At 37.3% G+C, this 122,935-nt stretch overlaps 8 protein-coding genes and 1 non-coding gene across 24 annotated transcripts; 8 read left to right on the forward strand and 1 right to left on the reverse strand.

Moving 5' to 3' along the window:
- The first annotated feature begins 6,411 nt into the window (after positions 1-6,411).
- On the forward strand, positions 6,412-17,235 carry LOC143845808 (phosphorylated adapter RNA export-like protein). Its single transcript, XM_077354215.1, has 4 exons — positions 6,412-7,023; positions 10,275-10,380; positions 16,372-16,515; positions 16,733-17,235. The coding sequence occupies exons 1-4, from the start codon at positions 6,755-6,757 to the stop codon at positions 16,985-16,987; spliced, it is 774 nt and encodes a 257-aa protein (XP_077210330.1). The 5' UTR covers positions 6,412-6,754; the 3' UTR covers positions 16,988-17,235.
- Positions 17,236-20,591: 3,356 nt separating this feature from the next.
- Positions 20,592-35,373, forward strand: LOC143846574 (histone-lysine N-methyltransferase). 2 transcript variants are annotated; one of them, XM_077355046.1, is made up of 7 exons: positions 20,594-20,775; positions 21,190-21,251; positions 21,332-21,415; positions 23,030-23,084; positions 34,309-34,447; positions 34,907-34,957; positions 35,100-35,373. In XM_077355046.1, exons 1-7 carry the CDS (start codon positions 20,661-20,663, stop codon positions 35,197-35,199), a joined length of 606 nt encoding a protein of 201 aa, XP_077211161.1. In that variant the 5' UTR covers positions 20,594-20,660; the 3' UTR covers positions 35,200-35,373. The 2 variants fall into 2 exon arrangements, with proteins under 2 accessions (XP_077211162.1, XP_077211161.1); XM_077355047.1 differs by lacking the exon at positions 21,332-21,415 and having other exon boundaries at positions 20,592-20,775.
- A 2,136-nt stretch (positions 35,374-37,509) lies between these two features.
- Positions 37,510-43,833, forward strand: LOC143846217 (large ribosomal subunit protein eL31-like). The gene is made up of 3 exons (XM_077354646.1): positions 37,510-37,700; positions 40,404-40,518; positions 43,360-43,833. Exons 2-3 carry the CDS (start codon positions 40,436-40,438, stop codon positions 43,637-43,639), a joined length of 363 nt encoding a protein of 120 aa, XP_077210761.1. The 5' UTR covers positions 37,510-37,700; positions 40,404-40,435; the 3' UTR covers positions 43,640-43,833.
- A 3,657-nt stretch (positions 43,834-47,490) lies between these two features.
- LOC143845836 (oxidoreductase/transition metal ion-binding protein (DUF3531)) lies at positions 47,491-59,161 on the forward strand. Of its 3 annotated transcripts, none has more exons than XR_013234542.1 (8): positions 47,491-47,894; positions 48,651-48,736; positions 49,977-50,055; positions 50,137-50,196; positions 53,800-53,921; positions 54,075-54,146; positions 56,097-56,285; positions 58,452-59,161. XR_013234542.1 is itself a non-coding variant. In XM_077354239.1 (7 exons), exons 1-7 carry the CDS (start codon positions 47,535-47,537, stop codon positions 56,197-56,199), a joined length of 882 nt encoding a protein of 293 aa, XP_077210354.1. In that variant the 5' UTR covers positions 47,491-47,534; the 3' UTR covers positions 56,200-56,504. The 3 variants fall into 3 exon arrangements, 1 of the variants encoding a protein (XP_077210354.1); XR_013234541.1 differs by lacking the exon at positions 58,452-59,161 and adding an exon at positions 56,396-56,504; XM_077354239.1 differs by lacking the exon at positions 58,452-59,161 and having other exon boundaries at positions 56,097-56,504.
- A 4,393-nt stretch (positions 59,162-63,554) lies between these two features.
- On the reverse strand, positions 63,555-64,956 carry LOC143893136 (ESCRT-related protein CHMP1B). Its single transcript, XM_077398119.1, has one exon. The coding sequence runs from the start codon at positions 64,543-64,545 to the stop codon at positions 63,934-63,936; it is 612 nt and encodes a 203-aa protein (XP_077254234.1). The 5' UTR covers positions 64,546-64,956; the 3' UTR covers positions 63,555-63,933.
- A 1,994-nt stretch (positions 64,957-66,950) lies between these two features.
- LOC143893137 (anoctamin-like protein) lies at positions 66,951-81,057 on the forward strand. 6 transcript variants are annotated; one of them, XR_013255726.1, is made up of 17 exons: positions 66,951-67,127; positions 68,382-68,443; positions 69,546-69,615; positions 69,782-69,897; positions 70,434-70,560; positions 70,695-70,795; positions 71,493-71,584; positions 71,697-71,801; positions 71,971-72,246; positions 74,783-74,915; positions 75,002-75,115; positions 75,197-75,267; positions 75,396-75,526; positions 76,164-76,246; positions 76,317-76,447; positions 79,880-80,097; positions 80,333-80,470. XR_013255726.1 is itself a non-coding variant. In XM_077398120.1 (17 exons), exons 1-17 carry the CDS (start codon positions 66,998-67,000, stop codon positions 80,727-80,729), a joined length of 1,989 nt encoding a protein of 662 aa, XP_077254235.1. In that variant the 5' UTR covers positions 66,955-66,997; the 3' UTR covers positions 80,730-81,057. The 6 variants fall into 6 exon arrangements, 3 of the variants coding, with proteins under 3 accessions (XP_077254235.1, XP_077254237.1, XP_077254236.1); XR_013255724.1 differs by having other exon boundaries at positions 66,952-67,127; positions 76,340-76,447; XM_077398120.1 differs by lacking the exon at positions 79,880-80,097 and adding an exon at positions 80,619-81,057 and having other exon boundaries at positions 66,955-67,127; positions 76,340-76,447; positions 80,333-80,491.
- A 1,833-nt stretch (positions 81,058-82,890) lies between these two features.
- LOC143893138 (serine hydroxymethyltransferase 3, chloroplastic-like) lies at positions 82,891-105,700 on the forward strand. Of its 8 annotated transcripts, XM_077398130.1 has the most exons (14): positions 83,540-83,757; positions 83,944-84,014; positions 85,121-85,350; positions 89,582-89,777; positions 89,891-90,065; positions 90,192-90,309; positions 90,434-90,546; positions 90,674-90,796; positions 91,524-91,628; positions 91,779-91,865; positions 91,990-92,097; positions 100,995-101,026; positions 105,090-105,162; positions 105,283-105,450. In XM_077398130.1, exons 3-14 carry the CDS (start codon positions 85,149-85,151, stop codon positions 105,298-105,300), a joined length of 1,350 nt encoding a protein of 449 aa, XP_077254245.1. In that variant the 5' UTR covers positions 83,540-83,757; positions 83,944-84,014; positions 85,121-85,148; the 3' UTR covers positions 105,301-105,450. The 8 variants fall into 8 exon arrangements, with proteins under 8 accessions (XP_077254241.1, XP_077254242.1, XP_077254245.1 ...); XM_077398126.1 differs by lacking the exons at positions 83,540-83,757; positions 100,995-101,026 and adding an exon at positions 82,891-83,533 and having other exon boundaries at positions 105,283-105,700; XM_077398123.1 differs by lacking the exon at positions 100,995-101,026 and having other exon boundaries at positions 105,283-105,700.
- LOC143847642 (U6atac minor spliceosomal RNA) lies at positions 85,908-86,034 on the forward strand. Its single transcript, XR_013235168.1, has one exon. It is a non-coding gene; the product is annotated as a U6atac minor spliceosomal RNA (small nuclear RNA).
- A 2,092-nt stretch (positions 105,701-107,792) lies between the features above and the next one.
- LOC143893139 (ras-related protein RIC1-like) lies at positions 107,793-115,884 on the forward strand. The gene is made up of 8 exons (XM_077398131.1): positions 107,793-107,951; positions 109,502-109,574; positions 112,976-113,023; positions 113,119-113,166; positions 113,251-113,322; positions 113,419-113,574; positions 114,341-114,444; positions 115,507-115,884. The coding sequence occupies exons 1-8, from the start codon at positions 107,938-107,940 to the stop codon at positions 115,601-115,603; spliced, it is 612 nt and encodes a 203-aa protein (XP_077254246.1). The 5' UTR covers positions 107,793-107,937; the 3' UTR covers positions 115,604-115,884.
- The last annotated feature ends 7,051 nt before the right edge of the window (positions 115,885-122,935 follow it).

Below are 122,935 nucleotides of genomic sequence, written 5' to 3' on the forward strand. Positions count from 1 at the left end.
TATTTAAAATAAATGTGACGATTCTTTTAATTATGAAATACCTTATAAAGGCAAATTTCTTTATAGCTATGTATCTTATATAGGTATAAGTTTCCCTATGGCCATAAACTAAAGTACATACATTTTTAAGCTGTGGTTACGAATTAGTTGTAACAGCACGTAAGCTTTTGTATGAATAGTGGCTGTGCATAGTGCATGTCATTTTCTTGTCATGTTATAACTTCAAAATCATTCGTACTAGATGCAATTCATCTATACCGTTCATTTGAGTGCCATTAATGGATGGTACATATCCTAGAAATCACAAATATTAAGGGAGCATTTGGATCTAGGGTAATTTCTGGGAACAAATTTCTTGGAAACCCATTTCTTAGAATTTTGCAAATTTATTCTCATATTTTTCAGGAAATTTCTAACAACACCTTATCCTTGAATTCTTTTACTTGATTTTTTTTCATGAAAATGATTATATATATATATATATATATATATATATATATATATATATATATATATATATATATGAGGAAATGGTTTATGAGCAGCTGCTCAGATAAGCTTATCTGAGGTAGAGCTCACAAACCATAGGAGGGGATCTTATTCATTCATTTGAGGGGTGATCCACTTACCAACAGTCCAACGTTTATATATATATATATATATATATAGAGAGAGAGAGAGAGAGAGAGAATAGAGTTCCTAAGGTGTCACCTCATATAGCTTATATGAGGTGGCGCTTAAAAACATAAGGGGCCTACTTTGTTTGGATGATCCAAAGCATTCATTTGATAGGCCCTCACATAGATAGGGTGTGCCCAAAAAATGAACTTCATAGGATCATCCTAACCCTTCCATTTGTGGAGGTTGAAATGGATGGGTATAAATTTCATAAATTTGCCTATTTTTAACCTCAATAAATGGAAGGGTTAGGATGATCCTATGGACCTGATTTTTTGTAGGCACCATATCCATCTAAGGGCCTTTCAAATGAGTGGTTTGGATCACCCAAAAAATGTGGGTCCCTTATGTTTTGTGAGCGCCACCTCATATAAGCTATATGAGGTGACACCTTAGGAACTCTATTCTCATATATATATATATATATATATATATATATATATATATATATATATAGAGAGAGAGAGAGAGAAGGACTCATGAGGTGGCGCTAGCGCTGCCTTATATGAGGTGGCGCTAGCGCTGCCTTATATGAGGTGGCGCTCACAACACATAGGGGCCCCACTTTGTTTGGATGATCTAAAGCATTCATTTGATAGGCCCTCACATAGATAGGGTGCCCACAAAAAACCAACTTCATAGGATCATCCTAACCCTTCCATTTGTGGAGGTTAAAATGGATGGGTATAAACCTCCATAAATCTAAACCTCCATAAATTGAAGGATTAGGATGATCCTATGGACTTGATTTTTTGTGGGCACCCTATTTATGTGAGGGCCTATCAAATGAATGTTTTGGATCATCCAAACAAAGTGGGGCCCCTATGTTTTGTGAGCGTCACCTCATATAAGGTAGCGCTAGCGCCACCTCAGGAACTGTTTACTGATATATATATATATATATATATATGAGAAAACATTTCCTATACACTTGTGTAGATAAGTTACCTACACACTAGCTTAAAATATAGTGGGGGCCCACATTGTTTGGGTGATCCAAACCATTCATTTGAATGGTCCTCTCATAGATAAGGTGTCCACAAAAAATCAGATCCATAGGATCATCCCAACCCTCCGATTTGTGGAGGCAAAAAATGGACTACCTCCACAAATCGTAGGGTTGGGATGATCCTATGGATCTGATTTTTTGTGGACACCCTATCTATGTGAGGACCATTCAAATGAATTATTTGGATCACCCAAACAATGTGGGCCCCCATTGTATTTTAAGCTAGTGTAGGTAACTTACCTACACAAGTGTGTAGGAAATATTTTCTCATATATATATATATATAGAGAGAGAGAGAGAGGGAAAGTGTCTCTAGTCTCTCCCCTAGATAAGCTTATCTACTCCTCCCTTTAAAAAAACACATTGGGCCCACGCTGTTTGGATGATCCAAAGCATTCATTTGATAGGTCCTAACATAGATAGGGTGTGCCCAAAAAATCAGCACCAAAGGGTCATCCTAGAACTTCGTTTTGTGGTGCCTTGTGGTACCCATAATGGACACATATAAACGTCTACGTTTATATGTGTCCATTTTGGACACGGTGTGCCCAATAAAATGAAGTTCTAGGATGACCCTTTGGTGCTGATTTTTTGGGCACACCCTGTCTATGCTAGGACCTATCAAATGAATGCTTTGGATCATCCAAACAGCGTGGGCCCACCCTGTCTATGCTAGGACCTATCAAATGAATGCTTTGGATCATCCAAACAGCGTGGGCCCACTGTGTTTTTTTAAAGGGAGGAGTAGATAAGCTTATCTAGGGGAGAGACTAGAGACACTTTCCTCATATATATATATATATATATATATATATATGAAATGGTTTGTGAGCAGCTGCCCAGATAAGCTTATCTGAGCAGAGCTCACAAACCATAGGGGGGCCACATTTTGGGGGTGATCATAAGCATTCATTTGGAAGGCCCCATCCTGGATGGGGTGTATACCGAACATCAGCTCCATTGGATCATCTTAAGGTTTCCATTTGTTGAGGTAAAAATGTACAGATGCTGTTTGTCCACAAATCCGCCTTCATTATCACATGTCCGCTGGGAATACTACAAGGACAAGGTTGAACGAACCCTAGCCCAACTCGAGCTAGCATAACCTCAAAACTAACCCAACCCAATTCAAGCCTTGGGTCGAGGAGGCTCAACCCTAAATCCAATCCAACTCGAAATCTATAAACCCTAACTCAATTCGTCTAACCCGGTTTTCCTATTCGGGCAGGTTGATCAGGTTTAGTTTGCCTAAGGCCTCAACCCTAACCCAAACCGAAATTAAAATGGGTTGGCTATTCCCAACCCAGGACAAGTCCAAGCCCAAGAAATACTGATCCAACCCGAGCTAGAATCAGCTTGAACCTACTGGGTTCGGGTTGAGCCCCACCCAAGTTGATTGGAGTTTGCGGCAAGTATCGAGTGGCAGGCCGTGTGTCTCATCAACATTTGTTGATTGGTGGTAGGAAAACGATTTATATGGAATTTTCCTCATTAAATACACCAGCCTTGCTTTTCTGAAGTTTGATACATTGTTTCTAGCAAATGAAGTTGAAATGGACAGTTTGTTCGGCGGCTTAGTCTTGGATGATGGGAAAATTTGTTTAAAAAATGGGATTTACTAGTTGTCGATCGCAAAAGGCATTTTGTGGATGGTCTGATGCATGTGACAGCAGCCACCTGGTGAATGAAGACAAAAATTGCTGAAAAGTGAGCCTCTTTGGCTGCTCTCAAATGAAACAGACCATCCTCGAAATGCCTTTTGTAATGGACGCTAGCACATCCCTTTGAAAATATCTTTAGTTTTTCAATGTTTAGTTAACTTATTTATTGGGAAATTTTTAATTTGAGCATGTTTGCTTCCGTGTGAACCTAAAAAATTTCCATGTTTTCGAGGAAAATTAAAACCCTACTCAAGCATGGAATTTCTTTTTGTGGAGTTGTTTTTCCATGACTATTTAAGATCTATGAAAAAAACTCCTTGCGAAAAAAGAAAAAGAAAAAGAAAAAAGGTTTCCCATGGAGGAAAATATTCCTTGGAAAATAATATCCCATACTCTAGTAGGGTTGCAATTTTCCTATAAAACTAGTTGCAGTCTCGTGCGATGCACGGGGCGGTGGAAAAACTATGATCTCAGCCCCGCAAGTTGCACAGGAACGAAAAACAAAGAAAAATAAAGAATAAAAAAATGCTAAAAAAAGTAAAATAATAAAGGAAAAATATGCACACCCCTGTTAAAGCTAGATGGTAAAAAAAACCTAAAATCATAAAGGAAAAAAAATAGAAAAATGGAGACGGAGTTCTTGGGAGAATGAATGAGAGGAAAAAGATTTAGAGATGGAGATAAACATTGAATGCTGCCGATACTAAAAGAATAATTGGAAAACGGAATTTGTGCGATATAGAATACCAAGGGTTTAGAAATAAATGCAGTAGTAGTAAAAAGTAAAGGTCTCAAAAATCATGGAACGATGGTTCGGCCTAAATATAGAGTACCAAGGGTTTTCGAAATTTATTTGATTTTAATTAAAAAAAGAAAGAAACTTGCAGACAACTTATAAAAATATAGAGGGATTGCCACTATGCAGGTGGCCATTTTTTCTCTGATCACAAAATAGAGAAAAAAAGAAGTAAACAAAGATAGAAAACACGGGTTGGCAAAAAAAATTTGATCTCGCCCCGCGCGTTGCACGGGAACGAAAAACAAAGAAAAACAATGAATAAAAAAATGCGCCTACGCAAAGTTCGGCACGCCGACGATTATCATCAACCCGATCCACGCACACAGAAAGACCATATTGGTTCAAAAATCTCCATCGTCCGACTCTCCCCGCCATTTGCCGAGTCCGTCTACCGTCGAGTCTTTTTCTAACTCGGAGTTCTTCCCCAAGGACATTCTTTTTCTAACTCGGAGTTCTTCCCCAAGGACATTGACGCCATCTTCTCAAACAAGCTCAATTCCCAAAGTGGGACCCACAGACCGGCAAGCTCCTACCTACATTTGCAATTCTAAGAGTGTGGATTAGCAAAGAGGTTTTCAAGTTGGAAGTAATCATTTATACCTTTCGGTGGATTTTTATTTTTTTAATATTAAGGAGTTCTTAGGTTTTGAATCGCCCCAGGCAATAGCTCTAATACCATGTGAAACAATCAATTACTTAAGCTATAGAGTTGTGTTATTTAATCATGGATCCACGTCACCGCAGTACATTTAACATCCTTTCACTTTTACAAAATGCACTATTGTGACGCAGATCCAATGGTAGCGCCCTTTTATCCCATTTTTGCAAGGGTGCTCCTTAGTTTACCATTCACTTAGCACCTCAAGCTCAATTCAGTCAGTCCAGTAGTTCAGGTGTCGGTACTCAGGGGCACGCTTTGAGAAATTCCCTCTTTCTTCTATTTAATCATTTATACATAAACAATTAGAATTGCTTTAATTTGTGACCGAGTCATGATTCAGTGTTAAAGGATAAAATGATCAACGTGCAAATTGTTTTTCATGTAGCCCTCAATTTATAATTTCTCTCCAACGGCTCTAATTTATCATTCCTCAACAGCCTTAATTTGTCCAATCCGAACAACAGCGGCCCTCCCAATGTTTCTATGTTGTTTTCATGATTTTGCTACTCTGTTTCAATTGGGAACAGATCAATTTTGAGTCCCGTTTCAACATAAAATTTATGATCTCAGCCCCGCGCATTGCACAGGAACGAAAAACAAAGAAAAACAAAGAATTAAAAAAAAATGCTAAAAAAACTAAAATAATAAAAGAAAAATATGCACACCCGTGTTAAAGCTAGATGCTAAAAAACCTAAAATCAGAAAGGAAAAAAGACAGAAAAATGGAGATAGAGTTCTTCGTGTAGCTTATGCATAGGAACTTATCTCCATTTTTTTCCTCAGACTCGGGCTCCATCATATGATATTTTATAAGTTGTGTGGTTGTATAGTCCAATATTATTCAAAAAATGTTATGTGGCCCAATACATAGGATATCGAAACCATCCATTTATTGGGCCACGAAGTTGTGCCTCAAAAATCATTTCCATGGGATGATCCTAACCCTCGGATCTATAGAGATTTCTATAATGTGCAATTCCTTTAAGGTCATCCTATAAAAATAATTTTCGGGATATGCAACCTATTTATGTTATGGTCCAACAAAATGACGGTTTGGATCATCCTATGGAGTTTCCGTATAATACATTTTTTGAAAAATACTAGACTATACAACAATGACTCCATGTAAAAACTCCCTTGAAGCTTCTCTTCATAGCCTATCCACATATGAGTCTTAAGTGTAGCAAGCATGATTTTAAATTTCAGCCCGGTTGAGACCAAAACTGAAATTTGGAGAAATCCGAAATACCGGGTTTTATCAAATTTGGGATGAAATTTTGAAATTTCAGACATTTCGGCCGAAATTGGTAGATAATTAAATAATAATTTTTTATTATTAATCCGGCCCGAATTTCAGTTTGGCCGAAACCAAAATTTAAAACCATGGTAGCAAGGTATGCGTTTTCAGTGGCAAAAATCAGATTTTAAAGTCTACAAATTGTACGGTTAGGATCATTTGTTGAGATATAAGACATCCATCAGATGAACGGTTTGGATCATTGAAGAGTTGCCCCCACCGTTCCTCTTGCCTACAACAAAATCCTAAAGGACAAAACTGTCAAATAAAAATGTAACCAAGAAGCATACCTATAGGGTGCGTTTGGATCACCGGAATCAGGAATCGGTAACGAGAGAGGTAAGTTCACGATAGAGGAAAGTTCGCGAGAGAGGTAAGCGCAGATTTTTCCGCTCCTTTCCGGGAATCAGAATACCACCCCCTTGGGCGGGTATCAAAACACGCCTAAAATTCCCCCCTTTAATTATTCCGCCGAGAGTCAAAATTTGTTTCCCATTCCATTTTACAAATTCAACCAAACGTGTGAAACTGTGAATGGCCTAGAGCGGTATCAAATACCGATTCCCATACCCCATTCCGGCGATCCAAACGCACCCATAAATTTAAGGATCTGATTTCATTCCATCACACTTGATTCCTGTTTTCAGAAATGGAAGGAGGCGAGAGCCTCTTAGAAGCGATATACGAAGAAGAAACCCTAGAAGATCTTGATGATGAGGATGTTGACATGATCGATGCAGAAACCCTAGATTCAGACTGCGGAGAACAGATTACAATTCTCGAATCGAAGAATGACAATGGCGGTGGAGATGATCAATTGAAGAATTCAGAATTTCGCACCAGCAGATCTCGCAAACGAAAGGGGAAGAGAAAGCGTAAATCAATAAGGCCGGTATTAAACATCAAGAAGCCTGATAAGTGAGTAATCTGCTGAAATTTCTGTTACATTTTATTTTCTTCTTGATTTTAGAGCTCGGAATTAACAAGGACAAACGCTTTTTTCTCTCCTTTTTGATTTGATTTGCATTTGTTTTTTAACATTTAAACTAGGCATTGAGCATTCATATACATGTTTTTTTTTCTTTTCTGAACTTAGTGTTTTGTGAATTGTGATATGGAAGGGTTAGTATTAGAGAGAAGAAAGGGGATTGTGATATCAAAGGGTTAGGGTTAGGGTTAGAAAGAAGAAAAGGGTTTGTTTCGTGGAACTGAATTTTGCTTATGTGCTAATGTAGTTTTTTAGTTCGGAAAACTTAGAGATTGTCACTTGTGTCAAAAATCTGTCTCATTGTATTTTCTTATAATTTTTGTGATTTCTGAGCTTAGTTTTATGAACTGGCTAGCTTTGTTAAACTCTATATCTATCTAGTACCATTATGTAAACAGAAGGTCACCTACTCCTTGGGGTGTATGAAACCCAGTTTTCAATATGCTCTGTCCTTCCTGCATTAATATTTCTTTTGTGGGTTCTATTAGAGATTTAGACGGATAGGAAGAAGAAGGAATCTCCATTTATAGCAAGTTTTCTTGGCGACGTTTCTGTTTAATTGCTTCTACCAGTTTATCCGTTATGCTCAAAGAGCTTTCACATCAAGTTGATGTAAACTTCATCCTTTTTTTTTTCTTTTTCTTTTCTGTATTGGATTATTTTTTCGAAGTTATGGTAAATGGCTTTGATTGGGTTGAGAAATGGTAGGTTAGCATTATTTCAGTTATCTTTTAAAAACCGACACTCCCAAAATGCTGAAATTGTGCAAATTATTCTTCATTTATACTTTCTAAGCTGTTTAGAATAAAGATTTCTTCATCTTTAACTATGGAGTCCATTTCCCTCCTCATAAAATTCTATGAATTTTAAAGTATTTTGCTTTGAGTGTTTCCTTCAATTGATCAACCTCCTCCTCCTTCCCCCTCCCTCTCTCCTTCTTTTGAGAAAATTAACACTTTATTGCAAAGGAAGAGAACAGAAAAAGAGTACATGAGGGCAGAGGTTACCTTACCTTACTGCCAACACTACTTTTAGCCAACGTATCAGTAACTGTTAGCTTATCTAAGGACATTATGAAAAATAAAATTTATCCATCGCTCCAAATTGGCTCTCATTGATGGTGTAGTCCAAATGCCACAACTCCTTTTAAGAACCTGACCCCCAATTAGCAACAATATGGAGTCCCCCTCCTCCATGAGATTCCCATCAAACTTGGAAGAGATTTGCAAACCAGTTAGTATCTACTTTATTTTGACCTCATTGGAGTCGAAGATTCCTCTGGGACCCAAAAATTGTCGAAACTTTCACAGTTACTTTCTCTCTTTTCTATTTCTGGTTTCATTTTCAGACATTGCCCTTTGTTTCTCTTGCTCACCTGCAGCGCACACATGATTCTAAATTTCCAACAAAATCGACACGAAATGACCGAAATTCTAAATTTCCAACAAAATCGACACGAAATGACCGAAATGTTTTCGGTTCCATCCTCACTGAACTGCATACCCAAACCACAACTCATACTGAAACTAAAATTGTAAGTGTATATAACACTTTATTATTGTCAAGACTTTGGAAATGTTAGTTTCGATCAGAAATTGTAGTAAAAATCATATAAATTCAGACGACGTATGGAAACATATGCAAATTGTGGAAATTTAAGACGAAACTTCGGAAAATGTTATAAAATAAATAAAACATAATTAATTTCTTATATTTAAAATATTAGAAAGTAACAAAACTGTTAAAATCATAAAAATTAGAATAGACAAGAAATTACAAAAAATGACACAAGTCATACCATTGTGTTAGTTGCTATATTTTATAATATTATAACTATTTAGTATTTTTATTGAAAAAATAAATAAAATCTTAAAATTATAGAAAAAATAACAAAACCAAGGCATGTGCAGATCTATTCGTGTCCTCCTGTACATCAAATTTATGCTGTCTTTTCTAACTATTTTCTATTTTAATTATAATTTTTATTAAAATATTAAAAAAATTAGAAAAAATATCTTTCTTTGCTATTTACCATATTATTAGTATGCTATAACATTATGTGTTACATAATTATGTTTATATGAATTATATGTGAAATCTGATGTGTACTAAATCATCAGATGCTATAACATTGTGTTGCATAGTTATGTTCATATGAATTATATGTGAAATCTGATATGTATTAAATCATTAGACATGCGTGGCAGGGCATGTCATAAAGAGTTTGATTTTGTTAAACTATTATGTGTAAATTTCTCAAATGTCACATGAAGTTCATTGTTGTTAAAAAATTATGATTGATTTTCTTGTTTCTGTGATACTTTTTGAGTGTGTGTGTGCGCGCGCGCGCGTGCTTTTTCTAGCATTTCTTAAAGTTTCATCTGTATTGTCCGTCATTTGCATCTCTTTCCATATGTTTCCGTAATTTTACATGATTTTCACTGAAATTCTCATTCGAAACCTTCTGTCATGATCGAAACATATACCAAAACCAAAACCTTGAAACCTTGATCACACAGTTTCTATTCTTTTCTTTTTTTTTGAAATTAACTTTACTAGTTTCTGATTATGAAAAGAAAAGGGTTTGTTTTGTAGAAGTGAATTTGTTATGCAATTCTTTAAAAAAAAAAGAGTTAATGCTGTGATGTAGGTTTTGTTTTTTCACATTACTTGAACCTGTTTGTGTTAATGAACTTTCTGTTTATCTTTGTAATTTCTAAGCTGAAATGACTAAAAATTAGCAAATGGATTTTATTTTTAAGCATTTTTTTTGAAACATAGCCTACAGTTTCTTAATTTCTTTCCTGCGGTATGACAAGAAAGTTTTAATGATCATACGAAAGGAATTGGGCTTCTTCATTTTGGGAGATTGTTTTGTTTAATTAACTGAATATAATACTTAGTTCTGTAGTAGAAACATATAAATATCACATTGCTACATATCTTAACAGGTTAGTTTCTATGGGAAAATCTGATTCTTCTTTTTTTTTTTCTCATGCCGGATTCTTTCTGAATGCTTTGTGAAACTTTGGGTTTTTCACCGTTTCTCACAGCATAATGAAAATTATTTCCTTTTGTTTATTTTTTATTGCATTGATTTTCTGAGTGTCCTTAATTTTGTTTTTATTGCATTGATTTCCTGAGTGTCCTTAATTTTGTTATTGATCACAATCTTTTGCAGGTTTATTTTAGACACCTGTAGACATTTGAAGGAGAAGAAATTACACCTAGTGAGGAGTGCTGTTGATTGTCTTGGTGTTTCTGCTGTAAAAGATCTCATCAAAGAGGTAGGGTTTCTATAGCATTATCATTTGCTGTAATTATGGATGAGAGCATGTTATAGTGAATTACTTGATAGACTAAAGATAATTGCTGCTGATTTCATGAGAGATCAAACATTAGTTTTGTATAGAAGTAAGAATAGTTAGCGTGCAAGATTTAAAATTTGTATGAAATTCAGCAACAAACATATAAACAAATACTTATGGTGTAGGCTGACTGGGAGAGCGCTATTAAGCGACTGGGAGAACTGTTTTATTGCAGGAACATGTGGAATGCTCGGGTCCATGCGGGAGTATGAAAGTTTTTCGCTTTCACAGACCTGTAAATATATTAAAAAGAAATAAATAATTACACCTATCTTTTTGACATATAAGTTTTAGATTAGTGAAATTATCCAAATCATAGGAAATATGTCGAGTTGCTTAGAAATTCACATAAAGTATTCTATGTAGCCAAAGATGGGTGCCAATAGTCCTACCAGGTAATAAATACTATAGCCCAGCCATTCAAAAAAAATAAAAATAAAAACTATAGCCCATGTCACCATATATGATGCGTGCGAAATAGTATGGAGAGATTGTGCTATCCTTCTCCGGGCCTATCTGAAGGGAGGACTCAAATGATGCGGAAGCTTTTGCTCTTCTTACCGGGCTGTGGATCTTTGGTGAGCAGTTTGGAGGTTGTTTATGAGTTGATTTGAACTCTTCAAATGTTCTTTATTGGCAAATAAGGATTGCCTAGGGTACATGGATATTAGCGTATTTCATAGACCAAGTTTCGGACATAGGGAAAGATTTTACTTTTTTTTCTCATTCCTAGATCAGCCAATGATATTACAGATTCTTTCTAAGAATTTATTCCATAGTGAATCAAGGATATAATCTGTGCAGGGCAATCTCTGGCCCCCTTTGTTATTTTTCTCTTCTATTTCTAATACATTTTTTTGCCATCTAAAAAAGTAAAATAAATAGGAAGTAATATTGTCAATCTTGAGAACTTTTGAATTTAAAATGATGTGTGATATTTATTTATAACATTAAAATAAACCCCGATAATGGATAGTAGATTAATTCTGTGTTTGGGTTTACATTTTTTTTTTAATGAAAATGGGTCATATATGTAAAATTTGTGTTTTCATTTTACTTGGATAGTTAAGCCAATTCAGTCTTACCAAAACCAGTTGCATTATCAAGTCAAACCTTGTGATCCTCAGCATAAATTGGGTGCTCCTCTAATTCCTTCTAAAAAGGGGACTCGATAGGTCCATAATGTTCATACGCTTGGTCATATTTCTGAATAATGTCCTACAAATTCTAGTGGAGGATCTAAAAAAATATGCAGTGAGTGGTGGGAAATGTTCTGGGACATGTAATAGGTTACAGACTATACACTGTGATCCAATAGATGTGACATGTTTGGGATGGTGGTTTGTTTTATTAAACGTACACATTTACCCATCTATTCTTTTTAATGCATCATGTGCGGGAAAATGATCAACAAAGCTTTAAGTCAAATGTGATAAGTAGATGCCATTATTGACACATGACTCGAGTGGTTGCTCGTTCTTTACAAAATACATAATTGTTCATTGTGTTGCACACCTATTCATAGTTGTTAGACGAGTTGTATGAGTCAAATCTCGAGTTGAGTTGGGTCACTGGGCTTTCAAGGTGAGTCACATGGGTGGCTCGCCTCTGGTGAAGACTCTTAGAGTCGTCTGGTGACTCTTACGAGTCGATGCGAGTCGAATAGAAAAATAATGACTCTTACGAGTCGAATCGAGTCCCTGTGCTTGGATTTTCTTGTTTTGATGGTTGAAAACTTGGAAGTTGGAACTTAGAACTTAGTTATTTTTGTGCATGCAACTTACAAGCATATAGTTATTTACTAGTATTTAGTCACATACTATGCATGGGTGTAGAATGGTGGGCCCAATGCCATCAAAACATGAGATGTAAAATGGCGCGCTCCAGGCATAGGTTTGGGCATGGACGATGGAACCCACCTCGTCAATAACATTAGGGGCACCTTGTGCATTGGTTTGGGTAGAGATGGTGGGCCCCACCCATTCTAGGCATGGTCATTGAATATTGTGCCCCAACCCATCATAGCATGAGGTGTAAAATAGTTCGTCCCACGATGTATGCATGGGTTTGGATAGAGTTGGTGGGCTCACCCGATGAAGTGTAAAATAGTGGACCCTACCAATGCTATTCTTGGGTATATAATATGAGCCCTACCCCATCAAGGTTCAAAACATGGTGTAGGGGGAAATACTTTCTTGGAAAAACTTTTCTTGTAAAAGGTGAATGACATTTTGAAAGGTTCATGCTTAGTGCCTTATCTGTGTGCTATTGGGTTATATTTTTACATGCTTCATCTTTTGATATATAATTATATTTTTTTCAACTAAATTTATGTTCTTGTAAAAAACTCTTATGAGTCACGAGGCATAAAATTAAGAAATCGAGTCACGAGTTGAGTCAAGGGTTGACAACTATGCACCTATTTTGAGGTTGGCGAGGATAGAACTGAGGTGAAAATAGTACATTAACCAACTCGTTCTCAAAAAATAATGATGTTTATCAGATATGGTGAGGAACATGAGGGGAATGATGTATTTCAGAATTATTTAACTATTCATGTATTGAGATAATGCTGATCTTCTTCTCCAAAAAAAAAAAAAAATGAGATGATAGTGATTGGAGACTAAGTAGGTGAAGAAGAGAGGTTTTATTACGTTGATGAAGCACTATTATGTTATTGTTTAAGAAAAAGTAAAATGAAGCACAACTGTGTTGATTTGAGGGAATGTTGATAGAGGGTAAGTGCCATAGATTTTTTCTCAATAGTGGGAAATGTCATAATGGATTTTTGATAAGGATCAGAGAATGACAATGCAAGGACGTAGAGGATGAAGCAGATTGAGTGTTAGGAAGATGAATGATTTTGTTAACCAATATTTGTAATTGTGTTTGATGCACACCTTGTCCCTCGCCTTGACTAGTGCCCAAGAAGCCCCGAGACACAACTCTGGAGGCATTGATTGCACTAGGCATTAACAAGGCATATGTGATACATAGTCTGACAGATCTCCATATAGACAATAATAGTGGAAACCATATCTGAAAGAAGAAAAAGTCACTTTTTTCCACCGTTTTACCCGTATCTCTTAGATGCCCTTTGGTTAATGGGTAAAGGGTGACTGAGTAACAGTGTAAGAGGGGTTTATTTTACGTATTTAGGAGTTTTTTTCATCCTTACTGGATCAAGACGAATGATGCCCAAACCCCGAAAGATTGGTAACTATGAACAGAAATTGCACTTGCGACATGCTTCTACCAAGGATTTCTTCTCTGTAAGTTAAAACCACTACAAATACGTATAATAAACCTAAAAAATCAATAAAATGCAGTTATACATGCATCGAAACAGTAAAATAAAGAATTAATTAGCATAAAATTCACAAAAAATGATAATATCATAATATCACAGACCCAAACAAATTCTTTCAGTGAAAACTGCATCAATTTACAAATGATTGGCAATATCCTAAAGAACTGAAACCTTCCAAATCAATAACTCTAAAGAAACAACAGAGATATTGTTTCTTGACAACCTAAATGTGCATAGAATCCTACAAAAATCATGTATTTAGCAATTAGTATGGATGAACCGGCCCAAGTGACAACAAATAGCTTGAATAGTCCTCAGACCTCCTCCTCTACTCTGGATTACTACGATCAAACAGCCTGCATTACAACCAAACCCAAAATCCCCGAGAACATCACTGCCCCATCGTCGTCCGAATCTGGTCCAAAACTGCTGATTCCAACATCTTCTCCTTTACACTGTTGAGATCATCTCAAGCTGTTCCCTTATTGCTTTGGTCTTGAACTATTTCATGGAGGGGGGAGAGATAAAAGTGATGGATCAGGTGTTTTTCGCTTGACGAAGAAGGCAGTGAAGTTGATAAAACTCACTTTTGTTGGGTACCAATTTATTTTTTCTCCATGGTTAACACCGCTTGGAGCAATACTATTGCCTCCCCAGCCCATGAGATGATCGAAACCAAGAAATCCGGGCGTGCAATTATTGTTCTTTGCAGTGCAAGTATCAATCCCCTATATTTATTGTTCTTTTTAGTGCAAGTACCATTTCAGAGTGTTAACCAGCGGTTGTTTTCTAGTGTGGTGTAGTGTCTTGTCTTTATCTATAGCACCAGTACTGTTTAATTTGGTATTGTTCTTCTATAACTCCAGCAGTTTAGCTGCAGATGGCTAAACTCATATGGTTGAACTATCCACGGTATTGATGTTGCTTGATTTGAATAATTTTTGACATGTAATGGTTGAACCATCCACTGTTTGATTTGAATAATTTTTGACATGTTATGGTTGAACCATCCACTGTTTGATTTGAATAATTTCTGACATGTTAAAGGTAGGGATGATAATACAGGTTTCGTATCCACTAGCCACAATATATTGCCACTGGGCAATAAATTATAGATAAAGGGGAAACAAAAAAAATGTACCTTATTGTTTGAAGAGAAGGTTGCTGGGCGGTTCTTTTTCCCTAGGATCATCATCTTTGACCATGGGTTTTCACTTTTCAGCAGGTTTATCATTTTTTTTTACTGACTTTTTGTTACATGTATATCTTGCTTGTAGGTTCAATCCCAGCTTACCTAAAAAAATCTATATCTTGCTTGCATGAATTGGCAGGGTTAAACGGTTCCAATGATGTAATGCTACCCGCTACATTCCCTGGTCCATTTCTTTCCATTTTAACAGAGTATGTATGCTATGTGTAGTGTTTCTTTTCCCAAAATTGTGTGTTATTGGTTGGAAACTTTTAGGCCTCCAAATTCATTAATGGTAAAACATCAAGATTTTCAGTTGCTGAAAACCCCAACAGGCATATGAACAAGGGGTGGGATTTGGCATAATATTATAGTCAAATTACTTCCATTTTATTTATTTATTTATATTTATATTTATGAGAAGTTAGATTCTACTAGATGGACCTGGGTAATTTTTTAGCTTTGGTTCATTTGTTGCCGAGTCATTATCAATATGTGATTGTTTCATGGAACTTCCTGGGTTAATGTTTATCTAGAAAACATTTGTGGAAGTTGTATATTTATCCCCGGTTAATTGAAGGTCTATAAATGCAATCACTAATGAAAAGAAATCTTGTTGTATACATTTGCAAAAAAAAAAACTTGTATAATTTCTATGATGTAATTCTGTATGATTTTAGGCCCGTTTACATAGGACTCTCATGGAAGAAACTTTTAGAAAAAAAAAGAGTTTTTCTGATACCCACCCCCTTTTTTCTTAAAATCGTAGACAAATATATAAAAGAAAACATAGAAGGATACATTCATCTCCTTCAGCATGTCTGTGTATCAGATGGAATGATCGATTGATGTCTAACATGGTAAGCAGATGTTTAGGATCATTAACTCTTCTGCGATTTCTTCTAATTTTTTGCAAAGTTGGATTATTAATTGTGAAAATGTGTTGCAATCAGGACAGTAATCTGACTCATTTTGGCATACACTTCATTTTGCTCATTGTACCACGTTTGTGGTCCATCATGTTCTCACACACCGAGTTGTCAAGATGTTGCGGTCATATTTGATTAGTTTTTGTCGCCTTCATCACTTAATTTTCGTCATGGATTCATCTCTCTCTCTACAGAACATGGAGAGGGCAGACGTCAGTCTAGAGAGGGTTGCTATTTGGAAGTATACACACAGGCTTTTGGTTTTTTGAGTGCAAGTCAATTTTTAAGTTTCATAATTACGATCATTGGACCATTCATTTACAAACACAGGTTCCAAATGAAATTTTTTGAGCTATTTCAGAACAGAATCCCATATTTATATGTAGACAAGTAACAACTATGTGATGCTTACTATGGATGTTTTTTTTTTTACTATAATTTCATTGTGGATTTGGATTTCTTACCGAGTTTGCAAATTGCAGGTGGATGCAATTCAGCATTGTGGGGGTCAGTTGACCGCTGATGGTAAGCGCTTTCGCACAAGCGGTGGCATATTGTTCAACATTCTGAAAGTACGCGAACCAAAGGTTTACTCCGAAATAATGGCAAGGGGAAGGGAGTTTGAGGTGCGAAAACACATCTCATGAAGACCTATATATATATAGACACACACACACACACACTCATTTCCTCACATCTGGATACCCTTCATGTTCCATATTCACAGTAAATAATTGAAATAGTAGTATCTGCAATCCTCTCTATAAACTTAATCGGGGACATGCCAATAATTTGAACCACAATAACTTTTTATTCTAATTCCTTTATGTACTTCAATTTCAGAAGCAATGCAGGCGAAAAGACACCAAACAAGTAGCAAAGACAAGCGAAGAAGCCATTCCTCCAACAGTATCTCATTCATCTAGTGGGATTGCCAACCAAGTGTCAAGCACTTCTCAGCTTATGTTAGAAGTGAAACCCGAACTTACACAGTGCAAAACTCATGGGGAGCGAGTTTCTGTTCTGAACAGGATAAGGGTGCCTGTTACATATGACGATGAATTGGTTGGGGAGGATGCCAAAGATGATTCAGCTTGATTTTTTGAAACAAAGGGTGATCCAAGTACGAGGAAACCCATAGTTGCTTTCAGTCACAAGTGTCAAATTTTGGGTAATTCAGTTGTGTTTCTAGGATCTCCTTTTTTCACTGATATATCCGAGTTGAATATATTTTATTCTCTTTTATTCTGAAGTAATTCCTATTTTTTTGCTGGGTTTTGTTATTATACTGTTCCTAATTTCTTTTTTCACATTCATGGTGGTATTATACAAGAGTTTAAATTTCAGTTTCGGTTTTGGCAAGAAATTTCTGGAGAATTCTTGTAAAATTATGGAAACATTTTGCTATGAAATCACGGCCGAAATCTAAACAAGATTCTTCGCCACTGGTTTTTCTTTTTATTTTGTCCTTTTTTTAGAAATACCTTAAAGGAAACTCTTGGTTCTTCCCCACTGAAGTTGATTTTTGTCAATTTGTCTTTGTTTTTTATCTGAAAAGTTTCTTGTTTCACCTATTTCGACTGAAATTTATTTAAATTCCACAATTTTGGGAGAAATCTTGTATTTCTTCGAATCCAAATGGATCTCGTATAGGTAGCAGGCGAAATTGGAATATTTCGGCCGAAATGGTCAAAATTTAAAACCATGGAATTGTCATCATGATCCAAGGTTTCTTTGACAACTGGAGCGATCAAAGAGGGCTTAGCGCAACTATGGGCACTAAGGGAAGGCTTCTCAGGCGCGTATCTTGGGCACCCCGACATATTTATTCTTCTTCCAACATTATGACTTCTTTCGGTAATACTGGCTTCCAAGAAGATTTTATCCACGTATATCTTGCAAGAGAGCAAACTACCAACGGACCCTTCCACTTCTATAACATAGGCTAAAAGGTGCGAATGGAGAAAGCTTGATTGGGCCTTTAAAGGCGTCGCACCTACTTGTTGCGTCTCCCTTTTCCTCTTGAAGTGAAACTTCGCCAAAATCTATCTCCAGGAGTAAAGGCATCTATAAAAGAGGTGCTCCAAGTTTTCGAATGCACCCAACAAGGCATTGGCTTAAGGCTACATGAGATTTGGGTGAGCGGACTCAACTTTGTCTCGAGTCGACTCAGCTCTCATAGTTTTGGTCTGAGTCAAGTCATTTATGTTTTGCACCGCTTAAGATGGTTTGGATATATCTAACATAGGCCTTTGGATGATCCGTTGAGAAGAGGCGACTAATGCCAAATTGATGGAGTAAAAAGATGTAAGGACAGACCGAAAACAAGTTTGGTAAAAACAGTGAGGAAAGACTTGATAGCTAGGAACATAACATAGTGACCCTGGATAGGATAGAATGGAAGAAAATGATCCATGTAGAAGAACCCAGCTAGAACAGGATTAGAGCCGGATAGATTCATTTTCTTCGTTTGGTTGTACGAAAGCTCGGCAGCCATTGGAATTTAGTTTGGATTTGGCATGCCATTCCACGTTTGGTTGCCAAAATGCGTTGGACTCCCATTGATTCCCTTGGATTTCTTTCATGTAATAATTTCTTGTCTCTTTAATTTCCCCTTATTCCAAAAGCAAAGAACTATGGTTGAATTTTTTAGGGAATGGTGCTCTCTCTTCCCTCTCTCTCCTCTCTCTCTCCTCTCTCCCTATATTGATAATGACACCCCTACCTTTTCTCCTACTCTCCCATTATTTGCCGCGCAACCAAACACTACAACATAATTTTCCGAGGTAATTCTAGGCAAATAAAAATTCTTGTCTCCTCCCTTTGACTTCCTATTCCACTACTCTCCGAGCCACTGCAATCAACCAAACGTAGCTGACCCCAACTAGTTTGGGACAAAGGCTGAGTTGAGTTGAGTTGAGTTGTACTGTTTGGCTGTACGCCAAAGGAAAATTGCCAGCTGTGTACAATTTGGGCTGTTCAAGATTACGAAGGCTCTAATTGTAGAGTGGATGTCCTGTCACTTTGTTTTGGTCATTTCCACCCTTCTCTTTTATGTGGAAAATTTCAATTGGAGGTCTAATACTATTATAATATTCCTTTATTTTTAGAATTCTCAATGAGCAAGGGCTATCTAACGAACGGTTTGGATTTTTTTTTTATCACATAGGGTATCCCCACCCAATTTTAGGGCGGGACTATTCCCTATGGATGTGCGCAATCACTTGTAAACCACACGGATCAGGTTTACTATGGGGGATTCGAACTTGTGTCACTGGAGAGCATACCCATGACTTTAAGCCAAAGAGCCAAACCGGTTCGGGTTAATCGGAGTTGGGACCTATTATGGTGTATTAGGGGCACCACATTGTCGAACAATGAGATCGGTCCTTGTAGAGGCATTTGTCCGAAGAAGTATATTTCCTAGATTCGAGGGGAGAGCGGCAATGTATGAAAATACCCTTCCTTTTTTAGTTTATTTAAGACTACTGTTGATGGGCATTCTTGTAATAATACTAAAGAACACCACTCAACCATGAAGGATTTGCTAGGCGATTTCTCAGAAAATCATTTTGCGGCCCATTTTCAAGAGAGAACAGCCACCTAGTAGCAGATTTTGTCTTATTTCTTTAATTCTTCTGAGCCTGAAAATGTCTCTCGAAAATTTTGTCTCTTACCTCGCTCAATCATATGCCCTACCTACATACAACGATAGTAGGACTCTAGCATCCCTCATAGAGATCAGAGGGTGGAGGGTTAGGATCATCCTATGGAGATTATCTACGGGAGACAACTTTTTTTACTTTATAGCCAACAAATGAACGGTTTAGATCATTCTTTGAAGTGGCCCCACAGAACTTTCTAAAAAAATACTAAAATTCACAGCAGGGATCAACTATCAAGGGTGATACTACTTCTATTCACTAACTCATCTTCTCTCCTATTATTGAAAGATCAATCAGTTACCAATAAGCTCTCACATAACATAGTCAATTAAAAAAAAGAAAAGACAAGTTGGTTCTGTGCAATTATAAAAACATGGGTTTGTGCTCATATCATTTCCCGTATTATTATTATTATTATTATTATTATGTTTTTTCCCTCTTTGACTAGGGCTGCAACTCGGGTCGGGCGGGTCGGGTTTTGGAGAACCCAACCCTACCCGAGAAATATCTCGGGTCGGGTCGGGTCGGGTTTTTTCACGTTGACGCAATTTTTTAAGAAAAATTCTTATTTGGCAAGGCAACTCAACTCATAGAAGCAGAAATTACACTCACATTACACTTGAATCAAACAATGATGTAATTACACTCACATTACACTTGAATCAAACAATGCTGTAATCAAACAATGTTGTAATTACAATCAAACAATGCTGAATCAAACACTTGAATCAACTCAACTCATAGAAGCAGAAATTACACTCACATACAGTGGGTGCGTGGCTTTTCACTTTTAACTTTTAACTAATAATAGAAAAAAATGTACATACTATAACTTATGTAACTCAGGTCGGGTCGGGTCGGGTCGGGCCCCTTCAAACCCGGCTCTACCCGAGATTTATGCGGGCTTTTGAATGCTCAACCCGGCTCGACCCGAAACCCATGAAACCTGAACCCAACCCAGGCTATTTTCGGGTCGGGTCGATGCGGGTCGGGTAAAACCTGGCTCGAGTTGCAGCCCTATCTTTGACCGCTAAACCAGGCGTCTTTCAAAACTAAAACTTAGGCATTTTCAAATGTGAGGAAGCAGATAAGTTGTGCATGAAGTTATGGAGATGATAAAGCTATCGAGAAGGTGGAGAAGATCCCGCCATCCACAGAACCACCCCGACGATAAATTTTCCCTCCCTACTCGCGACGATTTTCAACCCATCGATACTCGAGGTCCTCTCTCTCTCTCTCTCTCTCTCTCTCTCTCTCTCTCTCTAAAACCCTAGAAATTAAGAAAAAGTTATCTCTTTGCTTTTCCTTCTCATCAGAAATTAAGTTCTTAGGGTTTGTCTTTTTTGGTTTTCTTTTTCTTGTTTACTACCTTTTGCTTGATTTTCATTTCCTTTGAAATAATAACAACCTTTCTTCTTCACCTTTTCATTTCCTTTAGAAAAATAAGAAGCATCTGTTTGATTTTTCCTCAATTCTGGAAATTCTACTAGATTTCCCAACTCAAGTATTTTATTCTATTTTTTCTTTTCTTTTTTCCCCCAATTAATTTGCATTTTCATTCTGTGTTAAATGAAAGATTTTTACACTAGGGTTTTGTGTTTCTTGATTTCATCTAACAACATTTTTTTTTCCCAGAACAAGACGAGTTGGTTCGGTCTTTTGAAGAAAGACATGCTCAGCAGAATTTTCTATGGAGGGTAATTTTAATCGCATGCAGGGGAGCATTTGGGTTCTGTTCATTCAATTTAATCCTGTTTTTTCTCTTCTGCTTTTGTAGGGTGTTTTTTCAGCTTTTCTTCTATGTTTTGCCTCATTTTTTGTCTTTTCCATCATTCAGCAAGCTTCATCTCCATGGGAACTGGTAAGAAACATTACTTTTTAGTGGTCCTTAGGCCAGGAATTCTTTTTCATGATAAATTAGTGTCTCCAAGTGGTGAGAGACGGGTAGGGCGAGTGGGAGAAGGAGAGAGATTTGAGAGGGCACAATTGAGATGAGGGTGAGAAGTGGCTAAAAATCAGGAAAAAGTTGATCATATTTTGAGTAGAGTTTTTTGTTTCCTGATTTTTATCCACTTCACCCGCCCTACCCCTCTCTCACCGCATGGAGACACTAGTTTATCATGAAAAAAAAAATTAAAAAAAATAAAATTCATGGTATCCAAATGTGCCCTTAGTGTTCCTTTCAAACTAATAGCTCTGTCTGTTGCATAACAATTGGTTACGGCAAAATGTTAACTGGTAGTTACCACTTCTTGAATATAGTTGGTTCCTCCCAATTATGTGAAGCACTTAAGGCTGCTGTATCTCTGGGATTCAACCAAGCCACTCACTGAGTTTCAAATGTATTTGGACTATCGAATAGAAGAGATGGCTACTTGCTTATCTCCCTAAGTATGCCTTTGAAAATTGAATTAAACTAAAGCCCCTCTACAGTGAATTTGAAGGATCAAAGAATCAAAATTGAACTTTGGTGTTTAACAACAGACATTATTGAGAAATATTGTAATACGATTAGTATCCTATCTTTGAGATTATAAGCAGATACAAGAAAGAGTGGCCCACGAACTATGATGCAGACATTGTAGATGGATGTAAAATTAAATATGCTGAATGGGGTATGCACTCAATTCTCTGCTTACATAGAATGTACCCAGAGTTTGAAATCAGTTTTCTTGAACTCTGCTGGCTCGAGCATGATGTTGGGGAAGACCAAGAACCACTTCAACTCTTTGTCAGGTAAAAAATTGATTTGTTCTCTGCATATGTTCCTCTGGTTGCACTGGTGTGCAGGATGGTTTTGTTTTCTGTATTAGAGTGCAGGCAGAAGCACAGACCACTGCTCTCATCCTCTTCTTATTTATGAAGAGTCTTCTTCTCTCTTCAGATGGACTCCAAGCTAAAGTGTAACCTTGGATATTTTAGGCTGGGTCTTATATAGAATGTGCATTGTGATGTGGCGCACTAAGCCCGAAAAAGTCACACAACCGACCCCACTCTTGGACTATGTTTAGTTCGGGTTCATACTAATCGAGGTTCAGGGAATCTTTGGCATGGGGCTGGTCGGTGACATGATCAGTGGTAAAACACCCACCAAAATCAAAAGATTTTAGGGCAGCTCAAAGCGATTCACCACGATGTGAGCGGAGGAATTTCAAATTGTGGCTCAAGCACCCTTACACCTATGTGCTTGCAGATGTATGCGCGTCGCAAAGCATACCGCTTGGAGCATGCCACTTTTGTGGAATATCAAAGCAAGAGTGGATGGCCGTGTTTAGATTATTAATAATCATATTGTTTAATGGACACAATTAGATCGAAATAGCTACTTGACAGTGTTTCTGCCTCTGTGTTATGACATGGGGTTATCAATAAATGTTACTCACATTTAATTAGATTGATTTCTTCTTTTCATAAATATTTATGCATATGATTACTCTTTTTAAGGGCTTCATATCTCATTTTCTCTTGGGCACAGCGCTATCATGCTTACTTCATGGATGATGTTGAGTCGTGGCTTGTCATTTCTGCAGGTTTGTCACTTTACTTATTTATGTTATTATGCATTCATTTTATTGCCTGATACTTTATATTGCTTTGGGTTGACAATGTTGATACTTGATAGCCTCTGTTATGTTTTTTGACGACATTGCCATTCAATTTTTTTTTCTTTCTTTGAAGACATTTCAAAATTTCCTGTTATTTAAATATTTACGTTGTTTTTAAGATAATCAAATTAAATATGTCATACAAACCCTATCTTTGTAATGTGCTTTTCATTTTTATTTTCTTCACTTCTGTGTAAATTTCCATGTTCACATGAACACAGGAACTATATTATTTTCTGTCATCAATTCTTTGGCTTGTTAGGTCATGTTAGAGCAGACAGAGACCTTGGTTTTGAAAGTTTTTTCTCCACTATTGTTCAGTGAGTATTATATGAATAATGACGATGTCAAATGTGTATAATTGAAAAAAAGGCCTGCCTAAGTTGGCACATAACAGCAGTCCCACCCATATTCCATCAGTTGTTTTGATAGCATATTTGTGAGCTCTATTGTATGGAGCGCATGAAAGGCCATTGTTTCACGGTCATGGGTGTTTGAATATATGACACCTCATATTAAATATAGCATTAATGCAATAGTGTCAAACTAACAAATTGCAAGGAAAACTACACTTTATTCCTCACACATTGAGATTAGCGAAATATTTTTTATGTCAGTTACAATTGGTGATTCTTTGAGAAGAGGATGAGTTTGCAGGTTGTTTATTTAGACAAGAAGGGTGAGCTCTGCCCCTCGTATTGTATAATGTTGCGCCTTCTTTTTTTCACTAATAAAATGTTAGTTATCAGAAATAAAAAATTGATAATTCCATAATGGCTTTGTCCCAATTCTTTCAAAAAAGAGGGCATCATGACATATAGGCTTTGCTTATACCTTATTTATTCATTCTTTTTGGTGGGCATTTCATTTTGCTCAATGGAATAGAGCATACCATTTTCTGTCCATTTTGGTGTTCTTTTTTCAGAAACTGCACCGCGACCGGTATTTTTTTAAATAGTTGTAAAATTCAAAGACTAAAACATTTAGAAAATATAAGAAACTATTACATCAACTAAGTTTAACAAAAAGACACATTTTACTCAAAACATCTACCATAGTGATGCGGAGTAAGCATAGCGGAAGTGACTCAGTTCAAATGGATTCGAGCTACCTTCAATTTCATTAGGCAATTCACATCAAGAACCGCAATTGAACAACGAAACTTGCGGTAAACAAACCAGAATTGTGATTCACGCTGAGATCTGTATAAATATGTTCTTGATCTTAACACATAAAGCAAGGAAATTATAATGGAAATGGCTGAACTGATATGTTCTTATAGCTAGAACTAGAAACCAGAACTTCAGGTGTTCGAGTTCAAGCAGAAATCTGCTGTGAACAGAACAGAAAAATGAGTGGACTGTTCACTGTTTTAGTTTCTCGTGCAGGTTTTGTGGTGAACAAGTAACAAACATTCAAATCTTGTTTCTTTAGAGACTGACTCAAGGATGTCGTGAATATAAAAAGTCTTCTTTGTTGTTTCTAGAGAAATTGAATTTCAGTTTGCAACAGCAATTGAGTCGCAACAGTGGTCTCGTGTAATGTTCCGAAAATTGTTGCCGATCCAGTCATATAAATTCAAGTGAGACTTGATCTTGTGGAACAAACAACTACTGTTTGTTAACTTCAGATCTGAGATTTCTAATGAACTAACACTCTTGTATCCAGGGTTAAGATGAAGAGGAACAATTCAATTTGGTGATGGAAGTGATTTGTTGTGGAAGGAAAACAAGAACAAAAAATGTGGAAAACAGATAGGTATGAACAGAAAACAAGTTTCTTGAACTAACTCAAGAAGAAATTGACAAGAAGGAAGAGAGAAAAGTTGAGGAATCTTACTTCAACATCCTCTAACTCTTCTAGACTCAACACTCCTCAAGAACACCAGGAAATTTTCCCAAAACTCTCCAATTTTACAAATCTGAATTCTGCTCTAAACCGGTGTTACAGGGTCGCTACCCCCTATCGACCTGTGATCTGGATTGCACGACCAGAAACACGGTTCTTTTGTGACTCTAATCGCTAAAAATTGAAATTTGGGTCGCACAACCCCAAAGATGGTTCATTTGTGACCTAGATCGCTAAAAATGGCGACCTATAGGAAATAAAGATGCATGGCAGCATTTGAGAGAGAGAGAGAGAGAGAGAGAGAGAGAGAGAGAGAGAGAGAGAGAGAGAGAGAGAGAGAGAGAGAGAGAGAGAGCATACCCAAAATGGAATAATTGTTTTCGCTCTTTGAGAGAGACATCAATAGAGCTTTTCCCTCCAACTGCTTGGTTTACAATTTATATGCGGATATCATGCTTCCTCTATTGCCTTATGCTCGTAAAAATTTGGCATTTTCCTTGGTCAAGCTCACCAAACTTGTTGGTTGATTATGATTTTGTATTCTTTCCTCATAAAGTTCACTTTATTTACATTTTACTAGTTTCCAATCCCCTTATGCCTCGTTTTGGATTTTGAGGATTTATTTTGAGTCCAAATCGCATAATATATAGAGTACTGAAGCAACCTGAATTAGCTCTCCAAATCAACCCACAACACCAAATAGTGAACCAACTAAGCCTACCTCATCGTACCGCGTACCCCCTACCCATTCCGTACCACTTTCCAAGTAACATTGCTCTAAACAACACCCCCTAGGTCCTATCTATAGACCTCTATGGAAGGTTCTAGAGCATGCCATTTGGCTGCCAGCTCGATTACGACTGTAATGCCAGCTGTATCCAGCTCATTGTTGATGATGTGGCAATGTGACAGTGTGATGCCACTAGTTGCTGATGTGGCACTTCTATCCATCAACTACAAGACGTGCAACTCACACAATTACATCCCTTTCACTTGTGCATGCTTACAACCACATACACAGTACACATGTATACACACTACGCACACTCATGTACACTTGTGAAATAATAACATGGATTCCACATCCAGCAATGAAGAGTTCTCTCCAAGTCATGCTCCCGCCAAGATATTCTGCACCAAGTCAAGTCTTCCTTGATTTCAACCGGTTCCACCTTCTTAGAGCCTTGGGGTGCTCTAAAGTCTTTGATAGTTCTTTATTTTGATCTGCTATGTCCAGATCCACATCCTATAGTCATTGAATTGGTTCTTGATTGGTCGAGTTTAGATCAAGTTTAATGCAAAATCTCAATAAAACTCATCATTCATTATACCAAATGTCGACTATAAATATTACAAACTTAAATCAAATTTGAAATTGTTAAAATTATTTCCCTTGGTGTAGAACATGATGGAGGAAGAAATTGGCAAGAAATCCTTGTATTCAAGTGGAACGCTTTGTTTGTGTTCATGTTCTGTTTTCCAAAAATTGAATGAAAAGTTTCGTCTTATTCCGTACGAAACGAAACGAAATTGATAGCCAAGTTATTCTGCTTCATGACACCACTTTTCTTGAATTTTTCCTGCAATTCTATTGAACTTTTAAAGTTAATTTTCTTTTGTTGTTGACAAAACTGTGTCTGAACGAAATTTTGCAGTTGATTTAGATTTTAAACTCTGAAACCATGTTCGTATGGTATGAGGAAGCTTCTCTTTTAAAGATAAACTTAGGTACAATGAACTATCCACTGCCGCAGAAAACATGATAATAGTCCAGGAGTGATTTCAGTTTCATAAAACACATCTCTTCATGGTTTCCCCTCTTTACCAGTAAGGATCCTGTATTGTGTTTGATGTACTCGGTTATGAGTACTTAACCTCATCGGCAGAGATTCACTCCTAATGACTTCCCATCAAACAGACTCAGTCCACCAAAACTTGCAACCCAATTCACCTTGGAATGGAGTTAGAAGACGCTCCACTCTTCCATCTTCTGTATCAGTGCCCACAATCCTGAACAAATAGTTCAATGTTCCACCCATATTTAATGGGCTTACATTTATATTTCCGATCCCCTTCTACTCAGATTTTCTAAATATCTCATCTGAGTGACAAGGCTGCTGACTTCTCTTGCTGCTAGCACTTTATATATATATATATATATATATATATATATATATAGCATTTCTTATTATTTTCTCGAAAAATAAAATAAAATGCCATTTGTTGTTCATCTCAAGTGATGTTGTCAATGTGTGAAGAAAATTTTCACCCAGAAGGCGGATGATACTAAGTTTGGTGTTTTCCATTCTTAACCTAAAAAAAGAAGATTTCGGTAAATCCACAATTTTGGTTGTTCCATTATGCTTGCTGATATTTTTGCTTACCTATTGTCGTACTTTTCAAGCATATTCATGATGGAGTTTAAGAATCACAACTCATTTTGAATATGTGCTATAAATAGAAGGTTTTTTACTGCTAGTGCAGGTACAGTCACTGTTTAAATTAGGCATGACACCCATATAATTTCATCCTATGTATAGGAAAATAAAAGCAAATCAAATAAGAAAAAAAAATAGCATGGTCCAAAATGTCTAAATTTATGGCTGTCAATGCCAATTTTCTTTTGCTAATTTCTACTTGAGGATGGCTGCAAAATAATGGTCGAGTGGTGACTTTTTTACCCTTTTGACTTTCGATCATCAAGTGAGGGTACTCATCCTAGAGGTTGAAATCAGTCATATTGTTTGGGAGTAGGCTTGTGTTACTTTTGCGAGTTGGAAAAGTGAATGCTGAGGATGAATCTAGTAAAAGTTTTGCCAATAAATAAGCAATTAAAGTGAATTATGAAAGTATTTAGTTTGGTGAAAAAGGCGTTTGTCTCACAACAGCTCAAATGAGTCACTTTTATCAGCAATTCTCTTAGTTGGTTGATTTTCTCATCTTCATTTGTTCACTTTATAGAAGAATAGGATAGAACCCACATGTGAAGGAGGGATGCTTTGGTTCCTCACCCCCCACACCACCACACACACACACACACACACACACACACACACACAACGAGAGAACTTCAGCTTATCTCTATTGACTCTTGGAACTCCCTGAACGTGACTGATTTGTCCCATAACTGTTTCACCCTTACCTCAAAAATTCATTGCTAGAGCTGAATGTTCCACATTAGTTGTTGAACCAACACCTGTAATGGTTTCTTTTCTGCTTGCTTCTCCTCTAATATAATTGTAGACCGATTGAAGAGGAGTTAACTCATCTTTTCCGAGTACTTAAACCCAATGGAGTTCTAGTTTTGTATTTAAGTTTGCAAGAAATTCAAGATCATATGATATTCCATTTTCACATTCTTCATGAAGTTTTTCTAAAGGATTCATTTAGCTGACCCCAACTAGTTTGGAACAAACGCTTTGTTGAGTTGAGTTATATGATATTCCATTTGTTTCTTTATGTCTTCGAGAGGAGTGCTAATGATCAAGTCCCTTCCACTTTTGCCTAAAAAGGCCAAGTATTCTTCTATTGACAAAGTTCCTTGCTGCATATTTATCCTTTTATGCAGTCAGTAGATATGTGATAAATCTGCCCATTGAGAGTAGATTCGGGCTACCATGTCCCAAACATCCTTCCCTGTCTTAAAAAAAGAAGGCTTCTATTAATACTAGGCCCCATCAATTAAGAGTCAAGCCATAACTATAAGATTCTCACTTTTGCTGTCATCGTGGAATGGGTCAACTTCTATAGGTTTTTCAACCTTTCCGATTATGTAACCAACTTCCCCCGACTATCAATAAATATCATAATGGATTATGTCCACTCGAAATAATTTTTTTTCTTAACCATTGTAATCATCAATCTTGGATGGGCAATTTGACTACTTCCTATGGGAGTGATTAACTTTGGTTAACTCTAGAGATAGTGCTTGGTCCATCTTCCATAGGTATCAACACAACATAATCTCACCCAAAGAAGGCATATAAAGCAAGAAATAAAGGATAAAACATTGCTCTCCATTAGCATCTTTGATTCTTGATAGAAGAAAAAAAACTATGGACATGATCTAGGGCTCTAATTTAGATTTGGATGAGACCCTCTCTGATATCATGTTATAAATCTATACATATAATAAAATAACAAAACAGGAAATCAGAAGTAGATGAGAAATGAGGATTATAGAAGATGAGATGAGAGATGCTCTAACTCTTCCAGTTCCTCATTAATTGTTCCCCATAGAAAAGTTGAGGAATCTTACTTCAAGATCCTCTAACTCTTCTAGACTCAACACTCCTCAAGAACACCAGGAAATTTTCCCAAAACTCTCCAACTTTACAAATCTGAATTCTGCTCTAAACCGGTGTTACAGGGGTCGCTACCCCCTATCGACCTGCGATCTGGATTGCACTACCCGAAACACGGTTCTTTTGTGACTCGAATCGCTAAAAATTGAAATTTGGGTTGCACAACCCCAAAGATGGTTCATTTGTGGCCTAGATCGCTAAAAATGGTGACCTGTAGGAAAGAAAGATGCATGGCAGCATTTGATGGAGAGAGAGAGAGAGAGAGAGAGAGAGAGAGAGAGAGAGAGAGAGAGAGAGAGAGAGAGAGAGAGAGAGAGCTTTTCCCTCCAACTGCTTGGTTTACAATTTATATGCGGATAACATGCTTCCGCTAGTAAAAATTTGGCATTTTCCTTGTTCAAGCTCACCAAACTTGTTGGTTGATTATGATTTTGTATTCTTTCCTCATAAAGTTCACTTTATTTACATTTTACTAGTTTCCAATCCCCTTATGCCCCGTTCATTTTGGATTTTGAGGATTTATTTTGAGTCCAAATCGCATAATATATAGAGTACCGAAGCAACCTGAATTAGCTCTCCAAATCAACCCACAACACCAAATAGTGAACCAACTAAGCCTACCTCATCGTACCGCGTACCCCCTACCCATTCCGTACCACTTTCCAAGTAACATTGCTCTAAACAACACCCCCTAGGTCCTATCTATAGACCTCTATGGAAGGTTCTAGAGCGTGCCATTTGGCTGGCAGCTTGATTACAACTGTAATGCCAGCTGTATCCAGCTTATTGTTGATGATGTGGCAATGTGACAGTGTGATGCCACTAGTTGCTGATGTGGCACTTCTATCCATCAACTACAAGACGTGCAACTCACACAATTACATCCCTTTCACTTGTGCATGCTTACAACCACATACACAGTACACATGTATACACACTACGCACACTCATGTATACTTGTGAAATAATAACATGGATTCCGCATCCAGCAATGAAGAGTTCTCTCCAAGTCATGCTCCCGCCAAGATATTCTGCACCAAGTCAAGTCTTCCTTGATTTCAACCGGTTCCACCTTCTTAGAGCCTTGGGGTGCTCTAGAGTCTTCGATAGTTCTTTATTTTGATCTGCTATGTCCAGATCCACATCCTATAGTCATAGAATTGGTTCTTGATTGGTCGAGTTTAGATCAAGTTTAATGTAAAATATCAATAAAACTCATCATTCATTATACCAAATGCCGACTATAAATATTACAAACTTAAATCAAATTTGAAATTGTTAAAATTATTTCCCTTGGTTTAGAACATGATGGACGAAGAAATTGGCAAGAAATCCTTGTATTCAAGCGGAATGCTTTGTTTGTGTTGATGTTCTGTTTTCCAAAAATTGAATGAAAAGTTTCGTCTTATTCCGTATGAAACGAAACAAAATTGATTGCCAAGTTATTCTGCTTCATACACCACTTTTCTTGAATTTTTCCTGCAATTCAATTGCACTTTTTAAGTTAAATATTTTTTTTTTTGACAAAACTGTGTCTGAACGCAATTTTGCAGTTGATTTAGATTTTAAACTCTAAAACCATGTTCGTATGGTATGAGGAAGCTTCTCTTTTAAAGATAAACTTAGGTACAATGAACTATCCACTGCTGCAGAAAACATGATAATAGCCCAGGAGTGATTTCCGTTTCATAAAACACATCTCTTCCTGGTTTCCCCTCTTTACCAGTAAGGATCCTGTATTGTGTTTGATGTACTCGGTTATGAGTACTTAACCTTGTTGGCAGAGATTCACTGCTAATGACTTCCCATCAAACAGACTCAGTCCACCAAAACTTGCAACACAATTCACCTTGGAATGGAGTCAGAAGACGCTCCACTCTTCCATCTTCTGTATCAGTGCCCACAATCCTGAACAAATAGTTCAATGTTCCACCCATATTTAATGGGCTTCCATTTATATTTCCGATCCCCTTCTACCCAGATTTTCTAAATATCTCATCTGAGTGACAAGGCTACTGACTTCTCTGGCTGCTAGCACTTTATATATATATATATATATATATATATATATATATATAGCATTTCTTATTATTTTCTCGAAAAATAAAATAAAATGCCATTTGTTGTTCATCTCCAGTGACGTTGTCAATATGTGAAGAAAATTTTCACCCAGAAGGCGGGTGATACTAAGTTTGGTGTTTTCCATTCTTAACCTAAAAAAAGAAGATTTCGGTAAACCCACAATTTTGATTGTTCCATTATGCTTGCTGATATTTTTGCTTAACCTATTGTCGTACTTTTAAAACATATTCATGATGGAGTTTAAGAATTACTACTCATTTTGAATATGTGCTATAAATAGAAGGTTTTTTACTACTAGTGCAGGTACAGTCACTGTTTAAATTAGGCATGACACCCATATAATTTCATCTTATATATAGGAAAATAAAAGCAAATCAAATAAGAAAAATAAATAGCATGGTCCAAAATGTCTAAATTTATGGCTGTCAATGCCAATTTTCTTTTGCTAATTTCTACTTGAGGATGGCTGCAAAATAATGGTCGAGTGGTGACTTTTTTACCCTTTTGACTTTCAATCAGCAAGTGACAGTACTCATCCTAGAGGTTGAAATCAGTCATATTGTTTGGGAGTAGGCTTGTGTTACTTTTGCGAGTTGGAAAAGTGAATGCTGAGGGTGAATCTAGTAAAAGTTTTGCCAATAATTAAGCAATTAAAGTGAATTATGAAAGTATTTAGTTTGATGAAAAAGGCGTTTGTCTCCCAACAGCTCAAATGAGTCATTTTTATCAGCAATTCTCATAATTGGTTGATTTTCTCGTCTTCATTTGTTCACTTTATAGAAGAATAGGATAGAGCCCACATATGAAGGAGGGATGCTTTGGTTCCTCCTCCTCCTCCCCTCCCCCCCCCCCCCCCCACCCCCCCACACCCACACCCACACACACACACAACGAGAGAACTTCAGCTTATCTCTATTGACTCTTGGAACTCCCTGAACGTGACTGATTTATCCTATAACTGTTTCAACCTTATTCTCAAAAATTCATTGCTAGAGCTGAATGTTCCACATTAGTTGTTGAACCAACACCTGTAATGGTCTCTTTCTGCTTGCTTTTTCTCTAATATATTCGTAGACCGATTGAAGAGGATTTAACTCATCTTTTCCGAGTACTTAAACCCTATGGAGTTCTAGTTTTGTATTTAAGTTTGCAAGAAATTCAAAGATCATATGATATTCCATTTTCACATTCTTCATGAAATTTTTCTAAAGGATTCATTTAGCTGACCCCAACTAGTTTGGGACAAAGGCTTTGTTGAGTTGAGTTATATGATATTCCATTTGTTTCTTTATGTCTTCGAGAGGAGGGCTAATGATCAAGTCCCTTCCACTTTTGCCTAAAAAGCCCAAGTATTCTTCTGTGGACAAAGTTCCTTGCTGCATATTTATCCTTTTATGCAGTCAGTCGATATGTGCTAAATCTGCCCATTGAGAGTAGATTCAGGCTACCATGTCCCAAACATCCTTCCCTGTCTTAGAAAAAGAAGGCTTCTATTAATACTAGGCCCCATCAATTAAGAGTCAAGCCATAACTATAAGATTATCGCTTTTGCTGTCATCGTGGAATGGGTCAACTTCTATAGGTTTTTCAACCTTTCTGATTTTGTAACCAACTTCCCCCGACTATCAATAAATATCATAATGGACTATGTCCACTCGAAATAATTTCTTTCTTAACCATTGTAATCATCAATATTGGATGGACAATTTGACTACTTCCTATGGGAGTGATTAACTTTGGCTAACTCCAGAGATAGTGCTTGGTCCGCCTTCCATAGGTATCAACATAACATAATCTCACCCAAAGAAGGCATATATAGCAAGAAATAAAGGATAAAACATTGCTCTCCATTAGCATCTTTGATTCTTGATAGAAGGAAAAAAAACTATGGACATGATCTAGGGCCCTAATTTAGATTTGGATCAGACCCTCTCTGATATCATGTTATAAATCTATACATATAATAAAATCGCAAAACAGGAAATCAGAAGTAGATGAGAAATGAGGATAATAGAGGATGAGATGAGAGATGCTAAGAAGAGGAAGAGAGGAAGAAGAGAGAAAAATTGAATGAGAGGGGAAGATGTTCGTGTGGTTGAAAGTTGAAACCCAATCCGCTAACTTTTTTATTTGAGTCAGTATCCCCACCATACGAAAACCCCCAAAGTGGGCCCTTCATAATAAGATCTCACTTAAAATGACTTAAACCCCAAAAGAATAAACCCAAAGATCCTCCTTTGTATGTGGGCCCTATCTTATTTTTCTACATTACCAAAGAGGATGTGGAAGATGTGGAGTCAAGAGAGGGAAATCAAATTGATTATGTTGATGAGTCTGACATTCATCCTTCCACGGTGCAAGGGTGTGAAAGTGGGATTACCATATGTAGAATAGTTTGTCTTTAGCTCATTAACAGCTCATATCTCACTTTCTCAACAAAAAAAAAACCGCTCATATCTCACCACTCACCAGTGATCTATGGAATTCCATCTCTTAGATCTCTCCCTCTCCCTCTCTCTCATCAAAAGAAAAAGAAGAAAAAAAGAAAAAGAAAAGGGAAATGGCTTACAACTACAGCCCAAGTGAAGAAGTGTGGGGGAATTAGATATATTGAGGCTGACCTGTTCAGTAATGCATTCCTTGCCAAGCATATATGGATGTTTAGAACTACTATTATAGCTTAGGAGAGATACAAGTGTTTTTTAAAAGGTTTCTTCCAATGTTCCTCCCAAAATTTCCATTTATGCCGTTCATGTTGATGTCTTTTGCAAGCAGAACCATCATATGGCTTGCCATTTATCAAGTTTCGGTGATTGTATTGTTCATTTCGCTGCCTGCTTTCTATCCGTGTCCAACCATGTACAAAATGTCATTAGGCCTGTGGGAACTGATATGTCAATCTAAAATTTTGACAGACTGGGTGGCGGTCTTAGCTTGTTTGATGGCAGTCAAGGGACTACTCTTTCACAAGTCGAAATTCCACAAGCAATGGATTTGGTATTCTTGCTATACTGGTCTTTTACTGGCGCTGTTCTGGTTATATCAAATGTTGAGGTAATTCCAGTCCTCACCTGTTATTTCTTCTGGATGTTTTGTGCATTTTTGAGGGGTTGCCACCACATGTTTCCATTATGTTGCATCTAATTCCTATGTAAATGATCGTTAAAAACCATCTGATGTTGATCGGGCTCGGTCACATATGCTTATCATCACCCGAAACCAATCAGGTAGTGCTGCCTGCATCTCACAACCCTCCTATCAAGATTGGACGGTTCCAAGTTTGTTTCTGCTTTAGAATTTTCTGTAGCAATTACAAATTACGGGGGTGCATTTGTCTTCTCAAATTGAAGTTTGCTTTAGAATTTTACTGTAACAATTGCAGTGGAGCATTTGTCTTCTGAAATTGGCTCTCTTCTTCTTACCCTCTCCCTGTCTTTACCTTTATTCCTCTTCTTTTTTTCGCTTTTTCTGTTTATTTAAGTTGCCGTTGACTTTGTCTGCTCCATATTCTAGGATGCCGAAATTCCGGTGGGACATTATATGGCTCCCATTTGGGCCTTTGAGGTCTCTCTCTCTCTCTCTCTCTCTCTCTCTCTCTCTCTCTCACACACACACACACACACACACACACACACACACACACACACAGTCATATTGTGCTCTGTTTATATTGAATTAGTTTCAAGCTTGGAATTTGAATTTGCAGTGGTGCTGGAATCTGCCTCTATGTGGACCATCTGCTTGCAGAGTCACTGCAAGAAGTTCGGAAGCTTCGTGCCTCTATGTATTCATATAAGGCCACTTGAATCTGTTCTGTATTGTAAAAATGTATAATTTTTGCTTCACCAATTATCTTGCCTATGGTTTTCTATTTTCTTTTTGGGTTTTGGATGGTCCCACGGAGGGTCCAATTTTGAATGGAGATGAATTCGATCTGGATCCAAGTAATCACAATGTTTTAACAAGAGTTTCAAAAAGTACTTTGGGTCTTATGGAAATTATTTTCGGCATACACTAGAGATCCTAGCTCTCCAGAGAGGGACCGTACATTACAAAAATGGCTATTGATCCGACGGTTAGGATCATCCTATGGAGATGATTTACCAGGTACAGCCTATTTTAAGTTGTGGCCCAACAAATGAACTGTCTGGATCATTCTATGAAGTGGGTCTCACAATTCTTTTTGAAAAAGGAAAATTGCCAATGGGGGACATCAAAATACGAGAATTGCCAGCGGGGACACACTTTTGAAAAATTGTTAGAGAGGGACTTAGTCTCTAAAAGGAGGTTATCAACCCTCTAAATGGGGCTATCAAACTCTCAAAAGAGGGTAATCAACCCCCTCTAACAATTTTTAGAAGTATGTCTCCGTTGGCAATTCTCGTATTTTGCCGAAGAGAAGACCCTCAAATACAATGAAGAAAATAAATGAAAAACACTCAGTGCCTCTTGATAGGCGGATTACAAAGTTGTAGCTCACAAAACTCTCCAAAGATAGAAAATGTAAGAAGCTTGATGGAGATCCTCTTGATAGAACGTGAAAATTAAGGTCAAAGAGGTTTATCATTTGATAGAAAGTTTTAGCTCAAAGGAAAATGGGATTTTATCTTTCAAAAATGTTCAAAAGCTTCTAGAGATAGGTTTTAATCATGTATATATAGTGTATTTAAAAATATGACCGTTTTGGATAAAACTGTAAATAACTGGCTTGAAAAAGTCAAGCAGAAAACACCCCAACGGCTAGTTTGCCCGACCGTCGGTGTCGACCGAGCCACCGCGGTCGTCCGCCCTTTTTTATTTTCAAATTTATTACCGTCGTGGTCGACCGATCCCAATGGCGGTCGCTCGGCAATAGCTATCGTTCGCTCAAATTTTAAGCTCAAAAATCTATCCGAGGTCGACCGACTCACGGCGGTTGCTCTACGAAGAGATGCATAGGGAAGGCCCCCTCTCACTTATTATCCTTAGGGTGTGTTTGGCGTACCGTTTGAAATATGGTTTAAAACGCCGTTTTACAAAACAGCATTTTGGTTCAAAACGGCGTTTTGCCAAACGGCATTTTCATGTTTGGTTGGCCAGATCAAAATGGCGTTTTAAATGGCAAACGGAGGTATTGTGTGTTTGGTTGCAAGTGCCCCAAAACGGAGTTTTAGTGGTAAAATGACCAAAAAGGGCATTGTTTGGTTGGCCTCAATATAACTCAACTACTCTCTCATTAGGCCCAATATTAAAAGGTCATTAGGATCTCCTTTAAACACTATTAAAATTAAACATCATTGCTAAAAAAATAAATGGCTATACCTTTGGGGTTCTTCTTCTCCTTCTTCTCAACAGCCGGATTTGACGGACGAGTGAAGGCGCTGAGGCAGTGAGGCGTGAGAGGGTTTGCAATTTTGCAAAGTAGATGACGAAAGTAAGAAACTAGGGTTTCTTTTAATTCTTTTGTCTTTAGAAAATCAAAATTAAAAGATCATATAATGATATTAGCAGCCCCTTGTTTTGAATTAAATATTAACAATTTAACAAATTTGTGTCCTCAAGAATGATATTAACACCCCCACTTTTTTGGTATTTGACGTAACGCATAAAATCGCGCGCATATACGTAAAAATGGGTTTTGGTGAGGGCAAACATGTAAAAACCCACAGCCCAAAAACTCCGTTTAAAACGGCGTTTTGCAAACGGACCTCCCGCCCTCCGTTTGCAAAACACCGTTTTGAGGGTTCAAAACGGTGTTTCAAACGGCGTTTCAAACGGTGGTTGCGCACCCAAACACTCCCAAACGGCCGTTTGGCCCCAAAACGGTGTTTCAAACGTCAAACGGTGTTTTAAACGGTACGCCAAACACGCACTTAGTAATCTTCTTCCTTATGTTACCAGTTGGTTTATCTTTTTTGTTTTCCTTTCTTTATTTTCTAACTTTTACTTAGGTCATGGTTCAAAGATAAAGAACAATTAATCCAATTTACAAAAACCCAAATCCAACGTGTGCCCTTCTGAGTATGTTCAATTAGGACTCGTTATGGGCCCTGACCCAACAGTTACTGGGCTTTATAATTTACTCTGTAAGATAAATGGGCCTTTAAATAATTGGGCAATGATGGAAGTCCATCAAATTTGGTTGCCCACAATAATATGAACGATCTAAAATTATACCATTTTGGAGTCTTATAATCATCTACACCGTTCGTTGAGCGACTAAACCACACCAGATTTCGGTGCGTGCGTGTTAAAAGGCCGTCCCTAGTTAGGGTTTCTTTTTCCTTCCGTCCGAGCCGAAACCCTAGCTCCTCATTTTCAGTTTAAGGTAATCTCTCTCCCTCTCTCTGGATTTTGAACTTAATCTCTGCCTGTTTTTAATTGTTACATTGTTAGGTTTATGAGAATGTTGTAGTTTGGGTGATTTCTGATAGATCTGTTAATGTTTAAAATAGACGTATGCTTTAGACATGTTTAAAGATCAACGACTTGGAGCTCTCGCTGGAGGGTTTCTGATTGATATGTTATTTTTTCGGTTAGATTTCTTACAAAACCCTAAGTTTTTTGCTGCATCGTGTTTTTGTAGATTCGATTGATAACGCTGAACTTCATGTCTTTTTTCTTTCACTCAGAGCTTTGGTATATTTGTCATGATTTATGAATTGGAGGGGAATGGGGAATATTATGATAATTCAGGAAAATTCTCAAAGAAAAGAAGGATTGCATTTTCGTTTTTTTTTTTAATGTCTACTCTACATACATAGCTGCTATAACTTATCAGGAGACTCCAAAGTGAGTTTCTAAAATTGAGTTTTTAATAACATTGGGAATGTCAGCCTAGTAATACATTTTGAGTGGCATTGGGAATGTAAGGGTACTAGTATATTTTGATTGCCCAAATGTGTTATTTCCATGTTTTATTCACAATTTGCTTACTGTTTATCATTGTGTATGAGGTTAGTGGATTCACTTTTAAATTGGACGGTATGCATTTGGATTATATACTTTTATGTCTCACACAATTAAAGTCTGAAATGTAGCATTGTTGTTGGAATGCAAGCATTATACTAGCTACAAGACATCAATTTATATTGGTGAATTTCTGGATTATATATAGTTATGTGCTTCGAGTTCATGAACCACTTCAATCTTTTAGTGTCTGGGTCTCCTACAATACGCCCTCAGCTTTATAGGGGGAGAGATTTCTAAAACATGGATTTCTTACTTAAACCCTTCATCTGCAACCTACTTCCATTGTAAAATCCAGAATTTTACACTGCTTTCAATGGAAGTAGCTTAAAATTCTGGATTTTACGGTGGAAGTAGGTTGTAGATGTGGGGGAAGTAGGTTGCAGATGAAGGGTTTAAGTAAGAAATTAAGGTTTTTTTAAATCTCTCCCCCATCCTGAGATTTCTAAAACTTGGAAACAGGGGTGATCTCCTACTCTCTAGCTCGACCGAAAGAAGGGCGATAAATCCAAGATTCTAAAATCCGCGTATCCAAACGGCCCCTAAGTTTTTCTCTGCATCGTGTTTTCGGGGTTTCGATTGATGACCCTGAGCTTAATGTATTTTATCTTTCTCCCAGAGCTTTGGTATATTTATCATGATTGAATAATTGGGGGGGAATGGGGAATACTATGCTGATTCTGGGAAAATTCTCAAAGAAAAAAAGGACGTGTGTTTTCACCTTTTTTTTATCTATACATACCTGATGTAACTTACCTTGAGACTTCGAAGTGAGTTTCTAAAATTGAACAATCATTAGTGTAAGGCGAGCGAAAAAATGATACTTTTTATGTCATTGCCTCTGCGTATCGATTGTGTTAGCTTGCATCTATAGTTAAATACGCACATCCAGACATGATGCAACTGCTTTGAGAGAATCAGGGGACGGTTGTGGGTTTGAGTTTTGCATTTTGAAAGATGAGGGCTTCGAGAGCCACTGTTTAGAAACAAAAAAAAAAAGGATTTTGAGAGGTTCTATTTATCTTGGAGACAAAGGCCATATCCTTTGGGCAATGCTGCCTGGTGATGTGGGGAGTTGGGAAAGAAAGAGACATGTGGATATTTTTAGTAGAAAGAGAGACCGATAGCCATCATCAAGAACGGTGTGTGTGGAGAGAGAGAGAGAGAGAGAGAGAGAGAGAGAGAGAGAGAGAGAGAGAGAGAGGGAGATATTTGATGCCTGCCACCAACTATTTATCAAACCTAATTTCAACGGGCCTCGTATCACAATTCTTGTATTTGGAGTTTACTTACATCGCAGATGAGATCGATGACCTTCATAACAATATTTATGTTTCTTTAAGCATACTTTCAGAAAGGCCAGCGATATCTCTGATAGCTTAGCTAAAGTGGGCATCTCTTGTCCTTCTTTGCTTAGGCAATCTCTGCCCTTGATGTAATTTTCTTTTAATGAATTGTTGTTATATTCTAAAGAGATGGGGGGGAGTCTTTTTGGTAATGGGATTCCATTGATGCTATCAAGTGGGCCTTTCGTCGCAATTTCTGAATTTTGAGGATTTTTCTTATCAAAGATGAGGTAAATTAGATTTGTAAAAATATTTATGTTTCTCTTAAACATACTTCTAGAGAGACTTGTTTCTCTTAAACATACTTCTAGAGAGACTAACAAACTAGCCGATAGATTAGCTAAAGTGGGTGTCTATAGTTCGTTGTAATCGAGCAATCTCTGAGGCCTTGATGTAATTTTCTTTTTTCTTGTAATGCATTTTTTGTTTTCTTTTCAGAAAAGAAGAAAAATAAAATGAAGAATTATTGGGCATGGTTATACTTATATGGATACATGGTCCATTTTGTGGTATATGTAGTGTTATTTTTTTTTTGTGATTGATAAGTGGTATATGTAGTTGTTCACTGCTATATCTGGTTTGCCATGCACGTGCAGCTTGTGTCCTGTACATTGTTCTTGAATATGAATTCGGTTACTTATTGATGCTGTAAGCCTTGATTTATTTTAATGTTTTGGTATATCGGATTCTATGTAACCAAAGTTGTCCGAGTTTAGGTTTCAGGAGAACATCTTGAAGGGGTGATACCATGGTTGAGAAGGGGAAGGACAGGAAAGAGGAGGTTGTTACTAGGGAGTACACAATCAACCTTCACAGGCGCTTGCATGGATGGTTAGTGGTTTCCTTCTCATAACTGTAAATTAAAGTTGCTTATTGTGTTATAATTTAAAAAAGTTTTGTTGGTGAAGCTGTAAATGTGCAATGACAGTTCTCTTTCATCCTACATAGATTCTTTTCTAACAACTCGATTATTTAATTCCTCAATTACCTGGTTCTTGAACTGGATCTATACTGCATAGAAACATGAGGTAGTCTTTGGTTTTGGATAAGAAAAGGAATGAAAGAAAACGATAGCAGAGGTGGACACATGTAGCTGTACATGCACATAACAAGTGCCATTCTGAATTTTCTCTCTTACTAAAGAATATGAGTTTGACACATTGTTAGGAATATGAGTTACAATCTTAAGCTTTAGCCCCGACTATTAAGGCTGTTAGATTTGTTGAGGCACATCTTCTAAAGACAAACAACCACTACATGTTAGCATGCTTCCAAATTTTCACAAAGCGGGATCACTACTGATTCTATTTAGGGGTGCAACTTGGGTCGGGCTCAACCCGAACAGACGGGTACAACCCAATTTTGGCTCGGGTTGAGTTGGCATTTTCTCAGGTTGGGTTGGGTTGGGTTGGGTTAGGGTTAGGAAAAGCCAACCTGATTTAATTTCGGGCTGGGTTAGGGTTGAGGCTTTGGCAATCCGACCCGACCCTAAACATGACCTCCATCCTCTAGTTTTAACAAGATTTTCTTAGGATTATGTTTTTTTTTCATGTATTAATCTGTTTGGCCCTAGATGAACCCGACCCGATTTGGAGGCAGGTTGGGTTAGGGTTGACCATCTTCAACCCGAGGCTCGAGCTAGGTCGGGTTAGGGTTGAAGAAATGCCATCTCGGGTTGGGTTAGGGTCGGCCTCGACCTGACCCAACCCAACCCAATCCGAGTTGCACCCCTAATTCTATTCCACCTCCCCCCTCTCTTCCTCCACTTCCCCCACAATAAAAAAAAATCACTGAACCTATTATTGTCTTTTTCTTATCTAAAGTTTTGTGAATACAGAGCAGGTTCTTTGAGCTCCAAACTGTGAAATAGGTAACTATTGTATTGCTCGGTTGCTCCGCTTACAATGGATATGCATCTATTAGCAATTTTACATTAACTTAGTGCCCCTGCCAATTCACCCAAAATTTCAGTTTCCTCATATTTAGTATACCCATGGCAATGCACCCACACCCAAAATTTCAGTTTCCTCATATTTATCCCTATCATTGTCATCCCATACAAAAACCTCTGCCACCATACCTTATGAAGTCCAACTTCCCTTTGGATTTTTCTAGAATGAGCCCATTCAAGATCATCCATCATTCCATCCCATGATAGATTGGCATTTTTATGGAGGCACCTTTGCCAATTGTTCTTGGGGATAATATCTCTTCTTTAATTTATTTAAATAATTAAATCCAAAGTCCAAGTGTCATTTTCTGACTGAAAAGTGTGCTAGACTGAAATGCTGAAATAATTCCGCACAACCTGGTTTATCTAGTGAAGGCTTCCAACCTACTGTTTCCATGATCTCAATGCATATGAGTTGTAACTAGAGATAAATACTATGGTATCTATACTGCTTGAATGCCATCGATTGAATTTGAAATACAATGCTTCTATAGTATTTGGCTCCACATTCACCGCCTTCCAGATGGGAATGTCAGTAGCCATTTAGCCATATGTGATGCGTTGTTAAACACAAGTGCTTTGAGTTGAAGTTCCAAGCAGTGTAATCAACATTCAAATGTGCAGACTAGTTTGTTAGTCTTTGGAGGGATCAGTTTGTTTGAATCTTGAAAACCTTATTAGGACTCTGATGTTGTGATACAAATGTTCCTGTTTTCTGCAAAATGGTTGAAGCATGTAATTTTCTTGCATTTTCCTGATTCCTGAGCACCCTAGATTTTGGGGAAAAACCAGCTTTTCTTATAGAAATATGTTAAAATACTTGTTGTAGAATCCAGTCAACAATTTTTGTTGCTCTTATTGTGTAAAAATGACCACCAACGAGTGCTTACTATTTTTCGGTTTGACGGGCATTCTTGGTACAGGTGGCATTTTCATAGAGAGCTTTCAAATTAATCTTTCTATAACAAAATTGGTTTCATTGAATAATTGAAGTACCACCCAGAAAATTAAAGTATGCTGTGAAATGCATACCCAAATAAATCAGTATGAGTTTTCTTTTCTTTTTTTTTTCTTTTTTTTTTGCATTTTCCTTATTAAATCTAAGTTATTTGTGAAACATTCAAAAAAAAATAATCTAAGTTATTGCTGTATTTTACATAAATTGTGATGATGTCAATTTCTAATTGATGAATCAATCTGCTGTTTGCTAGACAATTGCCATCAACCAGATTTGTGTAATATTTTCTTATTAAAATATAGAAGTGGCCCCCCTTTTAATACACACTAAAGACCAAATGTATATTGCATTTACTCCATCTTTCTTTCTTAACCCATTGCTTTTATGTTAAGACGAGAGCGATTCCTTGATAATTACGAACCTTTTTTTGTGAAATTTACATTTAATATCCCTAAAATATTGACTGCATGCATGCACGATTTGGTACCGCATTTATATTGATTAGCCTATGTTTTCTTGATATGAAATAGTTGCATGTGGTACTGCATTTGTATTGAATATTGATATGGTGGACAGATGCATACTGGTTTTAAGCCCTACCATGTCTTCAATGTAACACTATTTACAAGTTCCCTGCTCAAGTTGATGAAATTCATTTACTGATTGAAGAAGAAAACCCTGTGGTTTCAAAATTTTGAGGGTTTTTACTCTGTATTATCTGAGACTAAGCTGAAATATTGTTATATGGGTCTTGTGAAAATAGCACCTTCAAGAAAATGGCTCCTAAGGCCATAAAAGAGATTAGGAAATTCGCGCTAAAAGCGATGGGAACGAAGGATGTTAGGGTGGACGTAAAGTTGAACAAGCAGATCTGGAGCAGGGGGATCCGTAGCGTCCCGAGGAGGGTCCGGGTTCGCATTGCGCGAAAGAGGAATGAAGAGGAAGATGCTAAGGAGGAGCTCTACTCTCTTGTCACCGTTGCCGAAATCCCTCCTGAAGGGCTGAAGGGATTGGGCACAAAGGTCGTCGAGGAAGGTGATTAATTCATTTGTTATTAATCCATTTTGTTTGATGATCCTCCTATCCTACATTGCTGAACTTCATGATCAAGTTTTGAGAAATTTCAAGCTTTGAGACTAGTTGCTTTTTAGTGTCTTGCTCAACTGTTGTTTAGAACTTTAGATCAATCACACTTTTTTCTTTTGCTTTTGAGTTGTGGAAAGGTAGCTATTTTCTACTCTTATTCTCTATCTTATTTTTTGTCAAATTAATGATTTCTCAACCTACTGATATTGGCACTACGATGTTTTTATAATTGCACTAATTCAACTTGTCTTTTATTATTTAAACAGCTGTCAGAGGTTATTACAGTTCCCAAAAAGCTCTAGGAAGCCAATTAAAAATGAAAAGACAAGCTGAGTTTTTGTGAATATTAAAACATAGGAGTGCCAATATCAGTACCCTTTCTCAATTCCTTCGTCACTTTTTATTTGTAATCAGCTGTGTTGAAGGCTGGTACAATTCCCAAAAAATCTATCAACGGCAAATGAAAAGGCTCCTGATACCCGCACTATCAAGTTTTGATAATGGGCGTGAACTTACCTTGTATCACATTATTTAACTAGAGGTCAAAAGCTGTTACAATTCCCAAAAAGCTCTCAGTAGCCAATCAGAGAAATGTTAAACAGAGGGAGTATACTCATAATAAACATGGGCCGGGCCTGTGTCGGTGGCCAATGAAAAATTGTTCAATAAAGTGAGGAATGCCATTATCAAAACAAGGGGGTTTGGATTAGTATGCTGTAAATCAGTAAATTTATAAGCAAACCCCCTTAGCTTACCCATGAAGTTGAACAAGCTAGATTCCTCTGCATGCGTGGATTCAAATAGACTAGAGACCGTTTGGATACAAGGATTTTATAGGATTGTAAAATCTAAAACCTTGATTGTACATTTTCAAGATTGTAAAATCCAAGTTTTAGCTTCTAAAATTATGATTTTAGCTTGTAAAATCCAGGATTTTACAATCCAGGATTATAAAATTCCTGTATATAAGGGTTGAATAGTCTTTTATAACTCAAAACCTCCATTAATCCAAACAATTAACTTGTTTCCAATCTTCCGCTAAACTCAAATAGCTTCATGATTTTTCATTTAACTTTGGTTGATAAATCTCTCTCACATCCAATCATAATATACTAGACTTGTTAATCTACATTAATCTTGGGATATTGGCACGAACATGTTTTGATAAGCCCAAACTCACCTAGTCCTATTAACCAAATAAATGCGAGACCCCTATCAAATAGATTTAAATGGGTCATTCGAGTTGTGAGTGGGATTCAACAGTCAATCCTGCAGTACCCAATGGTGGGCCCCACTGCGATCTTGCTCCATAGTCAAAACTACAATCGTATTGGATCAGTGGCCTCCATCGAGACGTAATCCTGAAGCTAACCGTCGAATCGTCATACAAAACATTTGATAAACCTTTTTATCAAATCCTGGCCAGGTAATTTTATAGGCCTACTTCTCTGACTAAAATTGTAGATGATTCCCAATAATTTGGGCGGAGATTCCATGTCGAGTATCCCTATTAGTCTCATAGGTTTGTTCAACATTCCAGTACTATCCGTAGGTGATCCTTAAAAGAACCACTATTAGATAGACCAAGAAAGAAGGATGGGCCCATAGATCAATATGATCCCCACATGTAAAAGGTCATGTCTGGTAGAATAGCCCTACTATCTCCTATCCATAGGCTATCATAATATGATCCTATAGTACGCGATCCCATCGTCGCGCTCACTCTTCTTGCTTAGGGTCTACTACCCAAGTGACTGAAATAAGCCACTCCACGACACAAGCATATAAGCAAGATTAGTGCTAATTGTGTATAGGAGGAGATGTCCAATCTCGACCCCAACTAGAAACCTTCAAGGTCTGCAAAGAACCGAAATTCCATATCTCTTTGCTCCTTAGGATCTGTGAATCCTTGAGCATGGGATTCCTACTTTGCTCCCCAGGACAAACATGTGTAAAACAATTAAGCACATCTCACATATTAATTAAATAAAACCCATAAATGTCATGAAATAAAATATTTTATTTAACTAATTAGCAAGGTACACTGGTTTTTAGGGCACTAACTCTAACAATGTGTTATTTGCAGAGGATTAAGGATATTATGCTCACATACAGATAGTCAGATCACCTTGAGAGATCAGTCATGCGGATGCAAATTTTGCCGATTGTAGTATATATTTTATGATGGTAAGAGGAGCCATATTATGACTGTTTATCCATTAACATAGGGATTGCCCTCAAGGTTTCAATGGGCACCTTACCCATATGGGATCAGTTTATAATTTAAAGTTTTTGGTTAGTGGGAGTTTCTTGGCTTGGTAGAACCGTTAGCAGCTGCTTTATATAAATGAAGTTTATATGTTATCAGAATGTTATTATGGTTATTATTGCCATTTTGTACACATACAATTGACTACATATGTTAATGCCTTGTGGGAGGTGTTGCCTCATGGGAGACTTTCGAGTATTGCCTCATGGTAGGTGTTACAGTTATGCCTCATGGGAGGTGTGATACTTAAAGACTTAACTTTAAGTAGGGCAGGCTTTGCTCATACGGTATAAAGGTTTCACCACATATGCGTAAAGTATAAAAGGTATCTTAAGACATCAGGATTGCCCGTCTTAAGAGCTCCACTTGTTCAAAGCATAAGGGTCCGGTAATGAGATAAAGCTTGGATCAATTTGGAAATAGGCATGAACGATCACATTTACATATAATTTCCATGACACACAACCATACCAGTTAGCCTGTTTCATTGAAGTTGCTAGTACTTTGACATGTAAGGCCCTATGTTGTAATATGATGTAATGACCTTCATGATTCGGTATTAGTAGCCTTGTTTGATTGAGGCAAAGTTTGAGGTGTTACTCTTATCAGCATCTTTTTGTGGCCATTGCAATCTAAAGAGTCGTTTTTAAACTAAAGGTTTTGAATTAAGTTTTCTATGCGGTTCAAGTGGGAGAATGTAAGACTTTTATGGACTTGCATGGTACGGTTTTCATAAGACTGGATTGTAGAGAATGTTTGATTATAATAAAAAGCAATCCAGATCGGCTCATATACAGTTAGTTACCAATAAGGTTTTGAGTTGGGAACACCTTAGCCATGTGCGTTCAAGTTGAAAAGGGAAAGGTAATGGGTTAGTAATATGTGTGGGCCTGTTGTGAGCCCAATTAGGTTGGTGGGCTTATTTGAGGAACAAGAATTCGTAATGGATAGACGCTAGGGTTTCCTTTAAGTTATTATAAATGCCGGATTGGTCCCTGCTCTCACACGTAAGGTTGTTATTTCGTCCCATTTATTGGAGATTCACAATTCCAAAACCGTTTACTGGACTCAAAATCATGTTCAATTTTGAGTCCAATAATCGGTTTTGGACACACAAGTGACTGTCAAAATGTAAAAAGAATAGGGCATGGGCATTAGTCTAGCTGTTCCCATTGATGAATATTGTTAGTCTAGCTATTAGTGTAAAGAAACATTCCCTGTTTCTGTTGAATTTTCAAAACTGTCAAAAGCTGAATATTATTGTTGTTAGTCTAATGAAAGGAGAATGTATCTGCATAGAAATTAATTATATGATGAACTAGCAGACATGCTCGTATTCATCATCCAGCCCTTGATATCTGATCCAACAGCAGCACACATTTTAAGTTTAAGATGCTGTTGTCCGATCAAATATCAACCAATTTATGTTAAGGGAAGGGAAATGATATATTCGCCCCCTTTTCTTCCCTATCCACCCCCCGTGTAAAAAGAGTAGGGTGCGCAGGATAAGCCCCGAGTGCCAAGTGAAACTAGTTATATTCCTATTCATTTTCTAACTTCTAAACCCTTCCCCCCTAGTGGAAATGCTTATCCTACGCACCCCTTCGCTTCGGAGCTTCAACAATTTGTTCTTCACAACCAAATCCTTCTCTTCATTTCCACCTCTTTCAATTACTTGTCCAAATTCCATCCGACGCATACAAAAACTCAAACTCGCAAAAGAATGGCGTGAAACACCCAAAAGACCAAATGAATCCCAACAAGAAGAAGAAAATGAAGAAGAAGAAGAAGATGATGATGATGTTGATGATGGTGATGGTGATTTCTCGTCTTCTTCGAATAGATTCAGAGAAAGAGAAGAAGAGAAGGATTACGATCGAAACCCCGAATTTGGTGAAATTCTTGGCCAATGTTTTGATGACCCGGAAAAGGCTCAGTCACGAGTAAGCTTCTCCCTCTCTCTGTTTTTTTCTGGGTTTGAGAGAGCACATATTTTCCTTAGAGTACTGATATTCGCACTACAATGTTTTGATAATTGCTCTAACTCATCTCTCTCTCTCTCTTTTTCTGGGTTTGAGAGAGTACACATTTTTTTAGACTACTGATATTCGCACTACAATGTTTTGATAATTGCACTAACTCATCTTTTCCTTCTCTCTCTCTCTCTCTCTTTTTCTGGGTTTGAGAGAGTACACATTTTTTTAGACTACTGATATTCGCACTACAATGTTTTGATAATTGCACTAACTCATCTTTTCCTTCTCTCTCTCTCTTTTTCTGGGTTTGAGAGAGTACACATTTTTTTAGACTACTGATATTCGCACTACAATGTTTTTATAATTGAACTAACTCATCTTGTCTTTTCCTGTTTAACTTGCTTTTGATAGCTTTTTTTTAGAAATTGTGATAACCTTTGACAGGTAGTTAAATACTAAAAGACAAAAGGTGAGTTGCTGCTACTATTAAAACATGGTAGTATGAATATCATCAGATTTTTTGTTTTGATAATTGCACTAACGCATCTTGTCTTTTCTTCCTTTATTTGTTTCTGATAGCTTTTTTTTTGTGGAAATTGTGATAACCTTTGACAGCTAGTTAAATACTAAATGACAAGGTGAGTTAGTGCAACTATTAAAACATGGTAGTGCTAAAATCATCTGCTTTTCCTTGTTTTCCCATTTCCTAATGTTTTTTTTTAGATAGAGGAGAGAATAAGGAAGAAAAGAAGCAAAATACTGCAAAGTAAAACTGGGTCTGCAATACCCATGAAGGTTGCTTTCAACAAGTAAGCTCATTATCTATCCATACAAGAATAATTCTAGGATTTGGTTTCCCTTGTTCTATATAATCGATTATAGTGAAAGAAATGACCACAAAAAATTACTGGGATTTATGGTTTTTGAGTAATTCTTATTAAGTATAGCTTTGTTTAAGGGTAATTGAAGAATAGATCCATGTTGCCATAAATGGGTCTTCGAAATGCTAAGAAAGATCCGAAGTCGATGGGTCACAATCTGTTCAAATTACTCTGTCACGGTAGATTGGTAATGTGAAGCTTGGCGTTGCCTCAGTTTTGATCCTTTTCTTATCTCTTTTTGATAATACCATTCAAAAAAAATCTATTTTTTGATAATCTATAAAGTTTTATCTAAGAAAATGAATTGAAAAATAGAGAGTTGCATGCCCACGAGTTAATACCCATAGAAGTCCCCAATACAAACTCAACAAAGGCCTATTCTGTCCATTGGTTCTATGGCATTCCACTGCACCCTAATTCGAGAAAACTTGTGTTTTTAAGGCAGGAGTGTTGGACACACAAACATGACTATTAGTTAGGACAGTGCCTTAATTTCTAAGATATTGGAATTCTTCCTTGTTTCATATTTTGTTTTTTTATCAACCTCCGCACTTCGAAAGATAGGAATTTTTAAGGGGCAAAATGGCTCAGGGCACATCTTTTCATGCTAATCATGTTCAAAGACAACAAACTCACTTTCATCTTCATCAGCTCTAGTTGGTTTACAACCTGATGGAAAATGCAGTAACTTATATCCTTTGATTAAGGCTAGTCCATTATACTTAAAAGGATATCTTAATTATCGAAACACAAAACTGAAACTATAGAGAAATGGCAAACGCATACAAAACCATATATTTCATGTTTTCCTTGTGTTTCACATGCGTTTTCATTAGAGTTCCTCTATCATTTCTGAAACATTTCTAATGTGTTTCCTAAGATGTTTCTCTTACGATTTTGTTTTAATGGTATCTTACGATTTTTTATTGTTTTCCCGTTTCTCGTTTCCCCCCCTTTTTTTTTTCTTGTGTTTTCCATTTCGTTTCCCGTTTCGCTTCCCGATTCTGTTTCCCACCCTGGCAACTTTTAACCCAACTGTTGGAAGGCATATGTGTTCTATGCTTAACTCCTCGATACCTAGTTTGTTCAAGTTGAGAATTAATCTTATGAATGTATCTGTTTACAACTCATTTTTAGTAACTTACCTGCTAAAGTTGGATTATCCCAGATTCAGCTTCTCGAACTCCTATATATGGTTTGAATTCTACCATGCTCCATTGACAAGTGATATTTCCTTAATCTGTGATGTAAGTGACCTCCTTCAGACATAACTGTGATTTCTTTACAAATGAACTTTAAGCAACCTAGTTGATATGATTTATTTGCAGACCATCCGATCTTGGCACATCATTGGCCGTCTTGGTGGGTGCAATTCTATGAATATGCAGGTAAAGTTTGCTGGTGTTGATGCATATCTTACTATAGAAACTGACTTAATAGATTTGAGAATAATGTCTAGGACCGACTTAACAGAGTTACACAGATGATATGGTTTCATTTATGTTATCCTAATGGTAATTTGTGAAAATTAGCAGAAAACTGCAAAGCACAGAAGGTGATTTTATCTTTATGTGAGCATCAGCCGTGTGATAACAGTACTTCCATAATGGAAAAAAAAATATGTGCATTTTGTTTTGCTGTTCAGTAAAAAATATAACCTTGTGTTGCAGTCAATGATATCAGGGGAAATGATCTAAATATCCTATTCACCCCAGAAATGATAAAGCTGAACATGTTCTTTAAACAGATTAAAGTGATCATTAAATTTTGATTATAGTTAATTCTCTCAAACTATAATAATGTGCTTCACTAAGTCACAAATACTTTGGAGGGAACTAATGACTTGGAAATACAACAAAGGGTCATCAAGACTTGTTACATGAAAAAAAATACAAAGAAAAAGACGGCCGATCTGGTGGCATCATGTTGATCTTAGCACATGGCATTGTTTATGATTATGTCATTAGAGAGCCCACATATGCAGTCAAAGCTGAGTGGAATCCGCCCATAACCTTGCCTTTTAGGCATTTTTTTGGAATTTTGGATGCATTTTAGAGGTTTCTTATTTGGGATGGAAAATCTCTCTTTTGTGTCTTAGTGTGCTCAGGAAAGTGTGTTAGCAATATAAATTTTGAGGAGATTTTATGGGTTGTAGACTTTTCGTATTGAGTAATTAGTTAGGGTTTATTTTCTATATAAATAAGGGATATAGGAAGCTCTTGCAATCTTTTTTGGAGCATCTTATTGTCAATACGGGGCTGTTGTTTTCAGAACCAAGTATATCAATTTATCAACTTCTGATGAAGTTTTCCTACTCCGGATCGTAGATACCGCTACTTGTTTCTTCTTCTTTTTCATGTGGAGGGCTTGAAGATATCTATGCTGCTTGTTGGTAGATTGATCTGATTCAGAATTGGGACTTATTTGGGGAACAAAGTCTGTTCACCGTTTATGGTGTTCTTAACCTACCCTTATTGAAATAGTGACTTTTTGTTGCTTGCAATGGTTTGAGCCCTTTCCTTAAACTCGTTTACAGGTTGGCATCACTTGCAGCCTTTAACTGACCAATAATAGTTCTGTAGATTACAAACACTTACCTCACACAACAATCTCCACCACAAATTCCCTTGTATTCAGGTTGTCATCCCCTGAAGCCTTTAATTGATGAGCTTTTTTCCTTAAACTCCCTGTTCACAGGTTGTCATCCCTTGCAACCTGTAATTGTATTTGGGAAGATCTTGGCTGCCACCCCTCCCCCCCTCTCCTCCTCTCATCAATCTCCACCACAAATTCCCAAGAAGCTCGTCATAGTATAGCAAACACTTACCTCACACACATTCTTACTAGTTATTCAAGCTCGTGTCTTCGAGATTGCTTTCCAAGCAACCGATCGTAAATGACTTCTCAGCATCAAACTGATGAAACAACCTTTGAGGGGCATATGTTCATTGAATAAGGGATTTGTAGTAATTTTATTAGTGTATACCTTACTGATTGTTTTTGTGTTCTTGTTCTTATTCTTATAAGAGGAAAAAAATGTTTTTTACTATCCTATCTCTATATCCTTTTTCAAAAGCCGATGATCAATCTAACTATAGAGATATACTGTGAGAAAACCTTCATCTTTTAGGTATTCAGTCCATAAGAAGGATTTGTAGCTATTAGAATTCACCTGCAAATACTGGACTTGGTAGCCTAGCAAAGGCCGGAGCCCAAAGCGAAGAAACAGAAATTGTATCTTTTTTGTAAGCCTGATTTAAGGAAATGACTATAATAGTATTTGTAAGCTTATGGGGACGCTTTGTCCCAACCATATTATAATAAATTGTCATCTTTCAAAAAAAGAATTCACCTGCAAATGAAACTAAATCTTGGTTTTCCATTAAGACAACCATGCATGGTGTAGTAGCTGTAGCAGATCCTCATAGTGTCTCTCAACCACCTTGAAAGATATTAATTTCTCCCTAAATGCATTTATTCATATCCCAAGAAAATATCTCATCATATTTAAGTACTATTTTCCTTAGCATTCATCATCTAAAATTCTTTGAAAGGAAATTTAGAGCGGAATTAGCTTCACTCCATGAATGAGTGATGCCCCAACTTTGGAGGTGCCTTAAGAGTTCTTCTATATGATTAAGGACCAGAATCCCGAGGGCAGTTAATATCCTTCTTGAATGGCTAAATGAGATTCAGTCTCGATCGAGGGCTTTGTTTGTTTTCTTTCCTCTGAAATTTGGGCAGGGCATTGTGTTGGGTAACGTATGTTGAAGCCGTCTCAATGTCACACTGAAAGGCTGTGTGATCGCCTAATGACAATCTAAAGATTCGGTCAATACTATCATGTGAGTAAGATATTAATGCACTGCATTAACTTCTTTCCAGTCATCTTTTGCTTCTCCCCCTTGCATTTCTTCTCTTCAGAAATCTTTGGGGGTTAAGAGAAACAACCAATATTGTTAAAAATGTTCTTGTTTAAATCATTTTCAAATATTTTCTGGTTAGTTCTCTACTAGATTAACTTGCTTTTTCAGACTATTTATATGATTTGGATGAATCCAATACAAAAGACACTGCATTTAAGCATTCGGGTATAAATGGGTCATCTTGTAGGTTTCATTAGGGAGTACTAGTGATCTCATCAATGAGCTTTTAGATATTTTCCTTTTCCAATAATTGGAGGAGAATGCTTGATAAACAAAAAAAGAATATTTAGAGGAAAATATTTGATCTCTATCTGGCTTACTGTTTCGGAAATTTTGTTTGAAATTTGTATTGCAAACATTAGCATGACGTGCTTTATTAGTGTGCCTTGCGTGGCTATTGTTTATGTTCGTATAGCTGTCAATTATGTTTGGGTTGGGATGGAATATTCTTAAAAAAATTATCCCAAGTGGGTCTGTAACAGAAATCCCAACAAAACATTCTGTTTTAAATGCTGGGAAATTCCAGAAATTATGACCAGAACAATGTGTCCTAAAAAGTCCATCTTGAACACCCTATCCAGAACGGACAAAAAACCCAGTGAATTTTTCACATGTTCTTTTTTTTTCCACCATGGTTTGCCCACTTTGTAAGATTTTTCAAGGGTAATTAGAGACCTTTTTAAGGTACTTCACCCCTCTCGATAGAATGATTGGGTAAACTCTATCAAAATCCCCTCTCTTAGTTGTATTTAGGGTTTGCTTTGCTTTCCAAAACCCTAATTTGAGGTTGAAGGCAACCTTTTTCGCTATTTTTTGGTGCTTTTCTCTCAAGGTTTTCTTCTACCACACTATTCTTGATCTAGGGCCGTCTTTTCCGAAATGGAAGACCGGAGTGGGCAGAACACCGGAGCATTCCAATCTAGTTGAAAAACGGAATGGCCTTTGGATTAGAATTGATATATGTATCCAGTGACATGATTGTCGATTATAGCTGGATGATCACATTTGCTTTTCTCCATTACACAAAATTGTCTGTAACTTAAATTTTAAGTCTGATTCTTGCAGTTATCACAATCACCTCTGGATAGGAGGCCAAGTTATGATGCTATTCAGGGAGCAAATGTGACACCAACCACATTTTATAACATTGGCGACTTTGAGATTCAAGACAATTTAGCGCGGCTATGGTATTAGCCTCAATGCTGCTTAGTGATAAGTTGCCCTTGTTCTTACATTTTTTGCCAGTAGTCTATCTTTTTTTTGCATTTGTGTTATGTAAATGAATGTCAAAGAACTGCTCCCTAGATTTCTTACTTATATTCCCCATCAAATTTTAACAGGGTGGACATCGGGACAAGTGAACCATTGCTCTTGGATGTACTGATAAATGCCTTGATGAATATCAGCTCTGAGTAAACTCTTCAACTTCCTTATCTAATTGTATTTGATTTGTTTTATGTGAGCACTACTAATACTTCATTTTGCATTTAAATTTTGTTCCTTCCGTTTTTTTTAAATTGACAAATATATTCATACCGGCAAAATTTACAATGGGGACCAGTAGTCCCACCCGATTTGCATAGTATGAATTGCCCAGAAGCATTCTCCTTGGCCCAAAAGAAAAACCTGTTATCCCTTACATTACCTGATAGCCCCAATTGTACCGAATCCAACAAAAAGTGCCATATTGTGGGGCCCACCAAGTCAAGATCCCGCTCAGAATTTTCCACCACATTCCAAATTTGATTTTCAAAAATCCCGCTCGAAAGCCCAAAGCTGTTGTGCGCCCCTAACCGTGCACGATAGCCAACCACCCAACAACATCTTCGGATCTCCGGCGGCCTCCACCTCGTACCACCACCAAAACCCAGCGGGTCATCCTCCCCGCCAACAATCACCTCCTTCTCCACGCTCACCACCTCTAGTCCCCCCTACATCTCCTCCACCAAAATCATCTCCGCCGGGACCATCGTCGTCAAGAAACCGGCAACCTCCATTGCCAGTGGCCATCACGCCCGTCCTCGAGCCACCACCCACGATCTTGATTCCGAAGACCATAGCCTCCTACGTCCAAATCCGGTAGTCCACAGCCTCCCAGATCACCCACGGCCTCCAGATCCGATAATCCACGTCCTCCTCGCCCCGCCTATTGCCAGCCTTCCACGACTCCAAGGCCTGCATTTCATGGCCTCTGGCAACCTCCACGAATTTCCTCAGCTCCAGATCCATCTTCATGGCCTCCATGGCTTCAGATCCGGCTTCCATGGCTCCCGATCCAGCCTCCACAACCCCAGATCCTGCCTCCACAGCCCTAGATCTAGCCACCACGGAAGAGCCATACTCCAGATCTGGCCTCCACGGTTCCAGCTTCAGGGCTCATCTTTTGCCAGCTATGGGAGAGGCGAGAAAGAGAGGACGAGCCTCAAAAAACAATGGGGAGAGACGAGAAAGGGCGAGATTCAAAAATTGACCGAGAGAGAGAGAGAGAGAGAGAGAGAGAGAGCCTCCCTTCCTAGGGCATCCGTCGACCTAGGAAGGGAGAGATTCAAAATCGTCTTTTTTTTTCGCCTTTCTTGACGCGCTCTAAAGATGATGAAAAATATCGCTGATGTTGAATCGCATTCCTAAATTTTATTCCTAAATTCGGTTCCTTTCTCTATCATAGCTTATTATCTGTGTAGCCTGTACTCATCTTGATTGCTGAATGAACATATCTTCACACACGAAGGGAAAAACAACTTGCATAATGGTTTTTTGGCTTTTTGCGGAAGTACCATTAGGTTGTTTCTAAGTATGCTTAAGGAAATTAGGAAAATGAACTGACAGAACTATCTGTTCTCACAGACCATGTGATGCACCTCAATGGGAATGGCAAGTTTTGGCAAGTTCACTTTAGCATCATTAACTAGATCTGACAAGTTGTGGCAAATTCACTTTAAAATAACTTTCAACAGATCATTCATCGTTGAAAGATTGCTTTCCTACTCTTGGGATTTGGAAAATTCATCTTTCTCATGCGCACAAGTATTACTTTCACATTATCTTAGAAAATGTGCAAGTATTCTTGTCTCCATAATGAACACATTTTTGGCATACTGTTATGGACAAAGAATCATGGTGTATTGTACAGACCCTTACCTTTCATCTTTTCTTCAACCATGCAATGTTGTATGGCGTTTAGATGCATTTACTTGTTCATCAAGAGTTGATAGACAGTGTTCTCACAAGTCTAACCATGGAAAAAATTTCATGGTTTCCAAAACGTGGCATTAAGGTTTGTAAGTTACTAGAGTAGCTATTAAGCTTTGTACATTGGTCAGTTTGTAACACAAATTGATAACCGGTCTGTTCCTTTCTAACAGCTATGTGGGGATCAAGCAATTGGTATTTGGTGGATTGGAATTTGAAAACTGGAAGGAGAATTTGAAATCAGAGGATGCTGGTTGGAGTGTTCACAAGATCTGAAGTATTCAAAATCAGAGGCATTTTGGTGGTAAACAGGCCCTCTTTTTCTTGTCATACTTTGCCATGTTTCCATAGCAAAAGAAAAGGTATACCTCTCTCTATTGGACCCCATTTTCTTTCTGTCCAAGTAGAGATCAAGTATGAATTCACATTGCATAGGATTATAGTAATTTTGACTGCAATTTTGAATTATCAGGTATCATTGCAATGCACTGCATTTTCGCAGTGAGAAACGTATATGATTATTCATGGACGCCATCGTTGTAAATGATTATTTCTACACCTGCATTTGTAGTGCTTGTATCCCTTTCTTGTAAGGGTTTGTATGCCTACTTATCATAGTTTCAAATATTTGTCTCGGAAATTTCTCGGGAAGGGTGTATCTCGGTATATTTTAAAAAAAAAAATTGTTTGTTTCGGGTTTTTTAAGAAGAAAAAAAAACGAAATAAACAAAAAATTTGGGTTTATTTCAATAAAAACTGAAAAATAAAATTTATAAAAATATAAATTTTACTATCAAAATTAGTACAACAAATAGTATAGTATGTCATGATATTTTTTTAATGATATTTTCACATAATAATTAAAATTTTAAGATATCTCGATGAATTTTTAAAATCTTGGAAATATTTCTGAATTTAGTTGTTTTATCAAAAAATTGCAAAAGATTTAGATTTTTCGGGATATTTTTTTTTTACATATGCATGTAACTGAGTAATTATCTTCGATCTCCTTAGAACCATGCCAACTGTACAATGCTGACACCCAATAAGTTGCATTTTTGGTCGTTGAATATGGGTTTCGAAACACTGTTTAAACGAAATCAGCACAATGGTTCGATTTCAATTACTTAAAATGCATTTGATTGTATATTAGGAGCATGGGATTTGCTAGGGACCATTGTTTAAGGCATTTCTCGAGAACACCTGCTGCGTGAACGCCTGTTGCAACAGATTTTGTCTTATTCATTTAATTCACCCTATGTGGCTGCTCTCATGTAACAGACCGTCTGAGAAATGCTTTCTGGGATGATCCCTAGCAAAATCCCTAGGAGCATTCATATTTCACACATAGGGGTGATTTTCCACCCCCTTTTTGTTTGTCTTTTCTTGGGAAGTGGCTTCATTTTCAGGAAAAAGAAAAGCAAAAGGGGTGGATGTCCGTTTGGTTGCTGGGTTTTTCTTTTCCTAGGATTTATGTGGGAGAATATTTAGTGGTCACATCAGCTTTTTCTTGGTGACATCAGAAAAATCTTGTCTTGAAAATGGTGGTCTATCTTTCTCTCTCTACCCTCTCTCTCCACTCATCATAATAATTTTCTCTAATTAATGCTTGTCCCCTCTTTGTCTCTTACCTTTTACCCACATTTCCCTCAATCATATTATTATGCAATCTCAATGTTATTTGAGTTTCTCCTCGGTATTATTTGAAGTTTCCATAATCTCAAGCAAACCTAATGCATGGCCTCCTCTTTCGACCACTGATGGACTAGTTTCAGGTTATAAAGTTAGTTGGAGCTAATATCGGCATTCCTTTGTTTTGATACTGGCAGCCCTCTTTTATATGATTATATCATACTTTACCCTTCATTTAGAGGAAAGGAGGGTTCTCTTGTCAAAATAGAGTTTTATTTTCCTTTTTTTTTTTTCAGCCACTGCCCTCTCAATTCTCTCCCTCACACCCTTTCTACCCCTTCAATAATGTCCCGAGAAAAATGAGGGTGAAGAGCTTCAACCCTACATCAATGGAAATGGTGGTTGGATACATTTGACCTAACCTTGGCCGCATCAAAAAAACATATCATAGAATACAAGGTGAGGAAGAAGATGAAGAATGACAAAGTATCTTTAGATATGATTCCTAAAGGTGATTATGAACTGGGCTTTCTTTCTTGGGTGCAATTCCCCTGGCTTCCTACATGATCAAGCTAATAATTTCGTAAGAATACATGATTTAAACTGTCAGCCTTTTCTCCTTTTGCTGTCTCTCTAGTGTATTTTCATACCATATTTGAGAGATGAGGAATTATTAGTGAGTTCTCCATAACTCAAATCTCCTACAGTTTTTTCTACAAGCGGAACCCTCATAAGTAGCTTCTCTTCCTGTCGGTCGCCAAATTCTGTCATTTGGGTGAATCAAAGGGTATAAGTCTACATTAGTCACACCATCCACATTTACAATATGAAGCCAGAGAGGGAAATGCAGCCTTCACATTTGGGATTCTCACAAACCTTTTTGTCTTTTTTGGTAGGTACGTAAGCTGGGATCTAAACTCCACCTAGAGGTTGAAGACCAAAGCCTTGACCATTGAGCTAGAGGCTCAATCCCAAAAGAGATGGATGAAACATGGGGTGGTCACCCCCATCCTAGTACTACTCTCGCCCAACCACGCTTAACTTCCGAAACTCCCCATTTGTGCCCTATTCTCAGAAACCCCAACAACAAAAAATGATCTGACTCCGACCATCAAATCCAATGGACTGGTGACGATAGAGGTTACAAAGACAGTAGGACCATGACATGATCCAAGTAAAAGTTTACTATTAGCAACTGAAGGGGAGTTTCTCAACTAATCTAGCCCCATAGTCAAATTAACACGTTGGCTCCCCCCAGCAAACTAACTCCCCTGCTAGCCATTCCAAAGCAAGGGTAAGGGCAACAAAATGACGAGAGAAACAGGACAATGATTGAAGGTGGACTCAACCTCCACATCCATCTCAACCTATAACCTTGCAAAAGGCATTTGGCACTCTAGTATTTAGCTCAAATAGTTTCCAATCTTGAATGCAATTCGCTATTTTTATCTGGAAGGTGCATCCATGCAAGATCCCAACTGCACAGAAGAGGCTGGAGAGCTGAACCCATCAAAGGCAATGAAAACTATTTTCCATGGACTTATATTGTCTAAAAGGCACACAAAACCTTGTAACTATTACTCCAAGATTGTCAGAGGCCTACACATTAATATCTTTTTCATGACAACTCTGTTGAATTATCTACTTCATTTTTTTATGGAGAATATCTTCTTGCATTCACCATTTTTACCCCTGCAATTTTCAACAAGGTTGGTATGCAACAGAATATCAAAGAATCAAAGACGCATAGTATTAATTTAACCTTGTCCTTAAAATAAACCACAAGGGTTTATGATCCTCCTCCCCAAGTCCTCAAAGCTAAATTTATCTCTCCAAGACTTTTTTATTCTCTCTCACTCCTCTCAAACCATTACTTACTAAAGCCCCCAATATATCTAATGTAGACATTAGCCAGCTTTGATACCGATAGGATACAATTACACAACCAATTAATGAGAAGATTCAAACCCAAGCAAATACAATAGAATACTTGAAGAAAAAATTATACTATCGAGAGCTCAAGAATACCGGATGTTGTTTTCCATGTGAAAAAAACCACAGTCAAGCAAAGAAAATCTGTATAAATTGGAAATACACAATTTATCAAACTCTTCCAAAAAGGAATGTTCTATACCATTATAAATCAAAGACTTGAGTACCCATAGGGTTTCTATTCTTAAGATTTTTTACAGAGGATACTGTATTTTGAGAGAGAACACAAAGGTTCATTAGGGGGGTCAATCCAAGGAATTGGTCGCATTTGAATGAATGGAGTCCTCTACCATCGTGTTCTCTACCCAACTAATGCATAACCAACTCATCATATTGTGTCTCCTCGATAAATGCCTTCAAAAACATACCCCTTTAATCTTCAAAACCCTTCTCTTTCTAGACACTCGCCTTGGTCCTCTTCTACACTGCACACGTTTGAAAAATGAAATGCCTCTGACGCAGTCCTACCTAAACAAGCTCGACCACCTTAAGAAAACATAACTTCAGAAAAGGAAATTAAGGCACCCAACTGATGCATAACCAACTCATCCTGTTACGTCACCTCAATAAATGCATTCCAAAAAGATCTCTCTTGAATCATCAAATCACTTCTCCTTCTAGACACTCGCATTTGTCCTTTTATACACGGCGCACGTTCCAACAATAAAATGCCTCTAAAGCAGCCCTACACAAGCTAGAGCACTTTAAGAAAACACTTCACAAAGGAAATTAGGCCAAATCTCCTAAGTTGCTTCTAACTGCATATTATTCCTAATTCAATTTTCCCACTTAAACAATCTCAATTCAAAATAGAAAAGTAGAAACTTCAAATAGTCACCATTTTCCAATCTAAAACATAACATATTCCAAAAATCCATATAAAAGTCAACAAAATACATGAAAACTTCTTTCTTCAAAGGACATTCCTCCCCGATTTGTTGGTTTTAAGGGCTATTGATCACATCAATTATCTTAAGCTTACTCCGTGGTCATCCACATAGTTACAACTTACTACGTCAAATGAAATCCTAACTTGAATCTTAACAATTCAAGTATTTTAAGTTGAAATTCCAATTCCAACCCAAGAGGTCTTCAAAATCCTCGAGGAAACCTACAAATTCATTTCTCTTGATCTTCAAAATACAACTTATGAAGACCTTTTAACTTATGTAAACAAAATAAAACAAACTATATGTTAACTTATTGACTACATATATATACATCTCTCTCTCTCTCTCTCTCTCTCTCTCTCTCTCTCTCTCTCTCTCTCTCTCTATATATATATATATATATATATATATATATATATATATATCTGTGTGTGTGTGTGTGCATATGAGGAATGCTAAACTGAAGGACGCCCCATAGATCCACGTCACCCAATTGCATTTATAATTCCTTTACTTCTGCCTTCTTTAGTGCTGCTGGGATTTGCAAAGGCGCTCCAGTTTAGCATCCCGAGAGAGAGAGAGAGAGAGAGAGAGAGAGAGAGAGAGAGAGAGAGACATACACGCATGCACGTAATGATAATATCTTATAATGCAAAGCACCACTCCTAATTTTCACGGGTCATTAAAAAGACAACAAAGTGGAAATAACTTGACTTCATGAGCTCGTCAATCCAATAATTCCTACACTACACATTGATTCCATATTCTTTTCAATTGTCCCCACTTTGCTACCATTTTATTTTCATCTTCAGTAGCTCATTAGATATCACAAAACTAGAAAGCATGTTCCCCATCTAAATAAGCATTAAAATTTGGACATGTGGCTCTTCCTCTCCTCCAAATGCATCATTCAGCTTCAATGCATTGACCTCATCAGACTCTTCAAAATTCTCACCATCCTTCTACCATTCATTAACGTTGAAACCACTTTTTTCCTACATAGGTGGTTATTTTTGGGCCTTAGATCTATCTTTCACCTATTATCAGTTTGTATTTAGACCCTTGTGTTTATTGAAACCATTTATATTATTTTTTGCTTCTTTGATCAGAGCCATTGTCATTGCATACTTATGATTGGTTTTAAACCCATTGATGAATCATCTTAACGACTAAGATAAAGTATCCGATACTAGTTTGATTATTTTATTTATGAATGCTTGCTCTGAATTGTAGGATTGATTTGGGCTATCTTAATTGGAAACTACCGCATTAAGCTCCTAAGGTTTTCTTCGAAATCAACAGTGAACCTCCGGGTTTGCACCAAAAACTTAAATGAAATATGTGAAATGCGTGAGAAACATATGGGAAACGCAAGAAAACGTATGTTAAACGTGTGTGAAACATACGGCAAAGGTTTTGCAGAAATCACCAAAAAATTGTGGAATATACATTAAAAATGAAAACACTAGCATGTTTAATAATAAAAAAATAGAAGTAAACAATTCTGTTAAAACAAGTATGTAAATCAACTGTGTATGTCTCTAATTTAATTAAAAATTGTAAAAAAATTATAAATGCATATATTTATACATAGAAGCTCGTAAAAAAATAAAATTAACAACTTTCAAATCTAAAAACACACCAAAATACGCAAAAATAAAATTAAAAAAATTGCAAAAATACAAATTAAAAAAAAAATTGCGGTTATAAGATAAAACAGCAACTAAAATAAAAATATAAATATATTAGGTACATTTCTCTCACATATTTCTCTCGTGTTTCCCTTGTGTTGCATATGTGTTTCCATTGCCACTTAAACGTTTCTAACGCATTTTTGAAGAGGTTTCTCTTAATGTGTTTATCATACGATTTTCTATAGCTTGCTTTCTATTTTTTCTGTGTTTCTTTATTCCGTTTCATATTTTGCTTCTTGAGTTCATTTTCCACCCTGTACTATGATTTGAGGGTCCTTTCAAGTCCCTATAACATATACTGCCCTTTTAAGGGGGAGATATTCAAGAGCTTTTATCTACATCCCTGTGACATTTTGAAATCCGAAATTTTCTCACAGTTCATCAAAGAAAACTTCTCCTCCCATCACTGACAAATCGACCTTTTTTTATTGGTGACCACCAAATCCACTTTCAGCATTGTTTCCTAAACCCACATGAACGTTGGGCAATCTGTTCCATCATCCCTTTCATGCTATTTTGTAATTGAACTATTCAAAGAGTTACACAAGATCCACACCCATGATATCTGAGAATTCCATTAAAAAAGATACCACTAAAGTTAGAGATTGTGTTCCCCTTGAAGGCTGAAGATAACAATCTTTTTCTCCTTTGAGGGAAGGATTCTCAAGAAATAACTCTATACCTCATTGAAGCAAATGTGACTTCTAACTAAGTCTTACTACGTTCCACCTCTGCCTTCGAATTCCATGCCATCAATTGTCACCTTAGTCAAGAGCTTATTTGGCTAATAATCTGTGGTGATTCACAAATAGAGCATCAAATTTCCATCTCTGCCTGAGACCTTCGCCATCGAGAAGTTCCTCCGATTGAAAAGCAACCGTAGTATCATATCAAAAGCAAAACACTAACAAATACAGATAGATTAGAGTAAGAGTTTCATTTGTAATTAATGACATCATATGCCCAAAGTAAATGCATAATATAAACAAGCAAATCCTAGATGATAATCCAGTTTCCACAGGTAAGAAATAAAAGCATAAATATAAAGCCATTGTAAGAAAATTCAAACAACAAATCAACATCTCGAAAAAAGAACATAACGGAGCATTTAATATTCAAATAAAAAATAAAAATAAAACAGAATGGAGCATTTTCCAATCAGCAAACGACAAAATTCATCCATTCACGCAAACATCAAGCCACAAAAAAAATCAAAATCTACAAACAAGTGTTTCAATTAGATCCACATCAAAAATCCAAAACCCACAATACCATCAAAGCATCAGATCCACACAGAACTCCTTGTGTGTGTGTCTGTGTGTATCACAAAACACCATAAAAATTGATATACCAGAACAGATATAGTACTCATCCCTTTCTTCCTTACCCTAACAACAACAATCCATCCATTCACACAAACATAGAGTCCACATAAAATCAAAATTTACATATAACTATTTCAATTAGATCCACATCTAAAATCCAAGAAACCCACAATACCCATCAAAGCATCAGATCCACACAGAACTCCATGTATGTTACATCACAAAACAGTAAAACACCATAAAGAAGATAAAGAAAAACCAGAACAGATATAGTTCTCATTCATGCAGGCATTGAGTCCACATAAAATCGAAATTTACATAGAAATGTTTCAATTAGATCCAAATCTAAAATCCAAAACCCACAGTACCCATCAAAGCATAAGATCCAAACAGAACTCCATATATATCATATATCACAAAACACCATAAAAAAGGATAAACCCTAGCAGATATAGTACTAATCCCTCCCTTACCCCCTTACCCTCTCGCCTTGAGCTCGGCAAGGCGTCGTGAAAGATCATCCTCGCCCACCTTCTCCGGCGCCTTAGTCGGAATAGCATGTGCTGCGGGCTGAGGCAACCCCACCGAAACCTCCAATCCATAATCATCCGCCACCTGTTGCATCAAACTATTAACCTCTCCTTCCGGCGTTGACAAAGACGTGCTCCCAGCCATAGAACTCTCCATGAATTCCGCCTGTACTTCCATATTAACAAACTGCTTCTCAAACTGATCCATAGTCTCAGACATTTTTTGCAGATTTCCAGTCGCGAGAGAGGAATCAAGAGCTTTTACTATTGAGGCCATGGATTTGTTGATCATTGACATTTTGGCCTGAGAATCGAGACGAGCAACGACTGCGTCTAGGCGAGATGCGAGGCGGAGGTAATTCATCTGCTCGTTGCGTTTTCGGATCGAGTTTTCTGCGTAGATCCGTGCTCCGTCCATGTTTCCTTTCTCGATCGCTTTTTTTACTTTGAGTTTTTGTTCTTTCTCCTCTTTCTCGCACTTTCTAGATTGGCGTTGTAGGCTCTTGGCTGTGAATTTCAGCTCCATGATCTGGTTCATCAGTTTCTCCGTATTCCCCATTTCTAGGGTTAGGGTTTCGGCAGAAAAAAATCGTCTCTTTCCTTTTTCTTCTCTCTGCGCTAGGGTTAGGGTTTCGGCAGAAAAAAAAGATCGTCTCCTTTCTTCTCCTCTCTCTGCGCTAGGGTTAGGGTTTGGATCGGAATATATCTCTGCTAGGGTTAGGGTTAGGGTTTGGATCGGAATATATCTCTGCCAGGGTTAGGGTTAGGGTTAGGGTTAACCGGAAAAGGATTGGATCCTGTCTTCTCTCTCGGAACTTTCTTTCCTTCTACGATTAATGTGACGAGAAGAAACGCGTCGTACAAAAGTATCTCATCCTATGTCGATCATAAAAAATATCCACCGTCCATTGGCTCAACCTTTGAATTCTCTATAAATCCTAACCGTTCAATAGATGGGTTATTTTAGATTAGTGAACGTAGGCATCTTCTGGGAAAGGACTTTTTAAAAGTATAGATATGCCCACATGAACCTTCCTTATAATAGCAAAAAAAACTATCTTAAAATTTGTAACTAAGCCCTTCTTTTTTATGTAAATCTTAAAAATACCATTACCGATGGACTGATGCTTCTCCTTGACTCTTGTTTAGGGCCCTTTTTATGACACAAAACTCGGTCTTTATCAGCAAAGAATCTTAAAAAGGTTAAATCTAATTTACCAATAGAAAAGTCAGGCCTCTTTGGAAGGCCTTAACTTTACCTTAACCTAGAAGGAACCGGGAGTGGAATTGAACACTCCCCCAAAAAAGTATTCCGCTTTCTAACGGGCACCCGCGGGTTCACACCGCCCGGACTAGTTTTGACAGGCGGGGTGGACCAACGGGTCAAATTGAAACAGGTCACTACTTTGAGATTCGGACCTGAAAATTACTGGTGGGCCAGGTCAACCCGCTGATCCGAGTCACTTCTTGCCGGGTCCAGTGGGGAGAGAGAGAGAAATGAGACGGCACAAGTGGAGACGTTGATATTTGCTGAAAATAGGGGGAACAGATACTCTATTTTGATTAAGTTTTTCGTTTTGGCCATATTTGGAAATATGGAAAAAATATTTCATGAAATTTTCATAGGGCTAGTTGTGATGGACGATTAGAGGAAAATTTTGAGAGGGTAAGAGTGAGAAGAGCATAAACAGCTCCTAACAATCCGGAAAACCAAACAACCAATTCCTCTCTATAGAATCGGAAATCTACGACATTCCATTGGAATCAGCATCCTATTTTCTAATTTAGACCAATATTGAAGGGAATCAGAGGGGCATAAATAGACCTGGCAAACGGGTGGGTCGGGCCGGGTCAACCCGTGGGTGATGCGGGTGCGGGTCCACAGGTCGGGTGAGGAAATGACCCGCATTTTTATGGGTCAAAATTTAGGTGACCGGCGCGGCCCGCGGGTGGGCCGGGTCAAAAAATATGCCGCAAATATGGGATTGTAATAATTATTCTATTTGACGGCATCTATTTTTTGACAATTTTATATTTTATCGGTATTTTTTTCGTAATTTTACAATTTTATAACCATTTTTAGGTAATTTTTCATTTAAAACTTTATAATTTAGCTATTTTACTTCTTTTTTTTAATGTAATGATTACTTTTTTTCGTTTGCTAGCAACAGTCGCCATATGCGTATCTTTTCACCACTATGGCCACTTGCCGAGAAATTGCCATAGGAGAAGCTTGGTAGTAAATTCTTATAAAATAAAAAATAGATGGAAATGTTATCAACACTACTGTTTCTTATACGCGCACTCTCACTTTATTAAAAGTATGGTATGGCCCACACCATAGGATGATCCAAACCGTCCATTAGATGGGCCATAGCCTAAATAGGTTATCCTCCAAAAATCATTTCCATAGGATGATCCTAACCCTCTATAGATCGGAGGGTTGGAATCAACCAATGGAAATAATTTTGGGGCATAACCTATTTAGGCTATGGCCCATCTAATGGACGGTTTGGATAATCGTATGGTGCAGGCCATACCGTACTTTTTATAAAGTGAGGAGTTCCCTCATAAAAAACAGTAGTGATGATAACATTCTCATAAAAATTAAAAAATACTGTAAAGATGCGGGTGCCCGCGGGTTGACCCGACCCGACCCGTGTTTTTGCGGGTTGGGTCACCCGCGGGTTAGTTTTTGACAGGTCACTAAAACTTAGACTCGTGCCCGCAAATTTGCGGGTGGGTGGGGTCGACCCGCGGGCACGGGTCGCTTTTGCCAGGTCAAGGCATAAATAACATTGGGGTAGAATTCCCTCCCCAAGAGGTGGTATTGTGATTCCACCCTGGTCTAGATGAATATTTAATTGAGATTTTTTGAATTATTTTTTATTTTTCGATTCCAATAATAGTGTACTGGAATAGGAATTGGATTATGATGTTAATTCTAATTCCCAATTATGGCATTCCAGATATATGAGAGAGGTCAGGAAATGTGGTATTACTAAGTTGCTATGAGTAAGAACAGGGAGAATGATTTTTCTCTACAAATATATGCCCTCGGTTGCCCTTGCTCTGGTGCCTTCAAACACTTCGATGCCACATGTCGGCCTTCTATTGGTGATCCGATTATTGCCCCAACAGGTGACAATCTAAATAGGCATTTCCCCAAAAAAACACTCCATAAGACGATTTAACTCTATAATCTGTAGAGGCTGATTGGAGGGTTTGGATCATCCTGTAGAGATAATTTTATGTGCAAGCCCTATTAACGTTGGGCCCAATGAACGAAGATAAAGAGGGGTGAATTTATCCTTAAAGGGGGTGAATTTATCAACTCCCATTTGTCCCTTATGTTATTGATGGATGGGCCCGCCTTCTCTTCCCAAACCATGGTGGGAACACCAATGTACAACCATGCATGAGATGGGCCCGGAATACTTAGTTCTATGCGATTTGCTAGCGTCCATTGCAAAAGGCATTTCACGATGCAACATGCCACACCGGCTCAATTTTCAACAGATTTCGTCTTCATCCATGATGTGGCTGCTCTCACATGCAACATGCCATCCGCGGGCGAAATGCCTTCTGCGATGCATGCTAGCAAATCCAGTGTCCATCGCACACGGCTTTTCGTGGATGGCATGTTGCATACGAGAGCAGGCACACTTGTCTTCATTCATGATGTGGCTGCTCTCACATGTAATAATAGGCCATCTGCGAAATGCCAGACGGGTCTTCATTCATGATGTGGCTGCTCTCACATGCAACAGGCCATCCGCGAAATGCCACAAGGGTCTTCATTCATGATGTGGCATTGTGGCTGCTCTCACATGCAACAGGCTATCATCGAAATGCCTTATGGCATGGACGCTAGCAAATCCCTTGTTGGAAAGTTAGAAATTTTGTTTTATTTGAAAGTTAGAAATTTTGAAACAGACCTCAGGTATTTTGAATGAAACCGTCTCATTATAATCCGCACATAAAAAAATGCAAAATTAAAGCCGTTATAAATGCAATCTTACTATCCACCACCCCTCAAATGATTTCCTCCCAACGCATAAAATTGACATTTCCTGAAAATCTGACACCTGTCAACGTGCTTGTACATTGTCAGACCAAAAGCTCTACCCTCGATGCGTTTTTTTCGTGCCCTTTTGTTCCCTTGTGTTTATCCTCTGAACAGAAAAAAAAAAAAAAAAAAAAAAACCCATTAGAAAAGAGTTTTCGCCATTAAAGAACAAGGGATCTTCTTTTTTTCCATTTTTTTTGTCTGGGTCTGGTAAGAGATGAATGGTAATGGAGAAGAAACTGGTTTTGAGGTTGTTTTAGTGGTTCCAAAGAGGGGTTTGATGGAAGGAGATGAAATGTCTGATTGTATTGAGTTTTTGGTCTCAGAATTGAAGAAGGTGGGCTTAATAGTTGAAAGAGTTTTAGGCATTTCAGATGAATTTATAAAGGTTAGTTTCTATGTGCTTCTTTTGTTTATTTACTTTTTATATGTCTTTTTTTTTTTCAAGTGCAACTTGAATTTGTATTTAGTTTTTTCTTGCACGTTTTATCATGTTCTATACTACATTACATGTTTCTTTCTTTCTTTCTTTTTTGAAAGATAATTACATGTTTCTTTCTTCTTTTAGGCAATAAGGGGATTGATTGATATGGTTGTTATATTAATAAATAGGATGTCATTCTCAGAGGATTTTTCTGGGTTTTGAGTATTTTTAAGGAATCAACTTTCTAGTGCATTTGGTCTGTTCCTAGTTCATGTGTATCTTTAATTTTTAATATTTTGAGCAATATGGGTATTTTTAAATCGTGGGAATTTCTTTAGGCTTTTAGTTATTTTGGCATTCATGGACATAATTGATTCGCCTTTTTATTATGATGTAAACTTCAAAACTGTTTCTGGTTTACTGGACTTTCTGGTAATGGGTATTTTTAAACAATGTAAATTGGTTTTATTTTTGAACTTTGTGAGCATATCTGTGGTATTTCATTTCATGGTTTTGCCAAGAAAAGAAAATTGGTGGGGTTCTTCTTACTTTTTAGTTCATAAGGTGTTTAGGCTTTCAGTTAATTTGTCATCCATGGGATACTTGATTCACATTTTTATTCTGATACGAACTTTGAAAATGTTTCTGCTTGTCGGACTTTCTGGTTTATGGGTATTTTCAAGCAAAGTTAATTGTATATATTTTGAACATTGAGCATATTTGTGGTATATTATTTCATTATTTTTAAGCAAAGTAAAGTGTTCATCAGATGTTTTTTATTTCCATTATTAGATGTTATAGTTCATGGAAGTTATAGCAATGTTATTTGATTGGCAATATCTATGGATTTAGAACATGCTGTTTGCTGTTCCCTGATCTGGGACATCCTACCTCATGTGTTCTTTAGAAGAAGAATTTGATTGCTATTATTTGTGGTTTAGATCAGCCATATCCTGTTTTTCTGACTTAGGAAGTTATAGTGTAGTAAATGTAAGTGGAAGTGTATTTTTTGGTATGTTTAGTTTTATCGGTTTCTTTGATAACATTTTCTTTTATTTTCCTTCAGCTGGCAGCACCTCTGGAGGTTCTAGGCAGAGCTGCAACAGCGTTGCAGATAAAGAAGCCTACTCACATTGGTAATTACTTTATTAGTTCCATAATTTTTCTATTCCTTTTTTTATTTTTAGTTTCTCTTCTTATCAATGTATAAGCATTCAATGGTTTTCCTGTCTATTTTCTTTTACTACGGACCACTCTTCTACTTACAGACTATTGATGGCTTCTTCTTGGGGTTGGTTTCAGGTATGGATTTACAGTTTGAGTGGGATCAAGTTGCAGCGTTTGTGAGACAGCCTGATGGTTCCTTGTTCAGTTGGTGCGAACGTTTTCATTGTTTCCATCACTTGATTTATGGAATTGTGGGTTATTCTCTCATTAGTGTTCTTTCAATTTTGTATCAGTTATTATAGCTTCTAGGAGGGTTAGATACATTTGAATTTTTATTTTCCTGAAATGCATTTTCTGCCTTTTCAGATATCAAGTTTACACATAAATTGATCCAAGATGAAATTGTTTCGCTCACCCAAATAGATCCCGCAATTCATGTCATTGCATCTGTGCTGCATTCAGATACACGGCTTCACCCATAAACATTTTTTTGTCTTACCTGCAGAATAAAATAGTTTTTGTTTTACTATCTACAATCCTTAGCTTCCAATCACTATTTATGATACTGAAGTTTTTGTTTTCTTGAGTCTTTACTTATCCAATTATTAGTTATCCTTTTCTCACCAGTACCACGTCTACTGGACAATTCATGGAGCTAGAGCTAGAACAGAGTTATCTTTGGTTTCTAACTTTCTATGATTCGAACTTCTTTTTCGTAGTTTGAATTTTCGTGATCTATTAAAGCTCAGCATGTATATGGTTGAGCATAATGAACTCATATTTTCAGGTGAACAGAACCGAATCATCTGTAACTGTGAGGTTTGATAACAAAGAGTTCCAGTGGGAAATGGGTGAATCTTTGCTTAAACAGATGGAATCCGAAGGAATTGTCAAACAAGTCTTTCCTTTGCATGGTATGTAACGTATGTTGATTTATATTGTTTTTTTTTTTTTTTTTTTTTTTTTGGAGAAAATTCTGCTGATTGTTATTGCTTTCCAATGTCTCTGTGGTTCTAGTGGCATCTAAAGCATGAATTTTGATTTGTAGATGAAAAAAAGAGGAAGATGCTCTTGAGAAGTTGGGCTCTTAAGTGGTTGGACTTCACATGGCAGCCGATCGACGAAATTTATTTATATTTTGGGACTAAGGTTATGGATCCATCTTGGAATGAAGCCTTTTTTTCCATTTTTTTTTATCTCACATGCAATCAAGGTATTTTAGACTATCACCTAGGTGGGAAAATCTTATCTAGGTATTTCCATTTTGAGGGAACCCATAGTTTTATTTAGGCGAAATATCTCTCATACCCCTCAGATTAGGGCTATATATCAGTGACACCCCCTGTCAGCTTTGCCACCCCTCATCCACCCTTGTCTTCTTGTAATTAGAACTTCAGTACCAAAAAACCCTATATCTCTCGCTAAACAATGTGTTTCCCTCCTCTCTTCAAATCTCCGCCGTTCATTTTTTATGCCGGTTTTAAATATTCGAATGTTTGTTCTTTTGATTATTGCAGGCTTGATGGAGAGAATAGGATCTCTATTTGGATGTTTTCATTGCAGTGCATAGTTTTTCTTGAATTTATTTGAGCGAAAAAGGAGTAATGAAAATTAGAGCCTCGCATAGGAAGAAAGCAGTTTAGAAATACTCGTCTTGCTTTTCATAAAAACCGTCTTCTATGTTAAAGTGCCCATCCTCTTCCCTCTTCTCTCCTTTTCTACCAGACCCACCGCTACCTCCTCAGAATCACGTCTCGCCTAAGTCTTACCATGTCACCATGGCTAGGTAACAGTCAGACACACTACATAAAACTTCCCAAACAATGATTTATTCTTTTTTTTTCAGGTCGCTACATACTTTGCTTTTCTCGGGATGTACACACGGTGGTTGTTTTTTCCAGCTGCATGGGGGCTTACTCTGCAGTTGCTAGATTTTGGGTAGGCTACTGTTCTGGTTTAATTTGCCTATGAGATATGCATTTTTGTTTGACATTGTGCATTGAAATATAATTTCTCAACATTGATTTAATGAGTATCTTTTTTCTTTCAGATCATGGCAGTTATTAGTGCTTCCTATTTTCTTCATATTCACTATATCATGGGCTGTACTGTTTTTCCAATTCTGGAAGCGAAAGAATGCAGCTCTCTTAACAAGGTGCATTAACTTCTTTCCTTTCTTAATTTAGCCTTTGTTTGATTTTCAAGTCATTAGTCAGATTTTTATCATTAAAGGCTGAGCTTTATTAATTATATCCTTCAATTTGAGCTTGTTTCTAGGAGTTAATCAAGGAATAAATGCTAATAAGCTTTTTTATGTTGCACAGATGGAATATAAGTTATTCAGCAAGTTTGGAACCTGGATGTAAAGCTACTGATACTGAAAGGAGCTCTTTCATCCAACCAAGCATAGACTTTAAAAAGAAAATAGTGACTGATAAGCCAAAAGAAAGAGACAAAAAATTTCAAAGAGATGAGTGGTTTGGACGTCTTCTGAGAATCAGAAATGATGCCATTGTTGTCTTTGGTATTATTTGCCTCCAATTGCCTTTTGAGTTGGCTTATGCTCATCTATATGAGGTTATCGAATCCAATATCATGAAGTAAGGATATCAGTTTTACTTCACTTTATGACTATATTAAAATTCCTCAATGTCTTGTTATAGGTCTTGTTATAGGTAACTACTAGGTCTAGAAATGCATAATGTTTAGGAGCTATGAACTTTCTATTTATGGTTTTTTGACCCAAGTATTCTCACCTGTCAGTGACTGTTTCCATGTAACTGCTCTTGTTACATTTTAATTCACCGAAACACCACATGTTTATTCAATTAAAAGTATCCTTTTATTTATTCCAAAATTTTAATTTTTATGCCCTTATTTTTACTGCATTTATCAAGACTTTGAGAATCTGATAGTCACATATAGTATTGAGGGTTGAACATAAGTCAAACAGAAGTACTCTTCACTGATTTATTTTGAGTGACTCACTTTGTTTATTCAATTTTTTTTCTAGATTAATGGGCTGGAAAATCCAATTTTAACATCCTTGTGGTACAAAGCTAGGGATGGAGGAAATCCACTTCTTGTTAGACCCTAGCCTGTTGGCAAATATTTTACCTCCAGATTTGCTTATTTCTTCAGATTTGAAGTAGTTCTTTGGGTATTGAGCCATATTGATAGGATGGCTATTAAGGGTATGAAGCCATGTTAATAGGACAAGACAGAGAGAAGGAGGGAAGGAGGAGAAAGAGCGCCCACTCCGATTTTGAGTTGAACGACACTAGGGCAATGAACTGTTTATTATTATATAACAAAAATACAAATCTCTAACGAGATCATTTCCAAGGTGATGAAGAGTCCAAAGAGGGGTGGGGGTGGGAGGAAGACTTAGCTGCTTGGAGACTTCCCAACTGCATCTAAAAGATGTATATGAGCATCATACCTACACGAGGTTTTAGGGCATCACACGATCAATAACACTGAAATTGAAGATTGAGTATCTATTGTCAAACAGAATGACAACAACCTTTGAGATTCCAATTCTATGAGTAGACAAGCTCTAGAAGTACCAGGAGTAGGATTCCACTTAGTGCACCATGAATTTCTCCAGGTTGAGATTACAAGTTTACAACCATTGCTCATATTGGGCTGAATACATTGATCATGTACCATTGACTGTTGCTTCTCAATTTTAGTAATGTGATGATGAGATTGCAAGGGCTCCTAGCTAAAGGGTAGGATACTATTTTTAAGTTTATGCTAATTTCACCACAATCTAGTATAAAATCTGTTTAGCTTGGACAAAATCTTGTTTAAATGAACTTTGCAAACACCGTTACTTAAAACATCAACAGTTTGCTCGTTTGTCTAAACATAGTTGTGCATATTCAATCCCGAGTTCAACTTCTCTTTATGTAGTGTCTATCCACCTCAATGTATTCCGTCTTGTCATGTTGAAGTGATTGTGAGTAATACTGATTGTAACCTTATAATCAACCATTCAAAAAAAAAAAAAAACCTTATAATCACAATATAGGCTCATCGGTCCTGGAACTCTAATGCTTAACTCGTGTAATGGAATTACTATCCACAATGATTGACACACACTATTTCCCACATATCTTTACTCTGCTTCTGCACCCGACCTGGCAAGAATAGGCTGCTTCTTGCTTCTTCAACTAGCCAATTTATCCCCAACAAACGATCAGTACCCTAAAGAAGATCTGTGATTTGTAACTAATTCGGCCAAATCCCCAACAATATATGCCTCAAATCTCAATCCTTGTATGACCATGTTTGCCAAAGAATACTACATGTAAGGAAAGGCATTCAGGCATCCAAGGATGCTGTATTCAAGGACCAAATGATTAGTTCGAGGTAAGTGCATGAACTAGCTGATTATACTAACATAGGTGATGCTGGTCTAGAAAAGACAAGTAGATCAATAAGCGGATTTACATCTTCATCATTCAACTTGTGATATGCTTATATGGTAATGTCAATAGGTTTTGATCTAGGCTTGTCCATGTCCAAAGTAGATTTGGAAAGATCTCTCGTGTCTATAATCCCAGAGGAGCACATCACTGTGAACATCAGCATATGATTCATGTTGATCACTACTTAAACGTGGAAAACATCTGATACTAGAAAGGTTGGGATCTTCCTGGTTAGTGTCCACAAGAGCAAAACAAACTAGTATATCATCAGGATCTTGCTCATAAAGTGTCAATATTCACATAATGCCGTGAATGGAATGCACAAAATATGAAGTTTCAATATTACCCATTAGTAAAGAATGTGAATTTAATCATTACATAATGCCTACCTATGCCTAGATCTGACTATATCTTGCGAGGATTAATATTATTGAGAGACATGCCACTCTTTTTCTTTATTATATTTTCATAGGCGTGTCTTTGTTCCCACACTATTATCGAGGATTAATAGGAGTCGAGCAATAGCCTAAAGGTTTGGAGTTGTATATTGTGGCCATGAATTTTGGCTATTGGTTCCCAGATTTCATTACCAACGAATGTTTATCATTCCTATTTTTGTAAAATCCTCTTTGGAAGACTTGGAAGTGTTCATTCCTGATCTATCCCTATATTCCAATCGAAAGATACACTCTGTGTTCAGGTTTGGACTTACAGCCATGTATCTTTTAGCCATTCAATATTACACCAAGATTGGTGGCAAGATTTCCGTCAAGCTAATCAAATATGAAAACAATAGAAGCACAGAATCTAGTGCTGATAGCTTGGTTTACAAGGTTAGTTTTTACATGTTTGGAATAGGCAAACATTATTTGTTTTTTTCTTGTTTGAAACTCACTTGATTACAAGCTTCCTTTTGCAGGTTTTTGGTCTTTATTTTATGCAATCATATATTGGCCTGTTTTATCACGCCCTTTTGTACCGTAACTTTTTGACCCTCCGTCAAGTATTGATTCAACGTTTGATTGTATCTCAGGTAAAAGGTAACACGTTTATGTGTTGTACTGTTTTTTGGTTCTTTCTCAGGCTTGTACATTGAATAAAATGTTATTTACAGGTATTGGAAAATCTGCTTGAGAACTCCATTCCTTACCTAAAATACAGCTACAAAAAGTACAAAGCTGTCCAGTGAGCTTCTTGGCCTTGCATTTTGTACTTGCACCATCTTTTATAATTTTGAATGATGCACTTTATTATCCTTCTAATGAGCAGCATCTGATTTACAATATCTAATATAAGTCTCATGTGTGAAAAAGCAAGAGAAAGGATGAAAATGGTTCTTCAGAAGGAAAGTCAGTTCAGCTATCCTCTAGAGTAGAGAAAGAGTATTTGAAACCCACTTACTGTGCAAGCATTGGCAAGGAATTCGAAGATGGTCTATTTGATGGTAACTGTCACCTATGTCACAAATGTATTTTTTTCGGGATTTCTCGGCAAGGGAAAGTCTCAGGACATTTTTTTTTTTTTTTTTCTGGTTTATATCGGAAAAAAAAAACGGTAAAAATAAAATTATTTAAAAATATATAAAAATATCAAATTTAAGAAAAATATTAAATTTAAGAAAAAATATAAAATAAAAATAGGGAAATGATTTCAGCACTCCACTGGTTTTATAAGATGCGCGAAAGCATCTTGTCGTTTAGTTCTTAGAGGGCTTGTAAGAGCTTTTTGAGAACTGTAATAATGTTTTGACAGCCCTTTAAATACTACACGTACACGACAAGATGTGTCGCGCATGTTGTAAAACCATTGCAGCGTTGATATCATTTCCCTAAAAATATCGGGATTATATCGCTATATTATCGGGATGTTTTAATGTTTTATGATAGAAACGAAAACATCGCTATATTTTTAAAATCTCCGGATTAGTTCCGGATTTTGTTGTTTTATCAAAATCGCGATAAAACGCGATATTTTGAAAATATCTGAGATATTTGTCTCATAGACTGTCACAATAGTGTGCTGTTTTAACATTGGCATGCATTTTCATCGGTGTTGGACTGACAATTTTAAATTTATTGCAGACTTTCTGGAGTTGGCTTTGCAGTTTGGAATGATCATGATGTTTGCATGTGCATTTCCTCTCGTGTTTGCTTTCGCAGCATTGGTAACTTTTTTGAGCATTTTTATCCTATTCTTCTAGACTCATGGATTGTATAGATCACAGGTCCAAATAGGACATTTCGTTTACCATGTGCAGAACAATATTACAGAGATTAGAACAGATGCTCTGAAGTTGCTTGCTATGTTGCGGAGGCCTATTCCTCGTGCTGCTGCAACAATTGGAGCATGGCTCAACATTTTTCAGGTTTATATGCTAATCTCTTATTAATTTATTATTAACTGCTACGAATTATCTTTCAGTAGTAAATCCGGCATGCTCTCCGAGTTCAACCATTAGGTTATGAGCATTGCATTTGAAAGGATATTTCAAAGAATTTATATTCACAAAGGAGAGTTTCTTCCTCCCCGCGAAATGGTGAGAGACTGAGAGATATATTTTTTCTAGTTTTGTTGGAATTCTATAATGTCTTAGTTTATCTTGTACTCCTTTTCACTCCATGTTTCATTATTTTGGATTTGTAATGGGATTATGGTGATAACGTAATCAGCACCTCTTGTATATTAGATTTTAGATGTCTAATAGGTACATTTTCTATGTGCTATTATAAGAGTCTAGCCACTTTGTACCCTGCCAACTTTGCTGTGTGCTTCAGCACACATTAAGCACCACCACATAATGGAAACCACAAAATTATTGTATTTTTTTTTTGGTGGCAGTGGATGGTAACATGTACAAGGCATCCTGGAAAATTGCATGGTGCCAAAATGGCTACACCCTCCCTTATTATAAAATACAGAACTGTTGTAGAGTTGGTAGTGTGATACAACGCATAATAGCTGTACATGAAACAGTATCTTCTATATTATTGATAATCATGCACATAAATCATTTACCATTAAAAAACATGTGCATAAATCATTTATCTTGGTGTTAACATGTGGGATTGTTGTCACGTGCCAATAATAATAGTGATAACAGAGCTGTAATAGAACAAGTGAAAAAATGATATTAACTGTAAGATCCTACATCGGAAAGGGAGAGAAAGTTCCTGGGCTATATATGTAGACCCCTTCTCTCCCTGTTTAGACGCGTTTTCCGTATCCCTACGGGGTGGGTCAGGCACGGTAGTGCTGCGGAAGAACAAAAACGGGGCGGGTTGTGACCTAGAACCGGACTATCTACACAGTGGGGTCGGGTGTGACATTAACGAACAATGTCAACGAGTGCAAGAGTAAATTGGATGAACCAAGTATTGAAGCCCTCGATTGGATGGTTTGTGCTAGTATATTTTGATGATATTCTCGATTATAGTCTCAGCGAGGATGAACATTTTCAGCATCTTTATGAGGTTTTGTGAATTTCTGCAAAAGAAGAAATCATATGTAAACCTGCAAAAAAATTTGTTTTATGACTCCCAGCGTTGTATTTTGGGTACGTGATATTGAAAGATGGTATATAAGCTGATGAGAAAAGGTAACAAGTACAGTTGAATAGCAAATGCCTAAGACCCCGGGATAGGTGCATAGTTTCCATGGTTTGGCCACATCCTATCGCAGGTTTGTTAAGAATTTCAATTCAATAATTGCTCCAATACTTTATTCTTTAAAGAAGGGGAAATTTGGGTGGACACCTGAGGCAGAGTCAGAGCACATGTGATAGGATTCAATTCAAGGTTTTGTACTAATCTGATCATGAGTTTGGTGTGATATGGTCCAATTGTGTTCACACGCTGATATTGTTGTTCATGAGGTCTCACTTTAAAGGCAATAGTCTCGTATTTTTCCCTTAGGGGCCGTTTGGATACTTGGATTTTAGAATCCAGGTTTTAGTTTGAAAACAGTGTAAAAGAGGGTTCATGATCAAGCTGCTTTATGCTGTCCTGACAGTGTTTCTTGGCTTTTAAGTAAGAAATCCAGGTTTTAGAAATTTCTCCCCCATCCTGGGATTTCTAAAACCTGAAAACAGGGGACGATCTCCTGCTCTCTTGCTGTCGGAAAAAGGGCAAGAAATTAGAAAACGACGGCTGGTCTCTTTCTTTTCTTGTCTCCCATCTACAATTTTGAGGAAATCCAAGATTCTAAAATCCGCGTATCCAAACGGCCCTGAGACTATCATTATAGAGCTGTGCGGAGATCTCCAGGAATATTTTAGTGCTTAGATCTCCAGGAATATTTTCGTACTACAAGAACATTGTGTTGCCGGATGAGCAATACTTTTGGCTTGGGATGCAATGACATGTTGAGACATGTTGAGGTGTTGAGCTTGTTCAAGCCTCAAAAGGCAAACCTCAAAACACTGAATTTTATTCACTTATATTGCTTCCAGAAGGCTTTTTGGAGGATGCTATGAACTTAGTGGTGGGTCTTTTGCAGATTCAACAAGGTATCAACTCCATCTTTGTTTATGTGTAAGATGACTCATGTAAGAAGACACTCGATGCTATACAAATATCTAATTCATATTTTAGAGAGATTGCTTTATTGCATTTTGTGGTAAATAAGATGAACTCAGTGTATGTGAATCTCAAATTTTTGTTGTTATGCCGTCTTTAATTACTGCGAGTTATAAATAATTTTCGAGATATGGTAGGATATTCTAGGTCAGAATTCCGGTAGGTTCTGTTTTAGGAAAGTTAGATTTTTTTTATTCAACAAGTCACTTTGTATTATGTTGGCTACATAATTTTTATTGTAGTAGGTTGAATTATGTTAGGAAAATAGTCCAAACACTAGGGGCTTGGATACGCGGATTTTAGAATCTTGGTTTTCCTCAAAATTATAGATGGGAGACGAGAGAAGAAAGAGACCAGCCGTCGTTTTCTATTTCCTCGCCCTTCTTTCCGACAGCAAGAGAGCAGGAGATCATCGCATGTTTCCAGGTTTTAGAAATCTCATGATGGGGAAGAGATTTCTAAAACCTGGATTTCTTACTTAAAATCTAAGAAACGCTGTCAGGACAGCATACGATAGCTTGATCATGAACCCTCTTGTACACTGTTTTCAGGCTAAAACCTGGATTCTAAAATCTGCATATCCAAACGGCCCCTAGGTGTGGGATTAGTATTCTTTTGTTGTGTGTCATATGCATACAATGTTCGGGTAAAAACGAAGGAAGTCACTGTCGACATCACTGTTTCTATATTATTTTTGTTTTAATAAATGCTTTCTTCTAGAATGTACAATCAAGTCTAGAGTTCGATCTAAAAACGTTCTCATCTTGGTCTTATTTTGCCTATATTTTTTATTTAATCGAATATTTTCAGCCTGTATTTCTGTGACAAGTTCTGGGTCTACTTGGATTTTGAGACGAGTTGAGCTTCAAGTTTAAATACCTTCTAAATAAGCATAGGACTGTTATCATGCATATGTGTCATGTGTTGATTATCCGAGGCCATGGGGAAAACTCCATCTAGGGGGTTCAAGTACCAATCCATGAGTTGTCCAACTCATAGAAGCACGGAGCGGGTGCGGGAGCGGTGGGGTCTAGAAGATTAAGGTTAGGAGTGCCGTGGGAGCGTTAATGTAATATTTTCATCATATCTCTTTCAAAATTCAAGTAAATAAAAAATAGTAATTTTTAACTATCTTATATAATCTTTCAAAATTTAAGTACATTAAAAATAGTAATTTCTAACCGTCTTCATTTTCATGCCCTCTTTCCTCATGCCTTCTGAAGATTTGCCTCCGTGCTTGCTCCAATGAAGTACTTTGAACAGTTGGAGGAGTTTGATGCAAGTAAGTTGGTGAGGGGGTTGCTAATGGAGTAATAGGAGCGGGTTGGGAGTGGTTTCCATCTCTTCCGGATCGTGCCCCTTGGATGAGAAATTGTAAGGAGCGCCGAATCAAGGTTACGAGTCGGGAGCGGCACCCTGAGGGAGGATTCCTGCTTCTAAGGTCCAACTATCTGTGCCGATGAGTGCACCTTGTGCATTTTCTCATCTATGATAATTTTAACATTCTCCATGAAAGAAACTTATAATTTCATATAACCTTTGACAAAATTTGGTAATGGCTCATACTTTTGATGTTGAAATGCACCTAGGTGATTCGACTATAGCAGCCTCTTTGCATGCATCAGTTTTTGTAATGTTATGAATTATCAACTGAATATACACTTTGGACTTTCCAGTTTCTGATGTTAATGTCGATCTGCACCAATTGTGTACTTCTGGTTTGCTTGTATGATGAAGAGGGGAAATGGCAAATAGAGCCTGGACTTGCAGCGATTCTCATCATCGAACACATCGTACTGTTAATCAAATTCGCATTCTCTCACTTTGTGCCTGAGGTAATTCCATTCTCTGTAATGCTTTTACACATCAAAATCTTCTCTTCCCTATGCCCCTCTGTCTCTCTCTAAATAGTTCTTTCAAAGGATTCTTATATCTTAACTATTTTTCCCTTCTAACTAATAGGAACCTGCATGGGTGAAAGCGAATCGTGTGAAAAATGCAGCACAGGCACAGGACATGTGCTCTAAGCAGTTGTTGAGAAGTCTTTACAGTCTAGAAAGGAAGAGAGATTGAAGCATGCATATGGCAAACCTTTGATTCTGGTCTCAGTCCTTGGAATGAATTTCCACAGGCATTCTATACTTTGATGAATCACGGCACTGCCATATCAAAAGGGTAGAGATGATGCTGAAAATCTATTTTGGGTCAGGTTAGGAGATCTGAAATGTTTTTAATTGAATTTTGTAATCTTGTGAGGTGGTGGGTCTTGTAAGAAATGCTTCAAAACTAGTTCTGATTTCTTTTTGTCAGAGTTATTGGAGGAGGATCACGTGTTACATGAGCTTTGTCTAGTGAGGATCTTATTAGTTTATAGATTTTGGTAGACTAAATTTGCTGCTTTCATGCAAGAATACATCTCCGAGCCCTGGTTAGGGAGTCCCAAAATTGGGTTTGATCTAAGCTCTTGTGATTGGACTGGGTTTGGGTTGATACAACTCAACTCAACTAAGCCTCTGTCCCAAATTAGTTGGGTTTGGGTTGATAGAATTCAATTTTTAATTAAAGAGTTAGTTTGGGTGCAAATCTTCTTCTTTTTTTTTTTCAAGTACACACTAAAAGTTAATCCCAAACTAGCCCTGAAGCTTTTGCTGGTTGACTAGTTGTTGCCTATCTGAATGGGACATGTACATATCATTATTATTCTACTAAACATGATGTGCACACAATTAGGAAGTGAAATGACACGTGTTATGATGGATCGATTGTGGAAAGAACATTTACAAAGGCCCTGTTTTTTTTAATGTTTACAATCGATTATGAGTCCAAAACTGATTATTGGACTTGAAATTGCGAATTTTGAGTCAAAATAATCAATTTTGAAATCCAAATCCAAAACAAACAGTGACTTAGTGATGATACTATGAGAGTTTGAGAAGTGGATGGAATGTATGGTTGCATTACAATGACTAATGCAAACAACTAGGGTCATGTCTGGAAGCCAGAAGATGAGGGAGAGTAGTAGTTAAAAATCAGGAAACAAAAAACTGTACTCAAAATACTCTATTCAAGATATGATTGACTTTTTCCTGATTTTTAGCCACTTCTCAACGTCATCTTAACCTGCACTCTAAAATCTCTCTCCTCCCATCCTACCTACCTCTCAAATCTTTTTCTTTCTCCCACCTGCCCTACTCTCTCACCGGTCACCACTTGGAGGTACTAATTTATCATTTTGGCCTTAGTGCCATGATCTATATTTGATTTAAGTTTGGAAATGATAGGGATACTGGGTTCCAAAAGAGGTCGTAAAGGTATCTTTGGATACCTCTTAGAATCATTTACATATCTCATATGTAAATGATTTTGGAGTTTAATTCCCCTCCTTCGTGACTGAGTGTGTTGCCCGAGACAATATATTCGCCCATTTTCTTCCCCAGGCTACTCCCCTTCTAGTGTAAAAAGATAGTCATAAATATACTAGAGGGGGGTGGCTTGGGTAAGAATTGGGTGCGAATAAAAAGGTTAGACAACATTGCGCCATTGACGCTTCCCAAAACCGACTAACCCAATGGAGTGTCTTCGCTTTCCATAGCACAAGATCAACCCGTGGTGTTTCTCTTCCTTCTTCTCTATTCGGTTCAATAGAAGACTTTCCTTTGATGATTTCACACTATCAAGTGATGGGAAGCAATAGACAGAGGGAGATGAACCAAAGGCCATATTTATATGTTAAGAGAGTTCCAATCAAGCTTTCCCAGCATAGCCAATTTTGTTTGGCATCTTGGGCCCAAGATCAGCTAGTTTCTTAGTGCAAAATTGGATCCCAAGAACCCTCATTAACTAAAGTGATTGGTTGCCTACAGAAAGAATTGCCTTAATGCAAGGCCACACTCGAGGTTAGTAAGTTTCAAAATAAAAACTTTTTTAACACTTTCTACTTCATATGTGATGGGGTATAAAAGACAGCAGCCAGTTAGCTGTCGACACGTGGCCCCGGGATGGCCCACCACAGGCCCAACTGTTGCACAAGGGCAATCTGGTAATTTCCTGAAGAGCAGGTGAATTTAAACTTATAACAGGTCGACACCTGTCCTGAGGTAGGTAATCAAACCACCCCAGGTTTTCCTCTATAAAAGGCCCTTCAGGGCTCGAAACCGAGGGTAATAACTTCTCAAAACTCGCTCTGCACTCCTGCTCATACTGACTTGAGTGTCGAAGGGCCTGTCCGGAGTAACGACTCCGGGTTGGTCTTCTGACCTCGTTTGCTCCTGTGCAGGACTCAGCTTCTTCACTTCGGTTACTCGGGTCCTCCAGCTCAGCTCTTACGTCACTGCCGTATCTGTTACCGATTTTAGGCCTAACAATATGAATGTAAATTAGAAACACAAATGAAGATTGGGGCAGATGCACTTGTCCATTTCAGAAAGATAAAATCCTTGTGTAAAAACCCGGGTTGATTATTGTTGAAGAATGAAGAATGAAGAATGAAGGAGGCTGAGTGTGTCATTTGGTCACTCTACTTAAGATTTGTATTCACCCCCTGTAGTGCAGTCAAGATGCGGAATAGACCTCCAAGATAAAACTACCCGCAGGCTCCAGTGTACATGCACTTGCTTACTAATCCTCTTGAACCATTTAAGAACTATGCTCAGACATGCAAAACTCAAAGAATAAAATCACCAATCTTGATCTCTCGGCGTTTGGAACTTCTTTCATTATAGAGGAGAGTATGTTCCTAAGAGAAGAAGAAACACCATCCCTGCAACAGTCACCAAGCATGTTTGTTCGGAAAAGACAAACAAAATCGTACGAAAAAATGGGCTCACCCAAGCAAACACCTATTTCCAGCCTTTCTCTCAACATGACCTCTTATAAGGGTACAAAAGTTTCTTCCACTCTTCAATAAGTGACTAAACATTTTGCACTCAATTTCAAACACAAGACCACAAATTTTCTATGTTGGGGAAGTGCTGGCAAGATGCAGATTGAACCTCCTGACCTCAATGTTGACGACAACAAACCCTTAACCAATTGATCTAAGGCTCAATGTCATTTATAGATTTTGAAGAGAGAGACAGGGCAGGTGTAGATTTTTTTTTGGGTATGCTTTGTAATCTATTTTTTTGCCCACAAGTAACTACAGTTTCTAAATCAGCCCAACAAAAAATCTATGTAATATTTTGATTAGATTCGTATACATCCTAACAATTACAACTTCTCCTAAATGGATAACTACCAATACCAATAAGCATTTTCATTTTATTTAGGGATTTTTTTGTTTTTTCAGGCGTTAGGGTTTTAGCTCCTATCTCGAGCTCTGGAGGCGTTAGGGTTTTAGCTCCTTTCAAAATAAAAAAGGTGATTTTCTTCTTCTTCTTTTTTTTTTTCCGAGTTTGATTTTGTTATCATAGTTAGGTAGTTCACTCTAATATAGCAATTATATGTTTTAGTACTAACATGAAACAGTAGTATCTGGATTTTTTGTATTCACATTGAAAGTCACAAAAGTTCTGATTGTTTTAGCCAATTGGGTGCTATTCATTTATTTGAAACTAGCTAGGTTCATTTTAAACCCCCACAGATCGTGGGCTAAGTTGAACTAGCTAGCTGGTTTATGTTATCTGTCTCTTAGTTTAAATGGACTATAGAAATAGCAGACCTTGTAGATTTAACTGACAACGAATTTACTCATTTTTCCCCTACAAAATACCATTCAAAAAAAAAAAAAATGACAACGAATTATTTGTTAGTGAAAATGGACAAGAATTTCTGATTATACTAATAAGCAACAGAAACAAAGCCATAACCCACATGTAGTCAAATCATAAATGATAGAGAGAATCAAAAGTAACGAAGAAATGGGACTTATCGGTTGAGTTGAGGCAAGGATCTAAATTCGTTGTCCTTAAGGCAAATATTGCCCCCACATTTGATGAATCGATTGTGTAGATGGGTTCTCCTGCGTATGCCTCCAGGATACAATGACCTTATTGTCGTGTGGAATTCTTGATTTCTCCATTATCGATTATTTGTTTTCACTTTTCTTTCATATGCACGCATACATTTATGTATGAATATAAACATATACTTATATAATTGTATCTATGTAGATGTATATGTGTGTCTCTGTGTATGTCTATATATATATTTATTTATTTTATTTTTTTTGGTGCGCTAAGTTGTTATAACGCCTCCCATTGGTGCGCTTAAGCGGGACCCAAACATTTAAACGAATGGGAGGCGTTATAACAACTTAAGCGCACCAAAAAAATGGTGAGCTGCGCACCAACAGTTTGCTCATATATATATCATTTTGTTCCTTAACTTATTTCATTGAAACTTTGATTTTTGTTCGGGGATGTGGGACTTTTAGTAATTATTACGAGAGCATTTCTCAAATAGCATTAGCGATTTGCTTTACAGTTCAATAATGTACAGTCATTCTCATTGTATTATGTTGCTAGATCATAAATTTTCACTACAACGAGAAAGATGCATGCTTATAGTGGATCAGCGATCGGATCCTTGCACCAGTTGATTTGGAACAAGGGTGTCACCTTTTCTCCCAAGGTTTCTACTTATCATCAGACTAGGCTCAATGGTGCCAATTCATGTAAAGCTTCTTATGTTGAAGGGAGCTTGGTGACAGGAAGGCTACCTTCCTCTGTACATGTCCCTGCGCCTGATATTGGAGGTAAGCTTATCAAGAGGTTTAGGATCCCCTAATCTAATTAGAATTCTATTTTTAGCTTTCATTTAGGTCTGGTTCGTGTGATTTTCTGCTTAAAGTTACTTCACTGACATGCTTGAGAATTTCTAAAATAGTCGCTGTGCCTTTGTTCATTTGATGTTATATCGGATCTTGCTATCAGGTTCGCTGTGGGTGGTGGATATTGCTGTAATGATATATTGGGTTATTTCTTTTGGATAAATATTTTCTTTCCCTATTTTTACGGTTCTGCAAGGTCCATTCTTATCTGTTGTTTGCGTCCAAATTTGAAGCTTGAGACCATAAAGTTTCCAATGTTTAGAATAAGTTGACCTCATGCCTTTTTGAATTGCTTTGTGCTTTGTGTGGACCTGAATGAAGTAGCAGTATTTGTTATTCCGTTGTGTTATCTAGGCACTTTGAAATGGGTGTTTTCCGTCCATATACAATTACCGTACCTCAGTTTTGGGGCTGACAGTTGTATCTATGATGTGCCAGTGATATATTCAGGTACTTAGCTTCATATTTGTGAAACTTTCTTTGTTTTCATTGAAAGAAGAGATGGCCGGCATCTCCCCTGACAGGGACGGACGGGAACAGCCTTTGGGCTCCCCTGTTGCCTCACACTTTTAAGGCTACCTGCTTTCTGGATCTTTACCAAATTTTTTTTATAAATCTATTATCTCTTAAAAATTTGTGAACCTTGCCTCAAACAGTAGTTTCAGTTTCTTGTTTTATTGGAACATATTTTTACAAGTGATCCAAATTCGTCGATGAGCAGCTCATCAGCATGTTTATACAATTCATAAGTTAGGAAGATAGGAAGTTTGACATTTTTTAGTTAATTAAAACTGCATTTTGGTTGATGTCCTATTACCCTTTGTTTTTCACGTTCTGGCTAAGGCATTTAGGCTCAAGAATCAAACATAATTAATCATTTAATTTCGCAGTCTAGTTGAACATCAAATCACATTTGACGGGGCCTACTGAGCATGGATGTTCATCACTTGTTTCTGAATGGTGAACTGTTATTAGTGGAAGGGGCGAAGCCCAATTACCGAGGTGTTCAAGTACATAGCAGCTGAACTGTACAAAAAGAAAATGTGGATACAAGGAATAATCAAACAAGAAAAGGGTCACTGAAAACGGTCCAACTCGTCTGCTAGGGAAGCACCAACTCAGGAGGGCTGATCGATCAGATGCTCATCTCTTAACCTAAGATCCCAACTACATATTTTCCATGCAAAGCCCACTCTTAATGCTCAAAGCTGAACTAAGCGTTGTGCACGTTTTATTGTGGCCCAATAAATACTGTAAAATTAAGTAAGTTTCACAATGCAACCACCGGTTATGTTGATTCAACATGTTCATAAGTGACATACCATGACAGTCTCTGGGAGCATGGAGAATTGGAAACTCGTTTGTACAGCAAATGCATGCACCCTCCATTAAGATTACACAATTAAATGTGCCTAACACCCTTGGATTGCTTGGCCTCCGTGTCAAGGTCATCTCCGAGCATGCAAGGGCCTTGTCAGTGGTGTGATAGGCACTTCTTGCGGTTGTTTCTCATTGTTCCTAGGCCTCTGACTTTCTAAATTCCTCAACATGAGACATTAGAGTGTAGAAGGTAATGGGCTTTAGTAGTGGCGAGTTTTTCAATATAGCTTAATGTAGGGAACTGGTGTGGCACTTTACATATGACCTCGATTCTTGAGGTTATTGTTTCTTTTTTTAATTTGTGGGCAGCTGGTATTGATAAAATAATACCATCTCTTTCACTATATAGAATATTCATAATAGGTACATTATAGGTTGATCAGCAGAAGAATCAGTGGACCATTTGTTGTTGGAGTTCTATTGCTGGGATTTGGTCTTAACGTTTGATTGCTATTTGTGTTTCTTAGGTAATGGAAGAGTTGATTTCCACGTTAAATGTTTGCTAGTTCTTCTCACTTCTGCAAGAGAGTGCTATGGATGCTCAAGTTTGTTGGCAGACTTTTGGTCCATTTGGGAGAAATGGGGCATTTGAATATTTAGGAACAACTGGCAGGGTTTTTTATAATATCATGGCTAACATTGAGGAGGCTTTTATGGATATTCAATCTACAAAGCTCCGGATATGATGGGACTTGGGATGTTTATAAAATAATGTCATTCCAGCAAATAAGGTGATTGAGGTGGGTGCCTTCCCTAGGCAGTTCCCTCAAAGTTAAATTTTGATGGTTCAAGTTTTTGTAATTTGGGCTGGAATGCATTGTTACAAATATGGCCATTTTTTTTTTAATATCGAGGTAAAATCGTGACACTGAGAAGAGGGGAAGAATATAGTATTACCTTGATTTTTTTTTTCAAAAATATTGTGACATTTATCATTTTTGTGTTTTTGTTGCGAAGTTTCTGCATTAATTTCGCAATATTATCTTCGTCAAGTTTTTTTTAATAATATTTTCTATATAAAAACTTTAAAGGATTAAAAAATAAGGAAAAGTTAGAGATTTTTTATCGTGTTCTTTTCAACATCGTCATCAACAAGAGCGAGTAGAGCATGAGTAGCATCATCACTGTCATTGTGAGAGCTTTTATTTTATTTTTCTTTTTTTTGAAAGATTCACTTGTAAATATATGTAAAATACCCTTGTATTTTAAACTTGTAAGGGTAAATATGTAATTTAATACTATTTCAATTTATAACATTTCCTTAAATTATATTATCTATGTAATGTATCGTCAAAGCAGTATCTCGGACTTCGGACTTTCTATTCGTAAGAATTTTGGCCCTCACGACCTCTTGGGTGAAGATTCTTCCTCCTTTCAGGTTTGTCTTTGCTTATGATCTTTGGGCCGGTTGGAGAGTGGTATGTGGTTCGGCAGTTTCGAGGCTTAAACTGGTTCAAGAGTGGGTTCCTCTGAGGTCGGATTTTGTAAAGCTCAACTTTGATGGATCTAGTTTTGGCAATCTGGACCCAGCCGGCATCGGTGGGGTCCTAAGAAATAGTGGAGGAGGGTGTTGTGGGCTTTCGCTGGCTCCATTGGGATCGCCGATGCTACGGAGGCAGAAGTGAAGGCGTTCCATGAAGGCTTGAGATTGTTAGCTAGAGATCGCTTGGAAAAGGTAGAAATTGAAGGAGACTCTTTGAATGTAGTTTGGTCGCTCAAGAAGTCTCAAGAACCGCCTTGGCACTTTGATCATCTTTTTGATGAAATGTTTGATTGGATGGCTCGGTATTCATGGACTTTCCTCCATGCCCGCCGCTCTGCAAATCAAGTGACTGATCGTCTTGCTAGAGAGGGAATCTCTTAAGGATGAGCTAGCTCTCTTTGATTTTCTTCCTCCTTAAGCCTCTCTCCCTTCCCACTGTTTCTTTTTTCTCTCTCTCCTTTGTGTTGGCTCTTTCTTCGTACCTTGACCGTCTCGGTTGTCTTTTTTCGATAAAATTGACTATCATTTTCAAAATTTTAAAAAAAAAATATATATATATATATATATATATTATTTTTAGTTTCTTATATATAGAAATATTCTATTATCGTAATTTTTTTTCCGATGTAAAACCAAAGCATATGAATAATGGTCATTTTCCGATTGTGGATGACATCATTTATGTGTTGTCTTGTACAGTCATCATCTTTGTACTGTCTTTGCCTTTCTTTCAAGAGTAAAGTTTTTCCTGTTAAGAATAAAAGAAAAAGAGTATGGAACAGAAATAGCTGGAAATCTAGATCATTATTCAACAAAAGATGCGCATGTCAAGTTCAAGAGGAAAAATAACAATTAAAAACTCTCAATGCCACAGTGGAAGCTGTGGATGTCCTAGTGCCCTTTGTTCTTCCTTACAAATGTATATTCCGATATAACAGGGGATGTTAATCTTTCTCAACAAGGAATATCTGTACATGTCAAGTACAACGAAAATACTCCCTATTTTTTTATTTCAATATTAAGAAAGTACTCCCTACGGCAAACTGGAATCGTGCATGGTGCTGTCCTTGGGCTCTCAGTCCTTTCATACAAGTGTTTACAGTTTCGCTTTGTAACTATTGAAGCATTCATATGGCAAATTTGGATTTTAGTTTTTAGTTGCAGTTTTACATGATGTTATTTGCCTAGAAATGGATGAAAAACCATTAAGTGATCATTGCATTGTTTTGTCAAGTGAATTTGATTTGACTTACCGGTGGCCAATTTCTCAAACATGCAAGTTATGTTACACAGGTAAAGTAAATAGTATAAAAGATTATAGCTTGAGTGAAGCTGATCCTGAAGTTCATGCAATAATTGAGAAGGAAAAGCAAAGACAGTTCAAATGCTTAGAACTCATTGCTTCTGAGAATTTTACATCTCGGGCAGTGATGGAAGCCGTTGGTTCTTGCCTCACAAACAAGTACTCAGAAGGACTACCAGGGAAAAGGTAAGTCTTGGACAATTCGACATCTAATCACAATTAGACATCTAATATGGTTTGGTTTGTCTGCTTTTTTTCAATGTCATATGTGGTTAATCATTTGGTATGTACTTGGCCAGGTATTATGGCGGCAATGAGTTCATCGATCAGATAGAGAGTCTGTGTCAGGAAAGGGCTTTGTCAGCATTCCATCTAGATGGGAAGAAGTGGGGCGTCAATGTTCAACCATTATCTGGATCTCCAGCTAATTTTGAGGTTTACACTGCTCTTCTAAGCCCACATGATCGAATTATGGTAAGTATGGTCGTTTTACCTTGTTTCACTAGGAATTTTGTTCTTATTGTTTTTACCTTGATCTTGTCATCTTAACTCCTAGAAGAATTCGAGCTGGGTGCCTTAAATTGTACTTGCGTAACTTAGGGTCTGGACCTACCTCATGGTGGGCACTTGTCTCATGGGTTCATGACTTCTAAAAGACGGGTGTCTGGCACATCAATTTATTTCGAATCTATGCCTTATCGACTTGATGAATCAACAGGTAATACATTTCCTTTTCTTTTTCTCGAGCCTGCTGACTGCTAACTTGGTGTTCTGTTGGCATAGTTTGGCATGTTATTTGATTTTTCTTGTTGATTTGAATTTCTTTCTGGTTTTGCAAACAGGTCTTGTTGACTATGAAATGCTTGAGAAAACAGCTATTTTATTTCGACCAAAGCTCATAATTGCTGGTGCTAGTGCATACCCTAGAGATTTTGATTATCCTCGCATGAGGAAGGTATGGATCTTATGTGATTATGCATGTGCGATATTTTTTCTTCTTTTCTGGTGACAATTTCGTTTTCTATTATTGAATGGCTGCTTGTGTGATCATACCTCTAACTTTGTATAAAATGTTTTGGAAGATTGCAGACTCTGTTGGTGCTTTCCTTATGATGGACATGGCTCATATAAGTGGACTTGTTGCTGCTTCTGTGGTTGCTAATCCCTTCGAGTATTGTGATGTTGTCACTACAACAACACACAAGGTATGGCTTTTTTTCTTCTTTTGAACGGCACACAAAGGTATGACTTGAATTGTTTACATTGCCTATAATATTCTAGAATAATTTGTCGGCATATTTAAATTGGGGATCAATGTGTCATATGTTGTTGGCTATGTAAAACATGCCATAATTTATCCAATTTGGGGTAGCATGAAGTGTTTGCTAGCTTGTGGCCTCATTGTTGTTTTGGTCCGTAGATTTATATACTAGACTAATGGTATGGCTTATCTCAAGTTATAATACGGGTGGGAATAGACTTGGCAAGAATAGAACCTGACAGTGTACTTAGTACTAGACATATGATCAAGGTTTAAAATTTCAGTTTCAGTTTCGGTTTTAAAAATAGCCGAAATTGAAATTGAAATTTCGGCTGAAATTCGGTAAAAAAAAAAAGAAAATTTCATTATTGGAAAAAAATAAATTTAAAAAAATTACATTTTCCCGAAATTTCAGCTGAAATTTTGAATTCCTGCCGAATTCCAGATTTAGGTGGCTGTGGTGTCGGTCCCAACCGAAATCCATCGGCCAAAATTTAAAACCATGCATATGATGCATGCATGGACTATAAGTTTACAGCCACAAGCCTTCTGCTACAATTGTTCAAGAAAATAACAGCACCCTGTTCATTGAAGAAGTTTTACTGTCTTAAAAAAATTCCCATCATGTTTGGTCCATTTGTAGCTTGATTTGTCATGATATCGCATTGCAGTCCTTACATGGTCCTCGAGGTGGCATGATATTCTTCCGGAAGGATCCTGTTTTGGGGGTTGATTTAGAAACCGCCATTAACAATGCTGTATTCCCCGGTTTGCAGGTCAGTCGGAGCAATCGTGTTTGCTCTGTGAGGTTACATTCGAATATGTAGTTATTCCTTATTAAGTGTTCAATTAAGCTCTGCTTCTTTGTTAATAAATTAATTCTATGAAAAAATATGATTGCATTGGTGTGGACCTTATGTTTGTAGGGTGGTCCTCATAACCACACAATTGGCGGGCTTTCCGTGTGTTTAAAGCATGCTCAGACACCTGAGTTTAGTGCTTATCAGGCACAGGTACACCACTTTCTTTCGACTTGAAGAAATGTCTCAAGTCGCTTTGAGGCATCCGAGTCTTAATATGCATTGACTTGTGGTAAGTCAATCCTATTTAATGTTTCGTCTGGGGGATGTTTTGCAGGTGGTATCTAATTGCAAATCTCTTGCGGGCCAATTGATTGAACTGGGATACACCCTTGTCTCTGGTGGGACTGATAATCACCTTGTTCTGGTGGATCTAAGGCCGCTGGTAAGGTTCTGATTCTTTCTTCCCTTGCTGGGATTTTCATGCTTTTACTGACGTCTTGATGGCTCATTTGCATGGTTAGGTTAGTCATAGAGTCAGTAATTCTCTATGATGAATTTTGACTATGGAAAGAGTTTTCTCAGTGATGGTTGAAACTCGCCATTTGGTCTAGTTCTCAAACTTGGCAATTTGGCTTTGGTGGGACCGGTCTTAGTTATCAGTTCTGTTCCGGGCAATTTTTTTCAGAAAATTCAAATTTTGAATGAAAGGTGGAACAGAAAGGGAAACGAAAGATTCTGGCCGGAATTCTAGAAATTCCATTATGTTCCAGTCAGATTTTGGTGTTCTCCTAACGATTACAAATATAACTTCCATTGCATTCACCATTTCAAAAAAAAACTTCCATTGCATTCTACACTTAGGTGGGGGCAACGGCTGAATTGTGATATTTATTAGGTTACATACATTGGATAGAATTCAAGACAAATATAACAAATGGGGCAACCTATTTGCTCTCCATCAAAGTTGTGATTCAAAGGAGATGCCTTTTTTTTTTCATTTATATCATATTTTCTGTGCTGAATTGTGATATTAATTAGGCCCATCAAGAGCCAATTTTTTGGCTATATACATTTGCTAGATGTTTTAAGTAGTAAAATGTATATCTATTTGTTAAATTTGTTAGATGTATATTTACTTCCTTTTTTGTCAAATTTGTTGTCTTTTTTCGGAATGGAACAACACTCTGACGCTTGAATGTTCCAATCCAAGAGAAAAACGTAATGGCCACCACAATGGAACTGATAACTAAGGCATCGGTTAATATGAAAGGCTGGCACTCACTAGCTCTACCAAATTTTCTACATTGAAAGGGATTTTTTCAGTGGTAGTCCATGGTTCTCAAACTTAGTGTTTCATCTTGGGTGTTAAAATCTGAAAGGCTGAAATTCAGTGTTGGGTCTGGCTTGGATCAAACCATACACACTGTTACCTCCAACATCTCAGTTCTTGAACTACTATCACCAAGTCTGCGTTCTTCTTCTACCATATTTTTACAGAGAGGAGCTCTAGACCTAGACAACTTTGGCAATTTTGCCATGATAATTGTTGGACAAATTAGATGTTGTCCAGTAGGGTCTGATATATGGCTTGATTGAATCCAGAAATTAGAAATGTAAATAAATCAGTACTTAGCTTTTGTAGAAAACGTTTCTGTAAAACAGATCGAGAAGAAGAAGGCTGAGTCGTGCCACTGGTCACTCTCCTTAAGAATCGTATCCGCCCCCTACCGGTGCAAACCGGGATCCGCGAACCGATGCTCCAAGATAAAACAGCCAAAGTTGGCTCCAGTCCACGTGCACTCGCTGACTGGTCCACCCAGAATCACCGTAGAACTGTGCTCAGATCAGAACGGAGGAAAGGAAGAAGACAAGCAGAAACTTTGATGTTTTTTCTGTAAAAAAACTATATTCTCCAATGGTGCTGTTCTCTTCTTTTTATAGATGAGAATATGACTGTTGGAGGATAATTAATCACCATTAAAAGACCAAAACGTTTCTCTTTTAATCACCATTAAAAGACAAAAAACGTTTCTCTCTTAATCACCATTAAAAGACAAAAAACGTTTCTCTTTTAATCACCATTAAAAGACAAAAAACGTTTCTCTTTTAATCACCATTAAAAGACAAAAACGTTTCTCTCTTAATTACCATTAAAAGACAAAAACGTTTCTCTTTTAATCACCATTAAAAGACAAAAACGTTTCTCTCTTAATTACCATTAAAAGACATAAACGTTTCTCTCTTAATTACCATTAAAAGACAAAAACGGTTTTGGTTTTGAAAACACACCACAAGCACACTCACCAAGGTCTTGGGTTCAAGTCCCCACATATGCAAAAGTCTTTTGCTTTAAAACAAGAGAGGGAAACATAATTTGAATCTTCCCTCCAAATTTTTTTAAACAAAAAGAAAAAGCATCTTTGACTTTTCAAATCTTTTTATTATTTTGTTTAAAAATTCTAACAATCCCCCACAAGATTCAAAATACAGTTGAAAATTGAAAACGGAAGTATCTGAGCACATTAGAAAATAGAGTGGATTCATACCGGTGTCTTTTGGACTTCAACCGATATTTAGGATAAACAGATTACGTTACCGAGTACGGGTAGAGTTAGACTCCTTCAACCTTTCCTCGTGGGTGTAACTGACTAACCTGTTATCCACACTCTACATTCGATTCCTTGGTGATTCATTCACAGTTTTAGAACATTTTGGCCTTGTTCCCCTCTTGGTTCTCATGAATGTTCTAGAGAATTACTCGTTAAATTCTCATAGGAAGCGGCCTTACCTCCACATTCACTTAGGTCAGTCATCAAGTATGCACTGCAAGTAACATACCACCCAATACAGGTTATGATCTGATTAAGAGTCTATAACTCATCCTCTCTCATTTGCAGTGAACACTATCTTTCATCATTTTGCATCTAGGAGTAGGGGGTGATAGTGTTAACAAACCATCCGGTGACTTGTTAGTACCCATTGAACCAAATTCCAGGGATCTCCTTTCACATTGGTCGGGTGTCCATCACTAATGATTCATGCCACGAGCTTTAACCCCATTCCTTGCGATGTCTCATAAACCACCTTGTTTATCTGTGGTTTTGTCAGAGGATCTGCCAGATTCCTCTCCGACCTTACAAAGTCGAGTGCTATTGTTCCCTCACTCATGTATTGCTTTACCAAATTATGCCTCAGGCGTATATGCCTTCTTTTGCCATTATAGGTCTTACTTTTGGCCTTGGCTAAAGCAGCTTGACTATCACAGTGTAAAGACACTGAGGGAACCGGCCTTGACCATAAAGGCACATCTGCCATAAAATTCCTGAGCCATTCGGCTTCAGCTCCTGCTAGGGCTAAGGCTATAAATTCTGCTTCCATAGTGGAACTTGTACTACAAGTTTGTTTAACCGATTTCCAAGAAATCGCACCACCACCAAGGGTGAAAACATATCCACTGGTAGACACTGAATCTCTTGAATCAGAGATCCAATTCGCATCACTATAGCCTTCTAAGATAGCAGGAAACCCCCTAAAATGCAGTCCAAAACTTATTGTACCTTGTCAAAGCCCGCCAGTGTTCATGTCCTGGTCTATGTGTGTGTTGACTGAGTTTTCCAACCGCTAGTGCAATGTCAGGTCTAGTACAGTTCATTAAATATGACACTGAACCTATAATACTCGAGTATTCCTTTTGGGATACCAACTCACCTTTGTTTTTCTTTAGGTGTACCTGACAATCTAAAGGTGTCTTTGCAGGTGAACTATCATATTGTCCAAATTTCCTTAGAATGCTCTCTACATAATGAGACTGAGACAATATTATTTCATTTTCTTTTCTGATGATCTTCATCCCTAAGATTACATCAGCTTCACCCATATCTTTGGTTTCAAAATTTGACATTAAAAATCTCTTAGTAGATTTTACTATGTCCAAATTAGTACCAATAATTAGTATATCATCTACATATACACAAAGTATTACACCTTTATCCCCATTAAACTTACTATAAACACATTTGTCGGATTCATTTATCTTATACCCATTTGTAATTAAGACACTATCAAATTTGTCATTCCACTGTTTAGGTGCTTGTTTCAAACCATACAGTGACTTAATTAGTTTACAAACTTTGTTTTCATGACCAGACACAATGAATCCTTCAGGTTGTTTAATGTAAATTTCTTCTTCTAAATCTCCATTTAAGAAGGCTGTTTTTACATCCATTTGATGTATTACCAATTTATGAATAGAAGCTATAGCTAATAATATCCTAATGGTGGACAACCTAGCAACAGGAGAATAAGTATCAAAGTAGTCTATATCCTTCTTCTGTCTAAAGCCTTTAGCTACTAGCCTTGCTTTAAACTTATCAATTGTCCCATCAGGTCTTAGCTTCTTTTTAAATATCCACTTGCTATCTAGTGCTTTAGTTCCAGGAGGAAGGTCCACTAGTTCCCAAGTGTGATTTTCTATTATGGAGTCTAGTTCACTTTTTATAGCTTCTTTCCAGAATACAGCATCTGGAGAAGTTACAGCTTCAGAATAAGTTACAGGATCTTTATCTATTAGATAGGTGAACATCCCATCTCCTAGATTTGTTTCTTTTCTTTGTCTTTTACTTCTTCTGAGTTCTTGAAACTCAGAATCCAATTCCTTTTCAGTTTCAGGTTGATTTCTTGAATCATTACTAGGTTCTTTAGGAATTTCTTTCTTCATAGGGAAGTGATGTTCAAAGAACTCAACATCCCTAGATTCAATTATAGTGTTATATTCAAGGATATTTTCAACTGATTTCAAAACTAGAAATCTATAGGCTGTACTATTTTGAGCATATCCTATGAATACACAATCACATGTTTTAGGTCCTAGTTTTCTTTTCTTAGGTTCTGGTATTCCAACCTTAGCCAAACAACCCCAAACTTTCAAATGAGATAAACTAGGCATTTTGTTATGCCAGAGATCATATGGTATTTGACCCTTTTTCTTTGGAGGTATCCTGTTATATATATAACAAGCTGAAAGAAGTGCTTTCCCCCACAAGTTCAAGGGTAAACCAGAACTTATCAACATAACATTAAACATATCCTTTAATGTTCTGTTCATTCGTTCTGCTATACCATTTGATTCAGGTTGGTACGGGGCTGTGGTTTCATGGATAATACCATTATCATCATAGAACTTAGTTATAGAGTATTCTGTACCTCTATCTGTTCTAAGTCTTTTAATTCTTCCATCTAACTGATTTTCCACTTCATTTTTATATTTGATAAAGGCTTGTTCAGCCTCATCTTTAGTTCTAAGAAGATATACTTTAGTGTATCTAGAGTAATCATCTATAAAGGTCACATAGTACATTTTACTTCCTCTAGATTCAAGATTTCTAAAATCAGCTAGATCACTATGAATTAACTCTAATAAGTCAGATTTTCTTTCAACACTAAAGTGAGGTTTCTTTGTGAATTTTGCTTCAACACATATTTCACATTTTTCTTTACTAGGTTCAATTTTTTCATTTATTAAACCTAAATTACAAAGTCTTTTAATGTAAGGTGCACTTCTATGTCCTAATCTACCATGCAAAATATCAAAGGACTCAACAATGTAAGCAGAAGAAGAGGATACTTTTTCATTCAGGATTTCAAGTACATTAAGAACAGATAAACCATTTGCATTGTAGCCCTTCCCTACAAACACATTATTTTTGCTAATGATTGCCTTGTCTGCTTCAAAAGTGAGCTTTAGTCCATTCTTGTTCAAGAGCGCACCAGACACCAAGTTACGCCGTACATCAGGCACATGCAGCACCTCCTGAAGTGCAAGTACTTTCCCTGAAGTTAACTTCAGCAAGACCTTGCCCTTACCAACGACTTTTGAGGTCTGTGAGTTCCCCATGAAAACTTGATCCCCTTCCTTAACTAAGGTGTAGTTGTAGAAGGAGTTTCGGTTTCCACAAATGTGCTTGGTAGCACCAGTATCCAGAACCCACTCCTTTGGATTTTCAACCAGATTTACCTCAGTCACAACCGCTGCAATCACATCTACCTCGGTTAAATTAACCTTGGCACTGGACGAACCAGTCTTTCGGTGTCGGCAGTCCTTCTTGTAGTGTCCGGGTTTTCCACATTCAAAACAGACTCCTTTCTTTTTGGGTCCAAATTTCTTGAAGTTCTTTTCCTTCTTCGGTTTCAGATTCTTAGACCCATCATTCTTAGTCTCAACAATGTTTGCCTTAGAGGTATACTCTTTGGCATTTTGTTGCTTATCTTTTAGTCTGTTTTTCTCTTCGATTTTAATCCGAACAACTACTTGGTCTAAGGTCCATTCTTTTGTCTTGTGTTTCATTCCGATTTTAAAATCTTTCCAAGACAAAGGCAGTTTCTCAATAAGAGAACCAGCCACGAATGTGTCAGGTAACTTCATACCTTCCTTAGCCAATTCTCCAATTAGGAACTGATACTCATCTATTTGAGCAGATATAGGTTTCCCATCTTCCATAGCAAAGTCTAAAAAATTCCCTATCACATATTTCCTATTTCCAGCATCCTCCAAATCATATTTAGTTACCAATGCATTCCAAAGATCAGCAGCATGTTCAAATGAATAGTATACGTTATAAAGGTCATTTGACAAACCATTCAAGAGATGGTTCTTGCAAATATAATCAGCATTATTCCAGTTTTCAAAATCAGCAGAATCTTCAGATGGTTTTGATTGTGTAAGAACAAAAGCGGCACCAATTTGTTGTAGAGCAAACAAGATCTGTTGTTTCCATCTTTTATAGTTCAATCCAGTAAGGCGTTCGATCTTGGAAAAATCTGGAATGGTGTTGAGAATTCTGTTCACAACAGAGGTGCGAACAACTGTTGGATTGGAATTCTCAACAGAGATGGTATCAACAGAAGTTGGGTTCGGATTATCAGAAGCCATATGATCAGATTTGAAGGATACGATTCTTAAGATTGTTGGACAAATTAGATGTTGTCCAGTAGGGTCTGATATATGGCTTGATTGAATCCAGAAATTAGAAATGTAAATAAATCAGTACTTAGCTTTTGTAGAAAACGTTTCTGTAAAACAGATCGAGAAGAAGAAGGCTGAGTCGTGCCACTGGTCACTCTCCTTAAGAATCGTATCCGCCCCCTACCGGTGCAAACCGGGATCCGCGAACCGATGCTCCAAGATAAAACAGCCAAAGTTGGCTCCAGTCGTGTAGACACCCCATTTTGACTGGACCCAAGTTCGCTATGTTTGTGCGAAGCCTCGTCAAATCAGTGAGCTAGGGTCCCAAATTGAACCCTAGGGTAGCTTAAGGTCTCCCTTGGGTCTCCATAAAAGTTCGTCGAGATCCGAGCGCGTTTGCTCAGTGAACGAGCCAGGGCAGTGTGCGTAGTACGAATCCAAAAGGGAGGGTGATTTATCCTGCAGAGGGCCAACCCAATTTATAATAGGACAAATTGACGGGCGCGCCTATCATATTTTGTGCGCCCATCAATTAGTGGGGTGCCGTTATCAGCAGTTTTTAAAGCTTATAAAAAAAAATCAAAAAAAATCAAGAGGAGGAAGAACTATTCATTCTCGTTGAGAAATTCACGGAGGGAGAAAGGGAAAAAGCCCATTTGCAGAGAGAAGAGAGAGCTGCCGTCGGTCATCGCATCCCCACCACCAACCTCCATCATAACCACCAGATCCAATCATCATCATTATCTCCTCCCTCAAGATCCCATTTAATTTGCTCCAAAACCCTAATCATAGCAGATCCGGCCCATCTCCACCTCGGTCTTGCCGGATTTCCGTTGATTCCGATTATCAAAACCCCATTTTCTTCTTCTTAATCTTCTTCTCGAACATCATCTCCGGCCGGCCACCTCTGTCACTTCCGCCCATCTCTCCATCCCAAACCCCATTCCATTTCTGCCCAATCCGCCACCTCCACCATCATCTAAGCCACCACCAGCATCATCTCCCTAACCTTGCTTTTTTTTTTTATTTCTCCGGCAAGGACTCTTCTTCTCCAACCGACCTTGCCGGAGCTCCGGCGTGCAATATTTCTCCTCCAAAGTGTCTGTTCTTCCTCATTCAGTTCGGATTTGTTAATTTCTCTCTTAAACCCTAAGTATTCTTCATCTCAAGCTTTTGATGCCGTACTTTTCCTTTTCCCTTTCTTCTCCGATCCATCACCGGCGAGATTCCGGCCGGATTCTAGCCGGCATTTTCCTCTGATTTTCTTTGTAGTTGAACTTTTAAGTTGCTGTTTACCTCCATTAGGGGTTTTGGATCTATTGTTTTACTCCTTTCTCAAACCCTAACTTCGTTCTCTTTATTACCTGAAAATCTAGATCTGGTGCTTTCTATTTTGATCTGTAGTCTTCAAGGGTTTTTATCATCATATTCTACAAGATTCAGGAGGTTACGAAAGAATAAGAAGCTATAGAAAATTCTCAAGGGATTAGGCTGTTGATTTGAAAAGCAAGGGCAAAGAGAGAAAAAGGGTAACGTAGAACAGAGAATAAGGTAATTTTCAGTCTATTTGGCATTTAAAAAGTTTTGCCATTCTTTTTGTGTGGCTACTGTTGATTATTTTCAGAATTGTATGATTTTTGCGTGTTTTTCTTATCTTCTATGATTTCTATTGCTAAGTTTTGTTTATTCTGATTGAAATCTTCGCGTTATGACGCATATTCTAAGTGATCGGATCTCGATCCTGATTCATTATAATTAGAATTTCCATGTTATTCTTCATCTTTGTAATGTCAAGATTTGGACAGAGGTTCATATAATTGAGTTTTTTTGGCTTACCTAGTGTGATAATTGAGGTTTAAGTCATCAAAGAGACATACACGGTCTCGTTAGTGGTAATTGCTTCCCCTTTGCGAATGGGAGGTGCACCTTGCCTCATCTTATGCCCTCAATCGCGTTAAAATTGTTGTTCTTTCTTTTGTTTATATTGAAATCTGCAATGCAAAGGATGAGTGTGGTGTTTAAATTTGATTTGTGTTGAGGTCGTGGTTTCAGTTCCCGAGGAGAGTTTTGAGGCGATGAAGGCAATAGCCCAAGCCCATCTTTAGGGGACTCGCTCAATCCAAGTAGCGCTCCCCTCTTTTGTTTAGTAGGCCTACCCAACCTTTTGGATTTCTTTTAACCATTTTTTTTAAAAAAGAACCCTTCTCTGGGCAATGATAAGGTTACTTGGAGCCCGTCTTTATGTTTTGTGTCTCACCGCTTCGCACTTGGATCTGCACAAGTTGATGTCCCCTGTATGCACTGAAATTTTTACTAATTAGAATTATCATAATCTTTTGATATTTCTAATACTCTTCTTATCTTAAGCATTGAGTTAGGTTCTGAAGACAATAATGAATGGACTGTTCAGGTGAGATTATCTTGAAGCTTATCATATTTGTTTAATTTTATTTAAATAAATTGTTTTAGGAAAGAAGGAGATCAGATGACTACTCTATTCGATATTATCGACATGAGTACTGTCTGATTTCAAGGCGGGATTAGAAATATTATCATGTGTATTATGATATCAGATGATTACTTTAGCATCATCTGATTTCATCCCCATATTGGGGTGGTATTTGTGGTTGGGCATAGAAGTGTTTGATATTGTTTTCTTTTACTTTATTAGGCTATCCAGCGGCTGGTCTGGACTAATTAATGTTGTTTATCATTTTATGATTGCTATAGATTGTGTATTTTTTTATTGAAAATTCTTCTTTGCTTAGCACTTGATTTATTTAGAGAGCCTTTGAATCATTCGTTTGTGCGGTGATGTTATCGGGGGAGTCTTTGACTCATTTGATCTTTATTGATGTTATTAGGGAGTCATCTGTCTTGGCTTTGTAAGTAATTAGCCTTTAGAAGGCCTGTTGGGCCTCATTTGTAGAATCCTCTCTGAGGTTGCACCTCAATTTGTACCTCTGTTAATTAGAGACCAATTTGGTCAATTAGTTGTCTTAGCCTTGCTTACCCCTTGCGAGGGTGATGATAAGGTTACTTGGAGCCCATCTTTGTGTGTGTTTGGGAGACCCGCCCGGTGTCATTCTCTCGCTAGTTCTCCTCTTCGTGCTTCGTTTGGTTTTGGAAGAACACCCTACTCGGCTTGGCTTCATACCCCTACCCTTATGGGTATTGGGTTGCACATTTGTTGCACCCTATGGCTAGGTAGCTGTCCGGCCCGGCTGGGTGTTTTACCTTTGCCAAATATGCACAAGGTCTCTTATTCCTTTTGCTTGTAAGCTTCTCCTTAGTCGATAGTCCATTCGCATAGGAGTCAGCCTTGATTAGAGAGTCTTTGACTCATTCATCCTTTAGATAGTGTTATTAGAGAGTCTTTGACTTATTCGCCTTTTAGGTGGTGTTATAGGAGAGTCTTTGACTCATTTGCCTTTTAGGTGGTGTTATAGGAGAGTCTTTGACTCATTTGCCTTTTCGGTGGTGTTATAGGAGAGTCTTTGACTCATTTGTCTTTTAGGTGGTGTTATTAAAGAGTTCTGACTCAATCTTTCTCTTATTGGTTTTTCTAGAAAGTCTTTGACCATCTATCCTTTAGTTGGTGTTAGTGGAGTCTTTGACTCGTGTTTCCTTCTCTTTTAGAGAGTCTTTGACTCATCTATCTTTTGGTTGGTGTTAGTGGAGTCTTTGACTCGTGTTTTATTTCTCTTTTATAGAGTCTTTGACTCATTTATCCTTTAGTTGGTATTATTGGTGTCTTTGACTCATATTTCCATTTCTTTTAGAGAGTCTTTGACTCACTTCGTTTTCTTAGTTGGTATTATTAGAGAGTCTTTGACTCATTCGTTCTTTTGTGGTATTACTAGGGAGTCTTTGACTCATTGGTTCTTCCGTTGGCGTTATTTGGGAGTCTTTGACTCATTCCTCCTCAAAGTTGTAGTATTAGAGAGTCTGTGGCTCATTTGTCTTCTTTGATACTGTTAGTAAGGAGTTTCTCCTTAGTCTTGTTGTCATTCCTTCTTCTTTGGAGACTAGCCCAGTCTCATTATAGCTTTGCCTCTTGAGATCGTAGATCTTTTTGTTGTTATCGATAGCTTAGTTTGCCTTGTTTAGGGGTTTCCCCTATTTGCCCTAGGGTTTGGCCCTAGGGTTTTGCTTTGTATTTTCCCTTAGGTCTTTGACCAAAAAGGTGAAAACTCTTTACATCAAAAACTTTTGAAAACTTTAAAAATACGAAAAAACATCTGAAAAACCTTAAAAAGCCTAAAGTGTTGAGTGTTTTAGAATTAGTAGTTAAAGAGTTCGTTCGAACTACGTTGGCTTGATCCTCTTCCACGAGGTACGTAGCGCAGCTTGGGATTTACATCCCAAGTCCAGCCAAACTTTTTTGTAAATAAATGTTTTAAACCTTCTTCAAAAACCTTTAAAATCTTGTTTTCAAAAGATCTTCCTCTAGAGTTAGGAGTTTCTCCTAGATAGAGAGTTTTAGAGTTAGGGTTTTTTCTTTTGATAGGTTGTTTGATTGTTTGTTTGCTTGTCGTGTGCTTGTTTTAGAGTTAGGGGTCTGTCCTAGAGTTATAGGAGCGCCTCCGTCCGATCAGTCGGCGATCCACATCGCCGACTGATGACTAGGGCAGGATACGCTAGTGATCCTATTGTTTTCCTTAGGGCATACAGCCTAGTTACACGTAGGTTGTAGGAACCACCTGCATTAGCTTAGGGCTAACCTGCATTTAGTTAGGGCATATAGGGTGTCCTAAAATATACAATTCACTGGAATTTAAATAATCGCACAAGAAACTTTAATAACTGGTCCGGTCTTTTAGATCGAGTCTAGCATAGAGGGCTAGGTGTCTTAGGCATCATAGTTTAGAATAGGTGCGAAGAACTACGTTGCCTTGATTCTCGTGGAGGCGGGGATACGTAGGCTTCTTTGGATGAATACCGGACCATCTGAAGACTCGGGCTAATAATTTAGAGTCTTAGGATTTGTTGTTTAATCATCGTATGTTTTGATGTGTTTTCTTACTTTCTTATATTGATCCTATACCTTTAGCTATAGCTTGCATGCGTTTGCACATCAGAACTTAGACACATATTAGGCATGTCACTCATAACCTAGCTATGCTTAGGTGTCACATCTTTCATTTTATTTTATATGTGTTTATTATTTTTATCCTTAGGAAATGCATGCTTAGGTGGACGACTCCTGAGGATTGTTCCCATTTCACATGATTTTTACCCAAACTTCTTTGGAGTTAATAATAAATGGCATAAGAGACCAAGTGTTTGCACTCGGACGAATCGGGGGTGCTCTCAGACCTTCCCCATTCGTAACCAGGCACAAACCCATATATATTTCTGGTTATCCATTGCACAGAGGATTTGATTTTAGGGTTCCATGGCATATCCATGGATGGCGACTCTGAGTTTATTTCAGGTATGTCTTGGTTTCGAGCCTTGACTCCGGATCGAGACATATCTCTTTCTTTTTATATCGCCACTCGTGCTATGCTATGAGGGTGGCATCCGTTTCGAGAGTTCCTTGGTAGAGCTCTCCTTCACGTTGTGGAGATCTTAAAGGATTGCAGGAGGGATCTCGCGTCCCTCGGCACCGTCCTCTCAGGATCGGGGTCCACAAGTCCACGTGCACTCGCTGACTGGTCCACCCAGAATCACCGTAGAACTATGCTCAGATCAGAACGGAGGAAAGGAAGAAGACAAGCAGAAACTTTGATGTTTTTTCTGTAAAAAAACTATATTCTCCAATGGTGCTGTTCTCTTCTTTTTATAGATGAGAATATGACTGTTGGAGGATAATTAATCACCATTAAAAGACTAAAACGTTTCTCTTTTAATCACCATTAAAAGACAAAAAACGTTTCTATCTTAATCACCATTAAAAGACAAAAAACGTTTCTCTTTTAATCACCATTAAAAGACAAAAAACGTTTATCTTTTAATCACCATTAAAAGACAAAAACGTTTCTCTCTTAATTACCATTAAAAGACAAAAACGTTTCTCTTTTAATCACCATTAAAAGACAAAAACGTTTCTCTCTTAATTACCATTACAAGACATAAACGTTTCTCTCTTAATTACCATTAAAAGACAAAAACGGTTTTGGTTTTGAAAACACACCACAAGCACACTCACCAAGGTCTTGGGTTCAAGTCCCCACATATGCAAAAGTCTTTTGCTTTAAAACAAGAGAGGGAAACATAATTTGAATCTTCCCTCCAAATTTTTTAAACAAAAAGAAAAAGCATCTTTGACTTTTCAAATTTTTTTATTATTTTGTTTAAAAATTCTAACAATAATTGACATCTACTCTTATTTCACTAGGATTACCAATTTCTCACTAACAACCCAACCAGAGTAATCACCCTGGTTCATCAGATTGTATTAAACATTGTTTTGAAAATATTCTTTCTCTTTCCCATTACATTGACACTAATCATGTGCTCAACAAAAGGGTATTGACGGTGCTCGAGTCGAGAAAATCTTGGACATGGGTTCAATCACTCTCAACAAAAACTCAGTGCCAGGTGAGTTTATACTTGTTATATTCCTTTTCATTTTCTTTTGTTTGAATGGTTATTCCTTTTCATTTTCATTCCTTCTCTTTACCACCCTCATTGAATGTACACATATTTTTTTTTCTGAAGGTGACAAAAGTGCGTTAGTTCCTGGGGGTATCCGCATAGGAACACCTGCTTTAACTACCCGAGGATTCACGGAGAATGATTTCATTGCAGTCGCCAACTTTATTCACCAGGGTGTGCAGATTGCACTGGAAGCTAAGCGCTCTGTTAGTGGTTCCAAGCTCAAAGATTTCATGGAGTTTGTTGAATCTCCAGAGTTCTATCTTAAGGAAAGCATTTTGGATTTGAATAGGAGAGTTGAAGATTGGACAAGCCAATTCCCTTTGCCTGGAGTGTAGTTGAATGCAATGTTTGAAAAAGATTTCATATTGCCAGTTTCTTACATAACAGAATGTGGGTTATTCAACTTATCACATCAATATAATATTGTTGAAGGAATATAAACACCATTTTTACAACAAATAAAATATCATTAGCTCTCTCTCTCTCTCTCTCTCTCTCTCTCTCAAGTGCTTATTATCTTGAAGGTAGGTTCACCAATTTTGTTCTAGTAATATATTTATTTTTCTCCATGGTGAGAAATCATTGGATAAGCTGTTCCTAGGATTGATTACCCGCCTTGGATAATTTTATCTTGACTAAACTCTTGGATTAGTTATCCGCTTTTTTAGTATACCAGCAAAATGCCAATTTAAACAACGTTTTTTTTTATAAAAAAAAGAGGGAAATGTTATCAGCACTACTGTATTTTGATGAGGGCACTCCTCACTATTTTAAAAGTATGGGATGGCCCGCACCATAGGATGATCCAAACCGTCCATTAGATGGGCCACAACCTAAATAGGTTGTGCCCCAAAAATCATTTCCATAGGTTGATCCTACCCCTCCAATCTTAAAAGGGTTAGGATCAACCCTCTAACATGCAGATCGGAGGGTTAGGATCAACCTATGGAAATGATTTTTGGGGCACTACCTATTTAGGTTGTGGCCCATCTAATGGACCGTTTGGATCATCCTATGGTGCGGGCCATACTGTACTTTTAATAAAGTGAGGAGTGCCCTCATCAAAATACAGCAGTGCTGATAACATTTCCCCAAAAAAAAAAAACCATTTATTGGTTTGCCATTTAATACTCTGTTTAAAACATTTATGGTAATTTTTGTTAATTTTTTTGGGAAAACATTTTAAACACGTTTAAACGTTCTAAATAAGTTTTTGGCCAACTTTCTAACTTCAACCCCACTATATTTTGTAAATAACAAAATTTTAAATGTATTTTTTGTGTTTCTGTTTTTTTTTTTAGTACGTTTTTTAACCAATACGGTATTAAACTCGAATTTTTTTTGCCTAATCACATTTTCCCTAACAATCACCAATGGGTCCCTCATGTGCCATGTGGATGTGATCCAGTCTCTTGATTGGACCGACAAACACAACATGCTCACCTTTGTTGGTTCATACGGCCGCTTAGGGTCACAAGTGATTGGAAAACACTTTGAAAACGAGATTCCGTGAGGAAAATAAAAATGGGACTAAGACTTTGACCCTTTGAGTATGTGTATTTATTGCTTAATCGGATTTTGAGCTCCCTTATTTTGTCTTTTAGTGGACGTGGCTCAAATGGTTGATGCCTGTTTTTTGGGAAGTGATAAATGCGCCCGTTTTCATCACTTGGGACACCCAGCTGCATTGTACGCGGCAATTAGGTCACTTCATTCCTTCAAATGTGAAGTACATCAGCACCTTTACCGTCATAGATAAGCTCGAGCTGGGTGTCGCAAGTAATGAAAAGGGGCGCATTTATCATTTCCCCGTTTTCCTAGCAATGCTACGAGTCATTTAAGGGCCTGACCTCACCTGTTTTAGTCTTTACGCCTGGTTTTCATGGTATTGATTAGGTCTCTAATATTTGGAACCACATTTATTAATAAATGGTTCACACTCAATGAGCTTAAGTCCCCCAATTGGATTCTAAGCCATATCAGAGGGACCCACTACTAGATCAAGCTACTTAAAAAATATCCTGCCAATTTCGAACGGTCTCATGAAACTCCATCCAACCCGGTGGGCCACATGCATTTTTTCTCACTGGGGTGCGCATTATGAACCCAGTCGTAAGATAATAATTTATAGGGATTTCCTAAGGTCCATCGCAAAAGGCTTTTCGCGGCAGGTTTGTCGCACGTCAGACCAGCCACGTCATCGCAAAAAGCCGCCGGTCTGTCGGCTGGTCTGAAGTGCGAGAGACCAGCCGCGAAAAGCCTTTTACGATGGACGCTAGCAATTCCCTAATTAATAATAATAAAAATAAGGGAAGTGATACATTCGCCCCATTTTTTATTTGGGACAGCCCCTTCTAGTATATTTAGGACGAAAATTCTTTCGCCCCCCGTACGATTATGCGCCCCTTTGTTAACTGATTTGACGTCAAAAAGCATTAAAGTCTGCCCCCAATTCACGTTAAAAGCGGGGCGTATAATCCTATAGGGGGCGAAATAATCTTCTCCCAGTATTTAAGGGGCTATAAAATTGCTGACTGGAAATTCCTCAAGACTTTGGTGACGAAGCATTCTAAGATTGAAACCCGTGACTTGTCTATAAATACGCTTTCAACCCCCCCTCTCTCATTTGGAACGAGATCGTTAATTTTTTCCATTATTTTGTCTCGTTTTTTGTTTTTACGAAGAGGAAAGTTAGGGTTTCGATTTATCAAAGTTATGAATCCCGAGTAGTAAGTTTATTCACTTTGATTTCCCCTCCTTTTCTGAAATTTTTGGTTGTTTTTCATGGTTAGGGCTTTTTCTTGTATGGATTTGTTCTTATTGTTTAAATTTTATTATATTGAATAATTTCTTGAATTTGCGTAATCCGGCAACGTATGATGCCCTATCTCTATTTGTAGGATCTGGATCTTGCGAATTGTTGTATGGTGTGATTTTCTTTTTTATTGTCATTTTTTTTTTTTTTTGTATCTTGTTGTTATGAGGATTTTGAATCAGTATTGTGTGATTTAATAAGTCCAAATTGTAGGATTTGAATCAGAATCATGTGATTTTAACCTATGTAGTTCACCCCCTTAGCCTATCTCATATGATTTTTTTTTATTTGACATAGAAGGTCTTTTTGTTATTTGGGTTATCATTTTGTTATGAATACATCCCAGTGGGTTCTTAATTGTTGTCTAGACGTCTCCACTTTTATATGGATAAAAGAAGAAAAAAAATTCTTTGTTCATAGGTTGCACACAATATTTAGTTTTGGATCTCCTCTATAAGTTCTCAGTTATGCAACTGAAAATGGAATTTCTTCACATAAAAGCAATTTCTCCATTTCGGTTTCATATTCCTGTGCATATTATCTTTCAATACCTAGGTAGTTTTTTTTTTTTTTTTTGAATGGTTCAATAACTGGGTAATATGATTGGAACAAAATAATTCTTGACCGAGCGTTTATTGGAACGAAATATTACCCTATCTCTTGATTGGTGGTTAATGATCTGTAAAAGCATTGTCATTCAGTGCAGTATCTACTGAATGATTGGAACTACAATGTCCATGAGCTGAAAACATTTCTGTTTGAATTATCTGTGCCCAAGGATTTTAACATTATTATCCAGTGATTGTAGTTTCTGGAGTTTTTTATGGATATTTTCACTTTCAATAGCCCAACTAAACTACAACTTGATTCTCAGTGCTTGCTTTAGAATTCATAATTTCTTTTATCTGGTGGTCTAGCAGAGAAGCTATATGCACTTTGCAATTTTGTTGCTGATCATCATGTACGTGGGAATATGTTTTCCTGCTTGACGATTGTTATTGTTGCATTTATGCACATGTTTTATACCAGTCTGATTGTTCTCTTGGCATGGACAAGAATTTCTTAGTGGGAAATGAGTGCATAGACACACCGTACTTGCCTTTGACTGCATAGCCACATCTTATTTGCTTTTGAAATCATGTTTCCTTTTGCATTTCTATTAGTTTTTATCCAACTCCAAATGGGATTTGATTGTTATTTCTCCTCTAGGCACTTGGTGTGATGCTTAAATAGCACTTTTGTATGTTAAGACTTAAGATGATACAGTTTATTATTGTAGTTAGCGCAGAAAAAGCTTTTGCATGTTACAGTCAAGGCTTTTCCATTATAAATAAAATAAAATAAAAAGATTTGTATAACAGAAAGACTGACATGGGATTTCCCATAGGTTTTTGTAAGTAATTATGGTTTTTTACGTGCATAAAATGTATGAAGGGGAAGTTCTGATGAATTGTTGTCTTGCAGTGACTATCTTTTCAAGCTGTTACTTATTGGAGATTCTGGTGTTGGCAAGTCATGCATTCTGTTAAGATTTGCGGTAAGATTAATGTTCACATATGTTTTCCCTCTAAGATGCTGATTGGGTTTATCATTTAGGAAAAAAAAAAGATGCTGATTGGGTGGTTGCTCGTTTTTATGGTTTTTGTTTTCCTTGAAACATGGTGTTCAATGAATAATGGAAGCATCTGAGTCCAGATTTGGAAGCTGCAATGGAAATGAATCAAGTTAAAATCTCAACTTAGAAAATTTATTAATAATGGGTTTAGTCTCAAGTGGGGGTCACAGGTTACTAAAAATGGAGATGAGCTTCATATTTGTTAAATTTGTTCAGGGTGAAAAATTCAAAAAAACTATGGAGATAAGAGGAAAACAACGAATATAAAAGGAAAAAAAATATATATATGTAATTTGGGAAATAATATAGGCACAACCGCACAACCATGTTTTGATAACAGGTGCAAACTCACTTGTGCTATATGCTTAACTAGCTGTTATAATTCCCAAAAACCGTCGGCAACCTTTGGCAGCTGGTTAAAGCATATGGGACATGCTGAGTTCATGCCTATTTTCAAAATATGATTGTGCCTATGTCATTTGCCTATGTTATGAATGTAAAGGATTTGTTGGATATATTCTAATGGTACCATTTCATGAATTGTTGAAGTTAGGTACATGGACAAGGGGCATGCATTCGTTTTAAATTTATAAATTGTAGGAATAGTTCATATATATTCTATTCAAACATAGGTGAAAGGCTAGAATCTGTTTGGTATTTATTTGCTGTTGCTAATGTGGCTGACGACAAATGAAGAGTCATATGCGTTTATATATGTTTTAAAATACTCAAGCCCCCTTTTAATGTAGTTGTTTTAATGAGGACAAGGAAAATGAAAGGGTGCACTAAAAATGATGAGAGGGGTCCATCGGAGGTGATAGTGAGAATCTTACAGTTTTACATCTTTACCACAAGGCTTATTCATTTGTGCTTATATGTGATTATATCAAATTGGCTATGCTTTTGCATCGTTTCTCGTAAATGTATTGAGGACTCGCTCAATATTATTGTGGTCAAAGTTTGCTTTGAAATAGATTTGAGGCATGTTGTAGCCTACAAGCCACTTCTAAATTGTATTGAGTTTAAGCTTTCAGCAGTAGGGCATGACTTTCATCTCTTTAAGCATATTGGTGCAGCATAGAACAAAATCACATAATGAAAATTTCTTTATTTGATATTCATCCTTTCTCTTCCAATTTCTGGTTTGAATGAAACTTGAATATCTACTGTATCAATTCCCTCATGGTTGGAGAAATTTTGGCTCCTGCGAATTGATAACCTTCACAGACTGTCTTCAAGTTTTGAACAAAGATAGTGGAGATCCTTTCACTAAATGAGATATTAGAGTAGAGCTCCATAAGTTTCTTCATAAATCCTCCATACATATACTTTAGAAATTTATTTATGTATTTTCATCTTTATTGAGGAATCTATTAAAAAGCCTTGATTCTTGCAGCACTAAATTATTGAAATTGAATTAAAAAAAAAGGGCAACCCAGTTCACGAGGCTCCTGCCATTGCGGGATCTGGGTAGGGCTAGATGTACGCAGCCTTACCTCTGCTTTGCAGAGAGGCTGTTATCCGTGAGCCGGTGACCACCAGGTCACAATGGAGCAACCTTACCGTTGCGCCAAGGCTCGCCCTCTAAATTATTGAAATTGAATGTAACTCATAAAATTAATAATGAATCTCAATTTTCAGTATAGTCGCCATCCTTCTTTTGATATATCTTGCTTATCGAAATTTTCTTATAGATCCTCTTGTTTGTCGTAAATCATCATATTCATCTAATCACTCTTCATAAAACTCGGAATCATTCATCTCCTCTTCTAGATACTCATTTTAGTACGGGTCATGAATTTCTTCTGGAAATTCTTTACACCTTTCTACATCTTTACTGTCAAGTTGGATGCAGTCAAACTCCTTTTCTGTTTCATATGATCCATCCTTTTTTTTAGCACAGAACATAACAGAGAACATGATCTTGGATAGGATAGAATGGAAGAAAATGATCCAAGTAGAAGAACCCAACTAGTGCCAGGATTAGAGCCAGGTAGATTCCTTTCACCTTCTTCATGAAATTTTTCGAAAGGATTCATTTAGCCGACCCCAACTAGTTTTGGACAAAGGCTTTGTTGAGTTGAGTTGAGTTGAGTTCTTGAGCTTGTTTCCCATAAACTAGAAACTCCTCCATGCTGATTTCCAACAAATTGAACCTTGTTTTCACCTCCCGGCGGCGTTGGGGCTTGAGTTCCAACTTGGACAACTTCCAGCTGATTAGTGGAATTATCTAAAAGTTTATCGTCCTCCGGCAGTGTGGCCCTAGTGAATCCTTGTTGCAAGAGTTGAATCTTATGCATAACTCGATCTATCTATCTTGTCAAAGTGTATCTACTTGTCTTGTCAGGACATCAATAGTTTTTAGACTGTGTTTGATACTCCATGTCCATTTGCCTCCACCAAAATTTACATGACGACGATTCCTTTCGGTCATGTTACCAAATACCAGTCCTAAATTGAACTTGCTTTTATGCCAATTATGGTGCAGCATGAATAGAATAATAATGAAAAATCTAGGCCATGTCTGGCTGCCAGGAATTTTTTTTTATGATACATTAGCATCTTGAAGTGGTAAGAGACGGGTGGGGCAGGTGGGAGGAGGAGAGATTTGAGAGGGCACTATTGAGATGAGGGTGAGAAGTGGCTAAAAATCAGGAAAAAGTCGATCCTATTTTTAGTAGAGTTTTTTTTTTTCTGATTTATAGGCACTTCTTACCACTTGGAGATGCTAGTGTCCTGATTTTTAGCCACTTCACCCTCATCTGCACTTGGAGACACCGAAAAAAAATTCATAGTAGCCAAACATGTGCCCTATGTCTGCTCACAAAGCGCGAAGAGTCTTTGATCAAATTCGTGGGCGTTCCTATGAGGAAACACTTATGCTAATGAAATTTCTTTCTTTGATGGTGATCCTTCTCCAAATTTCTGTCACGTGAATCTGATGTTATGATAAACATAGCAACCTTTAGGAAGCCTTCTTTCAGTAGAAAGTTGTTTGTCTCCAATGCAAAATATGCTAAGTGCCTCCAATGCAAAATATGCTAAGTGTAGGATTGGCCCTGCAGTAGGCAATCTACTATCGGAAGCTCCTCTCTCCTCTCTGGCATGCTTCAGACTGTGTATTGATTTTGAGCAGATTTTTCCATTTTCAAGACTACCGTTCCCTATCTTTTATTGAATATGATCAGCTTTTTTGGTTATTCACCATTTCTCAAAAAATGATCATATTTTTTGGTCTTGCATGAGTTTTTTTTTTTATTGCGGTCCAATAATATATGAGTTTAAATCTGTAAATGTCGGTTTCGTTGGGGTTTCATGTGCAGGATGATTCTTATGTGGAAAGTTACATCAGCACCATTGGTGTCGATTTTGTAAGTATAATATATGATCATATGTTATCAAAGTACCTATTTTCTCATATTGTGACTAATGTTTGCCAACTCGTTTTATATCTCTTTGCCTCTAGAAAATTCGCACAGTAGAGCAAGATGGGAAGACCATGAAACTTCAAATTGTAAGTAACAATTTTGTTAATTTCCAATATCAAAATATAAGCATTTTGTATTCCTGATAGTCAAACAACACTTCTTGTGGTTAGTGGGATACGGCCGGGCAGGAACGTTTCCGGACAATTACAAGCAGTTACTATCGTGGTGCACACGGCATTATTGTAAGTGAAGTCTCTCTTTTTTTGCGCTTTGGTATATCCACACACTTAATATTGATGTGAAAAGTATCACAATGCATTTTTGGTCTTCATTGGCAGATTGTTTATGATGTTACTGACCAAGAAAGTTTCAACAACGTCAAGCAATGGCTCAATGAGATTGACCGTTATGCAAGTGAAAATGTGAACAAGCTTTTGGTTGGAAACAAATCTGACATGACTGATAATAAAGTTGTTTCTTCTGAAACTGCCCAGGTAATTGTGTTGTTTATGCTGCATTGTTGTTGTTTTTTGTATGGTTGCAATTTCACTAAAAGAGAAAAGGGAAGACCAAGATTGTCAAACCACAAAGGACAAATACAAGTCACCGAGAGAATCAAGAGATACAATAAAATAGAAACAAAGATCGGGGGGAGGAAATCAAACATCTCCAACTCTTGCTTCCCCACTTTATCTTTTGCTAGTCTGTTTGCTACACTATTAGCGAACCTTCTAGTATGATTAAATGTGATAGATGACCCTTCCACTCGATCTTGAATCTCGTCAAAGAATTGGGAAAATCTCCAAGGAGGGACAATTGATCCATTAAGTCATCGGATAACATTCATGGAGTCCCTCCACAATAACCTTATCTATGCAATTTTTATCCAAACACTTTAGACCCTGGTGTATGGCTCTAACCTCAGCCTCACTAGCATCTACAATCCCAATAGGGCCTGAAAAGGCCCAAACGACATTGCCACTTGAATCTCTTAAGACCCCTCCTATGCCTGCTAGACCAGGGTTACCCATTCTAGAGCCATCAAAGTTTAGTTTAAGCAAACCATTCACAGGATGGACACCTTTCTACACGATAGCATACCTCCTTCTAGCCCTCTGATGCTGCTTTGTGTTGTTTTCTTTTTTCTGGTACTCTTATATTGCCACATCCATCAAATATATTAAGATCATTGAATTCACCTTATACTGTTTTTAAACTGATACAATTTGTCTGCATGAATTATATTTGTTGTATCTAAAGGCATTTGCAGATGAGATTGGGATTCCTTTCTTGGAAACAAGTGCCAAGAATGCTACCAATGTGGAGCAAGCATTCATGACTATGGCTGCTGAGATAAAAAACCGGTGAGTTCTCCCCATTGATCTTTCAGACTTGGAAGTGAGCTTTTATGGTTTTGAATTATTATACTGTTTACATGTCTGCAATGGGTTTCAATCGAGCAATAGCATTCCAATCTTTAACCTAAAGCCCTGTTTGGATCGCATGAAAAACATTTCCTGCAGAAGTTTTTTTCCTAGGAATTTTTTTTGTTTCCACAATTTAGAGGAAAATGATGTGGCTATGCCACTTGTTTAGAGAGCATGGTTTTAAATTTCGAAACCGAAATCAAAATCGGGTATAACCGAAACGGTAGAAAATTTTGACCTAAAGTTAAGGAATTTCACCCAAAAAACTCGATTTTTTCCATTATTTAAAACTTTCCTGAAATTTCGGCCGAAATTTTGTATGAAATAAAATATTATTTTATTTGATTTCATCGGATTTCGGCCGAAATTTCGGTTTTGGTGAGGATCGAAACGCTTTCCGAAACCGAAATTTGAAACCATGTTAGAGAGATGTCGTTCTAAATTGAAGTCTCTCTAAATAAAACTTGAACTGCGATGGTTCAAGTTACATTTTTTTTCATGTGTAATCAAACAATGGAAAAACAAGAAATTCTGGAAAAGTTTTTTTTCTTTTCCAGACTTTTCTAGAAAATCCATCCAATCCAAAAATGGCCTAAAGGAAAGCAAGCTTGTGAAAACTCGAAATAAACTTGATATTATACCCTGATTTTCAATGTTAGGCACGGTACAAGAAGGATCAAATTACATTTGTTTATACGGATTCCAGTAAGGTGGAAAAAAATAAAGTGGCAAGCAACTACACACTAAAGATTCCTTAATCCTAGGCATTGTATTTCTATAACGTACCCTAAGGAACCTCAACTGAATATTATGTATGACATTAAAATTAACATACCCACAAACAACCACGATAGTTAATGTCGACAATAATAATTTCTTTGTTCTTCGACCTGGAGGTCGGAGGTTCGATTCCAGCTTACCTATCAGAAAAAAAGGAGTGGCATGCCCATATCAGAACTACAAAAGTTGACCGAATCACTTTGTTTCCTATTGTTGTAGGATGGTGAGTCAGCCCGCAATGAACGCCAGCAGACCAGCAACAGTGCAAATGCGGGGGCAGCCCGTTGTTCAGAAGGCCCCCTGTTGTTCCACTTGAATGGACCCTTCTCCTCACTCACAGATTTGGGGACCTGGGTCCGATAGAGATATGTTAAGAGTGGCAAGTCATGGTGACCAACGCAATGGAGCTAGGGGTTCAGTCCATCAACCTTTATGTGTATATAAAAAAAAAAAAAAAAAACGAGACACGCGCCTGGTAAGTGTGAGTACGCACACCTTTAAATTGAATTCAAATTGTCTATAGCTCGTGACTAGAACCGACTGAAAACTATGATTTGTTTCCCAAATGTTAGTAATTGATGATATTTGTTTTCAAAATCTTTAGGTCTTATTGATCTTATTCTGTTGTTTACACATTGAAATTATGTCTTTATTTTGGTCACTTGCACTCTGAGCAGATTCAATTTCATGTTAAAAGGCTTGATGTCCTCAACTGACTCTCTCCACACCCTTTCATATCAAAACCCAAATCCCCAGATTTTTGAAATGCTCTTCAAGGAGGGAAATTATCTACTGTGAAGCATGTCTGGCAATCTTTTGCCGTAACCATTGGAACAAAAGATGGGTCAAGATACTAAAAGTTGTCGACCCAAGTCGTTGATTTATAAGTAAATAACATGATTGTGGGGCAATCTTTGCCCCCTCAAGTTTGCTATTAACATTTACTGGTATAGTTTGAGCATCACAACTAACTGATGAAACATGAAAGCACCATGTCATCAAATAAAGAATGAATTTTTAGGAAGCCAAAATAATGGTCTAGAACTAACCGTACCACTGAGAATAGTTGTTCTCTCTGTGCTCTAATCCTATGCCGACTATTAGAACATACATATTAGAACTAATCAGAACCTTAAAAATAACTCTCTTGAATCATATGCAATATCGACTACTTTCAACTCTGATCTTATAAATACTGATTTCAGTGTGTATTCTTCAAATCCGACAAGGCATGTATTCTCTTTTCTGTCTCTCTTGTCTCTTTGAGGGAAGAAAAAAATCTTGAAACTGGAAATTAAAAAAGGCAAAAAGGATCAAACAAAACCTAGAGAAAAGACAATGAAAAAGATCAAATAGAATTAGAGAGCAAGCTTGATGGATCCGGAAGAGAAAACTGCCCAAATCCTTAGAAAATAGCAACTTTTAAAAAAAAAAATAGCTGCAAAAATAATGGGAAGAAGTACAGACCTTCAGAGTTAATTATACCAGATAATGGCTAGCACTTCCGCCCTGTTTGGATTGCAGGAATTTTCTGGAAAGGTTTGGAAAAAAGAAAAACTCTTTTCCAAAACTAAGGGGATGTTTGGATACGCGGATTTTAGAATCCAAGTTTTTATTTCGAAAACAGTGTAAAAGAGGATTCATAATCAAGCTGCTGCATGCTGTCCTTACAGCGTTTCTTGGATTTTAAGTAAGAAAACCAGGTTTTAGAAATCTCATGATGGGGGAGAGGTTTCTAAAACCTAGTTTTCTTACTTAAAATCCAAGAAATGCTGCCAAGATAGCATGCAACAGCTTGATCATGAACCATCTTTTACACTGTTTTCAAACTAAAAACCTGGATTCTAAAATCTGTGTATCCAAAAAGTCCGCCGTTTGGATACGCGTATTTTAGAATCCTGGATTTTCTCAAAATTGTAGTCGGGAGATGAGAAGAAGGAGAGCAGCCGTCGTTTTCTGATTTCTAGCCCTTCTTTCCGACAGCAAGAGAGCTGGCGATCGTCCCATGTTTCCAGGTTTTAGAAATCGCAGGATGTAGGAGATATTTCTAAAACCTGGTTTTCTTGCTTAAAATCCAAGAAACGCTGCCAAGACAGCATACCAGCAGCTTGATCATGACCCTCATTTACACTGCATTCAAACTAAAACCTGGATTCTAAAATCCGCGTGTCCAAACGGCCCCTAAATGTTTTAGCAGTGTTTGATCACGTGTGAAAAAAAGTGACTTCAACCCATAGTTTTAAATTTCGGATTTCGATCAATACTGAAACCAAAATGCACCGAAACCGAATTTCCAAAAATTTACCAAATATCGGTTGAAATTTCATTAAAATATTATTATTTTTTATTATTTTACCGAATTTCGGCCGAAATGTGTACCGAAACCGAAATTTAAAACCATGCTTCAACCCCGTAGTTAAAGTTTTTTTTGACAGGGACCTTTAATTTATAATATTTTTTTCCCTACAATTTATCTCTCCAAATTATGGAAGTAAAAAAAAATTCCTAGGAAACATTTTTCCTTACAAATGTTTTTACTTCAATCTAAACAGGGCATTAATATACAAAGTAGCTTATAATAGAAGGAATCAAGGAAATTGATACGGAGACCGAGAGTACCACCGAGCATGGGACCTACAATGAGAATATGCCATTTCTACAAAAAAAAAAAAAAAAAACTTTTTGTTGATTTTCCTAAATTTTTCTACCATCAATTAAGCGAAAAAAAGGTGGAAAATATCCATTAGGTATCCGATCCATCGCTTCAAGTGAAAGCCCATTTATTGACGGTTAGGATCATTCCATTGCCACTACATTTGGGCAGTGGGCTAATTTCCAGTTATGATGGAGATTACCATATTTTAATTCGTATTACTTTTCCAAGTGGGCCCCCAATACAACCCATGACTCAGAGCAGTGATAAATTCACCCCCTTGAAAGAAGAATACACCCCCTTTAACAGAAATCATTAGGATATCTTTATGGAGGAGCAAGCGTTAACTCTAAAAGCATTAAAACTTAACGATTTATGTTAAAGGGGCTGTATTCTTCTTTTAAGGGGTGAATTTATCACTGCCTGAAAATTCATCCCAAAATAGTGGCAGTGATGATGATACTGGTTTTGGGAATTGATAACACATTTTGCAGGTCAAAAGTCTAGTCTATTGACAAACTTGGGATTCCTGCCAATTCTTAATTAAATCTGTTACTTGGTTGATTCAAATTCACAGTAGACTACCCAGAATTTTAAATTGGAAATCTCCATCTTAGCAACTCATCAGAGCTTCTCTATCATTTTTCTTGAAAAATATCTTGAGGAATGTCTTTAAGGGCATGTTTTGGCCACCATCATTTTTTATCTTGGAATATTAGCTTACCAGTGATGAGGGAGGGTGGGAGAGGGATAGACACGAGAGGGACAGAATCTGTACTCAAGTCATTAAGTTTTAACCCGAGTTGCAGCCCTAGCAGAGGCCCTCCCCAACTTACCATCCTCCTCAAGTCATTTTCCTTTATTTCATTAAATATCTATGACAGAATCTGTCAAATATCTCTTGAAACATATAATATATAGAAGCTTATATCATAACAATTAAATATTCTCCATGCCTCAAACTTTTCTAACTAGTTTTTCATAGATTGTGCATGCTAGACATTCTATAATAGTGCATGCACTTTGTATGGAAAAACCCACTAATAAAGTAGTGTATATGGTGTGATAAAGCACCAAAGATAACATTTTGGCATGAATAACCTTATAAACGATCATGTCTTCGTCGATTTTACTATCACAGGGTGAGCTCAAATCAAATTAGAAAAGAATGCGAGTAATTGTTGAATTAATAGTGTGAAAGGATCTGAGGTATTATTGGAAGAAACTGGGCTATCGACTCATGCTTAAAATTTAACACATGGATTATTGTCGATTGTTGGCTTGGGTCGACGCATTCTCGTGGGAAAAAGCTACCATTACACAAAAAAGAAGAAATCGAGTACATACATTTAGCTCCTTTTCTTTCAACATAAAATGGGTATAAAACAAAATTTACACCCCCTTTTCACTCTACATTCGTCAGTCATCTCGTTCTAAAGTCTCAATGCACAATTCAACTGTTGAGTATAGTGGCCATAGAGCTATCACGACAACTAAGTTTTGTATAGGCTTTGATTACAGTGACAGTAGCGCTACAAGAGGGTATGAAAGGGGTTCGAAATATATCGTGGTCTGTTTCACCTAACGCCCTACTTCTAGCACCTTCTTTTCACGAGCAGAGTTTACATTGTGAACTTTTTTCGGCGATCGGTTTCTTCCCGTCCCTTGTATCGGAAGAAGATCTTGCACGCAAGCTCTTGGCTAGTGCATCTTCTGTCTTTGTTCTCATTTTAATCAGATGATTAAAATATATATAGTAATTAGCAGCCATGAAGTGAAAGTACTGGGGAGATAAACTCTTGACCACTATCTTAATATGATCTTCCCAGAAAGATGATGGGTCATTTGGGCTGACTTCCTCCTCCATCTCGACGGAAGTAAAGGTTTCTTGGGTCGTTGTTTGAGCTTTCAGGTCTGTGTTGCGTTTGAAAGAAAACTTCGAGATGAGTAGATAGAGAAAGATTTCACTTGATTTGGACTTAAAATGAGAGAGTTATTGATGTTTTACTAAATTACTCTCTGTATCATATCAAAATTATGGTTTAGAAAACGGACTTGAACTCTCTCATCCGTTTGACTTTCTGGATGCCGTTTGTTGCGTTTGATAGAAAACTTCGAGAAGAGTAGATAGAGAACGATTTCACTTGATTTGGACTTAAAATGAGAGAGTTATTTTTGTTTTACTAAATAAATCCCTGTATTATCTCAAAATTACGGTTTAGTGCTATTTTAGGTAAAGTGACCATAACTCTCTCCACCCACTGAATTTTTTGATGAGGTTTCTTTCTGTGGAAAGAGAATTTGACGACCTCTGAATCGTAGAAATTTCACAACTTTTGGACCTAAAATGAGAGAGTTATGGAGGTTTTAATTTTTAGTGAGCTCCTCCGGTTTCAGTGTAGAAACCACTTGTTTGGTACCCTTGTTAAGAAGCAATTTGTTCAGGGGTGAGCATGAAGCTGCCGTAATAGGGAGATATACCACTTCAGGTGGCTCCTTGCACATCTGGTCCTATCATACTTGTCGAAGTCCGGAATCTTAAACTTTGGAGGCAAAGTAACTCCAACAAACAAGGTGAACTCAGTCATATCAAGTTTTCTTGGGCCCTGGAACCTCATGTTCTCCGCATCTAAGGCCAATTTCTTCAATTTTCCGCCCGTGATCACCTCTCCAACGACCTAATTTTATTTGCCATTTATGAGTTTAATTAAAAAACAAAAACTTTCAAGGTCGGCAATTTTTTTTTCCTTTTTCTTCCTAACTGAATTCTCACCCATCCAATGAAGGCCACCTAAAATACCACCCCAATCTCTCTTATATGTATTTTAAGTTTTTGAACAGCAGGGAGTTAAAAAAATTCAGCATTCTAAATAAAATTAAACGCCTACCGGAATTTTTTTTTTCTCGAATATTTTATATCTATTTATGGGGGAAATGTTTTCTAGAAAGGAAATATTCCTTGGTCAATTTTCCTATCTTGGAAAAGTTTAATTTTGGAAAAACAAATTCCCATACAAATAAGTTACCCAAAGGTCTCGAAAACTCATTTTCATATAAATTTTCCATTTATCCAAACAAGAGATAGATGTTCACATTCATAAAAGTGGATAGAACAACAGATTTAGGGAAGTGATATATTCTCCTTTTTACTTCGGACAGCCCTTCTAGTGACGGCTCTTAGAAATAAAGTGGCTGTCCCAAGTAAAAAATGGGGGCAAATATGTCATTTCCCCATAATTATTGTGTCATGCAATTTCCACTCACGGTCCCCATTGCATGAGTCAATTGCGTAGATGGAATTTTGAAGATTAAAATAGGTGGGCCGCAGGGCCCACATTTGTTCTAGGTGGGCCTAAAGAATTAAATTAATAAAAATCGAAGTGATATATTTGCCCCTATTCTTCCCTGATCCACACCCTCTAGTACATGTTACCTTTAAAAACCCATGAGATCCCAAAAATGTCCAGAATCTTATTCCAAACCTCTCTTGCACACCCGCAATGGATTAGCAATTGGGCTACTGACTCACCGGCAGAGATGATCAATAGTTTGGAGCCTGCTCTGAAAAGCGACCAGACAAACGCTCTAACTCGTTGAGGAGCCAGAATGCTCCATACTTTAGCGAGCCGCAATGGAGGGGAAGATGAAGCCAAATGGTGATAGAATGATTTAAGGAAAGGCCAGAGGCATTCAAGATCCAAACCCTTTTCATCTTAATGAGATGAGAAGTTATACGGTGCCCTACCGTGAAGTAGCGTCAAGGTGGTACTTCAAAAGTACCACCCTTGATATTTAATCCAACAGCAGCCTCTTAAAAAGTGGGCAGCTGTTGGATCAAATATCAAGGGCGGTACCTTTTTTTTTTTTTGGTTTTACGCGCATGTGTCACGACAGAAGCGTTTTGCTACTACCCTCTTGATGAAAAGTTGGTGTAGTAGCTCTACATATCTCGATATGTGAATGTCATCCTTGGAGCTATGCTAATCCTCTATGTATCTTTCTAATTTTATCCCCATAGAGGTGTTACATCCCAAGTCTCTATTAGGGAACTAAAGTCTTGGGAAGAGAGGAGGAAGAAGTAAATCAAATAGTCTCCAGGCAGTTTGAATCAAAACATACAACTGCAGGACCTCCAAAATCAACTGAAACACCTAATAAACCCCAAAAACTTTTGCAACTAAATAGAACCCTGAGTTTTCTTGAGAACAACATCAAACAAAGAGATCCTCAACAGTATGTCATTTTCTTATTGATAGATGAGATTTTATACGGTGTAAGCCCTATACTGTACGGCCTGCGCCATTGGATGATCCAAACCGTCCATTTGATGGGCCATAACATAAATAGGTTGTGCCCAAAAAAATTATTTACGTATGATGAATTGGAGGGAGAAATCATCTAATTGTGGAGGCTTTTGATTATATTTATCGAGATACCCCTCTACAAATTGGAGGGTGATGATATCATCTTGTGGAGGATTTTGCTCCCGTCTGTATTATCAAGAAAGCCCCCAAAATTGAAGGGTTAAATTGTCCAATGGTAGCAGATTTTGCAAAAAATAAATTATTTGGATTAATTGAGCAAGTAGCCCCCACTTGGTCTCTTTCCCACTCATAGATTTCCAGGAAAAATATGCATGTTCAATGTATAAGTACCAATTATAAGATGCATCTGCATGTTTTATCAAGGCTGATAAATATAAAACAAATTGTATGCATGGCAAAATGGGCATGACTTGCACCAATTTTACAAAAGAATCAGAGCTAATTTTACGAATATGAGTGGGAAGAGTACAAGTTCAAGGTGCAATCATACCAGCACAAATGCACCAGATCTCAACTACGAAGTTAAGCGTGGTTGGTTGAGGGTAATGTACTAGGATGGGTGACCCCACCTCGTTTTGGGATTGAACCTTCAGTTCAATGGTCAAGGCTTTGTTCCCCAATCTGGAGGTTGGGGGGTTTTCAATCCCAGCTTACCTACCAATAATAAAAA

This window comes from Tasmannia lanceolata, unplaced genomic scaffold, assembly GCF_043159265.1.
Source record: "Tasmannia lanceolata isolate RefF3 unplaced genomic scaffold, GAP_Taslan_0.1 ptg000015l, whole genome shotgun sequence".
NCBI classification, from domain to species: Eukaryota; Viridiplantae; Streptophyta; class Magnoliopsida; order Canellales; family Winteraceae; genus Tasmannia; species Tasmannia lanceolata.

Bases quoted from the DNA above. Each gene is read 5' to 3' on its own strand.
- LOC143845808 (XM_077354215.1), top strand. From the start codon at position 6,755: ATGGAAGGAGGCGAGAGCCTCTTAGAAGCGATATACGAAGAAGAAACC. The intron at 10,381-16,371 runs GTAGGGTTTCTA...TGCAAATTGCAG, and splicing joins TAAAAGATCTCATCAAAGAG to GTGGATGCAATTCAGCATTG. The intron at 16,516-16,732 runs GTGCGAAAACAC...CTTCAATTTCAG, and splicing joins CAAGGGGAAGGGAGTTTGAG to AAGCAATGCAGGCGAAAAGA.
- LOC143846574 (XM_077355046.1), top strand. From the start codon at position 20,661: ATGGAGATGATAAAGCTATCGAGAAGGTGGAGAAGATCCCGCCATCCA. The intron at 21,416-23,029 runs GTAAGAAACATT...TCTTGGGCACAG, and splicing joins CTTCATCTCCATGGGAACTG to CGCTATCATGCTTACTTCAT. The intron at 34,958-35,099 runs GTCTCTCTCTCT...TTGAATTTGCAG, and splicing joins CTCCCATTTGGGCCTTTGAG to TGGTGCTGGAATCTGCCTCT.
- LOC143846217 (XM_077354646.1), top strand. From the start codon at position 40,436: ATGGTTGAGAAGGGGAAGGACAGGAAAGAGGAGGTTGTTACTAGGGAG. The intron at 40,519-43,359 runs GTTAGTGGTTTC...TTGTGAAAATAG, and splicing joins CACAGGCGCTTGCATGGATG to CACCTTCAAGAAAATGGCTC.
- LOC143845836 (XM_077354239.1), top strand. From the start codon at position 47,535: ATGCTTATCCTACGCACCCCTTCGCTTCGGAGCTTCAACAATTTGTTC. The intron at 48,737-49,976 runs GTAAGCTCATTA...GGATTATCCCAG, and splicing joins ATGAAGGTTGCTTTCAACAA to ATTCAGCTTCTCGAACTCCT. The intron at 50,056-50,136 runs GTAAGTGACCTC...ATTTATTTGCAG, and splicing joins ATATTTCCTTAATCTGTGAT to ACCATCCGATCTTGGCACAT.
- LOC143893136 (XM_077398119.1), bottom strand. From the start codon at position 64,545: ATGGGGAATACGGAGAAACTGATGAACCAGATCATGGAGCTGAAATTC.
- LOC143893137 (XM_077398120.1), top strand. From the start codon at position 66,998: ATGAGTAAGAACAGGGAGAATGATTTTTCTCTACAAATATATGCCCTC. The intron at 75,268-75,395 runs GTGAGCTTCTTG...TGTGTGAAAAAG, and splicing joins AAAAAGTACAAAGCTGTCCA to CAAGAGAAAGGATGAAAATG. The intron at 76,448-80,332 runs GTTTATATGCTA...TGGACTTTCCAG, and splicing joins CATGGCTCAACATTTTTCAG to TTTCTGATGTTAATGTCGAT.
- LOC143893138 (XM_077398126.1), top strand. From the start codon at position 85,149: ATGCATGCTTATAGTGGATCAGCGATCGGATCCTTGCACCAGTTGATT. The intron at 85,351-89,581 runs GTAAGCTTATCA...TATGTTACACAG, and splicing joins CCCTGCGCCTGATATTGGAG to GTAAAGTAAATAGTATAAAA. The intron at 91,866-91,989 runs GTACACCACTTT...GATGTTTTGCAG, and splicing joins TTAGTGCTTATCAGGCACAG to GTGGTATCTAATTGCAAATC.
- LOC143893139 (XM_077398131.1), top strand. The intron at 109,575-112,975 runs GTAAGATTAATG...TTTCATGTGCAG, and splicing joins GCATTCTGTTAAGATTTGCG to GATGATTCTTATGTGGAAAG. The intron at 113,323-113,418 runs GTAAGTGAAGTC...CTTCATTGGCAG, and splicing joins GTGGTGCACACGGCATTATT to ATTGTTTATGATGTTACTGA.